Genomic DNA, 108,864 nt, shown 5'->3' with positions numbered 1-108,864 from the left:
TTTCTTTTTTTTTCTTCTTTCTTTCTTTCTTTCTTTCTTTCTTTCTTTCTTTCTTTCTTTCTTTTCTTTCTTTCTTTCTTTCTTTTGGAATTGTGAAACAGTTCAGGCTATCCTTGAACTAACTCTGTGATCAGACTGGCCTTGAACTCACCGAGATTCACCTGCCTTTGCCTCCCAAGTCTTGTGCCACAAGGCCCCTCTCCTATAGGTAATGAGTTAATGATTGCTAGGGAGAGACATTTACTTCATTGGAATAACCACTATTAAGTGGCCTGTTCTCCTGGAAGCAGCAGTAATAAAACTTACTGGTTCACCAAAAAACAAAACAAACAAACAAACAAACAAAACAAAAACAAAAACAAGAACCACCAAGAAATCAGGAGAACTACCTGGGAAGGGGAAAGGACCCACAGGAGTGGGGGACAAGAGACATAGTGGTGGTGAATGGGTCAAATGTATAAAAATGCCATGGTGAGATCATTTTATTTATATAAAATTATCAGTAATTAGTATGATGATTAGGAGAAAAATGAAATAACAAAGAGAAAAAGAAAACAAGTAGAAGAAGCCAGGCACATTCGCGTAAGTCCCAAGTACTAAAGGCAGGCGAGGTGGATTGCCACAAGTTTGAAACTAACTTGATCTGTTACACATAGGGAGTTCTCTGCCTGCCAAGGCTACATAGAGAAACCTTGTCTTAAAAAACACACACATCAGGCTGGGTGGTGGTGGCGCACGCCTTTAATCCCAGCACTCGGGAGGCAGAGACAGGTGAATCCCTGTGAGTTCAAGGCCAGCCTGGACCACAAGAGCTAGTTCCAGGACAGCTAGGACTATTACACAGGGAAACCCTGTCTCAAAAAACAAAAAAAAACAAGCCGGGCGGTGGTGGCGCACACTAGTTCCAGGACAGGCTCCAAAGCCACAGAGAAACCCTGTCTCGAAAAACCAAAAAAAAAAACCCAAAAAAACAAACAAACAAACAAACATTGGAGGGGAGGGGGTTGACATGATGGCAGGCACCTCAGATCCAAGCACTCTAGATCCAGGTAGAGGCAGGTGGATCTCTGAGTTTGAGGGAGCCAGGGCTACATAGTGAGACCCTATCAAAACAAAATAAAAACAAAACCAGCAACAGTGGACTGGCAAGATGACTCGCCAGTACAGGAGTTTGTGTGGAGCCCAAAGACCTGAGTTGGATTCCTAGGACTCACATTAGGAGAGAAGCACCCTCTACATGAGCTGAGCTAAATGCATATATGCACATGTACAATGTACATGTGTGTACATGTGTGCATACGTAATAAGTGCAAAAAATTAAAATCTAAGTGTTTTTATGGAAAGTCTTTCCTGAAAACTGTATTTTCCTTTTATCATGTTTTTGCTTTGTTTTATTTCTTTTTTGTGCTACTGAGGATTGAACCCAGGGTCTTACTCTTGATAGACAAATGCTCAACCACTGAGCTACATTCCTAGTCTGTAAACAGAAGTTTCTGTCCCTCCCAGTCCTGCAGCCATTCAATCCCAAATAAACACATACAGGCTTCTATTAATTATAAACTGTTTGGCCTATTGCTCAGGCTTATAACTACCTCTTACAACTTAAATTAGCCCATATTCTTATCTATGTTTAGCCATGTGGCTTGGTATCTTTTCTCAGTAAGGCATTCTCATCTTGCTTCCTCTGCATCTGGCTGGTGACTGCCTCTCTGCCTTTCCTCTTCCCAGGATTCTCCTAGTCTGGTTGCCCCACCAATCAGTGTTTTATTAAACCAGTACAAGTGACAAATCTTTACAATGTACAAGAGCATTGTCCCACAGTGTCCTTTTAAAATTTTTATTATGAGACTAGGGCTAAATTGCCTAGACTGACCTTGAATTTGTAGATCTGTTTCTGTCCTTGAGGTAGCTGGAATAACAACCACACCTGGCTATTGTCTTGCTTTTGTTGTTGTTGTTGTTTTTTGTTTTTCTGAGACAGTTTCTCTGTTAGCCCTGGCTGTCCTGCAACTCGCTCTATAGACCAGGCTGGCCTTGAACTCACAGAGATCCTCCTGTCTCTGCCTCCTGAGTGCTGCACCTAGAGGCGTGCGCCACCACCGCCTGACTTTGTCTTGCTTTTCTCATAGCACATGTCTTGATACTTTACATAATCATTTGTTGACTCTTTCTTCCAGAGAATTTCCTCTCAAAAACGGGGGCATTTATTTACTGATGTGTTTTCAGTACTTAAAACATAATTTGCCATTTGGCAAGGACTAAGGAATGAATTAGATGACCTTTGAGCAGAGGTCTGACTAGACTTAGGAAGGAATCAAATGTATTTATGAGAAAGAATTCCAGAAGGAGGGATAGCGAAATCCTAAGCCCAACTGTCCTGGAGGTGGGGATAGCTGGCAAGCACCGGCCTGAGTTGTCATCCTTAAGCAAAAACGTGGAGCATAGCAGTACATTCTTAGAATCCCACAGGAGGAACTCTGTTCAAAACAAGGGCAGGGGAGGGAGGGTGGAGCTGGAGGGATGACTCAGGGGTTGCTCTTCTAGAGGACACAAGTTCGGCTCCCGCATCCATGTTAGGCAGCTCTCAGCCATCTATAACTCCAGCTGCAGGGGACCCAACACCCTCTTCTGGCCTCTTTGGGCACACAAACACCCCTTTTTAAAAAAATTACAATATCCAAAGAAACGGGAGGTGGATGGTGATCTTGAAGATGACACCTAAGGTTGTCCTTTGGCTTTCTAAACATGTGTGCATACATATACAAACGGAGGAGAGAGAGAGAGAGTGATTGAGAAACAATGAGTCACCAGAGATAACAGTGAGTGGAGGAAGGAGGGAGGCTGGAAAGGTGAAACTGAGTTCTATTTGGAGAACCATCCTCAGAATGCTACAAATTAATTATTCATTTATTAATACTTTATCTTTATTTTATGTGCACTGGTGTTTTGCCTGCATGTTTATTGGTGTGAGGGCGTCAGAAGCCCAGGAACTGGAGTCACAGACAGTTGTGAGCCGCCATGTGGGTGCTGGGAATTGAACCCGGGTCCTCTGGACGAACAGCCAGTGCTCTTAGCCACTGAGCCATCTCTCCAGCCCTGTTTATTTTATGTGTGTGTGTTCGTGCATTTGTACAAATAGAGGACGGACAACTTGCAGAAGTGGGTTCTCTCCTTCCACTGTGTGAGTCCTGAAGACAGAGCTCAAGTCGTCAGGCTTGGCAGCATGCCATCTCTGTGGCCCAGTTCTCAATATTTGGAGCAGTGGAGTGTTAGTACCTAGCGGACATTCCTCTAACTTCTGTTTGCTTTTCCCAGACAGGGTTTTTATGTGTTGCCCTGGCTGTCTTGGAACCTACTCTGTAGACCAGGCTGGCCTCAAACTCAGAGTCTGCTTGCTTCTGCCCCAAGTGCTGGGATTAAAGGCATGAGCCACCATAGCCCAGCTCTTTTAACTTCTTAAATCATGATACTCAACCTTATATAACTCAGATTTGGCCTCCAATTACTATATAGCCCAGGCTGGCTTTGAACTCCTGATCACCTTACCTCCATCTCCCAAGTACTGTCATTACAGGTGGCACACACTCAGCTTCTAGTTAGGATTTGGGGCCGGGGTAGGGGGACAGCTGGTGTTTAAGATTTTTTTTTAAATGCATTTGGATGATTTGCCTGCATATACGCTGCTGCCTGCAGAGGCCAAAAGAGGCCATTGGATCTCCTGGAACTGGTTACAAAATGTTGTGAGCATATGGGTGCTGAGTTTTTGAGACAGGATTTCCTAGTAGCTATGAAGCTAGTCCTAGAACTCACTCTGTAGAGCAGGCTGGCCTCAAACTCAGAGATCCGCCTGCCTGTGCCTCCTGAGTGCTGCGATCAAAGGTGTGTGCCACCACTCCCTGGCCCCTACCCTGTGTTCCTAAAGCAGGCTGAAGATGTAGCTCAGTGGTAGAGTACTTGCCTAGCATGTGGAAGTTCGAGTTTACCTTCTACCCCAAGGAAAAAGTATTCTGAAATCCAAGATGCATACCCCCACGCAACCATAGAACTGATATGCGATCCCTTCCTGAGTTACGAAACATTTAATCGGTTGAGAGCACCACACTCAGGCTGCATCTGGCTGGGACCTCAGGCAGCTGGCCTAGGGAAGGAGGGACACTTCCTCTTGCTTAGGTTATTGAGGATCTGGTCCTGGTTGGGCTTGTAGGGAACCACAAAGCTGTCTGGGGGGAGGACGGGGCCTCTGCTTTCTTCCAGCTGGCCCATCAGCAGGTAACTGGCTCCTGGAGGGGAGAGAGGAGATTGAGAGCTCGGAGTTACTAAGAGCTGGTGACACCCTCTTGACCAGGTCTGGCACCTTCATGACTCCAGTGCACTCGCTCAGTACCCATTCTCATTTCCCATGCCCCTTACCTTTCTTCATGGGGGGCATCTGCCTGCAGGGCACGTAGAACTTCAGAGGGGTGTCCCTGGGCGGAGAGGGCAGATCTAGGCCTCCGCTTTTGTAGACACCGAGGAGATTGATGGTGACGGTGAGGCCCTCACCTGGGCCGCGGACCATGGTCTTCACCGTTCCGGTCACCACTGTGGAAGGGCGGGGGTGAGAGAGAAGAGTCAGGTGGCTGGAGCTGGGCTTGGATGAGGGCCTGGGGAGTTGGGAGGGCAGGATGGAGGGTCTTACCCAGACTACTGGCACAGAAGTTGCTCTGCAAGGTGCCCACCCGCTTGTACTGCTTTGGACAGGTGACACTGGATGCATCTAGGAGAGACGGGGTTGCTTGTGGAGGGCAGGAGGACCATCTGCCTCACATCGGCCTATTTGCTTCTTTATTTGCAGCGCTAGGAATGGAGCCAGAGTGTGGTGCATGCTAGGCAGGAACTCTAGAGCTGAACAACACCCTTCGGCCCTCCCCGGAGGGTTCTAGGCAACCACCTTGCTGCTGAATCACACCTGAGATCCTCACTAGAGGATCCTGAGACAGACATTCTACAGCCAAGACAAGCTTCCAGCCCCTCATTGTGAGGATCTTAGGAAAGAGCTACCTCTGAGCCGTGCCTTCAGCCCTCCCTGGGAGATTCTAGCAAACCCTGCCCTAGCGGTCACATGTGAAATTGCAGCAGCCTTATAGAAGGTAACTCAGAGCTCCACAGAACGTGGCTTCCCAGCACCAGTTCCAGACACTGACAGGAGACTGGCACCATGAGTGTTGAATGAATGAATGAATGCTGACCCAAGGGGGAGCTTAGTGCTTCCTTTAGTTCATGTCTCTTCTTCCACTTTTTATTTTGTTTTTTTAAAATATTTATTTATTTATTTATTATGTATACAATATTCTGTCTACTTGTATGCCTGAAGGCCAGAAGAGGGCACCAGACCTCATTACAGATGGTTGTGAGCCACCATGTGGTTGCTGGGAATTGAACTCAGGACCTATGGAAGAGCAGGCAATACTCTTAACCGCTGAGCCATCTCTCCAGCGCCCACTTTTTATTTTATGTATGAGTATTTTGCCTACATCAATGTCTGGAGTTACTGATGGTTGTGAGCTGCCATGTGCTTGCTGGGAATCAAACCTGGGTCCTCTGGAAGAGCAGCCAGTGCTCTCACCCACTGAGCCATCTCTCTAGTACTTTCTGCCACCTTTCACACTCACCCAGGACCGCTGGAGTTTCCTGTGTATTTGGGGAGCTCTCTGATTTCTCTGCAGGTTGGGACTTAGGTTTGGTGGGTGGTTTGACTTTGGGCCCAGTTCCTGTCTTTGGGTCAGAGCGGGATGGGGGTCCAGGCTGGACATCTTCCCCTGGGCTTGAGGCTAGCCCCTTTTCCACGTCATCCCGTGGCAAGGTCTTGTAGGAAGCGGAGAAGCCATCTGCGGTGACACTGAGATCCGATACAAACTGGACCAAGAGCTCATTCCCTTCAGAAGAGATGGGACTGCAGTGGGCAGAGGAGAATTGGCTGAGGCATCAAGGCAGACTGTGTACCCTATTCTGTCCCGCAGTGGTCAACCTTAAACTTGTCCTCTGGCGTCAGAGTCCCCTGAGGCTCTGTGGACTCCAGAAGATATGCTAAACTTTTGCCAGCTCCTATACTTGCCCAGACCAATGGTTTGGAATCCTAGAGCTTGGATCTTGCCTGGTCAGCCGAGCCTCCCTCCAACCCTGCATGGCCTTTGACAACTGCTCACAGGGATGAGGAGTTAGCCCCAACAGTGCCCCGCCAAGGACCCATCCCTCACCTAGGGGCCTTGTCACCGCAGAATTTCCCCAGCCTCTTCGAGTCATCGCTCACAGCTCCGTTGAACACGCTGACGGAGTCATAGCGGCAGTACGTGTCGGGCTCCACATCGAACTTCCCAAAGGTTAGCAGGATCACCTGGGAGAAGCATTGGCTGCGTAGCAGGACAGGTCAAGGCGGACCAAATAGTGTCCTGCACCTCTCCAACCCCGGGAGTACTTGGTAGTAGCATAGATAGTCAGTCCCCCTGTTCCCTCTTCAATGTTCTTACTCTGCTAGCCTAAGGATCTCACACACACACTCACACACACACACACACACACACACATACACACACACCCCTAGTCCATACAGAGAGCATCCCTTTGCCCTGGTGGGCAAGGTCAAGTGCATTTTAGCTCACTCCTAATGAACAGAACTCCACCCCATTGAGTTACATACATACACACACACACACACACACACACACACACACACACTTCCCTCCCCTAAAGCCAGTAGTTGCACTTCTTTTTTGCTTGCATGTAAGCTGGTCTGGGTCTGGTTTTGCCCTCTACCAGGGCAAGCTCAGGGATCAGGACACAGTCGTTGGATACAATGCTGCTGGCTGTCCGCTTTAAGGATGCTGCCTGGGTGCCTGGTGGGCAGCCTAGGCGAGAGGTTAGTACCTGGTCTGTGGGTGCAATGATGTGCCAGGAACAGCTGATGCCTGGGGGGTAATCCGACTCAGGCCAGTTGGGCGTGGTCAGGGTTCCCTGCGCCTTCTCCATCCGCCCCCCGCAAAACTGGTGCTCTGAGAAGGGGAGAGAGGGACCGGGTGGGGGGCGGTGGAGACCCTCGGTCAGCTAGGATAGAAAGCTCTAGACTGGGAGCTTTCAGGCAGCTAGGAAGTCTGGATCTCAAGATGAGGAGACAAGAAAGGGAACAGCGGAGGGGGGCGGGTCAACAAACAGCTGGGAAGACGGGGGCTGGGACGCCCAAAAGAGAGGAAACGATTGAATATCCGGATCCCTTCTGCCCCCTCCCCAACCCGCCGCCACACCACGCCTCTTCCCCTAGGAGATCCCATCTCTCCATCCCGACCTAGCAGAAGAATCCTCTAAAGCAGGCCAGAGAGCTCTCACATTGGGAGGGTTCCCTCCCCTCTGATGAGGTCTCTGCCTGAAACATTCCAGAGAGACTTGTGCTGCCGGGAGGGGGTGATGGGACCGCAATCGGGATCCCAGAACTGGGTATAGGGGGCTCCAGATGAGGGAATCCTAGTCCCCCAGCTTCAGGGTGCCCCCTTACTCCTGTCAGAGGAGCCCGATTGCGGAGGGGGGCGGGCAGTTACTCACCGTCCCAGTAACCCCAGGCCGCCCATTCCACCCGCGGGTCCATGACCCATTTCCGCCTCGCACCTGGGGGAGGCCCTGGAAGAGGGGTAGGTGGGAGCGGGAGGGGGAGAGAAGACCAGGAGGAGGGACTGAAGGGGCGGTTAGTGAGAAGAAAGGGAGTAATGGTGGCCCTAACTCTTGGGAATAATCTGGGGAGGGTCGAGGTTAGGGCAGGGGTGGGGACCTGAACGGGGGTGGGGCCAAGAGAGGGGAAAGTGGAGGTAAGGATGCTCACCAGAGCCTGAGGTGGCCCGACCGCTGTACCAGAGCAGGAAGCCTCGTCCCCCAGTGCCCTCATCCGTTGTCATCCTTAAAGTCACCTGATTGCCAGGTGCAACTACAGGTGCAGGCCGGAAGGTGCCACAGAAGCGTCCCAGGCGCTGGCCTGAGGTCCCAGATCCAGCAAAGACCTCCAGAGCATCGTAGCGGCAGGAAGGGTGGAGCTCCATATCGAAGACTCGGAAGGACAGGGACACAGTCTGGCCCTCAGGCACCTGACAAAAGGGGAATGGGGGACCGCCCAAAATCAGGTCCCAAACAACCCTAACAGTGGGCATCACCCCTCCCCCAGGTACTTCGAGAGTAATAGCGGAGGCAGGAAAGGCCAGTGCGACATGAAGGACCTGGTCTCTACTCCCAGTGCGACATGAAGGACCTGGTCTCTACTCCCAGTGCGACATGAAGGACCTGGTCTCTACTCCCAGTGCGACATAAAGGACCTGGTCTCTACTCCCAGCTTGTGCTCTCTGAAGGGAGAGGAGAGGAGCAAGCATTTGCTACCATTAAAAAACAACAAAAACCAAACCAAGCAACTAAAAAACAAAAACAAAGGCTTAAGCTAGTTTGGCAGCCCACACTTGTAATCCCAGGATTCACCGTGCTGAATCAGAGGACTGCCTCAAAGTTTAAAGGTCAGCCTAAACTATACAATGAGATCCAGACTCCAAAAACAAAGAATTAAGGTTCAGCACCATGAGTGCATGTCCATGATTCCAGCTATTTGGGAAGCCAAGGCAGGGGGATCATAAATGCAAGGCCCATAATTTATAAAGACCCTGTGTCAGAAATAAAAGGTGAAGGGGTTTAGGGATATGGCTCAGTGGGTAAAAGTGCTTGCTCAAGTTCGAATCCCCAGAACCCATATAAAAAGCCACATTTAAAAGGCTCCACACTAGGCCTGGGACCCTAGCCCTGTGGAGGGCGGAGACAGCAGAGCCACTGGGGCTTGCTGACCTTCAGACTAGCTCTAGATTTAGAGACTGTCTCAGGGAAACGGCAGAGAGCGTTGGAGCTCTGGAATACCCCATATACCGCTCTGACCTCTGTACACATGCATGAGTATGCACACGCATGCACAACACACACACAAAGAGAAAAACAAACAAAAAACCTAAATGAGGGCTGGAGAGATGGCTCAGAGGTTAAGAGCACTGACTGCTCTTCCAGAGGTCCTGAATTCAGTTCCCAGCAACCACATGGTGGCTCACAACCACTGTAATGATATCTGGCACTGTCTCTTGGCAAGTGTATATATAATAAATAAATTTTTAAAAATATGTGATTAAATTAGTGGAACAAGCTATTTTTTTAAAATATTTATTTATTTATTATGTATACAATATTCTGTCTGTGTATATGCCTGAAGGCCAGAAGAGGGCACCAGACCCCATTACGGATGGTTGTGAGCCACCATGTGGTTGCTGGGAATTGAACTCAGGACCTTTGGAAGAGCAGGCAATGCTCTTAACCTCTGAGCTATCTCTCCAGCCCCGGAACAAGCTATTTTGAAAAAAAAAAAAAAAAAACCTGAATGAATCAATGGCTGCGATGTACCTTATTGGTAAAGCCCTGACCTAACGTGCTGAAATCCGAGGGTTCCATTTCCGATAGTGGGGGAGGACAAAAGGATGGGAAGGTCAGGAGATGTCAGAGCATGTTACTGTGGAGCCTGACACCCATGTGACCAAAGGGTTTCCCAGACCTGATGCCTGTGGTGGGGCGGGTACCCTGAGCTGTCAGGGCTGTGCCTGGGAGAATGATGAAAGGCAGTGATGGCCGAGGGACCTTCTCACCGTTATCGTCCAGATGCACTTCTTGTTTGGGGGGTAGAGGTTGGGGAAACCCTCACTTGCCACGTAACCCGACTCTCCCGTCACGTCCCCTCCACACAGGAACACAGGTCTGGAGGACAGAAGAGGCGTCAGGGAGAGCCACTAGAGAACAATTCACGAGACTATGAAGCCCCAGGCAATACAGGAGGATGGTGCTGGAAAAGCCCCATCCTGTGGGACAGGGAATCCTGCCCAAGGACCAGGGGAAGTGGGGCTAGGCAACGGGGCCATCTCTCCAGCCCCTAGAGGCTCCACCCCCACGCCGACAGGAATTCCCGGAATCCTCCTCAGTCCCCCCCCCCCTCGCTTTCTCAACCCCCTCCTTGCCCTGCCTGGCAGTCAAGGACAGGAGCCGCGCCTAACTACTTCCAGATGTGACGAGCCATGAGGCCATGGGGGGGAGGGGGCCAGAGAGATGAGGGGAGCACCAGTGGACATACAGTTAGGGGCTCCCACATTTACCCTGCTCCGGTTCCAGCTAAGGACCAGTATCTGACTTTCTGCTTGCTGCCCTTCCCCCAGTCTCATTTCCTGAATGTCAGCTAAAAGAAGTTCAAGGTCTTGGCTTTCTGGGTTCAAACTCCATGGAGAGGCATGGCTCTGGGTGGAAAGGGAGATTTAGGGGAGGAGGACGGTATTGAAGGACTGGGAACAGTCTGCAGACCAGCATGGCTTTGCAGCAGACAGGGAGACCAGGAATCTTAGAGGAAGATGAGATGGGAAGGGGTTGCTGGCAGAAGAGCTCCCAAGACCCACAGGCGCAGCCCTCCCAGGAAGTCACAAGCATTCTGCAGCTCCCTCTGGAAGCCATCTGACAGATATGAAACCTACCTGGTGTAGTTGGGGGTCTGACCTCGGGCAAGGGGCAGTACCCAGGCCACAAGGAATGGCCCCAGGAAGGAGGTAAGGGCAGCAGGCAGCATTGTGTAGGGGGAAGTACTGGAAGCAGCAGCTGAGTTCAGCAGCAGCAGCAGCACCAGCAGCAGCAGCACCTACACCACCACCACCACCACCAGCAGCAGCAGCAGCAGCAGCAGCAGCAGCAGCAGCAGCAGGAGGATAATCAGTACCAGATGAGGCAGCCCTGGGCGTGTGGGCGTGGGGACTGGCCAACTGGGCGGGCAGCAGGGGAGGCGGGACAGGGAGACAGCTGGGACAGTGGTGAGTCCCTGCAGGGGCCTCTCTAGGTCTTGGACATGTATTGATGGACTAAGGGATGCTGGGAGCAACAAGGGGCAGATAGAACATCATCTCCATCAAATGATGTCATCTGCACCTCCACTCTGTCCTGTGCCTGAAAACCTGGTCTTTCCTGGAGACTTTCAGGCAGACTGGACCGCTTCACCTGTTGCTTTCTCAGCATCCAGAGAGGATGTCCTTCTTGAGTCTCTTGGCCATTCACCGTCCCACTGCACATTTCTGGATGGTTTTTGTTATTGTTTAAGACCATCTTGCCATGAAGTCCTGGCTAGCCAGAACTTTCAATCCTCCTGCCTCAGCTTCCCAAGTGCTGGGATTACAGGCCTGCACCCTTTATCTAGGCTCTTCTGCACCTGCTTATAACTTTCCCTTTGACACTGGGCGAATATTACAGGCCAAGGAAGGAAAGTTCTGACTCCTTATTTTCTCTTCCAACTATTTTAAGGTACTGGAGAAGGGTTATGGGAGGCATGGAGTATCCCTTTCCCTAAGCAAAGAGGGGAAGGAGCAGAAAGTAAGGGAACGAATACACAGGAAAGACTGGGCTTGGAATGTCAAGGTCCAACCCTAACATAAATTATCTCTCTGGACCGGTGTGGAGGTGCGGGAATAATTGAGACACAGTTCACACAGCAATATTGGAAGGGAGTCTCAGGGTCCATCCAAATCCTGAAGATACCCGCGTTTATTCTCAAAACAGCTTTTATTTCCACAGGTAAACTGAGGGGGAAGTTCATTAGCATTCATTAGCATCATTAGTAGCAGGACTAAAGTCACCAGCTTGGATTAACACCTCTTCCCAGAGATCCCCATAATTACAAAGAAGGGAGCAGAACCACATTAACTATTCTGACCCAGGAGCCAGCCAGTCTGTACGTGCTATTGTGACCTCAGGCGCGACTGTGGTTTGAGAGCCAGGCTGCCAATACAATGCAGAAATGTGTGCCCTGTATAATATTGCCCCACACGGGAAACCAACGGGAAGAAGAGAGAACGGGAGCTGACTTCACGGGACTCGGGGCTAGGGCATGGCCCTTCCAGAAGTAGAGGTAAAGACTGGACTGCTGGGCTAATCCAGGCATGCTGACAGACACCTGTAATCCTAGCACTCTGCAGATGGAGTCAGGATGATTAAAGAGGTCAGCCTGGGCCACACAGTGAGACTCTGTCACAACCAAAATGAGCAGACTCCAGTTAAGGTTCCAGACCCAGCGCAGGCTCCACACTGGGGAAGTAAGGTTTGTTGACTGGGTTATCCCATAGGACAGTGAACTTTCTGGAGTGAGCTGGGGTGCTGACACTTAGTAAACCAACAGGTTGGGCTCCTTCTGTCTTTCCCCCCTCACTGGCCAGGGCCCCCTCCATCCCTTGTCTCCCACAAGGCCCCAAGTTTCGAAAGAGGCCTTCCTTTAGCCTTTTATTCTATTGTCCATCAAATTTCTTGTCCATGATAGTCAGATTGGGGGCTCCTCCTGGGCAGCCCCCTAAATATTTAAAAAATATTTCCCTACCCTACCACCCTACGCTACCCTGGCATGTCCAGCACTGCTCTCCACAGCTCGCCCCCACCCCACCCCCACCCCAGTGTATACACAATGTTGTTTGCCACTCCATCTCTCCTCAGCCCCTAGCCCAGTGCCTGATTTCCTTCAGGAATACAGGCTAGGAGGAGGGGGTCAGCTCTCAGGGTTTGAGGTGCCTGGGCTACTCCCACTAGCAGCCCTCTGCAGCATGTCCAGTGCCTCCCAGAAGAAATCTTTCTGGGCGGCCATCAAAGGCATCCAGCCCACAATCTCCTTCATCTTCGCCATTCGGTCCTGCAACGTGAGGCAACTGTGGATCTGGCTGAGGTACTCCTTACAGGCCTGGGCCGTCCCCCTAGGGTCTTGGAAGACTCCGGTCCCCTGGCTAGGTTCAGGGCTTCCCCCTACCCTGCTGGCTGGCAGGTCTCGATAGACCGGGAATTGTTCGATGTCGTGGCTGGACAGCATATAGAGGCACTCTCTGGTGGAGCAGAGGGAGCAGGCACACAAGGGGACCTTAGAGGAGAGAAGGGGTGGGGCTGAGGCAGGCTTAACCCTGTCAGGGCCTGGAAGCTGGCTAAGCCTGATGCTATGTTGATCCCTCTCAGACAGGCCCTGAACCAGCAAGTGAGCTTGCTGTGTTCCAGGACTATGTGAACTTGGGTGAAACCAGCAGAGGCAGCAAAGGAGAGAGCAGGGAGCTCAAGAAAGGGAGATTTCATGATACAGGGGAAATGGAACCAATGGGTCCCTTGAGGGGTCCCAGGTGTAAGTTGGGCATGGTGACACAGGAGAGCCAGGAAAGTCTAGAGTTTAAGCCAGGCCTGGGCTTCACAGTGAGAATCTCCTTAAAAAGGAATCCAGTGAGATGGCTTCCTTTGCTGCCAAGCTTGGTGACCAACGTCGTGGAAGGAGACCTGCCTTTCACCAGCTGTCCTCTGCCCTCCACAGGTGCACTGTGGCACAGCCCCTCCCCGACCAATTTTAAAGACTTTTTGAGAGAAGGCAGGTAAGTCCTGGCTACGGTCCTGAGGGCCACCTGGCTCTATTGCTCGGCCCTCCCTGTCCATTCGCTCGCTGGACTCTGCTCTGACCTTGATATGCAACTTGACGAAGGAGGCGCTCCCCTTAGGCCAGCCAGGAAGGCGGCCTCCGGCCCCACAGCCGCACCCCAGCAGCTCCTTGCTGAAATCCGAGGTCTGACTCAGCACTAAGGAATGGTTGAGGCCACACCACAGGGCGATGGGACGGTGTAGATAATGAACCTGAGGACAGAGAGACAACATGGCCAGGGGCTTTAAGGTAGGAAGGTTGACTGGAGGTTTGGGGCAGACTGCTGTTTTGGGAGTTGGAAAAAAAGAGGGTCCTGTTCCAGGTCTACAAACTGGCAGCTTTCTGTCCCCCTTCCTGTGCCCACAGAGCCCCCAAAGATTGACTACATGTCTTCTGGTCCTTGGTAAAAACTTCGTGTCTTGCTCCTCATGAAATACTCTCTTCCTTAAGGACAAGACCTGATGCCCTCTTCTGGCTTCCCTGGGTACCTGCACACATGTGCATTCTTGCACGTGCAATACACACACAGTAAAAAAAAAAAAAAAAATCTTTAATTACAAAAAGCCAACAAGTAACACTTAAAAAGTCAGCCAGGTGCAGGAAAGCAGGAGGATTAAAGTGAGTTCCAGTTCAATCCAGGCTACATGGTGAGAGTTTGTCTCAAAAAACTATTTTTTTGTTTGTTCGGGTTTTTTTATTGCATTTGTTCATATGTGATGCAGTGTGCACAGCACTCATGTGAAAGTCACCTATCAGTTCTGAGATCCACATATTCGCATTTCTCTCGGTCCACCCTGTGGGTCCCCGGGACTGAACTCAGATCAACCGGCTTGGTAGCAAGTGCTGAGCCATTTCCGGGTCTCTTTATTTTGGGAAGGCTCATGCAGTGGTTTCAATGAGAATGGCCTCCACAAGTTTATAATCTGAAAGCTTGGTCTCCAGGGAGTGGGTAAAGGATTAAAAGGGGTGGCCTTGGAGGAAGTGTGTTGCTGAGGGTGGGCTTTGAGGTTTCAAAAGTCCATGCCAGGCCTATTCTCTCTCCTCACTCTGTCTCTGTCTCTGTCTCTGTCTGTCTCTCTCTCTCTGCCTGCTGCTTGTGGATCAGGATGTGAAGCTCTCAGCTGCTGCTCCAGCACCATGCCTGTTTGCTTCTCACCATGATGATCATGGACTAATCCTCCAAAACTGTAAGCAAGCTCCCAATTAAATACGTTCTTGTTTAAGAGTTGCCTTAGCTGGGCGGTTGTGGCTCATGCCTTTAATCCCAGCACTTGGGAGGCAGAGGCAGACGGATCTCTGAGTCTGAGGCTAGCCTGGTCTACAGAGCAAGTTTCAGGGTAGTCCCAGGCTACATAGAGAAACCTTGTCTTGAAAAACCAAAAACAACAACAACTACAAAAACGTTGTCTTAGTCATGGTGTCTCTTCACAGGAATAGAACAGTAACTGAGACAGGATACATGTGACTTAAGCTTGCCTAGAACTCACTGTGCAGATGAGAAGGATCTTCAACTTTTTTAAAAAAGATTTATATATTTGATGTGCATCGGTGTTTTAACTACATGTTTATCTGTGTGAGGGTATCAGATCCCTTAGAACTGGAGTTACAGACAAGTGTGAGCTGCCATATGGGTGCTGGGAATTGAACTTGGGTCCTCTGGAAGAACAGCCAGTGCTCTTACCTACTGAACCATCTCTCCAGCCCTGATCTTCAACTTCTGATCCTCCTTTCCAAACATCTGGGATGAAACTCAGACTCCCACGCATGCTAGGCAAGCATTCTACCAACTCAAGGACATCTCTTTTCATTCCTCTGTGACAGTGATGGATAGATATTGCCTACATCTTCCTCTCAGTCCCTGGTTGGTTTGTTTTTGTTTTGTGTGTCTGTGGTTTCTTTGTGTAGCCCTGGCTGGCCTGGAACTTGCTCTATTCTGCCTCCTCCTCTTTCTGTTCTACTTTTTTTTTTCCTACTACGGATTCAATTTAGGATCTTGTAAGTGCTAGGCAAATGTTCTACTGGGATACATCTAGTCCATCTGGCCAGTCTTTTTGAGACAGGGTTTCTCTGTAGCTTTGGAGCCTGTTCTGGAACTTGTTCTGTTGACTAGGTAGGCTGGCTCGAACTCATAGAGATCTGGCCATCTCTGCTTCCCAAGTGCTAGGATTAAAGGCATGTGCCACTGTGTGTGTGTGTGTGTATATATATATATATATAACTTTATTTTATGTGCATTGGTGTAAAGGTGTCAGATCCCTAGGAACTGGAGTCACAGACAGTTGTGAGTCGCCATGTGGGTGCTGGGAATTGAACCCAGGTCCTCTGGACGAGCCGTCAGTGCTCTAACCACTGGGCAATCTCTCCAGTCCTTCTGGGCAGTCTTTTTACTGTCTCGTGTGTAAGTCTCATCACTGCCCTGTCCTCGTTGCATGGAACGCCCTTCCCTATCCTCACCTGAATCCCCTCAAACCCATAGGCCCTGTTACCATACTACCTTTAAAAAATGTATGTATTTAGGGAATGTACATTCATGCATCTGGCTATTGAGGCCAGAGGTCAATGGTAATTATCTTCCTCACGTGCCCTTATTTGTTTATTTGAGGCAGGGCCTCCCACTGCACTGGAGCTCACCAAGTAACTAGAGCCTTCGGCCTCCTCCTCTAGTGCTGGCATCATAGGCACTCACAGATTTTACATGGGTGTTGAGGATCTGAACTTGGGTCTTCATGCTCACATGACAAGCATTTTGCTCTCTGAGCCCTCTTCTTGGGCTGCATCTCCTTTTCTAGGCCTTCAGCACACTCAGGTCCCCAGCCCACTCCATCACTGAATCCCTTCTGCACACACAGAACAAACCTTCTGTGACCAGCCCTGGGGAAGACCTGCAGCAGCAGCACAGTGTTATATATGAAGGGCTTAGCCTTGTCTAGGGGAGCAGAAAGTGTTCTCTAAGAAATATGGAAAAGTAGCTAGGTGCTGGGTTAGGAGATTGGATGAGTGTTGCCAGGAAACAATCTCACCTGTGTAGGTTCCCCTCGGTCCATTTTGTCTCCTGTTCCCAACTGCCCATATCTGTTATTTCCCTGCATAAAGATCCGGCCAAACTCATCCACCAGGCCAAGATGGTTGTAGCCAAGAGCACAGAATAGGACCTAGGGAGGTTAGGACAGCAAGAGCATGGGAGCACATTGTCCCCAGGAAACTCAGCTCCAGGATTGCCCCCAACTAATCCCATCTGCCCTCTCCCCGAATCCCTCTGTCCCACCCAGATCTGTTCCTCCAACCCGCAGAGCCCAGCCCTCTGCTCTGCACCACGCTAACTGCCCGCCATCCTCCGTACCCCATCCTACCTTGGCAGGCAGAGAGAGAGCAAGCGGCATCTGGTGGTCCAGAGGGTCAAAGGCTTGAAGGGTCCCAAAGAGATCACGATACACCCCTGGGGTATGCACCTCAAAATACACTCCCCCCTGGTCTGGGGGGTCGGGAGCCCTCAGCTCAGCAGCTTTGGGCACCCATTTCCGAGGGATAAGACCCCTCTAGAGACTGCGGGGAGTCTCATACAATCAACACACCAACCATATTCACCAGCATGCATAAGCAGTGTCAGTATGTGGAGAAATCTGCCCAAGATTGCAGTCTTGAGAGAGAGAAATATAGTTCTTTTTTTTTTTTTTTAATTTTTCAGTGTCTCTCCCTGTGTGTGTGATATGTGATGTATGTGTATAGATATTGGCATGTATGTACCACAGCATATGTATCTGAGCCAGAGGGCAACTTCAGGTGTTGGTCTGTGCCTTCTGTCTTGTTTGAGGTAGGGTCTCTTGCTGTTTTTTTTTTTTTTTTTTTTTTTTTTGGTTTTTTTGAGACAGGGTTTCTCTGTGGTTTTGGAGCCTGTCCTGGAACTAGCTCTTGTAGACCAGGCTGGTCTCGAACTCACAGATATCCGCCTGCCTCTGCCTCCCAAGTGCTGGGATTAAAGGCGTGCGCCACCACCGCCCGGCCTCTTGCTGTTTTGATGCGAGACTGGCTGGCCCAGTTTACAGGGAATCACCTTCTCTGCCTTTGGGACTACAGACGTGCTACTGGGCCCACCTCTGTGTGGGCTCTGGGGACTTGAACTTATTCTCAGCCTTAGATGACCAGCACTTGTACCCATGGAGCCATCTCCCTCACCATGGGAGTGTTTCTTACCCGTGATATAGAGAGTGCTGCTCTGGTTGGAAGCCATGTAGGCCACATGAAGGTGAGGCAGGCATTGAGACACCTTCCTGAGGGTCAACTGTACCGTGTAGGAGCGTGGCTGGTCCAGCTGGGTCTCATTCACTACCAAGGAGTAGATCTTCCCTTCCTCTGGGGATATGAAGGGAGGCATGTTAATTCCACAGAGGAAGCGATTCGTCAATACCCAGATTAACACCCATGGGACACTCAACAGAAACAGCCACTGCTCTAGAACCGCAGGAAGAAGGAGAGGGGCCTGATGAGATGGCTCCCTGGGTAAAAGCACAGTTCTGTGAGCCTGACAGCCTGACTCTAACTGCTGAAACCATGCTAGGAGAGAAAGTGACTCCTGAAAGTTGACCTCCACATGTGCGTGCCACACACACGCAAACACACGCACACAAGCACACACATATACAAGGGAGGGGGAAATCAAGTATGGTGACATGCTTGGGAGGCAGAGGCAGGCAGACGTCTACATAATAAGTTCCAGGCCAGCCAAGACTGACCTACGTAGTGAGGCTCTGTCTCAACAACAAAAATAAAGTAAGAAGAAAAGAGCCAGGAGGAGGAGGCTCATGCCCAGAGGCAGGCAGATCTCTGGGTTCGAGGCCAGCCTAGTCTACAGAGCAAGTTCCAGGATAGCCAGGACTACACAAAGAAACCCTGACTCAAAGATTTAAAAGGAAGAAAGAAAGAAAGAAAGAAAGAAAGAAAGAAAGAAAGAAAGAAAGAAAGAAAGAAAGAAAGAAAGAAAAGGGAGAGAGAGAAAGAGAGAGAGAAAGAAAATGGCTTCCAGCCCCCAACAGTCAACCCTTAAAACAAAACAGGGAGGTCTAGCGGAGAACAAACCTAGTGATTAGATGTTGCAGACTCTTAATTTGGTGTTGGGAAGAATGAAGCCTAGGCATTTAGGTTTCTGCCCGGCATTTGGAAATCCACAGGCTCTTAACCTTAAGGAGAGTGCAGTCAACTATGGAGGACACTGGGAGAGTGGGGAGGAGGCAACTCGGGGTATAAAGTGAAGTACCTGGCACGGAGGTTAGGAGGGGATCAGACTTTCACTGGAGCGGTGCTCTCCAGAGGCTCACAGGCCACACCACGTGCGCAGGCAGGAGGCAGAGGCCTGCCTTGGGCCTTGGTACTCACCAACTCCCTTGAGTTAGAGCCTCACCATTATCACTACCATGCCGGAGTCTCCTGTCAGTCTCCTGTCTTCTCCTTGAATCTCACCGTATGAATGCTAGGATTACCGACCCGCACGCCCACGTCTGGCCTTTATGTTGGCTCTGGGAATCCAAGCTCACATCCTCATGCTTGTTGCAAGTCTTTTACCCGCTGTACCATCTACTCCGCACTCTGGTTTTATTTTTCAAACAGGATCTTATGGAGACTGGCCTCAAACTCTCTGTGTATCTTAGGAATAACCCTGAATGCAGGATTCTCCTGCCTCCATCTTCCAGATACTGGGAGTATAGGCATAGGCCACTACACCTACTTTATATGGTGCTGGGAGTTGAACCTGGTGCTTCATATAGATTGACCCATACCCTCCTGCCTGAGAAGGAACTTTATCTGAAATTCTATGCAGAATTCTAGAACTTTGGGGGTTCAGAGCTGGAGCAGGAGGAAGGCAGAACTCTCTCTTAACAGACTCCTCTCTTCCTCTCCCCTGGCGCAGATCCTGAAGAATCTGCTAGATATTTGCAAACCGCTACTCTGTAGGCCGCACCTGTGAGGAGCAGCAGAGCCCGCTGGGTCTCCTGGCCAACCAGCACGATCTGCTTGAAGCTCATGGAATGGTGGAAGGTCATCTTGAAGATCCGCTGCCCACTGGACTGCAGATAGACCTCCACACAGTCACAGGCCCGGCTGCCAGTGGTGCCCACCACTGCTGGCTGCTCCCGAGTGGCCAAGACGTAGAGGTATTTACGGTAAACTGTGTCACATCTTGGGTCGGAGGCGAACTGTGGAACAAGATGAGGCTGTCTGGGATCTAGCGATCTGAATGGGCTAAGGTTAAAGCGAGTGGATCATGGGATGGGAAATGAGACGATTGGGTCCAGGGCTAAGAAATGAGAGACTGATTTTGGATTGGTGATCTAACTCAGTGATAGAATGTTTGCTGAGCATGTAGGAGGTCCTGGGTTCAATTCCTAGCACCAAAAAAACAAACAAAAACCAAGTAAATTATGGATAAATGAATTGTTTTTAGGCTCTCCTAAGGGAGAGGCCACTCAGGACCACTGAGGTGGGTTCTCAGCACCCAGAATTCCCCTACTCACATCCTTAGCGCCTCGACACAACACCACATAGCGGCAGGCCCGCTTCCACTGGATCTGGCCAAGGGTGGAAGACACCAGAGCATTTTTGAGGAAGAAGAGGGTCCCCACATAGTCAAGAATGAACACATGGTCCTTCGTGGGTAAGAAGCGGCGGTAGCCATGGGCTAGCACGGGGGCCACACTCTTGCTGAGACATCGGCGGCGTCCTCCGAATGCCTGGAAGTATAGGCCCTTTGTATCTGAGGGTCAGAAGGAAATGGTTTCAAGGCTGAGGCTACAGGAGTGGGAAGAGTCAGGGCGAGGGTGAGCTTGACTGGTCTTTCCCAGACACCCTGGTATTATCTTTTTTCATCCCCAGGACTAGGGATCAGACTCCTTCCTGGGGTGACACAGAAACCTTGGTTTATGCCCGACATCTGTCCCACTGTGTCCCAGGGCCACATGTGTGTGTCTCAGGAGCATTTCTGTGCCACCTTGTACCAGACACTGGGGAATCCAAGGACAGACACAGATGTGGTGCAGAAAGGAGAGGGAAGGGATGGCCAAGGCAGGTCGGGCATCTCCTGTCTTCTCTGCTGTGACCGTTTCCCTAAACTCTATGTGTGTGTGAAGGAAGTCACTAGGTAGCGCCTTTCTGAAGTGGAGCATTCGGGTGACTGTCCTCAAGCTCAGGTGACTGTGTCCCTCGGGGACACTGGCTGTCATCATGCAGGAGCTGACGCTGCTACCATCTCACAGTAAATAGGACAGCCACCACAACAAAGAATCATTTCATCTCTGGTGAGGGATACTCAGTGCTTAAGTTCTTGAAACGTGAGGACCAGGGTTGAGGCATAAACACTGGGTGGGCTTCTTGGCCTGTCTGTAATTCTGGCCTTGGAAGTGGGAGATGGGGTCCTTGGAGCAAGCGAGCTAGTGAGACTTCTGGGCTTGACTGAGAGACTCTGCTTCACAGAGTACAGTGTGTGTGTGGGGGGGGGGGGGGGAGACTGGCGATGATTCCTGATACTAACCTTGGTCTCGTCATGCAGATTCCTAATGTGTACGTGTCCATACACATGCAAACATGCATACATATAGACACACACACCATACACAACCATGAAAAAAAAAGAATTACTTCATCTATACTTTCACAAGGTGACAAAAAGCTGGGAGATGACTTCATGTGTAAAGTATCTGCTGTGTAAGCATGAGGACCTGAATTCAGAGCCCTGACACCCGTGGAAAAGCTGGTATGGATATTTTTAACGCTAGCACGTGCTGGTTTGGGGAAGGGAAGCGGGGGAAGGCAGAGACAGAAGGATCCCTGGGGCTTGCTGGCCACCTGGTCTAGCCATGGCAAGCTCCAGGTTTCAGTGAGAGACTGTTTAAAAACGTAAAGCGGGGCTAGAGACGGCTCAGTAGTTAAGAGCACTGACTGCTCTTTCAGAGAGAAGACCTGGGTTTGATTCCCAGTATCCACGTGGCAGTCCAGGTCCAGATGATCTGATGCCCCCTTCTGGCACACACAGGCACTGCATGCATGTTGTGCATAGATATACATGCAGGCAAAACACCTATACATATAAAATAAAAATAAATATTAAAAAAACTTAGGTGGAGAGGGACAGAGGAAGACAACCAATGTCAACCTCTGGCTTTCACATGAGGGTGCACTAACTGGTGCAACACACACACATAACACATTGCAAAAGCTGACAAAAGTTAACTCTGATTAAAAGAGGGAGAAACTCCAAGTCTGGGGAGTAGGGGCTTCTCTAGGGTAAGATCTGGAAGCCTTGGTGCATGCAAAGAGACCTGGCTGAATGGCATTACATCTGTGAACCGGATGTCTGTCAGCGGTGGCCAGAGAACCTGGGGGACGCACTCCGTGGAGTACGTTTGAGTGTAACAAGTTTCTTCTAGAGAAAAGGTGGCCTGGGGTGTGATCACCAGGCAACTTGACCGAGAAGGAAGTTCCCAGAATAAGGAAGGGCAGAGGCAAGGAGAAGTTACTGAGGGGAAGTGTACAGTTAAGAATGGCAGCTCTCTTCCAGGGCCGGGCACCACAGCCATGGTCACGGACGCGTGGACTGAGCCTGCGACAGATGCGTCTCCATACGCCCTCAGCATCACACACTTCATGGAAGTAGTGGCAGGTTTGGCCTAGGGCGACAACATCTTTGACTGGGAGGAAAGAGGCGATGTGCTCCACCTGCGGAGGAGCAGGAGGGAGGAGGTGGGGGAGTCACAGGCTGCCCTCAGCCCTGCATTCACAATCCCCACCACACCCCAAAGACTCACCAGCTCTGGGGGGAACAGCTGGACAGAAACAGGGTTTCCTCCCTCTTTTTCATTCCCAGCCTCCAAACCACCTGAGGGGCAGCTGCGTTTCACCTGCCGGAGGAGAAAGGGGAGAAAAGGGGTTCTGGGGAGGCCACACCTGTCTGTCTTCTCTGCTGTCAAACTGTTGTTGTGTTTCTGTAAACTCCACCTTGGGGCTCATCCGACTCTGTCTCTACGCTAGCAAACCCAGCCATCCCTTCTCTCTCCAGGACCTCGGCCATTACCCCTCCCTTGCCTGCCTTGGTCCTTGACCTGTCCCCAGATTTCTTGCAGCCAGGAGACTCCCTGCCCTTCCCTTGCCTTGCCACCCCCTCACCCTGAGCCCCTCCTCCTGTCTGCACAGCCTGGTCAATTTTTGCAGCTTCTGTCTCCGGCTTCTCCTCACCATCCTGACTGTCCCCTCCCTGCTCCTGCCCTCATCTCTCCAGGCCCCTTGGCTCCCCAGGTCCCAGGCCCCTGTCCTCACTGCCTTTCCCACACCATGTCCTCGGGCACATAAAACCTTTTTGTGACCTCACTGTCCAGCGACTGTGACCTACTTTCCTTAACCTGACCCCATAGCTATCTTCTGGGTTCTAGCTCAGAGCTAGTCACCAGGCGGCTCAAGGGATAATATGTTTTACTGGCGACACAAAGAGAATGAACTATTGGCAGATGGTAAGTCTTTTTCTCTTCAGAAGCAGTAGTGGGTTTTCCTCACTTTTAACTCTGAAGAGAAAAACGGGGCCTCCTGAGTAGTCCTCGGTCTGCAGGGATTTGTATCTCAAGAGTACAAAGTCAGAAAAGGAAAAAAAGTATAGGGCTAGATGGAAGCTCAGTTGGTAGAGCGCTTGCCTGTCATGCATGAGGCCCTGGGTTTGATCCCCGGCACCGGAGAAAAGCCAACATGGTGCTGCACAGGACGTGGAGACAGGAGGGTGAGAAAGGAATCCAAGGCCATTGTTGGCTACATAGTGCATTACATGACTGCATCACATGAGACATTGTCTCAGAAAAAAAAAAAGATTGGCACACAATGGCAGTGGAGCAAAGGGGATCCCGATCTAACATCACAAAAGCGAGACGCGAGTGAGAACTGAAGGCAGCTTCTTTCCAGTCTCATAGAAAACAAGCCCCGAATCTCCTGTTCCTTCCTGGGGACGGGTGGCATCGTCACATGTGCAAAGGGCAAGCTATTACGGTGGCGGCAAGGGTGACTTTTCCTGGAGTTTAGGGCATCTTCTAGAGCCTAGGCACTTAGCTTTCTCTGCAGAGTGACTTTGTGCCTGGGAAAGAGCAGAGGAGGTTGCACGTGATAGGCAGGGGAAGGGCTACAACAATAAATGTAAGACTGTGGCTTTGCCAGGAACACAAAGGGATTGAATCCTGTTAGAAAGCCCATTGCAGAGCCGGGTGGTGGTGGTGCACGCCTTTAATCCCAGCACTTGGGAGGCAGAGGCAGGCAGATCTCTGTGAGTTCGAGACCAGCCTGGTCTACAAGAGCTAGTTCCAGGACAGGCTCCAAAGCCACAGAGAAACCCTGTCTCGAAAAAAAAAAAAAAAAAAAAAAAGAAAGCCCAGTGCGTAAGTGCCCAGCAGGTCCATTCATTGGCCACTCTGGCCAGATATTCAAAACCATCATCTCCATTATCTGTGGTAACTAGGAAATAGAGTTCATGTGTAGGGAGGGCATCTGCTTAACTTGTGCATGGCCTTGGATTCCAATACCAGCTTTTTTTCTTCAGTGTGTGAGGGGTTAAAACAATTTCTCTTGTAGCCCTGGCCTGGAACTCGCTCTGTAGACCAGGCTGGCCTCAAACTCACAGAGATCCACCTGCCTCTGCCTCCCCAGTGCTGGGATTAAAGGCACGGGCCATCATGTCCAGCTTTTATTTAAACATGTACTTTGTAAAAAGAGTGTGTGTGTGTGTGTGTGTTTGCCTGTATATATGTGTGCCACGTACATTCCTGGATCCCATGGAACTGGGAGTTTCAGATGGTTATAAGGTACCACATGAGCGCTGGGAACAAAGCCTGGGTCCTCTGAACGATCGGCAAGTGCTCATAGCCTCTGAGCCAACTTTCTCTCCAGCCCTGGAAGATTTCATTCCTTCATTCCTTTGTAATTGTGTATGTGTGGAGGAATGTGAGCACCCCCTCCCCCCCCGGAGATGCAGGCTACTGTATTGGTGCTTCAAACAGAACTAGAATCCTCTGCAAGAGCAGCTTCCGTGCTTTTTTTTTTTTTTTTTTGTGGTGTTCTTGATCCCTCTGGCTCGTGCAATCCTTCCTCCTCCTCTTCTGCAGGGTTGCCTGAGCTCTGCCTAATTTTTTTTTTTTTTTTTTTATGATTTACTTGACTTTATTTTATGTGCATTGGTGTGAAGGTGCCAGATCCCCTGCAACTGGATCTTCAGACAGTTGTGAGCTGCCATGTGGATGCTGGGAATTGAACCTGGGTCCTCTGGAAGAACAGGCAGTGCTCTTAACCACTGAGCCACCTCTCCAGCCCGCAGTTTGCACTCTTAACCAGCTAAACTCTCTCCCAACTTTTGATAATTTAATAAATGCTCAGGCATGCTCGCATAGCAGGCATGACTTATGAGACAGCAACTTCAGTTGCTGGTGGTCTGGCGACACAGGAAGCTGACTTGGGGTCTTGGGTCACTACAAAGGGTTTTAAGCTGCACACCTAAACCCCAGCACTTGAGAGGCTGTGGCAGGAGTTGTTCAAGGCCATTCCTAGCTACTAACCAGTTGGAGGCAGTCAGAGCTATCTGAGATCTGGTCTCAAAAAGCCAGTCTTCCTCTTTCCTTGAGGCCACCATGCCACTCAGATTGAGATAAAGACTGAAATTCCGGAACCACGTGAGCCACAGCTAGAGCCACACTGGTAAGGACTGGAAGCACCCAGCAGGAGGGGAAAGGGGGATGTTGGTGGCATGCCTCATGACAGGGTCAGAATCATCCAGGTGACTCTGGCAAAGCTGGTATGAGTCATTACCACTTAGAGAGGAACCAGAGGAACGGGCAACCTGGATAAACCGTGGACACTGAGCAGTCAGCGGACACTGGTGATGCTGCCTCAAACCAGGACAGGAGCTGCTCCTGTCACTGGGGCGGTGGGACTGGGATACTGCAGAGTTCTGGGGATGGAGGCTGCCGTAGCAGCCTGTCAACAATGACCAGACTCTGCAACAGAAGAGCTGAGGGGGATCAAGGGTGTTGGGGGGTGTCTTTCCCGTGGCTGGAAGCCACACAGAGAGGTTCACTAAATGCTAACATTCATTAAAAAATAAATCTCAGCCGGGCAGTGGTGGCGCACGCCTTTAATCCCAGCACTCGGGAGGCAGAGGCAGGCGGATCTCTGTGAGTTCGAGACCAGCCTGGTCTACAAGAGCTAGTTCCAGGACAGGCTCCAAAAAGCCACAGAGAAACCCTGTCTCGAAAAACCAAAATAAATAAATAAATAAATAAATAAATAAATAAATAAATAAATCTCAAAAGAAAAAAAAGAGTATTCTTTTACTACCTCTCCATTTGGGAACCCCTTCTGTACTTCATTTCACCTTAAGAAGTGAAAGAAAGAAAGAAAGAAAGAAAGAAAGAAAGAAAGAAAGAAAGAAAGAAAGAAAGAAAGAAAGAAAGAAGAAAGAGAAAAGGAAAAGAAAACAAAACCAAAGACCCCAACAAACTTTAGTCTCCTCATGTCCCAGGCTGGCTGGTCTGGAACTGAGCTCAAAGTCTTGATCCTTCTAGCCTCTTCCCAAATGCTGGTACGGCAGGTTCATGCCACTACACCCGGCTTCAAATAAGAGGTTTCCAACAAGTCAGGCGGTGGTGGCGCACACCTTTAATCCCAGCACTCGGGAGGCAGAGGCAGGCGGATCTCTGTGAGTTCGAGGCCAGCCTGGTCTCCAGGACAGGCTCCAAAGCTACAGAGAAACCCTGTCTCTCAAAAAAAAAAAAAAAAAAAAAAAAAGGTTTCCAACAGAAAAAATTTATTGTGAAAGTGGGGGAAAGAGTCTCACGTGGAGGGCTCGACCTCAGTTTCTTCCTTGTGTGCTGGACAGTGGTAGTGTACACCTTTAGTCTCTTAGTGAGTTCGAGGCCAGCCTGGTCTACAGATCTTCAGGACAGCCAGGGCTACACAGAGAAACCGTCTCTAAAAAGCAAGAAAGCAAACAAAAACAACGATTTTGTTCTGGAAGATCATGAGATCTTTCGTTGTCTCTAAGTTTTGGTCTGGGCATCCACTCTGGTGGAGCTGCCAGGTCTGGCGACCTTCCCTGTCTGGGCTGGAAACCCCCTCACCGGTCAACCCAAGAGTCCCCGGCTGGGACTCAGCCTGCAGAGCCGGAAATGGTCCCTTGGGTTGAGACGGCCTGCCTGCGCGCTGGCCCGGGGCATCCCTCTCCCTTCTTCACTTCCCGGACGCCGGCTGGCTCCCCAGCATGCTCAGCTAGGACTCGGCTCTAACACTGCATTGTTAGCCCGCCGCGCTCACGGTCCGTACCTGGGTCGCAAAGATTCTAGCTCCCTCGCCTGCTGTCTAGTGAAAGGGCCATCTCCTCGCCTATGCTATTGGTAGACAGAGCCGTCTTTCAGAGAAGAGGCCGGGACAGGTGTCCTTTCCAGGTTCTAATTGGTCGTCTTGACAGTCACTCACGTGGATCTAGCTTGCAATTGGGCTTCTTTGAAAGAGGGCCTGACTCTCAGGCTTGTGGTCGCTGAGTCTTTAATCTCTTAAAAGTTGAGAGCTGTTGTCCCCGCCTCCTGGGTGGGCCTCATTGGCTCCATCTCTAGCCTCAAGGGCTGTGATTGGATGTCGCCGCGCGGGGCGGGCCAGCCAGAAGCCGCGGCCGTTGGCGAGTGCTCCGCTCTTACCCCTCCCATCCCTCAATGGCGTCTAGAGTTGAGAAGCTCCACCCCCTTGGCGCTTCCTGATTGGGCATTTCTAACGCGTCTCTGGCTCATGATTGGTCCGCGGGGTCCCGGACCGTCGTCTCCGCCCTCCAGAGGCGACTACGGCGGCTCCGAGGTGGGGGAGGGGCGAGGAGGGCCGGCCGGTGCCGTCAGTCAGGCAGCGGGAGCCGCCGGGAGCGGATGGCGGCGGCGGTAGCGGGCCCACTCGCCGCCGGGGGTGAGGAAGCTGCAGCTTCAGTCCCCGCGCCAGAGTCTCCTGGTCTACCCGGGAGCCGCAGCGCAGAACGAGCCCTAGAGGAGGCTGTGGCCACCGGGACCCTGAACTTGTCCAACCGGCGTTTGAAGCACTTCCCCCGGGGCGCGGCCCGCAGTTACGACCTGTCAGACATCACCCAGGCTGGTGAGTTGCGCTGGTGCCCAAAGAGAGAAAGTGAGAGAGGAGGGGACCCTCACGGGACCGCGACCCTCATTTGCATAGCCCCGCCTCGCGTTCGAATCAGGCCCACCCCCTTCACCTGGCAGTCTTGAGGGCTCGCCCCTCGGGATTGGCATCGAGCCTGCGACCTCCCCTCCCCGCTGTAAGAACCACTGGACAATGAGTTCGCTTCAAGCTTGCACACAACACTTTTGGCCGAGCTCTCTGTGACTTTCCCCTTTATTTGCATACTGCGCACCTGTAGTGGGGCCCCGCCCCTCACCTGGTTGGCTTCTGCAATCCTAAACCTGATCGACCCCTAAAGCAAGCCCCCCATTGATAATCTCAATAATCACTGCATTTTGCCTCCTTCTGGTCGTTTCCAACTCTTTCCACACTCCTCCACCTCGATTCCAGCAGCCCCAAATTATCTCTTTCCCAAAGGTCGCCCCTAACAACCCTATGTTTTTCCTGCTTTACCGTAGTCTCCACAAGTCCCAGACCCTCCCCGCCGTCCACCCGAGCCCGACTGTGTGAAAGAAGTGAATCTCCCGCACTTAACTTTCCATCCATTATCCTTGTCCCCTTTATCTTTTTCCTGCCTCTGTGAGGTCACTGTGGAGCCTGTGACCTCATAGGAACCCTAGAATTACCATTTCAGGTTCTGCTTTTCCCTTAGGGGAGGAACTTGAGGCAGTTTGCAGAAAGGAAGGAAATTGGATCTTTTAGTTAGGAGTGCTGACCTCCTGGAGACGCTCCTTCCAGTCCCCGCCCTTAGGATCCCTGTAATCATGCCCCCTCCGCCCTGCTGTGTGTATGTTTGGGATTCCTCTAATCATGTACCCTCTACCCTGTGTCTGTTGCTGGCCAGGCCCTGGGGGACTGTACTATGACAGGTGAGTCAGGCTTCAGCTGCTTTAGGAGGCAGCCTATGAACTTGGGCTGGCAGCTGAGGGCGGGGATCAGAACACAGGACTGCATTCCGGGAGCCCCACCCCAGTCTGGGCTGGAGTGCGAGGGCCCCTTCTCCTGCTCCTCTCATCTCCGGGGCGGCAGGGGATGTCGGACTGGATCAAAGAGCACATTGCTGCAGCAGGTGCCTGCCCACCTGCGGTCACCCCGCCTGACGGGGCACACTCTCCCCTTTCAGCCCTGGAGAGAAAAAGTTTAAATCTGACTGTGTTTTAATTCTTTCCCCCTATACAGCTGAATGAGTCCTGGGAATGGGTGAGCCCCACGAGCCGTTCTTACCCCTCCCAGGTCCCCCCAACCCCCAAGCTCCAGATTGACCTCAGCAGCTGTGTGACACTGGCCGTCTGTTCCCTTTCCCCTCCCCCCTTGCTTGTTTTTTGACAAAGACCAAATGTTTTTCTTTACTTCCTCAGGGCTCTGTCTCAGTGAGTGGACTCTTGGGGGAAAACTACCAAGCACTCGTAGCCCCTCCCAGCTCCTGCCCTTGCCCAGCCTCCTCCTCCAGCATTCCGACTGAGGGTGCAGCTAGGGCTCCCCTGGGTACAGGTTCAATTGTGTGGTAAAGTGGGGAATTCCCAGCCTCCTGAAAGCCCCCCTCTGCCTTCTTCAGTCTCTTCGGAGCCCAGGTTCTAGGCAGGTGGGTTCCATTATGTCCAGCTGTCCTCTGTCTCCTCTCTCCAAGCTGGGTACTCCTAACTGGGGCAGGCGTGTGTTGTGTGTGTGTGTGACAGAAGCCCAGAGTTGCCTGGTGCCCTGTCCTCCACATCCCTTGCTCTCCAGAGCAGACCAAGTGCTTCAGCATTGTGCTGCTGGATTATTCTGGACCTTCTCCTGCTTGTTGTGCCCCTGTGTGTTCCCTCTGTGGACGCCCCGAACACCCAAGGGCGGTGTTCCCTTGGCCTACTAGTAGAGAGCTGGGTCGGGTTGGGGGAGGGCAACTTCTAGCAAAGGAGAAGTGTAGATCATTCTCCCACAGACCACATCCTGTGCCCCTGAGCCCTGCCTCCTCCAGCCTGGGCTCCTTCCGCCCCTGACTTCTGCCCCTCTACAGGTCCTTACCCCATCTCAGCGTGGCCTCCACTCCCATGAATACAGGCACACCCCCTGCCCCCCTCACTTATACATTTGTGGGCACAAAGGAAACAGGCAGGTGTCAGACATGAGTGGAGGACCCGATACAAGCCTTCTACCCTCTCCCGAACCATTTTTCCCACACTAGCTCTGTCTGTGTTCACTAGGGTTGGGGTGAGGAAGAGAGCAGTTTGTAGGGCATCAGGCTAATATCCCCTGGGAAACAGATCCTACAAGCCACAACCCAATGGATTGTTTCTGCTCCATTTCCTGTCACAAGATGCGTTTCCTTGGGGAATATTCCCCAGCTTCCCCTTCTCTTAGCTTTTATCCCCTTCTGAAGGAGGGCCCTTAAAGAAGCTCACAACATCTCTTGCCTAGGATTTCCCCTAAAAGGCCCAGACACCTCCCAAGGCATGCTGAACAGAACAAACAGAAACACAGGCTTCTAGGGGTCTGGTCTGCAACTCTACACTAGAAGGAACCACAGTGCCTCTGGCACTGCCATGAGCCACTCTCTGAGAGAAGAGGGTAAAGGCCCCTCCTCTGTCCTCACCTTCACTCTCTGCTCAAGGTAAATGCAAAGATGCTGACCTGAGGTCTAGGTCAGAGAGGAAGCAGAGGAAGACTGCTGGGGTTGGAATAGGACAGCCAGCCTGGGGACAAAGGAACCCCAAATGGGAAAAACCTCGAGGACTCTGAGAACCTGGTTCCCAGCCCAGCTTAGCCCGCTTCCTTTCCCTCCTAGACTTCCTGAACTTAGACGTTCATAATCCTTTGGGGGTGGAGGCTGATGGAAAACTAGCCAAGTGTTAGGGCCTTACTTAATCCCTAGAGCCAGGATATATCTTGTCCTTGATTTCATCCCTGTGTGGAAAACAGGTTGAAGCTGGGAGGAAGGACTTCCCTGTGGTTCTCCCAGAGGATTCCTGCCCTGACCTTTCCTGCCTATCATCTTACTGCTGTTTTCAACTTCTCTTTTGTGTACCAAACCCATTGAGTCACAGCCAGCCCTGACCAGGCTCTTTTTTTGGTGGGGAGAGGGAGAGTAAGTTCATCGTGTGTATGGAGGCCTGCAGAGGATGTCGGGTGTGCTGTTCCCTCACTCTCCACCTGATTGTCTTGAGACAGCATCTCTCACTGAATCTTGAGCTAGGCTGGCAGCCCACAAGCCCAGTTCATTTCTTCTGACCCCATCCTATCCTCGGCACTGAGGTCACAGTACATACCCGTGCCCAGCTCTTTACACACGTGCTGGGATCTGAACTCAGGTCCTCACGCTTGTGTAGTGACTGTGCTCCCTCATGAAGCCTTCTCTTCATCCCTCAGACTGTTTTCTCATGAATATAATCCCCTCCTTTGACCTTTCACCTCTCCTGACATCTCGGAACATGAGCAGCACAGCGCTATAGAGCACTGCCACACTGCTGGGAGAGCTCAACATTTGTCTTAGTTTTGGAGTGTGTGGGGCGGCAGAGTCAAGTCTAGCTGTCTAGTCCTGAGCTCTGCATTCTCTTCTCTCAGCACTCTGTTGGAGTTACAGGCGTGAGCTGCCACATGGAACTTCATTTGTAAATTTAAAGGTGATGTTTATGGTCTGTCCATAGCCTCCCATGTCTGGCCTTCTCTTTGCCTTTCTGGTTGTGCTTGTATGTGCTTCAGTGTGTAGAAGACTTTTCTCCCCAGGGAGCCCACGTATATGATCGTATGTCTATGTGTGCACACACCTGTGGAGGCTAGGGGTCAGTCTCAGCTGTTCTGGTGCCACCCACTGCTTGTTTGAGGCAGAGCCTGTTCATTGATCTGGTCCCTTGAATCAGTTAGGCTCTCTGGTCAGCTGGTCAGCTGGCCAGTGAGCACCAGGGAGCCACTGAGCCATGACTCCCCGGTGGTGGGATTGCAAGTGAACACTACCACACTCGGCTTTTTAGCCATGGGTTCTGGGGGCTCGAACGCAGGTCCTCACTCATGTGCAGCGGGCACTTTATCCACTTAGCTATCTCTTCAGCCCTGTGGGCTTGATTCTTTCAGTCAGCGGAGGAATGGGAGCTGGGTAGCTGGTTCAGGGGACATTCAGTCTCTTTGTGCAAGGCTGACTCTTTCCGTAGCTCTTTCCTGACCCTTACTTTCCTTAGACTTGTCTCGGAACCGGTTTCCCGAGGTGCCCGAGGCAGCATGCCAGCTGGTGTCCCTGGAAGGTCTGAGCCTCTACCACAATTGCCTGAGATGCCTGAACCCAGCCTTGGGGAATCTCACAGCCCTCACCTACCTCAACCTCAGGTAGTGGGAACTTATTCTGTAGGCCTCAGAGACTAGTGCTATGGCCCTGAGCAGTGCGCCTGGTTCCCCAGAGCAGGCCCAGTGCTGGGGTGCCCTGTCTGAGGAGTGAGGCTGCTGCCTTTCTCCCTTTCACAGCCGGAACCAGCTGTCATCTTTGCCACCCTACATCTGCCAGCTGCCCCTTCGAGTACTTATTGTCAGCAACAACAAGCTAGGAGCCCTGCCTCCAGACATCAGCACCTTAGGAAGCCTGCGGCAGCTTGTGAGAATAAAGGGCACGGGCCAGAAGAGGGACTATTGAGCCAGGCTCCGGGGACTTCTGGGGGGTAACTAGAGAAAGGTAGGAAGCACCCTTGGGAAAAAAGACTTGGACTAAAGGCAAGTAGCCAGAGAGAAATAGCAGAGCACTTCTGCTGATTCTGGGCTTATAGTGCCTTCTCTGACCTAGGACGTGAGCAGCAATGAGCTGCAGTCCCTTCCCGTGGAGCTGTGCAGCCTCCGTTCCCTGCGGGATCTCAATGTTCGGAGGAACCAGCTCAGTACCCTGCCCGATGGTAAGGAAGATGAAGCCCAGAGGATGGATGAGCTTGTGTGTATGCCTTCACCAGCGAGGCTGCTGTACGGGAGATTCATAGATGGGGGCTTCTGACCGTAAGGAAGATGAAGCCCAGAGGATGGATGAGCTTGTGTGTGCCTTCACCAGCGAGGCTGCTGTACCAGAAATCTGTAGATGGGGGCTTCTGACCAGACGGCCATAGCGTTCTCACATTTAGATCAGGTTGCCATGTGGTCAGGTGGTATTAGGGCCCTCTGTGGATTACAACCCTTCTCCTCATCTCACAGAGAGCGGAGAGAGCTCCTGGGGTCTCTGGGCTCTATTTTATAAGGACACTAATCCTCTCGACCTGAATGGCCACCCAGAGGCCCCACTTCCTAGTATCGATTACTTTGAAGGTTATGATTTCAACATATGAAATGGAGGGGCACAAACACTGAATTTGAAATAATGCTGCTACCTTGGAGAAGTCACAGGCAAGAAGAAATTGTTTAAAATGACCTTGCCTTGTTGCTCAGTGATATTCAGTATCTAAAGCAAACAGTAAACAGTGGTATTTGCTCTTGACCATGGCAACGTTCTGAGACTGGGAAGGCGTGGATTCCTAGTTTTGTTTTTATGTGGGAGCAGGCTAGGAAAGAAGGGTGGGAGGGAAGTCAGTCAGCTGTAGAATCCTAAAGTTGGAATGGACCTTAAGGCCCACCCAACACCCACCTCACCCCAGTAAGAGCTCTCAAAACACTAGCCAGGTGATGCTCTGAATCTCCTCACAAGGACTCTGGATTGCGGGTCGGGGGGCGGGGGTACTGACGTGAGAGTCTAAGCAGCCCTGTTCAGTGGGGTAATTATGATGTACCGACACTTGATAGTCTCTGTTGGGAAGCAGGCATATCTTCTTGTGCTCAGCCAGCATTGTTTTGGGGTGTGTGCTTCCTGCGTTTCAGGTGAGGGGGCCTCCCCCCCAATAGATGTGACTGAGATCTGAGACCAGCCCTCAAAGGTTTAGTGGCTTCATGGACGAGAGACACACATTCATAGGGAACTGCAAAAGATGGAGGCTTGGGAGCCCAGAGGGTGAGAGGGGGCAGCAGGGTGGAGCCTGGGAAGTGACTGACATCCCCCAGAAGCTCAGACATAGCTCCTGGCAGAGGAGCACCAGAGTCAAAGCGTGGAGGCAGTGGGAACGTGATGTAGCATGGATGCAGTTAGAAGGACAAACAGGAAGGGTGCATATTTGGTTGTGAAGAACAAGAGTAATGGGCACTCATTTTCCCTGCCTCCTTCTCCCCATTTTTGCCTCTGCCCTCTGCTTTCCAAGTCCATTAAGTGTCTTCATTAATTTTCTGTTACTAGAAGAAAATAACTGAATCTAAGTGATTTTGTTTTGTTTTGTTGAGACAGGGTTTCACTATCTAGCCCTGGCTGTCCTGGAATTCACTCTGTAAACCAGGCTGGCCTGGAGCTCACAGAGATCCGCCTGCCTCTGCCTCCCAAGTGCTGGGATTAAAGGCATGCGCCACTCCACCCAGTAGGAATTTTGTTTTTATTTTGTTCTTTGAGAGATGGTCTCTCTTTTTTTTAAATATTTATTTATTTATTATGTATACAATATTCTGTCTGTATGTATGCCTGCAGACCAGAAGAGGGCACCAGACCCCATTATAGATGGTTGTCAGCCCCCATGTGGTTGCTGGGAATTGAACTCAGGACCTTTGGAAGAGCAGGCAATGCTCTTAGCCTCCGAGCCATCTCTCCAGCCCGAGAGATGGTCTCTTGTAGTTTAGGCTGGCCAAGAATGGACTTGAACCCTGCTTCTCCTGCCTTTACCTCCTGAGTGGTGGGATTCCAGGCATGCACCGCTGTGCCTAGTCTCTGCAGTACTGAGGACCAGACCGATAGAGCTTTATGCGTTGCAGATCAGCATTCTATAAGCTGAGCTGTATACCAGCATTCCTCTTTGTCTGTCTTTTGAGACAGGGTCTCTCCGAAGCCCAGGCTGGCCTTTGACTTGTGTGCTCCTTGTGTTTCAGTCCTGAGTGCTGGTGCTGTGTGAGCCAGCACTGGGGCTTGAGGACCAAGTCACAGGATTTGTTTAAACACCTACACACCTCTCTGTGCAGGTAGCACATGTCTGTGAGTGTCAAGGGCATCACAGGGCAGCACGGTTCAAAAGTGCCAGAGAGAAGGCCGCTTCCTGATGGTCTATTAATCTAGGAATCCATCCATGGACTAGCCTGTTCCATTCGTAGAGACAGACCCATGACCCAGCTACCTCCTGTAGATCCAACCTCTGAACACCATTTTCAGGGATTTGGTGATTATCTGCCACCTGAAATTTAGTCATAGTAATAGAGGCATAAATACAGGGAGTTCTTCCTGGAGCCTAAAAGATCCAGGCACATTGCTTCTTGCTTACCAAGGAACAGTGAATCCCAAGACCCTGAGGTGTGTGGAAGATTCATAGAAGACATGGGATTGGGAAACAGCTTCCTGATTGATTGATTGATTGATTGATTGATTGATTGATTGTGGGTTTTGGGGACAGGCTCTCATGTAGCTTAGGATGGCCTTAAGCTGTTATATAGCTGAGGCTGACTTTGAACTGTGTGCCCTCCTGCACACTGTACCCACCCAATGTCCGCAGTCGTGGCTATGTGGCATGGGAGGCTTTTGTGCAGTAATCACCAGTTGGTTTGTGTCTTGTGCTGCTTAGTGAAGAATGCGCTGTGGATTTCAATGGGGGCAGGCAGGGGAGGAGGATGCATAGGGCTGAGCTGAAGTAGCCAGGGCTCGGCTCAGATCGGAGTGTGGAGAGGAGCAAGTCATTTCTGGGAAATGAGCTGAGCCAGCCAGGGTGGGGGCTGTGATGGAGTGACTGGCTGGTCAGAGTCAAGGGCAAGGGAGAGAACTCAAGACCTTGGCCTGGGCTTCTCCTAACTCTCCCCTTGTCCAACCCTAGAGCTGGGGGACCTTCCTCTGGTCCGCCTGGATTTCTCCTGTAACCGTGTCTCCCGCATCCCGGTCTCCTTCTGCCGCCTCAGGCACCTGCAGGTCATTCTGCTGGATAGCAACCCCCTCCAGAGTCCACCTGCCCAGGTAAAGTGCAGCGTGGGTGAACTTGAGGACAGTGATGTTGTTAGCGTAGGAGGGCCCAGCAAGGCCTGGGGAGCCACCTCATTCTTATGCAGTGCCTCTCCACAGATCTGTCTGAAGGGGAAGCTTCACATCTTCAAGTACTTAACGATGGAGGCTGGACGGCGAGGAGCTGCCCTTGGGGACCTGGTCCCTTCCCGGCCCCCAAGTTTTAGTCCTTGGTAAGGCCCTTGATAAGGGGAAGGAATCCCCTTCTTGGGACCAGAGACTACTCCTGGATTCTAGTGGGAGGGTAGGGTGCTGCCAGCCTGGAGCTGATGAGGTCTCCCTGCTGCTCCAGCCCTGCAGAAGACTTATTTCCGGGACGTCGATATGATGGTGGCCTAGACTCAGGCTTCCATAGCGTTGATAGCGGCAGCAAGAGGTGGTCAGGAAATGACGTAAGGACCTCCTTTGTAAGGACATTTGGGAATGTCATCACTGGGAGGGTCTTGGTACTGGGGACCCTGTACCTAATACCTTTTAAGAGATACCTCCCAGTAAGAGGTCATGGCTGGGACTCCTCCTCCCTACTATCCCCAAAAGGCTGGCTCTCTACCTGACCCCAGACTGAGACTCTGCAGGCCTGAACCCATGTGGTCCTCAGCCCTGCAGAGCCCATGTCCCATCTCTGCCTCTCTGCCTTCAAGTCCACAGATGATTTCTCAGAGCTGTCATTCCGGATCTCAGAGCTGGCCCGGGAACCCCGGGGGCCTAGACAACAGAGGGAAGATGGCTCTGGTGGGCAAGGGAATCTGCCCAGGAGGGTGAGGGGTGAGTGTGGGCCTGGAAGCCCCCTCCTGCTTGCTCACTGACGTGCCCTTGCCTTGCAGGCGATGGAGACATGGAGCAGATTGACTTTATCGACAGCCATGTTCCCGGGGAGGATGAAGAGCGAAGTGCAGCTGAGGTGAGGACCCAGTTACGTCCCTTGGCCAGGGGAAGGGCACTGAATAAGGAAGTCACCGCAAACTGGGGGACCAGCCTCCTTCAGCCTCTGCTGGTCTCTCTTCAGGAGCAGCTGCCTGCTGAATTAAGCCCCATAGCAGATGTGGAGAGGACGTGGAGCAGCAGGTATTCCAACCCCCAAGCTCACATGTCTGCTCCGTGCTCAACAGCCCAGAGACCTCCCCTTCACCTGACAAAGGTCTCTCTTGCCCTGTCTTCTGCCAGGCGGGAGGAGCCTGCAGGGGAGGAGAGGCGGCGTCCAGACACTTTGCAGTTGTGGCAGGAGCGGGAGCGGCGGCAGCAGCAGCAACAGAGTGGGGGATGGGGATCCCCCAGGAGGGACAGGTGAGGGCCTCGGGCTGCTGCACAGCAGGCAGATGCAAACTTCTCTGGGCTCTGTTCTTCTGAATGTGTGGTGGCCTGACTGCAGAGCTCATGCCTGTCTGCTTCTTCCAGTGTCCTGAAGCGGGGGATCAGAGCTGCGGGTGCTTCGGCCTCATCCACGCAGGCCACCTCCAAGTACGTGTCCTCCTGAGATCCATTTCCCTACGCCTTCCTCATGGCCTTCTCTGAGCCCCTTCTTTTCCTTCAGTGGCCCACCGAAGTCCAGTGCTACCCAGCTGGGAGTTTCAGGGGGGCAGGGAGTTCCCACACCATCCCTCATCTCCCAGGACTCCATTCCATCATCTGGACCAGGTAGGACAGTGTTCTAGATGGTGGCTTGGGGGTGCTTGGGACATAGAGGCCTGAAGGAAGAGTGGGTCACTGAGGGGATGTCTCTCTTGCCTGTCCCTGGCTTTCCCCTCCAGTGACAGCTCCTGTTCCCAGGCCACTGGGCTCCATTCAGAGACCAAACAGCTTCCTCTTCCGTTCATCTTCTCAGAGTGGCTCAGGTGAGTCTTTGTCCTTCTGGCACTAACCTCAGGACCCCTGTCTCTTGGGACTTGTGTCTCTCAGGGTATTGTCCCTTTTCATGGAGAATCTACAGGCAGGAGGTGGTATTGATACAAGACTGTTGAAAGCTGGCTCCAAAGTTTATCCGTGAAGCAAAACTATCCGTGTCCTCCTTTCCCTCCTAGGCCCTTCCTCTCCGGAGTCTGGTTTGAGATCTCGGCCATTTCCTCAGATTGTAGACGAGAAGGAACTGATTTCCCAACTTCGCCAGGTGAGCGGAGTGAGATCTGTATAGGCAGAGGCCTGACCCAGCCTGCACCTCCTTCCCCTTTCTTTCCTCAGGACTCTTCTTTCTTGACCTAGAACTGTCAATAAGGAGGGGAAGGGATGGAGTGAGCTCCCTGCTGACCCTACCTGCTCCTCCTATCTCTGCCTCCAGGTCCTTGAGTCACGGCTGCAGCAGCCCCTGCCTGAGGACCTGGCAGAGGCTCTAGCCAATGGGGTCATCCTCTGCCAGCTGGCCAACCAGCTGCGGCCTCGCTCTGTACCGTTCATTCATGTGCCCTCACCTGCTGTGGTCAGTGGGAGCTGGGAGGAGGAAGAGGGGATGGGACAGGTGTGTGACTGCCTGAGCAAACTCTCTTCCTCCTCCTCCACCTCCAGCCAAAGCTCAGTGCCCTCAAGTCTCGGAAGAACGTGGAGAGTTTCTTAGAAGCCTGTCGAAAAATGGGTGTGCCTGAGGTATGGGGCCTGCTCTTTGCTCTGGGAGATGTTGGTGTCTAGGGCTCAGCTGAGGGGCAGAGCTCCATCCACAGGGGTATCTAATTCTACAGAGAGCATGCGTCCTGGGCCCACCCCTCACAGCTCCTGCCCTGCTCTCCTGCCTCCCTGTCCTGCATGTCTGCATGTTGGTACCGCTCTGGCTGTGGTCCTGGTTTGTGAGGGAAGGGTGGGAAGGTCTGTGGCTTGATGCTGCTAACATCTGTGATTTGTCCTTGTCCATCTGCCCTGCCCTCCCTTCCCAGGCTGACCTGTGCTCGCCCTCGGATCTCCTCCGGGGCACCACCCAGGGACTGCGGACCATACTGGAGGCTGTGATCCTGGTGGGGGGCAAGGCCCCTCTCCCAGCCCAGCCCTCCTCTGGTCTGGGTGGCTTCCTCCTCTTCTACGTGGCCTCCATGCTGCTGCTCTATGTCGTCTACACTCGGCTCCTGGGCTCCTAGGACCCACGTTGCCCCTTCCTTCCCCGCCTTCTATTTATAAGTCCTGTTCAACCATGTTCCCACCGGTGGTGCCTTCAGCCCTACCAAAGACACTAGTGACCCCACAAACACTGACCTCAGAAGCCCCACTCTATGCCCACAGCAGCCCTCTCCTCCACTGAGGGTGCCTTCCTGTCCTCCCTTAGCCCTCTGTCCCCAGAGGGATGACAGACCTTGGCTGTTTCCCTTCTCTCCTCCCTCCCCCTATTGGCTACTATGGGGGAGCTAAATTATCTCTATTTTGTAGAGAGAATTCTATATTTGTAGGGGATGTGGGCCCATTATGGGCCTTGGCTCTGTGTATAAACTGTATAGACCGTTTCTTCCGTGTGTGCTTATGTGAGCTCCTGCTGCAGCCAGGCCTTGTCCTGCCTGGGCTCCATGTTTGTCAGTCTGCCTGTACAGCATTTCCCTTTGGAAATGACAGATCCCTCCTGCCCCTGAGCCTTCTGTGTTGCTTCCATGTGTCATTTGCCTCCAGGCATGGGGCACTGTCTACCAGGAGCCGCCCCCACCCCCACCCCAACCCCGCCAACCTTGCTTGGGGAATGCCAGAGGAAAACTTAACCTGGGCCCTTCCCCCCAGGAGTCCCTGTGCCAGCCCCACCACATCCTGGAAGAAGAGGGGGCCCCTGGAAGGGGCCTCCCTCAGATTGCTGCTGTCCTTCACGCCCTTCTGGAGCAGTCGTAGGGGTAGAGGTTGGGGCTTTTGGCCCCAGCACCCACTGGACCTGACCTGGGAACAGATGACACCTGGGCCCTGCCTATTAACAAGGACTTGGTGACCACGGCCCTGTGTGTAGCACTGGGCTTGCATATCCCCCTGCCCTTCGACTGCTTCGAGTGCAGCCCCTGGTCAGGGTGAAGAGTGTTGTGTCAAACACAATAAAGAAAAGCCCAAAGGCCTGTAGGCTGGCCCTCAGGTGTGTGCCTGTCTGTGAGTGTGCGAGCTTCTTGGGGATCTGGGTCCTCTCGGTGGGTCCCAGGGTAGACCGTGATGTTGGTGATGTTTCCGTGCTGGGCAGTAAGGGCGCAAGTGCCCCGTGGCTCTACCGCCAGGGGGAGCCCTTGAGAAGCTGGCGGGAGCACACCACGTGGCTGTAGAAACTGGCGCGCAGGCGTCGTGGCGACACCTCTGAGGTAGCTAAGACTTGGGCGCCTATGTAGTCAGGACCACACGCGGGCACAGTGGTGGGTATTGCCCGGCGCTCCACCAGGCACAGAATGTTGCCCTGGCTTGGGCCATGGGGCTCAGGCCGGGAGGAGGCCACAGAGGAGTCAGGCCTCTCCACGGGCAGTGACCACGGCGGGGAATGGAGCTCTGGAGAGGAAACCACGGAAGAGCCAGGAGCGCCCGTGCAGGACAGGTGAGGGCCTGGTGCGGGCCGCTAGGAGGCGGTGCGGGCGCTTTCCAAAACAGAAAATCCCCGAGGTCGGTGCTGGAATTGGGTTGCTGGCTCTGTGGCTGACCCAGGTCAGCGCTGGGAAGTGGAAGAGCATGTCCTTCCCTTCACATAGCCCGCAGCCCCAGGCCCTCAGCCCATCTGGGACCGGAAGAAAGCTGCCGCTGGCCTCCAGTCATCTGGTTACGGAGCCGACCACGACCACGGAAGCCTCAGGTAGGGACCAGGCCTTGCTGGTTTTACCCACAAGGCCCCAGAGAGTCAGAACCTGTTCTAATCTTGTCTCTATCCTTCGTAGTACCTCTTTCTTCCCAGGTGACCTCCCAGGTCACCCCCTCAAGGATGACCCCACTGCCGCTTTTGGATCCCGGTCACGAGGCTAACGCGAGACCTCAGCTGGTGGTGAGTTGGGGATCTGTGACTCTATCTCCAGGTAGCAGAGATGCCATAAAAGACGAGCTCAGTCACTTCCTGTTCTCCGCAGGGGGTCAGCTGTGGGTCAGGCGTATCCTTGTCCGGCAGGACACTGTGTCATCCTTCCTGGCCTATGTATGATGTCTGGGGCAGGATCCCTACCCCAGGGCATCCAGAAGAAGAGCAAGTGTCCAAGGATACAGGTACTTTCCTTGGCCCCTCCGCTTAGCTGGGATATTTCTGGGGCAGCAGCTACAGTGAGGGCTAGGATGGGAGGCCGAGGCCACCAAGCTAGCAGGCTCTCCTCCTCAGGGCTCCCGGTGACAAACTATGAAGATGTCTTTCTCTTGGACCCTCTGCTCGCCTGTGGGCAGCGTATTCCCTTGTACCTGTCCAAGCCCCCTCAGCAGGTAAGAGGGAGCCTCCCTCCAGGCTTCCCTTTCCTCTCCATGCAAGGCATGAGAGGACAAACTTCCCTTCCTGTTTTCTCAGGCAATGGGCTCTCGGAAGCTGCTGCTCCCACCTGCCATCATGTCCCCCTCTGTGCACTCCTCCTCATCCCAGGCCTGCTCTTCCACCTGGCTGAGCGAGGCAGAGATGATTGCCCTCGCTGGCCTGCTGCAGATGAGCCAGGGCGAGCTGAGCTCTAACTCCTTGGCAAGCCCTCTGACCTCCAGCAGCTGCCCAGACCCTGTCTCTGCCTCTGAAGACCCAGGCCCCAACGGTGGCCAGAGCTGTTCTGGAAGCACTGACCCATGTCCCACACAGACCCCAGATACCCCCTATCCATAGTGCCCTCCTTCCATGAGTGCTGGCTTCTCCCCCAGGCTGTTTTGTTGATAATAAACCAGAGTTAGTGAACCAGGCTCTGCAACAGGTGCCGCAGTGGGGCGTGGGGGTGTGGAGGCAGGCTGGGCTCCTCCATGCCACCACACTTACTTGCCTGTCCTTCACATCACCCACTACCTGGGGCAGGGAAATCCATCGAGCCAAGACAGTCAGGGTGCAGAGCACCTTTAATGGGTGATTGGGTCCACAGGATGTGACGGGCTGTGCTGTAGGAAGCAAGGACTTGGTTGGCTTGGTCAGACCCAAGAATGGTCAGGGGAGCTTGACTGGCACCACAGGAGACTGGCTCAGGAGCCAGGTCGTTGGGGAGCACAAACATGATCCCCGAAGCTACCATCACTTTTGAGTTGGGGCCCTAGGAGTAGCTCTCTGACTTGAAAAAGTTGGGTGAGGATAACTTTGGGCTGGGGGGACACAGTGACATCTAGCTGTCAACATCTAGGGGACAGAGCTGTCCAAATTGGGGTAGGGAATCCTCATTTCTGGTTTGGCCACAACTAGCCTGAGACAGATAAGATCCGGGTTCATCTGGGAAGGCCCAAAACTTCTTAAGGCTTTAGGGTTGGGTTTTTGGGTTGGGGTAAGAGAGGTTCTAGAACTTTCTCTCTTAAAAGAGTCTAAATTCGCCGGGCAAAAGTGGCTCACGCCTTTAACCCCAGTACTTGGGAAGCAGAGATGGCCGGATCTCTGTGAGTTCAAGCCAGCCTAGTCAACAGAACAAGTTCCAGGACAGGCTCCAAAGCTACAGAGAAACCCTGTCTCAAAAAAAAAAAAAAAAAGTCTAATTTCTTGGGAGAACCTATTTCTGAGGGTTTGTAGGTAGTGTGTGGCTGGAAGTGGTGGCAGGCAAGGGGGCAGCATAGCACCCGACAGGGAACATGGTGGCCTTGGCCCCTTGCAGGAGCTGAGCTGTACACTAGCAACTTTTTCTCTTCTTTTTGTATCTTCCCTAACCATCTCCCAGAAGGTTCTAGAACTTGATGCTGGCATAGCTATGTGGACTCTCCCCAGGGGCTGCTCCAGGGGCTGCTCCAGGCACTTCCAGGGGAGGGACTAGGTCCAAGTCCACGTAGTTGAGGCAGTTGTCCAGGGACCCGGGCTTAGCACCGCTCATGCCTACACAGTCTGGGATGTACATGTAGTCCCCAGATACCTCTGAGAGCTGGGAAGAGCAGGTCGGAGCCTCTGTGGGTCTCCATCTGTCCCTAACGCTGCAGAGGGCACCTTGATGTCTCAGTGCAGGCTCCTTGGCCTTGAGCTCGTAGTAAAAAGGCCCTGGTGAGAGTCTATTCATGGGCATGTACTCTGTGCTCTCACAATCCTGGAGCGATCTGCCAGGACCTATCCTGGCAGGGATGGGGGGAAGGCCTGGGGGTGCCATCAACATGTAGTCACCAACCTCTCCTCCTGCCATGTGCACGTAGTCATCCCTGACTCCCATGGTGATGTAGTCCCCGCCCAGATCTAGCCCCTTGTAGGAGGGTGCGGGCCCCATCCTTTCCAAGGTTTTGAGGTAGTCCTGCTTTGCCCTCTCACCCGGGCTTCTTGGTTGCGCTGCAGAAGCAGGGGTTTCGTATGGTACCCAGGTAGGGGCTGGAGAAGCACTCTTCGGAGGGTCTGCGGACGGTGGCTCATCCTTGCCACTGGCTGCACTGCCCCCCAGCCTCTTCATGGCAGCCAGAACGGTCTCATGAATGTTTTGGGCTACCACTGCATCAGGCGCCTGCATCCACAGCTCCCCGGGACCCGTGGGCGCTGAGCGCCCAAGTTCCAGGAAGAAGAACGAGTCTGCATGGCCGCAGCGGCGCACACTGAGCAAGGATAGGCGCAGGGCCGGTGGTGGTGATGCCCGGCTGTCTCTGGAGCCTTTGCTTCCTGGCTTCCGCAGGAGGCTTAGAGCCCCAGAACCCAGGCACAGGCGATAGGTGCCGCTGCTCAGGCCTGGTGCTCGCCCCAGTCCCTTGGACCGCAGTGTCACAGGCCAGACGTCCTGGAACGGGGCAAAGATCCAAGACTCAGGGGCCTCTTGGGGACTGAGACCTGGAGAGAATAGATAGGCAAGTCAGTGAGAGGCAGGGGTTGGGGTCACCGTGTCCCAAGAAACCAAGACGTGTGAAAGAAAGCTCAAGATTTGAACCTTTGGTGATCTGGGGGAGACGAGTTTTAGATAAGCTAAGTCGGCAAACCCCTGCCCTCCGTGTCCCAGGGCTCACCCATAGCAGTGGCAGCAGCTGCAGCGGCAGAGGCGCGCACCTCCAGCAGGGCGCTGTACCATGCTTGCTGCTCCGCTTCGCTGGCAGCCGCTACACCCAGGCTGCTGTCGCTGGTATAGACGACGATCAGGTGGCGCTGGCGGGCATCCGCACGCTTGCTGATAGTGCAGGCGCCTTCCAGACTCACGCTGCGCCGGGGTCGAGGTGGGCGGCAGCCGCTGGCGAGGAACTTCTTCTCGCTCTCGTAGCACTCCAGGCGAGGAGGGTCGGCGCGCAGAACGAAAAAGCGGCGGCGCTGGGACTTTTGCTTCCGCAGGTGGCCACAGAGCCGCACATCGGGTGGGCAGGGCCAGGGAAATGGTGGGCCAAGGGACACGTCCGTGGACTCGGCCCCGGGGGAGACTGTAGGACCCGTACCTGCCGGATTCATCTCCAACCAAAGGCAATCAAGTGCCCTCGGAAGGACTGATTTGGATAGGTCTGGTCCCCTGAACCACCACCAGCTTGGGACGAGTAGCAGAGACCTGGGAGATGGCAACCGTTCTAGCTACCCTGCATCTCCCCACGCCCTCTCCCGACTTGAAATGAGCAAGGAGCCTGTACTCAAGCGTCCCAGTGGCCAGTGACACCAGGACTCCTAGATCTAAGGAAGGCTGACCCAGCTGGGTCAGCCTCAGTTGGGTCAGCCTCCCTGTTAGAATCTCCACCCCTTCAAGTTAACCCTCCCACTCCTGAGTGCAGGAACTTGAGTTAGGGACTCATAGGCTAGAGTAGGAGTCCTGCACCGCTGGGACCAAACTTTCACAGGGGCGGGGAGTTGGGGGGTGTCTCCACCAATCAGCTGACTGGATATGGGGGTGGAGGAGTACCGCCAGGGGCAGCCTGGGGCAATCCCGAAAGCCAGAAAGCCAGGGTGCCGCAGCAGCTGTGGTTAGCAGTGATGGGACTGGTAATTAGAAGAACGGCTTAGCCGGCCATCCTGACAGCAGCCACCGGGCTCAGCCTCCACCCTTAGGTCCTCAGTGTCCCTCTCCTTCCCACCCAGAGATGATTTTTGTGCCTTTGCTCCCGAGTTATTCAGGGAACTTGGCTGCTGAACACTGCAGAAGTTCTGACGACGGTTCCTCAATGAGTTTGGGGCGACGGATGTCCCTGGATAGGGAACCTAGTCCCCGGTCACGATCTGTACCCTCCAGATTCCCATGCATCCAGGTAGCCACTGAGAGACACGGCGAATGAAGAGGTCGTTTCTCAGAGACACCTCCAAAGTGCCCCTCACCGCCCTGGAGTCAAACAGCTGACCTGAACCTGATGGTAGCTGTGTTCACAGAAGCTGGGATTCTGTGGTAGATGCCTCATGATTTGCATCCTGAGACATTTGGGGTGGGGGGTGGGGTCAGAGGTCAGACTGAGTGCACATGCTTGTGGAGGCCAGAGGACGACCTCAAGAGCCATCCCCTTGTTTCTGAGACAGGCTCACTGGCTTGGAACTCGACTAGTACATAAGGCTAGCAGGCCAGGAGGCCCCAGGGATCTGTTGGACTCCACTTACCCTGCACCGGGATTACAAGGGCATACTACTACACCTAGCTTTTAAAATATTTATGTGTATAACCAGGTTGCCTGACTTTTGGAAGTTGGTTCTTGCCTTCCATCCCGTTGACGCAGGGTCCCTTTGTGCCCCTGTGCTGCTGTGTACTCCAGGCATGCTGGCCTGGGAGCTTCAAGGCTGGTTAGTGGTAGCCCTGGCTGTCCTGGAACTCTGTAGACTAGGCTAGTCTCGCACTCAGAGATGCACCTGCCTTTGCCTCCTGAGTGCTGGGATTAAAGGTGTGGACCACCACTGGCTGGCTAGTGGTCGTCTTCTATCTTGCTAAGAGTACTGGGATTACAAGGCATGCTGTGATCCCCACTCTTTATGTGGACTCTGAGGATCAAGCAGGCCATCAGGTTTGCACGACAAGCATTTACCATCTGAGCTATGTCCCCAGCCCCTTGGATATTTTGTTTTTCTGGGGTTGGGAGCGGCATGGCGCGTTTTGTCAAAGCTTAGTTGACAAGTAGTGGTGCCTAAGCAGACACAGCGACTCCCTAATGCTGTGGCAATCAAAATCTCCGTGAGGGAAGCTGCAGGTCTAGAGAAAAGGCTAAGCGGTGGAACCCTGTTAGGGTACTTCGGGGAGGAGCTCCCTCGGGTAAGGCACCCATGTAACAGGTAAACAGAATAGGGGAACGTGGGTCTTTTTCTCAGGCTAGTGCAAGGGTGGCCCAAACAGAGGTCCATGCCCATTTGTAACCTGGGATAGTGGGGAGCTCACTTGCCCTGATCATGAAGCTGGGCCTCGTTAGGCACCTTTCCAAACACCATATTGACAGCAATTAGCCAATACTATCATCATATGTATGAGCATCTAGTACCTGAGGCCTGCCCCAGCGGCTTCCCAGTCTGTCAGAGCCCCACCCAGGCAGGGCTGAAAGAAATGCCCAAAGTTCAGTTGGCAGGCCCTGGAAGATGGCCCCATGTGTGGGTAAAGCTTTTGTGCAAGTTTGAGACTTGAGCTGGGTCCTCAGGATGCCCCAAAAGCTGGACATGGTCAAGCACAACTGTAACCCCAGAGCCCCCGAGTGGGACGCGCAACGGGGACCGCAGCTCTCTAGCCAGTTAGCAAGCAGGACTCCATGGCAAAGGAAGGAGTCTCACTCCCTCAGGACTGAAGCTATCCAGGAAGGGTCTCTCCCTATCTTCTTCCTGATCCCTGTGCCTGGTCATCTCGCAAACATCTGTCCTTGTGAAATCACAGCTGCTGTCACAGAAGGCTCTAAACATTCTGTCACTCAGCCCTGGAGTGCTGGGTAAAAGATAAAGCAGGAAACAGCAGCCACCCAACACCCGGGGTATAGACTAGCAAGAATAAGAGGACGGAAGCGGTGCCAGGTGGCTTGGTCTGTTGGGTACCAGGGAAAGCCTGACTTATCTCAGTTGTCATAGCAACAACTCTGCTCTTGGTACTACTTAAGCACAATATTTTATAGTCAAACCCCAGCAACCCAGGAAGTGGCATATTTAGGCCTTTGCTAGGTTGGGGACACATGACGTCTACAGAAGACTTTTGTTAGCAGGGAATCCATTTAGTAGGGGCTGTGGATGGTCCCTGTGAAGGCTTATTCTCTGGGTGTGTGTGTGGAGAGGAGTGGGGGTGGACGGGTGGGGATGGGGGTATGGGACCAAGCTATACAGTGAGCTCGCTCAATCATCCTACCTTCTAGCTCTCACGTAGAGAAAACTCCCGAGGTTCAGCTTCTGCCTTGTTACCCACAAAGGCTGCCCATGGCTGACAGACAGACCTGAGCCAGAGGGCTGTCACTTGCATGGTATGGATAGAGATTGGTCAGGGCCCATACAGAGAGGACATGGCTAGAGTATATGAGCCAAATGCATTGTCCCAGTCTGTGTGATGTGTGCACGTGCATGTACGCACACACACACACGCCTGGATTCACAGCAGTCAGGTGAGGCTGTATGAGGAAGGCAACACACCCCATCAGGGGTGCCTCCGTTGTTTTTGCCCTTGGTCTGGAGGTTAGATGGACGAGGGTGCTGGGCCCTTCCTTGCCAAGGACAGTGGTTCAGCCCCAGCCCATGCCCAGGGAATGTTTGAGGCTAACCCCAGGCAGATTCTCAGCCCAGTCATCCAGCCCTGCCCAGAACGCTGGCCAGGGTCCATGTCGGACAGTACAGGATGGAGGGGTGGCCACTAGGAGGTCCTGGGATAAGGCACAGTGTGACTACACAGAGGGCAAACGGGGCCTCGCTTTAGGGCCTTTTAAAACTCAAGTGATCTGGAGCCAGAGCCGGGGAAGCCGGGTAAAATAAGCTTGGGACTCCTGGCTTAAGGCAGAATGAGGGGAAAGGGAAGCACCGGGAGACGTGGCTCTTTCGGTAGGGTGCTTGCCCAGCATGCGAGAAGCCTGGGCCTGATCCTGGGCACCTCGTAAACCTGTGTGGTTAAGTGCATCAGAAATCCAGTCATATTGGTTACCCAGTGAGTTTGAGGCCAGCCCAGGCTATGTAGTGAGTTCCAGGCAAGCCAGGGCTGCACAGCAAGATCCTGGCTCAAAACCAGCAGCAGCAGCAGCAAGAAGCAGGAGGGACAGTCTGGTATGGGTGGTGGTGTGGGGGGTACACACCAGGAACCTTAGCTCCCAAACACCAAGGATAGCCTAGGCTACACATGCTTGGTGCTGGTGGTGGGGTAGGGCGATAGTAAAGGTGATTCCCCCCCCCCCCGCCAAAAAAAAATCAGAAGGGAAACAGTAAATACGGAAAAATCTGGTACAAAGGCTAGGAGCCAGCTGGATGACCTCCCTTCTCCCCCCTCCCAAGAGGGGGAAGGAGGGAAGAGGCGAGGCTAGTAAGAAACTGTGAGGGACTGAATCTTGTTGCAAAGAGGGAAGGCCAAGCCTGGCTTAGCAAATAGCAGGAGCTAGAAATCTTTCCAGAAAAATCTATAGAACAAAGAAACTGATAACCTAATTCCACATCCCTTTGCCAGTCTCTGTGGAAGGCCCAGAGAAACCCTAAGAATGAACAGTTTAAAGGGCCAGGAACTCTTGGCTGAGGTTTGTAGGGAGGGGCGGGCGCAGGCCTCCCGGGGTAAACAGCAAGGCCAAGGCCTGGCTCTCTTCTCCGCTAGAGGCAGTATTTATCCCCTGCGAACACCTGGCTACCGACACCACAGCCCCAGGTAAGGAACTGCTGGAGGTGCCGAGGACACTCTGGGGTGGGGGTAGGGTCCTGTTTACTCACAAATCCACCTCCCTATGGCGCCCGCCTCCCTGCCTGCCCCGTGGACAAGGGGCTCCAGCCCCAGATGGGGACCCTCACTCATCCCCGACTCTCGCTAACAGAGGGTACACAGTTCAGCCTCTGGTAGAGGTCACATGTTTATCGGCCCAGGCGCTGCAGATCGGAAGAGCCAAGTCAAGGATCAGTCGTGTTGACTGACCTGTGTCCACTCCAGCTGGCACAAAGCAAGACACCGAGAGCCACTTTTTTTTTTTTCCTTTCAAATGCAGACTTTTCCAACATTGCCTCCAAACAAGCTTTGGTGCAGATCTTTGGGAGCAGCGGGAGGAATGTGGAGGAAGAAAAGAACAAATGCCCCAACCAATCGCAGACCTTCCACTGGAAAAGCCTAGGCCTCGGGTACTCTTCATGTGTGTTTGGTGTGTTGTGGAGAATGAGGGCACTTGGTTGTCCTTCCTCTGCCCCTTCGGCTCCAGGTTTATTATCCAGGCACAGACAGGGGTTACCCTATTCCTCAAGTTTGCAAGAGAATCCTACTCTACCACTATGCTATACCACTGAGCCACACCCCAGCCCCTCACTGGGGGATTCTAGACAGGGGCTCTACCACTGAGCCACACCCCAGCCCCTCACTGGGGGATTCTAGGCAGGGTCTCTACCACTGAGCCACACCCCAGCCCCTCACTGGGGGATTCTAGGCAGGGGCTCTACCACTGAGCCACACCCCAGCCCCTCACTGGGGATTCTAGGCAGGGGCTCTACCACTGAGCCACACCCAGCCCCTCACTGGGGGATTCTAGGCTTGACTATCACCCAACAATATCTTGAGCCCTCTTTTTTACTTCCTACATTTTAATTTTGAGACAGAGTCTTGCTAAATTGCCCAGACCAGCCTTCAACTTACTCTCTAGCCCAGGCTAGCTTTGAACTCGTGATCCTCCTATCTCAGTCCCTCAAGTTCTAGGATTACAGGCCTGCAGCAAGCCCAGCTCTATACCCGAGTTAAAGGGTTGTCTGGGAGAGGAAGAATGGCTGGGTGTCTATCTGTTTACATATGTGTGTGCATATATATATATATATATGTATATAATAGGCTATATTAGAAAATTCTCTATTTATAAATATAAAACACTGGTATCCAAACACGACAGGGCTAATAACTAAAGTGCTTGACAGGAGCCGGGCACGCGTGCTCTGTGGGTAAAAGCTCCCCATCCTGAGTGCCAGCATAGGGGCCGCCTGGGAGGGAGGATGAGGGTGGAAAAAGAGGGTGTGGCTGAGCCAGGAAAACAAAAGGACTGGACACCAGAAGCTTCCCAGTCCCAGGACTGTCTGGAGGCTGTCAACACCAAGCTTCATCTTTACCCTACATTCCCGGTGCTGCTTCTATCTGGGAGAAGTGAGGCAGCTTTGGAAGCTGGGCCTGGAGCAGCTGCTCCCGGGGGGGGGGGGGGGGGGGGGGAGGCTGCCGTGGGGGCTGCGCCTGACTTCTCTCACTCCAGTCCAGGAGGGACAAGATAGAGGCCCGTCTTCAGACTCAATAATTTGACAGAAATACCCACTGTGGGGCCTCCTGGCAAGGGTGTCTTCACTCCTTCCTGGGTAGGTGACAGCGAGCAGGGAGGAAGCCTCTGGGCAGCAGGCCAGGAGGCCGCGGTCTGATTCATCCACAAGGCCCGTGTCAGCACCTCCCGTTCCCAGATCCCTAACCCTGCAAAGCAGGCCCAACCCCAGCCTCAGACCCACAGAGATGCCCCACAGGCAGACGGTCACCACAGCTCTCAGGGGATGTCAGAGCCTCCTCCGCAAAGGAGGGGGAGCCCCTTCTTCCCCCAAGGACACAGTGCTACAAGAATGGGTTTGTAGTTGGAGGTTTGGAGGCAAACGCTGAGGATCCAGTCTGGAAAGAAAGCAGAAGGTTAATAGGTTGGGGGGGGGGGGTTGTTGGAGGCCACAGAACAACTGTGCTTGAGGCTCACAGAGCAAGGGAGATGGGGGGGGATGAGAAGGGAGGGGGCACAGAGGGAACCTGAGAGCTGGGTGTGGCGATGCGAGGCACACCTGAAAACCCAGCACTCAGAAGGCGGAGGCAGGAGGATCATGAGTTCTAGGCTAGCCTGAGCTACAAAGTGTGACTCGGTCTCAAAAGAGGGAGGAGGGGTGTTGGCTCTAGGAGTAAAAGCGTTTGCTGTCAAGCATGGCGGCCTGAGCAGGAGTTTCCAGCACCCAAGAAGAAAGCTGGTGTGCCTGCAGCCTCAGTGCTCTGGGGATGGCAACAGGAGGCTTGCTGGCCACCGGTCGGGCTGTCCGGGTCCAGAAAAGGAGGTGGTGGGCGATGGAGGACCCCTCAAGCCCTCCTCTGGCCTCTGTGAGTACAAGGGCAAACACACATGCTTCACGGATGGCATCCTAGCTACACCCCACGTTACAGCCTTCTGCAGAGCCGTGTCTCCGATACCACAGTGTGGTGCTCACCATGAAAGGATTGGTGGAGATCCCAGTCGCCTGGTTCAGAGGCCTCTGCCCCAGTTTGGAGGTTCCCAAGTCGCCAAAGGAAGAGCCTGGGAGGCAAGGATAATAATTTGGCTGAGTGTGTCTGTCACCTTCCTGGAGGGGAACCACTTGCTACACCTCTAGTGAACACCCAGGGGGGTCCTTCCCGAATTCTCAGAAGAAAAGTATGGAGCCATCAGGGCACACAGGCAGGTCTGTGGTTCATCTGATCCCCCTACTGGTCAGAAGAGTCTCTGTGTGTACAGTTCAGGCGACACCCCACCTGCCCCGCAAGAAGTTTGTCTTCCTAAGATTCAAGCAACTATGAACTGAAAAAATATCTTTAAAAATATTTATTTTGGCCAGGCAGTGATGGTTCATGTCTTTAATCCTGACACTCAGGAAGCAGAGGCAGGCGATCTTTTAGTTTAAGGGCAGCCTGGTCTACAGAGTGAGTTCCAGGATAGTCAGGGCTGTGTAGAGTAGAGACCCTGTCTCAAAACAAAACAAAAACAAAAACAAAAAAACAAAAAACCCACAAAAATAAAAAATACTATTTTAAAAAATTTTTAAATTTGTATTTATATGTGTGTGCATGCATGTGAGGGTGTTCGTGCATGTATGGGTGTGCATGCGAGTGCACCTGGTTAAAAGCACACATTGCTCTTTCAGAGGCCCCAAGTTGGGTTCCCAGCACCCACATTGGATAGTTCACAGATTATAACTTTAGCTCCCGGGCATCTGGTGCCTTTTTCTGGCCTTTGGGAATACCCATACATACTCACACAGACACACACATACATATAAATAAAAGTTCAATTTAAAAAATACACCTCTGAGCTGGGCGATGGTGGCGCACGCCTTTAATCCCAGCACTTGGGAGGCAGAGGCAGGCAGATCTCCGTGAGTTCGAGACCAGCCTGGTCTACAGATCTAGTTCCAGGACAGGCTCCAAAGCCACAGAGAAACCCTGTCTCGAAAAACAAAAAACAACAACAACAAAAAAATACGCCTCTGGGGGACTGGAGAGATGGCTCAGAGGTTAAGAGCATTGCCCGCTCTTCCAAAGGTCCTGAGTTCAATTCCCAGCAACCACATGGTGGCTCACAACCATGTGTAATGGGGTCTGGTGCCCTCCTTTGGCCTGCAGGCATACACACGGGCAGATGTTGTATACATAATAAATAAATAAAAAATATGCCTCTGGGGCTGGAGAGATGGCTTAGTGGTTAAGAGCATTGCCTGCTCTTCCAAAGGTCCTGAGTTCAATTCCCAGCAACCACATGGTGGCTCACAACCATCTGTAATGAGGTCTGGTGCCCTCTTCTGCCTGCAGGCATATACAGACACAATATATTGTATACGTAATAAATAAATAAATATTAAAAAAAAAATGCCTCTGGACAATGGTGGCGCCTGTGCCTTTAATCCCAGCACTTGGGAGGCAGAGGCAGGTGGATCTCTGTGAGTTCCAGGCCAGCCTGGTGTACAGAGCGCTTTCCAGGACAGCCAGGACAGCTACAGAGAGAGAAATCCTGTCTCAAACAAAAGCAAAACCAACCACACAAACATAAAATAAAGATAAAAATTACTTCTAACATACATTGGACCCCCCAATTTCTCGTCAGCTCTTTAATACAGTTTAACTGCTATTTGCATGGCATTCTGTTGCATTAAATGATAAACAGCCAAGCGTAGAGGCACACTCAGGCAACCCTAGCACCTGGCTGGCTGAGGTGGGACGATCATGAATTCAGTGCTAGCCTGGGCTACGTACTGCAAACCAAAGAGGGCTGGTGAGGTAGCTCAGCTCAGCTCAGCACCCAGTAGTAAAGGCTCTTGCTGCCACACCTGAGGTCCCTCCCCAGGATACACATGGCGGAACAGACCCGACTATCACAAAACTGTCTTGACCTTCATAGCAGTGACATGACATGTGCACCCCCACCCCCAAAGAAATGTTAATCAGAGTGAGTTCCAGGACAGCCAGAGCCACCTGTCTCGAAAACAAAACTACAACCAACCAACCAACCAACCAACAATAAAGCAAAGGCTGGAGAGATGGCTCTACAGTTAAGAACACAAAAAGACTGGGCAGTGGTGGTGCACGCCTTTAATCCCAGCACTCAGGGAGGCAGAGGCAGGCGGATGGATCTCTGTGAGTCTGAGGCCAGCCTGGTCTACAGCGTGAGTTCCAAGACAGTCAGAGAAATACAGAGAAACCTTGTTCCGAAAAGAAAAACAAACAAAAAATAAAACCCAAAAACAAAACAACAAAAAGTATAATAACACAGGTCCACCCTCCTAGAGGACCAGGACTCAAATCCCAGGAGGTTGGTGAAGGCTGAACCCATTCACAGTTCCAGTGCAGGCGATTGGATGCCCTCTGCTGGCCTCTTCAGGCACGGCATGCACATGCTACACAGACACGCAGGAAAAACAAAGTAAAATAATACAAAATAAAATTCCTCTTAAAAGAACATACATATGGAGAGGTGTGTGTATGTGTGCGCGCGCGCGGGGGCACACACGTGTAGATTCCTCCTTTCTTTTCTGTACTGGGAACGAAGCCTAGCTTCCTCGCTCACGCGAGCAAGATCTCTACCAGTGAGCTACACCCCTGCCCTCTTCAGTTCTCGAGATGGAGTCTAAGTGTCCAGTCAGGCCTTGAACTTGTCTTAGCCTCTTGGGCAGCTGGGTGTGCACACTGAGTGTGCAGGGCTTGTGTGGAAATGATACACCATTTACATCAGGAGCATCTGTGGGGTCCTGAGTGCCTGGACAGACCACACACATACTCAGGGGCTGTGCTGCCTGACGCCCGCTGGGAACCACAGGGGAGGGGGCTTCACACTCGGCCCCGGACCTCTTACCGTTCTGCTGCTCAGTCAGTGCAGCCTGTGTGGGGAACATCGGGGCAGGAAAGGGGCTGGCGAACGCCCCGGTGGGTGGCACCGGCTGAAGGAGACCAGGCCCGACACCGCTCATCCCGAAGCCAGGCCCTGTGGGGTGAGATGGGACACTCAGGCGACCTTCAGGCAGGTGAGATGACAAGAGTTGCTTTTACCCCTAAACCCTTTCTGTGGGGAATGGGGTCACTTTTCCCACAGTGAAGGACCCTGGATGAATACACAAAGCGATTTAGCTTTACCCCTGAAAGCTCCTGACCCTGTCATCTCCCTGCACTCGGGGCTCCTGACTTGGAGCCACACCAAACTGGGCCCCTTAGAAAGGACACAAAGTGATCTGTGTCCTGTCTCATTCAGACAAGGTGATCTGTGTCTCATTCATTCTCTCTGCCTCCCCCATTCCCCTCTCTCGCAGCCCAAGCTGTCCTTGAAGCGCTCGGTCACTGCCGCAGAGACAGATGACCTTGAACTCCGACCTTTATTTCTACCTGTGCTGGGAGGACAGGCCTCTGTCACCATGCCCAGTTCCATTCTTTCATCCCTAATGTGGGCGTGGTACCTACCTCACGGGGCCACTGTGACCTCTAACGGATGTGGCACCCAGTCACCCAGTATATATGTGACTCAGCTTTCCCTAGGTGGTTTCCTGTCTTCCTGGCCCCAAGACTCCATCAAGCTAAGGGGGTCAGAGGAGTCTGAGGGTCGCTCTGGAGGCTGTGGAGGGTAAGTGGGAAGGCACCACAAGGCCTTGCTCAGAAGGACAGGGGATAAGGATCTCTGATTTCACTGTGGCTCTAGGGGCACTGATGGGAGACAGGGTGGATCCCCCAGGGATGCGGGCAGGGGCTGCAGACAAGAGCATCACGACACGGTCAGCCATTGGGAACTGAATGGGGAAAAGGCGTTTTCTTCCTCTTTCCTCCTCTTCTCCACCCACCCTTTCCTTCTTTCTTGACTCTCCTTCCTTTTTTCTTTTTGGAGACAGGGTCTCACTATGTAGACCAGGGTGGCCTGGGCTTTACCGTGCACCCCAGCCTGTCCTTGAACTTGTGATCCTTTTCCTTAGGCAGTATTAGAACTATGGGACTGGGGGTGTGGGGGCACCACCATGTTGACCTGCGTGAGTTTTCTGGGGAATTCTGTGTGTTATGACAGGGATGCTTCTATTTTCAGATCACTAGGTGGCTTGGACCTGCAGATGGGTCTAGCCTGGGCTAGTGGACAGACGGGGTGCGTGGGGGGTGGGCGACTGACTACTCCTTGGGCAGCAAGAACCGCAGGGTTAGGAGACTCTGCTCTCTGAAATGCTGGAAGGCCGCTCTGGACTTACCCGAGGCCAGGCCATTGGGCTGGAATGGGTTGGTAGAAGGCAGCTGGGGTTGGGCAGGGGTGGCGAAGGGGTTGGTGAAGGCTGCAGATGGCAGAGAGGCTGGAGGAAAAAAGATGGTCTAATTTCTGTCAATCTTGGGGGTGCTTCTCCCACCCCTCTTCTGGGTAGGACTCACCTCCAAAGGTGAGCGCTGCATTGCCGCTAACGCCTGGCACAGACGACTGTAACGCAGGGACCTGGCTGGGTATCCCGAAAACACTGTGGCACAGGGAGAGAGGTGGGAATGGGCACTGTCCAGGAGAAACAGGGCAAGGGTGCCCGAGGAGGCAAGCCCACTGTGTTACCCCAGATCAGGCCGGGAAGCCAAGGAAAAGACAAGCAGGCCATAAGGCGCTATCAGCCCGGGACAATGCCACCAACCTTCACGACTGGACCCACCTGCCAGGGAGACCTCCAGCTGCCACCCTGGGTCCCAGGAGGCCACCCACATCTGCGAGGCTGCTGGGCTGGGTGCCAGCCGCAAGAGGAGCAGCACCAAATGCAGACATCTGGCTGCTCCCTGGATGACGAGATAAAACAAGGAAGCTGGGGTGAGACCAGGGGCAAGGGGCAGAAGAGGAGATGGAGGTGAGGGGTGACCGTGGAGGGTGGAGAGATGACGGGTAAGGCACCCCCTGGACTCGCTGAGTCAGCCCAGTTTTCCCATGATCACCCAGCGTGGGAGACTTCATCTCCTGAAGTGCTGGGTGAGACCCAGTGTGGTAAACCGCCACCCTCATCTTGGCTGTCTTCCTTCAGCAATACGGCATTCCTCTCGTCCTTTCTCTCTTTTGAGATGCTCTCAGTATGTAGCCCAGGCTGGCCTGGAACTCTCCTCTTTCCCCTTGTCTCAACCTCCCAAGTGTTGGGGTTACAAGTATGCCTGGAATACACGGAGCTAGGAATCGGATCTAGGACTTTTGTGTATACAGGATAAACACTCTAACAACCAAGCTACAGTCCTAGCTTCTAATTCTTTTTTATTTTTTAAAGATTTATTTATTTATCTATCTATCTATTTATTTATTATGTATACAGTGTTAGTTTCCAAGTCTGCCTACATACCAGAAGAGGGCATCAGCTCTCTATAGATGACTGAGCCACCATGTGGTTGCTGGAAATTGAACTCAGAACCTCTGGAAGAACAGTCAGTGTTCTTAACCTCTGAGCCATCTCTCCAGCCCTCCCCCTCCAGCTCCTAATTCATTTAAAAAATTAATTAGGAAAGTGGGCACTGCCTCAGAACTCAGGAGGCAAAGGCAGATGAATTTCTGAGTTTGAGGCCAGCCTGGTCCACAGAGAAGTTTCAGGACATCCAGGGCTACAAAAGGAGACCTTGTCTCCAAAAACCAAACCAACTAACCAACCAAACAACAACAAAAGAATTAGTTTATTAATTGTACCAAGGATCAAATCTAGAATCCTGTGTATGCTAAGTGCCCTACCACGGGGTTATGCCCCAAATCTTTGATGTTTTTCAGACAGGGTCTCACTATGTGGCCCAGGTAGACCTTGAACTGGCAGCAATCCCACCTCAGCTTCCTGAGTATAGGGAGGCAATCATGCTCAGTGTCTTCCCTGCTGCCCCCACCCAGGGGTGCTGGGTAGAGAACCAAAGGCTGTATTTATCTTTTTTTTTAAACATTTACTTATTTGTGTGTGGGTGCAAGTGCTTTTTACGGAGGTTCTGGAGCTCGAACTCGGCTCATCAGGCTTGCACTGCAGGCGCCTTTCCCCTGCCTGCCTGACTCAGAGCACTGGGGTTTCTGAGCTAATGAAGCTGCCTCCAGGAATGAGTCAACTCTTGGGTACTGCCTGGGTCTCTGTGTCCCAGCTGCGTCCCGAGTGAGCTTTACGCCTTAGCTGGCTCACAGTCTGGGAAGTGTTTCTCTGTGGACACTAGAGGGCAGAGCTGGGCTCACCCACGGAGCCATCTCCAGCTCCAAATCAACAGCTTAGTATTGATTTGTTAATTTTCTGGCATAGAGGGGCGCACACGGAGGCCAGGGGACTTGCAGTAGCTGGGTTCTCTCATTCCGTCATGTGGGTTCTAGGGATCAGACGCAGGTCATTGGGCTTGGCTACAAATGAGTTCTCTCACTGGCCTCAAGGAGCTTTGCATGTTTAGCAACCTCCCCTTTCCACATTCCTCTGACCTACACAAACAAAACCCAGCCTATCAGCCTACAGGTCCACCTGTCAAAAGCTCTCACCAAGTCCAACAGATCCCTTTTCTCTTGTGTTGCTGGGGATGGGGCCCAGGACCTTGCATGTGCTAGGCAGGTGCTCTACCCCTGAGCTACACCTTCCATCGAGCGCGCCCACTTCATTTTCGCCAAGTGTATGCAGTGAGCATCTTCCTGCCCATAGTAGCAGGATGGGGGTGAGGGTGCGCACTGTCTGCAGTTAGAGCTTGGGAAGGCTGGGAGTCTCAGGACTTACAGCTCTATCTGGAACGCAATCAGCTGTGCGACAGGCAGGCATCTCCCCAACCCTTGCCCTTCTGTGTCTCTTTTAGGCAGGGTCTCATATATTCCAGGATGGCCTCAAACCCACTATGTAGATGAGGACCTCAAACTTCTGAGTGCTAGGATGACAGGCCTGGCCTGCCATACCTGATTTATGTGGTGATGAGGACCAAACCCAGAGTCTTGGACAAGCTAGGCAAGCACCATACCAACCTAACTATAAGTAAATATAAGATAAAATCGAAAGCTTTCAAAGACTGTTTTTTTAAAGAAATTTTACTTGTATGAGGTTTTCCTTGCACACACACACACACACAAAAATATGCCTGGTGCAAAGAGGCCAGCAGGGGGCACCAAATCCCCTGGAAGTCAAGTTAGAGATGTCTGGGAGCCACCAATGTGGGTGCTGGGAATCAAACCTGGGTCCTTTGGAAGAGCAACCAGTGCTATTAACTGCTGAGTCGTCTTTCAAGCCCAATATATGTAACTCTTATTTGTAGGAACTTAAGGAAACTTTGCTTCCTAGTCCAGCCATGAAAGGATCGTGTTTGAAAAATCTCTATTCTGGGGCTGGAGACATGGCTCAGTGGTTCAGAGCACTTCCTGCTATTGGAGAGGAACCAGGTTTGGTTCCCAGCACCCATATGGCAGCTCGCAGCAACTTAACTCCAGGTCCAGATGCTTCAATGCCCTCTTCTGGCCTCCATACGTGGGGCATACTCATATATGTAAGCCTAAAACACTCATACATGCAAATAAAAATAAAATAAATCCTTAAAAGTGGGGGAGAGGGCCGGGTGGTGGTGGCGCACGCCTTTAATCCCAGCACTCGGGAGGCAGAGGCAGGCGGATCTCTGTGAGTTCGAGACCAGCCTGGTCTACAAGAGCTAGTTCCAGGACAGGCTCCAAAACCACAGAGAAACCCTGTCTCAAAAAAACCAAAAAAAAAGAAAGTGGGGGAGAGGGGCTGGAGAGATAGCTCAGCGGTTAAGAGCACTGGCTGCTCTTCCAGAGGACTTGGGTTCAATTCCTAGCACCCACAGGACAGCTCACAACTGTCTTGAAACTTCAGTTCTAGGGAATCTGGCACCCTCACATAAGACATATATGCAGGCAAAACATAATGTGCATAAAATAATAATAAGTTATTAAAAGGAGGAAAAATATATTCTGGGAGGTGATTCTGTCAGATGGTAACAAAACCTTGCTTCTATTAGTGAGAAAACTTGCTAAATAGTTCCTCAGGTTACCTCAGCTGGCTCCCTTCTGCACGGAACCTAATTTCCCATGGGGGGAGACTGCAGAGACCTGCTCTCTTGGCTTATTAAATTCTCATTGTGTTGGGCCAGGTGGTGGTGGCGCACGCCTTTACTCCTAGCATTCAGGAAGTAGAGGCAGGCAGATGTCTGGGTTTAAGGCCAGCCTGGTCTACAGAGTGAGTTCCGGAACAGCCAGGGCTACAAAGAAAACCCTGACTTGGCAAACAAACAAACAAAAAAAGAAAAAGAAAATTAAAAATTCTCATTATGTCTAGTAGTCTGTGCTTGGTCAGTCTCAAGGCTGAACCGCCAGTTACTTTCTGTACACACTTATGGGAACCTTTGTACAGATTTTAAGGTAACTTTCTACGTTATGTGTTTATTAGTGTGTGTCTGGGAGAGCATGATGCCAGGTGAAGCTCTGAGGACAACTTTCCTCAGCTGATCCTTTTCTTCCACCTGTGAGTTTCTGGGACTGGACTGTGAGGTCAGGATTGGCAGTGTGCACCTTTAACAGACAATCTCGTCTGGATTTTCACGTTTATCAGTATAAAACGGTGAAGGCACGAGGACTGAAAGTTCAAGACCAGTGAGGGGCTGGGATGTGAGTCAGTGGTAGAGCACCTGCCTAGAATCCCCCAGTGAGGGGCTGGGGTGTGGCTCAGTGGACCTTGAGTAGGCTGGGGGCTGCAAAGGACTCACCAAAGCTGTAACTTCCGGTTAGCATCCGACTGGCTGCTAATGAGGGTGGAGAAGGGAGAAGGGCAGAGGAGGGAAAAGAGCGTGAGTCATTGGCTTGTCCCTAGACAGCTGGTCTCTACGGCCCTCAGCTGCCAACTCCTGGTGTCCAGAACAGCCGAAGGAAGAGAGGCAGCTTAAGGCTGTGAAGACGGATGTCTGGGGGCTTTGGAAAGAACTGGAGGCTTGAAAGGGACCCAAAGTCTCCTGTGATTCCTAAAAATACAAGACTTGGTTTTAAAGACCTTTGATGTTGGAAGGGGTCTGTGTGGATGCCTGGGGATCACCTCCAACTTGACCTAGCCACTTGACCCTTTGGGGCAGGATATCACAGACAATAAGAACAGGGTGCACACACTGTAGTAGGACTCAGGCTTCCAGGCTTCCCAGAAACTTTCTGACTGGGTCAGAGGAGCAGTGAGATGGCTTAGCAGGTAAGACACTTGTTATGCGACCTCATGAAAGTTTTCACGCGACCTCTACACGAGTGCCACGGCACACACGGACCTGCCTGAGTGTGTGCACATACAAACAAATATGCAAAATCAATTTGGTTTTTCAAGACAGGGTTTCTCTGTGTAGCTTTGGAGCCTGCTCTGGTACTCGGTCTATAGACCAGGCTGGTCTCGAACTCACAGACATCTGCCTACCTCTGCTGGGATTAAAGGAGTGTGCCACCACCACCCGGCAAAATAAAATATTTTTAAAAACAAAAGAAGAAAACTGTCTTGGGGTAGAATCTGTGTTGATACTGTTTTATGTGAAAAACAGGACCACAGCGCCCTCTGTCTGTGGCAGGGCAGCCCCAGGCTCTACCCTTCAAGGAGAAGCAGTTTTTTAAGCCTATTTTATAATCACTGGGGATGTGAGGAGGGGAGGAGGCAGGGGTGATGCATGAACACGGATGCTGATGCTACTGGAAGAGAGGCAGGAAATGGGCAAGGAGTTTACCTGCAGGGGCTGGCTGAGCCTGGAACGGAGTCTGGACCGATGCGGGGAGGCTCCCGAAGGCCGAAGTGCCATGGCTGCTGCTGAAGGCATCGAAGTTGGCGAAGCCCCCATGGGAAGGAGTCTGGCCTATGGGCGGAGGGAACACAAAGGCTGCACGCAGGAAATGTATTCATAGCCAGATGTGTTGATGTCTTAGTTAGACACTGTGACCCACAACTCTCAGAGAAAAACATTTCACTGAGGTGGCGGCTTACAGTTCAGAGGTCTGGTCCATTATCAGCATGGTGCAGAGCATGGTGGCACGCTGGAAGCCCTGGCGCTGACTACACTGGCTGGCTACACTGGCGCTGGCTACACTGGAAGCCCTGGCGCTGGCTACAGAAAATGGACTGTCTCGCTTGGGAGTAGCTTTAGCATAGGAGACCTCAAAGCCCGCTCCTAGAGTGACACACTTCCTCTGACGAGGCCACACCCACCTCAACAAAGCCACGCCTCCTAATAGTGTCAGTCCCTTTGGGGGCCATTTTCTTTCAAACCACCACAGCTGACTAGTTTGCCAACTTGAAACAGGTTAAAGTCATTTAGCAAGAAGACCCTCAAATGGAGAAGACGCCTCCACCATACATGGTGGTGCACGCTCTTAATTCCAGCATTTGGGAGGCAGAGGCAGGGGGTCTTTTGTGAGTTCTAGGCTCTCCTGGTCTATATAGTGAGTTCTAGGACAGCCAAGGCTCTAGAGACTCCCCACCCCACCATCAAAAACAAATGAGAAAGTGCCTCCATCAGAATGACCGAGGGGCAAGTCTGTGGGGACATTTTCTTGATTAATATGGGAGGACCTAGCCCAATGAAGGCAAGTGCCAGCCTGGGCAGGCAGTCCCGGGTTATATAAGAAAGCAGGCTGACCCGTCTACACAGCATGTTCCAGGCCAGCCAGAGCTATACATGCGGCCCTGCCTCAAAATTTTAAAACAAACAAAACAAGAACAAAAAGCAGGCTAAACAAGCCACAAGGAACAAGCCTGCAAGCTGATTTCTCCCGAGTTCCTGCTAGGACTTCTTTCAAGGGACTGTGAACCAGGGTACCGCAGCCCAAGCAATCCTTTCCTCCCCCAGCTGGTTTGGCCAGTGTTTCATCACAGCAATAGAAACCTAACTAAGACACCGAGCATGGTGGTTTACACCTGTGACCCCAGCACTCAGGAGGCTGGAGTGGGAAAATCGTGAGTTCAAGACCAGCCTGAGCTATAGAGCATGACCCTGTCTCCAAAACAGACGCAGAATGTGTCTGTCTGTCTGTCTGTCTCTCTGTGTGTGTGTATGTGTGTATGTGTGTCTGTCTCTCTCCTTCTGCTAGAGGGTAGCTCAGTCCCCAGAACCCATGTGATATGCTTATAATCCCAGTACTGGAGACACAGAGGCAGGTGGATCCCTGAGACTCACTGGCTAGCCAGGTTTGCATATATGGCAAGTTCCAGGCCAGTGAGAAACTGATTTTTGTTTGCTTTATTTTAATTAAAAAGGCCGGTGCTAAAGAGATGGCTCAATGGTGAAGAGTACTTGCTCTTGCAGAGGACTGGGGATGGTTGGCCAGCACTCACACGGTGACTGACAGCCGTCTGTAGCTCCAGTCCCAGAGACTATAAAGTCCTCTTCTGATCTCTGTGGGCACCAGGCACGCATGAGGTACACAGACACACAGACACGTGAAACAGTCACACCGAGTTTAAAAAAAAAATACAAAAAAATACAAAAGGTGGCTAGTAGCAGAGGAACAACGGGCAAGGTAGTTCTCTGGCTTCCAAGTGCACACACGTGAAAATGCACAAACACGGAGAAAGTTATTCAGCTTTTTATTCTCTGGTTTCAGCCTCCCGGGTATCACGATTACAGGCTGGCACCACTATACTTGGTTCCCTTCTTCCCACCGTAGCAGGGATAAAGTCATCAAATGGGTCCTCTGACTGTTTAAAGAGGTACTTAGGACCCCCACTCATATGCTTGATGGCTAAACTTCCAAATAGAGCCCATGCTGTCTCTTGACCCCTGTTCTTCCAGCCCCACAGAAGGGTCAGGCCCCAGTGGACTGAATGTCTTTGTAGTAATATATGTGGTGGAGACAGGTTCTCAGCGCACGTGGCACTTACCTCCAAAGGCTGGGAAGGCAGCAAAGGCTGGAGCCACCTGGGGAGCGGCGAAGGGGTCCCCGCCGATATCAGCCAGCAGGTCAGTGCTGGCTTTCTTGGTGGACGACTGGGAAGGAGGCTGGGAGCTTCTGGCCTGGGCTGTACGAGCCTGGGACTGGTTGGCAGATTTGGGGGAAGAATTGTGTGTGGCAGTCAGAATCCCACCCGTGACCTGAGTCCCTCCAGAGCTCCCCAGGCTGCCCCCAGTCAAGGAGAGAGAAGGCTGGGTAAGGTGGTGGCTTGGGCTGAGAGGGTTCCCATGCAGAAATCACCTAAGTGCCTCTTTTTCCCCCCTTTCCTTTCCTTCCTTTTAATTTTGTTTTTGTTTTTTGAGACAGGGTTTCTCTGTTTCAGCTCTGGCTGTCCTGGAACTTCCTCTGTACACCAGGCTGTCCTTGAACCCAGAGATTCACTGGCCTCTGCCTCCCAAGTGCTGGGATTAAAGGCGTGTGCCGCCACTGCCTGGCTCTCTTCCTTTTAATTTTATATGTATGGGTGCTTTGTCTGCATTTATATAAGTATACCATGTGTGTATCTGGTGCCTGTGGGAGCCGAAAGAGTGTCAGGTTCCTCAGACCTCTAAGTACCTCTTGTAACTCTCAGCTGATCCTCTCAGAATATTGGCCCCCAAAACCAGGTTTTTGAGAGCCCATAGAGGTAGCCCTAAGACGCGCGGCAATGGGCTGTCCAGTGTCCAGGGGCTCTCAATTCCATGTCTTTGCCAGATAAGAAAGCACTGTCCTGGCTCCTCAGAAGGGAGGGTTAGGACTGAGGTCATTTGATACCACTTCCTGCTGGGGTCCCCAGATACCAGGCACAAATTGGAGGTGGTAGCAGGGCTGAGAGCCAGCTTCCAGTTCCTGGACTGCTGGTTTGTTAAACCCAGAGGATCTGACTTTGGAAAGCAATGCCCAGTTCCACACAATCTAAACCAAACCTCAGTGGGAATGGGAGGATCAGGTCAGAGGCTTACCTGGCTCGAAGAGGAAGCAGCATCAGAGAGAGATGGCACAGGTTCTCCTAGAAGTGTCCGCACGGGCTTCCCGTCCGAGACAGAGCCCTGGACAGGCGTAGAGGCACTGCCTTTGCTGTAAGAGGGTCCTTTGACTTGCTCCGGGGGGACGTACCTATGAGAAAGAACAGTTATCCTAATGAAAGAGCAAAAATCTTGGACCGTGCTCAGCTGAGGTGGTTGAGAAAACACAAATTACAGGGTCAAAGTTTTTATTATTGCTTTACCTAAAGTATATGAATAAAAAGTATTTAGTGACCTAACAATGTTCTCCAGTGTGTCTCTTCTGTGAGCTGGGCTTTGTGCATGCAAAGTAAGTGCTCTACCACTGAGCCACACCCCAGCCCCTCACTGGGGGATTCTAGGCAGGTGCTCTACCACTGAGCCACACCCCAGTTCCTCACTGGGGGATTCTAAGATAAATGTTCTACCACTGAGCCACACCCCCAGATTGCTTGGGCATGAGCTACCACACCCAGCTGTCCCCGGGTATCTTAATGCATCTTTCTTTATGTTAAAGGTTTTTTATTATTATGTGCGTGTGTATGCATGTGTCACATGTGCAAGTACAAGTGTACAGGCATGTGTGCCACTGGAGGTCAGAGGACATCTTGCAGGAATCTGTTCTCTCCTTCCACCATGTAGGTCCCAAGGACTCAACTCAGGTAGGTTGCTGGGTGCCTTGCCCTGCTAAGCTATCTTGCCATCAGTGTTTTGGCTTTTTGAAACATGGTGTCACAATGTACCCATAAATGACTCAACCAATCCTCCTGTCTCAATTCCAGAGAGCTGGGATTCCAGGCATATACTACCATGCCTAGAATTTGATAAATATTTCCTTCAGGAATGTCCAGTTTTCTCTGGGTTGTGGCTATTTTCTACTTTTTAAAACATTTTTTGGTTTTGTTTTTTTTCAAGACAAGTCTTTGATATGTAACCTTGACTGTCCCAGAACTCACTCTGTAGACTAGGCTGGCCTTGAATTAAAGGTGTGTGCCACATCCGGACTCTTTAAAGAACTCTTTTTTTTTTTTTTTTTTTTTTTGGTTTTTCGAGACAGTGTTTCTCTGTAGCTTTAGAGCCTGTCCTGGAACTAGCTCTTGTAGACCAGGCTGGCCTCAAACTCACAGAGATCTGCCTGCCTCTGCCTCCTGGGTGCTGGGATTAAAGGTGTGCACTACCACTGCCCGGTTGTTCTTTAAAGAATTTTTAAATTATCATAAATTATTTATAAAAAAATAATGAATTTCACAAGGTGGTGGTACGTGCCATTAATCCCAGTACCATGAAGGCAGAGGAGGGGGAATTCTGCGTTCAGGTCCAGCTTGGTTTACAACTGTTCCAGGATGGCCAGGGCTACACAAAAGAGCCCTGCCTTGACAAACCAAAAAAAAAAAACAAAAAAAAAAAAACTGGAGAGATCCTGAGTTCAAATCCCAGCAACTGCATAGTGGCTCTCAACCATCTATGAGATCTGGTGCCCTCTTCTGGCCTGCAGGCAGAACATTGTACATGTTTAAAAAACCAAAAACAAAACAGGATTTCTCTCTCCCTCGTCTTGGTTTTAAGTAATCATACACACAACAGTACGGATGGAGCAGTTTTCTTATTTTCCAGCTTTTTTTTTAAGATTTATTTATTTTATGTATATATGAGTGTTCTATCTGCATGTATACCTTTACACCAGAAGAGGGCATCAGATCCCACTATAGATGATTGGGAGACACCATGTGGCTGCTGGGAATTGAACTCAGGACCTCTGGAAGAGCAGTCAGTGCTCTTAACCACTGGGTCTATATGTCTCTCCAGCCCCCCCCCCCTTCCTTCTTGAGCCCCTTTCTTTACTTTCTGGGGCTCTCCCTGTCTCTGTCTCTCTCTTAGCACTAGAGAGTGAAGCCAGGGCCTCCCACAGGTTACAAGGAAGCCTTTTCTGCACTTTTTCTTTTGAGACAGGGTCTCACTATGTTGCCCAGGCTAGCCCTGAATTCCCTCTGGAGCAGCTAGGATTAACATTCACACATCAGATTTCCTGACTTCTCCCTCTCGATCCCACAGAGAATGTCTGTACCTTGTTCAGCAAGGAGCTCAGCCTGTCCTGACCTCTAGCTCCTTCCTACTCCTTGCATACACCCCTTATTCTGGAAGCATCTTAATGTAAGGACACCCCAAGGAAGTGGTCTCAGGCTCAGTGGGTAAAATGCCTGCTGTATAACCAGGAGGACTTGCGTTCAGACCCCCTGACATCTGCCTAAGGTTGGGAATGGTGGCAAGCATATCTATAACCCCAGCTCTAGGGAGGAGACGAGCGGTCCCAGGGGCTCACGGGGCAGCCGGTGACCGGATCACTTAAAGACGCTGCCGTAAAAACAGACGGAGGGCTGGACTTGGCTCAGTGGCTAAGGTGCTTGCTGCCAAGCCTGACTGATGACCTGAGTTCGACCCCTGAGATCTACCTGGTAGGAGAACCTGCTCCGCAAAGTTGTTACCTGACCTCTACACAGGCGCCCTGGCACACGCATGCACACGTGTGTAGACAAGATCTACTGAGCTGTAGAAACTAGTGCATGTGGACAGATCTACCTGCTCGATCCGATCATTTTCAACAAGAAGGACGTCAAAACCGCAGGGTTAGGGCTACGGATTTGGCTCAGCGGGTAACATACCCACCGAACAGGCATGAGGTCCCGGGTTCGATTCTCAACACCACATAAGCCAACTGTGGTGGTGCACACTTGCAATCCCAGCACTCAGAAGGCAGCAGCAGGAGGATCTAAAATTCAGGGTCATCCTTGGGATATAGGGAGTTCAGGGTTAGCCTGGGCTACATGTCTCAAACAGAACTGCAGGGTTAGTGACACACATAACAAGTTTTTTTTGTTTTTTTTTTTTCACGTCAATTTGTCATTTTATTATTTTGACACAGGGTCTCATGTAGCCCAGGCTTGCTCAGAGCTCACAAAGTAGCCAATCACCTTGAATTTCATTTTCATTTGTTTGTTTGGTTTTTTAAGACAGGGCTCATTTGTGTCCTTCTGGCTGTCCTAGAATTAGCTCTGTAAACTAGGCTGGCCTTGAACTCAGAGAGAGCCACCTGTCTCTGCCTATTGAGTGCTGAGACTAAAAGCATATGCCACCACTGCCCAGCTATGACTTGAAATTTCTGGGGGCTGGAGATATGGCTCAGTGGTTAAGTACACTGGCTGCTCTTTCCAGAGGTCCCGAGTTCAATTCCCAGTGACCACATGGTGGCTGACAACCATCTGTAATGAGATCTGGTGCCCTCTTCTGGCATGCGAGCATACATGGAGGCAGAATGTCGTTTATGTAATAAATAAATAAATCTGATCCCCCTGCCTCACTCTCCCAAGAACTGGGGTTACAGGCATGAACCAATATGCTCAGTTTCAATTTGTTATTTGAAGTCGGAATTTAACACCAACTGAATCTGGGAGTCAGGGTGAGGAGCAGACCCGGCAGAAACCTGATCTTAAAAAACGCCAGCAATACTTTGGAAATGGGGCTGCCGAACAAGGTGTCTCGGACCTGGGTCTCCCCCTTCCTCCTTACCATCTTTTCTTCTCATATTTTTCCTGGAGGAACTCCTTCACCTTCTGAGGATCCCTGGAATCGGGTATCAGCGATGTCCGAGCATCAAAGAGACCCAGCCAGATCTTGCGGCAAACCTGGAAGGACAGAACCGGTGGAGTGTACGAACGCATTAGTGTGTGAACAGCACCAGTGTGAACGGCACCGTTGGTGGACCTCTGGCTAGTGACCTCAGGCCAAGTCTTCCAGGATCAACTATGGGGGGCTCTGCAGGCACCTACAAATCAGACCGCGCTCCTGCCACACAGTTTATTCATGAATAGTAAGTAGGTCAGGCTGTACATAAAATGCAACATATGTAAAGCAAGTGATAGCATATACTAAAACTATGAAGAAAATCCATCCCAGAAGAAACTGTCGGGGGCTGGTCAGGTAAGTTGATGGCCTGAGTTGGATCCCTGGGACCCAGATGGTGAAGGAAGAGAACCTTGTCCTCCCCCTACACAGATGGACAGACAGACAGATACACAGACAGCCACACGTTCTAAATAGATAAAGGTAAAAGAAATTCAAAGGAAACTACTGGGTTTTCCAACCATCCTGAGGCAAAGTTTTGCTAGCAAGTGGCCGAGCCACAGTCTACTACCTCCTCCCTCGATGGCAGCTGCTCACCTCATTCCCACGAGATTGGAGGAACAAGACTTCAGGCTCAGTGAAGGTTGTCATGGAGATGGACTTGACTCGATGTGGGGGGTTTAGGCCTCTCCTGTAGGGCAGAGATAGAGAGGTGAGCCAGGGCAATGTACATATTGAGTAAAGGAGAAACAAAACAACAGCACATAAGACAGTCTCAGCCCATGCCACGGCCGGGGTGGGCTCAGGGGTAGAGCCCCTGCCTAGAATCCCCCAGTGAGGGGCTGGGGTGTGGCTCAGTGGTAGAGCCCCTGCCTAGAATCCCCAGTGAGGGGCTGGGGTGTGGCTCGGTGGTAGAGCCCCTGCCTAGAATCCCCCAGTGAGGGGCTGGGAGTGTACTTCAGTGGTAGAGCACCTGCCTAGAATCCCCCAGTGAGGGGCTTGGGTGTGGCTCAGCGGTAGAGTACCTGCCTAGAATCCCCCAGTGAGGGGCTGGGGTGTGGCTCAGTGGTAGAGCCCCTGCCTAGAATCCCCCAGTGAGGGGCTGGGGTGTGGCTCAGTGGTAGAGCACCTGCCTAGAATCCCCCAGTGAGGGGCTGGGGTGTGGCTCAGTGGTAGAGCTCCTGCCTAGAATCCCCAGTGAGGGGCTGGGGTGTGGTTTATATCACTTGAAAATTGGTTGGCCTAGCATACATAAGGCCCTAGGGTCTATTCCTAATATGGGGGTGGGGGAAATATTACACAACAGTAAAGTTCTGCCAAAGACCAGCAATATGGTTTAGTGGGTATAGGAGCTTGCTGCAGGGCTTGATGACCCAAGAACCAGAGACTCACACAATAGAAGGGGAGAAATGATTCCTGCAAATTCGGGTCTGACCTCCATGCGCATTGGGGGCACTTGTGTCCCATACACTAAATAAATAAATATAATGAAAAGTTTAAAAATCTCGACCAAAAGCTAATTCCTTTTTTTTTTTTTATAAATAAATCTTTATTTATGAATAAATCTTTATTTATTCAGAAGAGGGCACCAGATCTTACTACAGATGGTCGTGAGCCACCATGTGGTTGCTGGGAATTGAACTCAGGACCTCTGGAACAGCAGGCAGTGCTCTTAACCGCTGAGCCATCTCTCCAGCCCCCCAAAAGCTAATTCCTAATATCAGGGAAAAAACATAAATGAGAATATTCTGTACACTTCGAATGAGAGACCAAGAAGAGAGACAGACACATTGTGACCCTGTCAGTGACTCTGGAGAAGGGGGCAGAAGAGCCTGTCATCTGGACATCTCTTCTAGCCTGGTCAGATCCTGTCCGGTGCTCAGCCCGTAGGCCGAGGGGGTGATTTCTGGGAGCTGAGATACTTAGCCACATCCCACTTCCTGCTGGTGTTCTTCATCTAAGGTGGCATATCCTGAGGTCCTGTGAACGCCGCTAAGCACAAGATAAGGCAGAAATGGGGTCCTTGACTAGAGCTGACGACGACAACCAGAGACAGGCGTACGTCGAGCAGCTGGAATCTGGAAGCCAGCTGCCTTGCTCCCTCAGCAGAAGGATGGGGTCGTGGGTGGGAGAGGACAGCCCCCCTACCCTGCCCCCTTTCGGGAAGCCATATCTGGATAAAGAAACAGCCCAGGCTTTCTTCCTCTAAGATCTTTTAATCAAGCAGGAAGGAGTAAAGTAAATAGAATGACATGGGCTCACAGCCATGCTTCTGGGCTTGCTGTTAACTCCCTGGAGAGCCAGGTCTACCCACAGACACCCTGTGGGATTACAATAGAAAAGAAAGATTTCTTCCTCCTGTGCACTTGGTCTTCTGGTGCGGAGAGGTCCTAATGGGAAACCAGGGGGCTCAACCTGGCGGGGGCTTCATGCTTCCCTTTCTCAAATTAAATTTATTTATTTACTTATTACATGCACAGTACACGGTGCACGTGTGGAGGTCAGAGGACAGCTTCCGGGGCTCAGTTCCCTCCTCCCACCATAGGGATCCAACTCCGGTTGTTAGGCTTGGTGGCAAGTGCCTTTACCCACTGAACCATCTCCTCAGCCCTCTCAGGTCCTCCTTGTTTTCTACTTTAAATTTTACTCTGGGGTAGACTTATTGCCCTCATCTTAAAACAAAGCCAGTCAAGCCAAAACAAATAAATTAGACCAGGAAATAAGAGACCGCAGACACACATTAAGAGCATCTCTGATACTGAGGCCTCTTTGGCTTTGACACACTGAGTAGGTTCTGGGACCATAACTCAGGTGGTAGAATGCTTCATGAAGCCCTGCAGAACCTGGGTGTGGTGGCCCAGAACCGCAATAGCAGCTCTGGGGAGGTGGAGGAGGCCAGCACTATACAGTAAGTTCAAGGCCAGCCAGGACTATAGACCCTGTCTCAAAAAAAAGTAAATGAATAAAGATTAGGGGCTAGAGAGGTGGCTCAGTAGTTCAGACCACCGGCCACTCTTGTGGAGGACCTGCGCTGGATTCTCAGCAACCACACGGTGGGTCACAGCCATCTGTAACTCCAGTTCTAGGGGGTCTAATGACTTCACTGTACCCACAAGGTACACAGACATACACATAGAGGTAGGACACCCACACATGTCAAATAATAAATAAAAAGGATTTAAGTGAGGATTGTACTTCTGTACTAGCAGGTGTGTGCCCAGCACAAAGGTATCCCTGTCAAGTTTGGAGGAACGGCCGTGAACGCGCCATCACAGGTGACGGTGGAGTGTAGAGAGGGGCAGACGCCAAGTCACGGAGCCAGCGGTGAGGGGCGGCTGCTTCTGGGTGATGAATTGCTCGTTACAAGGCCGGACACTGCAGACGAGGTCATTTCCAGTCATCCTGCTGCTGGACCTTTGAGTCAGGGCTCTCCAGATGCCTTATGAAACAATGAGCAGTGTCTGAGAGGGTGACGTCTAAGGAAAGATGAGAGGGACCGGACAGCAGAGCTGGGTCCTGGAGCCAACAATAGCTTAGACAGGGTCAGGTTTCCCAGGCAGTCAGCGTCCACTGGGCATCTGCTCATTCATGGCTTGACTTGGTTTTTGAGTTGGTCTGCTTTCCCTCTTCGTTATTTTTGAGACAGGGTCTCAAATAGTCCAGGTTGGCCTCTAATTCGCTACGTGGTTAAGGATGAGCTTGAGCTCCTAATCCCACGGCTCCAGTGCTGGGATTACAAGTGGTAGAGACCATGTCCCTTTCTATGCTGGGGGTCGAACCTGGGCTTGCTTCATGCATGGTCCATGAACACTCTACCGACTGAGCTCTATCCCAGTCACTCCAGCCTGCTTTAATAAACCCTTCCTACTGTTCGCTCTCCTTAACCTCAGGATTCTCCCTGTCCAGACCACAGGGCCTTCTGCATGCTAGCCCGAGTCCACCTTGCTGTCCCTCCACAACTAAGTCCCTTTTGTTTGTCTTTTTAGGTGGGTTCTCTTGTAGCCCAGGTTGGTCTCCAACTCGAGAGGTAGTCGAGGATGACCTTGAACTTTTGACCATTCTTCCTCTATCTCCCAAGTGCTAGGCTTAAAGCGGTTAAGAGCACCGGCTGCTCTTTCAGAGGACCAAGGTTCAGTTTCCAGCACCCACGTGGCGGCTCATAACTGTCTGTAACCCCAGTTACAGGGAATCGACACCCTCACAATGTACATAAAAATAAAAAATTAAAGAAAAGAGGTGTGCGTGTGCCACCAGGGTGTATTTTATGTGGTGCTGGGGACAGAAGCCAAGCCTTCCCGAATCTCTACAAACCGAGCCACATGGAGTCTAGGTTGGCCCAGAACCTTTGATCCAACCACTCAGGCCTGCATCACCACACCAGGTCACCAAGTCTTCACTTGGTCAAAGTACAAGGCATTATAATGGAGGCTGTGGAGGGGAGATACAAAAATTAAAGGACATAAGTCTGTGACCACCAAGTGTATCCAACGACCAAGGATTCACTGGTATGGCACGGGCCTATAAGCTCGGCTACCTGGGAGGCCAAATTCTAGGACAGCCTTGGCTACACAATTAGTTCAAGGCCAGCCTAGGTAACTTGGTGAGACCCCGCCTTGAAGTAAAAGACTGGGAGAAGACATTGGGGAGACAGCTTAGCCCATACAGTGCTCGCTGCGTGAGCCTGAGATTCTGAGTTTGATTCCCAGAACCATATGTAATACATGCTTGTATTGTATTACAAATACATGTAATATTGTGATACATGCTTGCGACTCTGGGGCTGGGGAGGCAGGGACAGGAGGATCCCCACGGCTTGCTAGACAGCCAGCCTGGGCGAATGGCAAGCCTTAGGTCCCACTGAGGCCCTATTTCAAAAAAAAGGTGGACAGCACCGGAGGACAACACTGGAAGCTGATGGGGGGCCTCCACACAAGAATGTACACGTGCAGATGCACTTACACGTACACAAATAAACTGTGCATGTGTTCACGTGCGCACACTCACACAACACACACGCATGCACACACACAAGACACACATGTACGCACACGCACACAGGTACACGTGCGCGCGCACAGACACGCACACAACACACGCACACAGACACGCACACACAGATGCACACAGACACACACACATGCACACACACACGGGTGGGGTGATGCAGCCCAGTGGCCTAGTGCATAAAGCCCTGGTACCAAAAACCAAACCAACAGAAAACCCCACCGAGGGTGGGGACTCAAGAAGCCTGTACAAGTGTACTTTTCATTGCCATAGATATCATCCAGACACTGATGGATTAGAGAGAATGCGATTCAGGATGTTAGCAGTGGGGAAGGAAGAGAACCAGAGAACCGGCCAGGTCATGGGAACGGTGAAATTTATTATGTTTACATTAGAAAAACAGATTTGAAGCCTATCATAAGAAGGTCACTGACATTTCCTGAAAGGACAACCAGGAACTGTTAGGAGTTGTAAACACAGAGGCACTTCCTTGTTAGGGGAAGGGGAGGAGGAGGAGGAGGCAGACCTGAGGCAGGCACCAATCAAAAGTGGCTGACAAAGAACAGACCTTCTGCCCGAGCTTGGACAGGAGGGCTGTCTCCGGAGGGAGGGGAGGCGCAGGACAGGATGTTTCTGTCGGACAGTCTGCTGTGTGGAGAGAGCGCAGCTCTGACCTTGATGCCTGGGGACTAGATTATGAATAACCACAGGCAGCCTGGGGGGCAGGGAGAACTCTCCACAAGGAGGCTGCAGCTCGGGAAGAGGCCTTCTCCTTGCAGGGCCTGAGTCAGACTCTGCCTCTCTGAATCATACGGAGGTCACTGCTGGCTGAGAACACAGATGTAGAAACAGGGCCCTCTCCTGCCAGCAGCTGAGAGAGAGGCTTAGGTGTTTCGCATTTGGTTGGGTCTGGTCCAGGGTCATGTGAGTGCCAGGGTCATGTGATGGGCCAGATGTGACTCACTGGCCTGCAATGAAACAGACCCAACCCTCTGGCTCACACCCAGTTTCTCCAACAAAATTCAGGTTCTCCCTCCACCCACCCATACCCCCAAATTAGAAGGGGGTACTGCCCTTCCGTGATGGCAAACTCATGCCAGACAAACTCAGAGATTAAATTTACTTGCCCAGCTTGAATAGGGCAATAATTTTCAATTAATTAATTAATGTGTCTGTGGTGTGTGCATGCATGTGTGCACGTGGTAGGTCAGAGAAAGCGGCCTTCCCCCTGCCTCCACCTCCCACGTCCCTGCTATTACATGTCCATGCCTAGCTTTAAGCACGGGTGCTGGGGGTCTGAACTCGGAGCTCTTACCCATGGGGCATCTCTGCAGCCCCAGAGGAAAGCAATAGAGAGCAAAGGGACCAGGATGGCTTCCACCTTAAGCCAGTGTCACCCTCTACTTTCTTCTCCCTCCCTCCTTCTGGAACACGCAGCCCAGGCTAGACCTGGAACTTCCTCTATTAGCCGAGGATGACACTGGACTCTTGATTCTCCTGCTTCCACCTCCCAATGATGGGATGAGACCTGTGCACCACCATGCCCAACGGATGAGCTACTGGTGACCAACCAGTACCTTCTGCTACGCTGGGCAAGCATCCCACCAACAGAGCCACGTCCCCAGCCTCTACTTTCTTTTTAGAGCCAGGCTCCTAATAGCATTCGGAATACCCGAAAGTCCTCTGCCAAGGCAACTTCTTGCATGCCCAGACACCGGAGTCTTCGCGGGCCTCTCCCCGCCTCTCTCTCCTCCCCTTTGATTTTATTAAAGACCCAAGTCTCCCCACCTTCCCACACCTCATCACCCCCATGCCGGCCTATATTTCTGCTTCGATCTCAATTCACGAGGGCCCCAAACCTGCTGAGGCTGAGATCAGAAGGTTCTGCCAGGTCAACAGTGGAAAAACCCAGTCCCACCCAGCATCTAGTGTCGCCTCTCCTCGGTGCCAGATTCAAACTTGGGAATTCCTTTCCTCTGAATGTTTGTGTTCAGACTCAACACCCTGGGTCTGGGTTTCTTTACTGCTAGAAGCGCCAGTCTGCTACTTGAGATCGAGGAGTGGCTAAACCTATTTATCTCTTTTCTAATTAAAAAAACAAACAAAAAAAAAAACAAATAAATAAGCCCTTTTCAGTGATTTCTGTAACTTGTGCATGCGTCACAGCATGCATGGGGAAGTCAGGCTCTGGGGACTGAACTCAGGTCATCAGGCTTCCAAGCTGGAGCCTTTGCCCAGGGAGCCATCTTCTTTGACACATGCCAAGAAGTCTCCGCTAAGGGATTCAACAGTCCTGAGGAAGGTCCCTGTCACCCTGCTTCAAGGTCAATTTCACTAATGTAAAAAATCTCCTTCTTCTAAATTCAACCCACTTCACTCCTCCCTGCCCAGCTTCTATAAACAACACTGTATTGTGCAGAGCCAGGAACGCGCCTGCCGCCCTGGCTTCCTCTCCACTCTCAAGCCTTGATGCATTTCCCTCCTGTTTCTACCTTCACCTCTGCTTCCTTTTCCCTCCTCCCAGGGGCTGGGATTGCAGGTGTGCGCCACCATTCCCAGCTGCTTTTTTGCCTCTTGTTCTGCTTTGAAAAAAAATTACGTTTGTTTGTTTACTTATTTATTTTAGATGGCAAGCACCTTTACGCACTGGCCCGTCTCACGGGCTCCCTTATTTCTGTGTGTATCTATGTGTGTGGGGGCATGTGTGCCACAGAGCACCTGTGGAGGCCAGAGGACGACTTTAGGGAGTCAGTGCTCCCCTTCCATGTGGAGTCTAGGGACTGAACTCAGGTCACCAAGGTAGGTGGCAGGCTCCTGTACCTCAGGAGCGATTTCACTGGCTCTTCTTTTGCTTTTTGAGACAGGGGTCTATGTACCTCAGACTAGATCAGGTCTATGTAGCCCAGGCTAGCCTTGAGTTTTCAACTCATCCTTTTTCAGGGCTTGGATTGCAGACTTATGCCACCATGCCTGGCTTATTTGCACCTTTTTTTTTTTTTTTAAAAATTACTTCTTTAGAGGTTTTTCAAGCTATTCATTGATCTCTAACATTAAGATGAATAAATCAGGGACTTTGGGATGGAAAGAGATTATCTCACAAGCTCAAAGACCTGAGTTTGATGTCCAGAACCAAAAGCTAGGCTAGCAGGCATGTTGGCACATGCCTTTAATCCCAGTACTCAAGAGGAAGGGGCAGGGGCAGGGGGATGTCTGAGTTCAAGACCAGCCTGGTCTACAGAGCGAGTTCCAGGCTAGCCGGGGCTACATAGGGAAACTCTGTCTCAGGGGGAAAAAAAGGCTACGCAAGGCTGGTGAGCTCCAGACCAGAGGGAGAATGAGTGTTAGGGCACAACAGGGCTGGAGCCTTTACTCTCAGTACCAGGGAGGCAGAGGCAGGCGATCTCTGTGAGCTCCTGGATAGTCAGAGCCACACAGAGACAGTGTCTCAAAACAAACAAACAAACAAACAAACAAACAAACAAAACCCAAACAGGAGGAGAATCCCTGAGGAACACCACCAGCATGGAGCCACACCCCCATAGCACGGAGCCACACCCCCACGCACCCCTACAGCATGGAGCCACACCCCATGCACCCCTACAGCATCGAGTCAGACCCCCATGCGCCCCTACAGTATGGAGCCACACCCCCATATATCCCCTTAGCGTGGAGCCACACCCCCACACACCCCCTTAGCACGGAGCCACACCCCCCATGTACCCACACACACAAAGCCTGAATCAATAAGTAAATGAAACTGTCATTTACCTCTGCCCGGTAAAGGTGACTACGAGAGCTGAGGGAGGTGAGGGAGCAAAAGGAAATAAGCAGGGCAAGGTACATGTGTACTTTCCAATTCAAACAAATGGAAAAGTACTGAATGACAGGACAGCCAGCTACACCTGCCTTCCACAGAGGCAGGGTGCTTCAGCCAGCAACCACTCTAGCAAGCCAGAGAGGGAAACTGAGGCACCGCCTGGAGTGCTCCCATGTCCTCTGATTCTCACGGAGGGAGTAAAAGTGGACAGGAGTAAAAAGTGTCTGTTAGAGGGGTGGAGAGATGGCTCAGTGGTTAAGAGCACTGACTGTTCTTCCAGAGGACCAGGGTTCAATTCCCAGCAACCACATGACAGCTAACAACTGACTATAATTCCGTCAACCTCACACAAGCACATATGTAGGAAAAACACAAATGTAAATAAATAAATAAATTCTTTAAACAGTGTCTATTAGTCACTTAAGGATTAAATAAGGACCTGACAGCCAAGGGCACAGAAGCAGGGCTTGCTTTGCAAAGAAAAAAAAGTAGCGTCTAACTTCCTTCCTCCCTCCTTTTTTCTTTCCTTCCTTCCTCCATCCCTCCCGCCCTCCCTTTCTTTCAGGGGGAGAGGATATTTTGAGGCAGGAGTCTCATGCAGGTCAAGCTGATCTCAACTTGCTACACAGCTAAAGATGACTTTGAACTCCTGTTCTGCAGCCTCCAGCTCCCAAGTGCTGAGACTGCAGGCATGGGTCACCTTGATCGGCTCCCGTTTTCTTTCCAAACAGTGGTTTATCCCACAGTGGCTTTTAAGAAAGCCTGAGAAGGATCAAGGATCAGGGAAATGGCTATACATGTTTGCGGAACAAGCACGAGGACCCTAGTTCGAATCCCAGAATCCACATAAAGAAAGCCAGATGTGGTGGCCTGTGACCAGGGAGGGGGCAACAGACAGCTCCCCGTTACTTGCTGGTCAGGCAGCCTAACTTCACCAGTGGGATCCGGGCCAGTGAGAGACTCTGTCTTAAAAAAAGAACAAAAACAAAAGCCAAGGTGGGTGACACCTGACCCACAAGGTTCACCCCAGCCCCATATATGTGTGCACGACCATGTACACAGACATAAAACATTAAGGTTTTGCTTGGTAGATGCTTTTTCTTTGACACGGGTCTCAGCAGGTTCCCCAGGCTGACCTTAAACTCTGCCCCACTGCCTAAATCTCATGAGTGCTGGGTTACGTGTGACATGTAGCAAGCCGGCTTTGATTATATAGGGGGTGTGAGGCTGGCCTGGGCTACATGAGAACCTATCTCAAAAGCAATATAAGGGAGCCAGGCAGTGGTGGGGCACACCTTTAATCCCAGCACTCAGGAGGCAGAGGCAGGCAGATCTTTGTGAATTAGAGGCCAGCCTGGTCTAGAGAGCTAGTTCCAGGACAGGCTCCAAAGATACAGAGAAACACTGTCTCAGAAAAACAAACAGACAAACAAACAAACAAACAAACAAACAAACAAGAGAGCAATACAAGGGCTTGTGAGATGCCCTGGCAGGTAAAGGTACTTGCTGCCAAACCTGATGACCTGAATTGGATCCTCAGGGCCCACATAGTATAAGCAGAGAACCAATGCCTATAGCTGCCCCCTGGCTTCCACACAAATAAATAAATACCTGCAGTTACAAAGAAAGATCTTAAGCATATATGTATGTTGGGGAACATCCAAAATATCTACATTCTGGTTAAAGAAATTAGGTACTAGGGGGCTGGAACTGTAGCGCACTGGCAGAGTGCTTGCCTCATACGCATGAGGTCCAAAGTTCAATACCCACTACTGCCAAAGGCAGAAGTTAGGTATCGGAAGAAAGCAAAATGATCAAAACTAGCTTATATTTGGCAACCACAATTGTGGCAGCCTGTACGCAGGCGCATGTAGATTTAGAAACTACACAGACTAGCAGCTCTCCCAGGAACACCAATGTGGCAGGCTACCGCTACAGCTGAGGAAAGACCTCGTTAAAAAAAAAAGTGCGTTAATCCCAGCACTTGGGAGGCAGAGGCAGGCGGATCTCTGTGAGTTCGAGACCAGCCTGGTCTACAGAGCTAGTTCCAGGACAGGCTCCAAAGCCACAGAGAAACCCTGTCTCGAAAAACCAAAAAAAAAAAAAAAAAAAAGTGCGCCGGTGGTGGTGGTGGTGCACACCTTTAATCCCAGCACTAGGGATCTTTGAGTCCAAGGCCAGCCTGGTCTACAGAGAGAACTCCCAGAAAGCCAGGGCTACACAGAGAAACCCTGTCTTGAAAAACAAGCAAACAAAAAACAAAGAAAGCAAGTGTGAACATAAAAGCTTGTACGGGGCCGGGGGAGGAGGGTAGGATACCTGTCTGCTAAGGCTGAAATGTGTGATTCTGGCCAGTGAGAAGGCTCAGTGGGTAAAGAAAGGGACCTGCCACTAAGCATGAACCCAGGGCCCACAGGGTGGGAGGAGAGAAGTGACTCCCCCAGCTGGCCTCTGACCTCCACATGAATACCATAGCATTGGCACGCACACACACACACACACGCACACACACACACACACACACACACACACTCACGATAAACACACACAAACATAAATAAATGTGATTTTTTTCTTTCCTCAAACCTTAGGGAATTAAGCTTTGGCTAGAACAGACAGTTCCACCGCGTCAGCCAACCTGGTCAACTGGGAACCCTGGCAGTTCCGCAACACTGAACCCAGAAGGCTCCGTCTCTAAAAGGCAGCCATGTTTCTAAGAGAGTCAAACAGAAAGATGGCCTTTAAGATAAAAACCTATCCAGTACTTCTCTTCTCTAACTAGGGTGGTGAGGGTAGCATTTGCTCTTCGATCTGCTCTTCAGGGAGTTGGAGGTGCGGCTCAGTTGGTAGAGTTGCTAACAGGACTGAAGCCTTAGGTTCAAGTGTCCTGAACCGGGTAGAGAAGGGCATGCATATCCTTAATCCCAACACTTGAGAGGTGGAGGCAGGAGGACCAGAACTTCAAGGCCACCTTTGGCTCAGTAGCTAGTCTGAGGCTAGCTACAGGAAACCCTGACTCAAACAAAGGGGTGGGGGAAGGAAGGAAGAAAGAAAAGAACAAAGAAACACGGGGCTGGAGATGGCTCAGCAGTTACAAGCACTGGCTGCTCTTTCAAAGGACCCTGGTTTGATTCCAGCACCCACATGGAGGCTCAAAATCACCTGTAGCTGCAGTGCCAGCGGATCGAATGCAGGTAACACAGAGACACACATGGAGACAGACGACATTTTTATTTTGTGCGGTGTGGGGGACGTGTGGGCACACACACACCCACGCATGGCATTCCGGAAGCCAGAGGAGGGTGTTAGGTGTGTTGCTCCACCTTGTTCTCTGAGACAGGGTCTCTCACCTAACCTGGAGCCATCAAACCCTAGCATCTTCCTATCTCTGCTCCCTACAGCCCTGGAGCTACAGATGCACAAGGAGCCATCTCTAGTCCCGCCTGGCCTGGTGCTCCCTATGTAGACCAGGCTGGCCTCATATTTGTAGCGATCCGGCTGCCTTTGCCTCCTGAGTGCACTGGGCATTTGAATTCAGTTCCTCATGCTCTGAGGTACGTGTCCTGGTTGGCTGGTCAACCTGACAGAATTCTTCTGGCAAGAGGGAATGGGGCATTTTCTTGATTAATGATTGATGTGGGAGGGCCCAGTGCACTGTGGATGGTGCCTCCCTGGGCAGGTGGGCCTGGACTGTATAAGAAGGGCTGACCCTTTGGGACCAGTTCTTTCCGTCCACCACGTGGGTCCTGGGTATTGAACTCAGGCTGTCAACCTTGGCAGCAGGCATCTTTACGCACTGAACCACCTAGACGGCCCATTGAGAACTGAGTGCTGTGGGCACAGATCCTCAGCAGCCCGCACAGTCTGAGGCACAAGGCCTGCCACAGCAACTTATGTCCACTGCTTACCTTACAAGGGGCAACAACTTTTTTTTTGGGGGGGGGGTATTTGAGACAGTGTTTTTCTGTAGCTTTGGAGACTGTTCCGAAACTCACTCTGTAGACCAGGTTGGCCTTGAACTCACAGAGATCCACCTGCCTCCGCCTGACTGCTGGGATTAAAGGCATGCGCCACCACTGTCTGGAAGGGTCAACTTCTTTAAGTACATTTAAAAAACTTTTAAAATATTTTTTAATTTATTTTTTATGTGTGCTCTGCTTGAGTGTGTGTATATATTCCACATTCATGCCTGGTATCCTCAGTCAGATGAGGGCACTGGCTCTCCTGGAACTCAAGCTATAGGTCACTGAGAGCCACCATGTGGGTGCTGAGAACTGAACCCTGGTCCTCTGCAAAACACCAAGTGTTTTTTTTTCTCCCAAGACGGGTTTTTCTGTAGCTTTGGAGTTTGTCCTGGAACTAGCTCTTGTAGACCAGGGTGGTCTCGAACTCACCTGCCTCTGCCTCCCGAGTGCTGGGAAAAAGGCGTGTGCCACCACCACTGCCCAGCACATCAAGTGCTCTTAACTGAGTCATCAGTCCAGTCCTTAACACACATATGTGTGTGTGTGTGTGTATGTGTAATACTGGTGCATGAGCGCGCGTGTGTGTAACATTGGTGTGTATGTGCATGTGTGTGTGTGCGTGCAGTACGCATGTGCCCCGGTCCTCCAATGGGGGACACAGGACAATGCGGAGGAGTCAATTCTCTCCTTCTACCACGGGGGTCCAGGGAATCGAACTCTGGTCATCAGAGGTGGCAGCAAGCGCCTTTACCCACAGACTCCTCTCACCAGCCCAGGTGTCAGCCTCTTCAGTAGCGAGACCAAGAGCTGGGACAGCGACCTCGAGGGAGAGGTGTAAGTTTCTACAGATTCTGCACTGATATGGAAGCAGTTAACTTTGCCAGCAAAGGAAATCAGGTTTTTATTGTGGCCTAGATCCCTTGGCCTCCCTCCTGTCCTGGTTGAGGGATATTCATTATAGAAAACGAAGATTATCAGGAGACCAAAATCTGTAAAATACTGGTAACAAAGTCAGCACTTACTGCTTATGCAGGGTTTTACCTTTTTAACCTGGACGTTGTAGTGCATGTCTTCTGTCTCAGCACTTGGGAGGCAGAGGTAACCGGATCCCTAAGCTTGAGGACAGCCTGGGCTACATAGTGAGACCTCGCCCAGCCCCCCAACTTAATTACACCTATTTATTCTGTGTGTGTGTGTGTGTGTGTACACCTGTGCCATGGCCTGTGAGCAGACGTCAGAGGACGACTTGGGACTGAGGGGACTCAGTTCTCATCTTCCCACCTTTTGGGTCCTGGGGACTGAACTCAGGTCATCAGGCTTGGCAGCAGGCACTTTTACAGCTGAGCCATCTCCCTCACTTATCTCTCTTTTTAAAGACAAGGTTCCCTGGATCACAGGCTGACCCCAAACTCACTAAGTAGCTAAAGATGACCTTGAACTTTTTATCCTCCTGTGTCAACCCAAGTGATGGGATTGCAGCTGGACTGATTTTACACAGTGCGAAGCTGGACAAACTCTCTACCAAGTGAGATACATGCCCCGCCTGCCAAAGGTTTGTGTTTAGTTTATTATTATTATTATTAATCATTGGGCTCTGGTTTTGTTGCTACTGTTGTTTCTTTTTAAAGATTTATTTTATGTTCATTAGTGTTCTGCCTGCATGTATGACTGTGTAAGGGTGTTGGATCCCCTGGAACTGGAATTACAGACAGTTGTGAGCTGCCATGTGGGTGCTGGGAATTGAACCCGGGAACTCTGGAAGAGCAGCCTGTGCTCTTAACTGCTGAGCCATCTCTCCCATGCCCTGGTTTTATTTTTTTTGTTTTGTTTTGTTTTGGTTTTTCAAGACAGGGTTTCTCTGTAGCTTTGGTGCCCATCCCGGAACTAGCTCTTGTAGACCAGGCTGGCCTCAACTTCCAGAGATCCGCCTGCCTCTGCCTCCCGAGTGCTGGGGTTAAAGGCGTGCGCCACCACCGCCCGGCTAATGCCCTGGTTTTTTGTTTGTTCGTTTTAATTTATTTATTTTTAGAATATGTGCATGAGCTGGGAGGTGGTGGCCCATGCCTTTAATCCCAGCACTCAGGAGGCAGATTGAGTTCAAGGACTGTCAGAGTAACTGTCGAGAAAAAGTAAAACAAATAAAGAATATGTATATGACCATTTCATCTGTATGTACGTCTGAACGCATGAATGACTAGTGCTTTGGGAGGCCAGAAGAGGATGCTGGATCCCCTCGAACTGAAGTTACAGACAGTTGTGAACTGCTTTATGGGTGCAGGGGGCTGCCCCTGGATCTTATGAAAAACAAATACTTTTAACTGCTGAGCCGTCTCTCCAGCCCCAGCCCATCACAAGATCTTTCATGCCATCACTACTAACCATTAGAACTAATTGATAGTTCTCTGGCAGTTTCTTTCTAGCACCTAGCTCTGAGGAATCATTAAGGCTTCTCTTCACTTCTACTCAATGCTATAATTTGAATTTCCAGGACTGGGGGGCATGGCTCAGCCACAGAGTACTTGCCAATCGTGTATAAGGTCCTGAGTTCAGGCTCAAGTATCAGGAAAACAAAGCAGATCTCCCTTCTCAAAACGTTCCAAGATTTCCGCTTTCTTTTTTACCACATGCTATAATAGACTTACTCCCCTTTGAGGGTCAGGGAGGGTATCCCGTGTATATGCATGTTCGCATGTGTGTGAGTGCCAGTGCATGCAACAGCCAGTGGTTGACACTGGGTGCCTTCCTCGGTTGCTCAATGCCTCTCTCCTGGACCATAAGCTCACTGATTCAGCCAGTCTTGCTAGCTGGCTTGCCCACAGACCCCTTACACCCACCTCCTAAGTGATAGGATTGCAAGCAAGCTACCACGACCTCCTGGCATTTAACTGGGTACTATGGATCTAAACTCAGGTCCTCATGCTGGCATAGCAAGTATTTTATCCACTGAGCCATCCCCTCGAACCCATGCATTTTCCTGTGTATGTGTGTGTGTGGTTTAACCAAATAGTCCTGGCTGACCTCAAATTCACCATTATCCTGCTTCAATTGCCCCATGGAGATCATGGACACAACGCTTTTTACTTAGACCAAAATCATTTTCTTTTTTGTGGGGGGCGGAGGTGAGAGGGTTTCTCTATGTAGACTCTGCTGTCCTGGAACTAGCTCTTGTAGACCAGGCTAGCCTCGAACTCAGAGATTAAAGGGATTAAAGGCCTGCGCCACCACTGCCCGGCCCCAATCACTTTCAGCCTCACAATGCAGAAGTGCAGTTGAGAGAGGACGATGTGTGTGTGTGTGTAAGGAGGGGGTCTCCAGCTCAGCCACATGCCCTCCTAGCATTCCTAAAGGCTTGGGCTGGACCCCAGCACCTCACAAACCAGGCTGGTGATGCACACCTGTGATCCCAGCACCCAGGAGGTGGACACAAAAGGAACAGAAGTTTAAAGACATCCTCAGCTACATATTCAAGGTTAGCCCAGACTACAGGAGACTCTGCCTCAAAAAAGAAAAAAAAGCCATAGAAATTTGAAAAAGAGGGTGACAATGGAGTAGAGACATAATTCGAAACTGTCTCCTAGGACACCTGAATCCTCATTTCTGGTCTCCCCACGATCATAACTCATACTAAATAACAAGCGCTGGAAACAGAATCCTCCATATGGCACTGGGTAAATTACTAAACCCCTTTCTGCTTTTGATCTCCCATCTGTCACATGAGAACAATACTCCTTGTTTTTTTTTTAGGCTGGTATGCATTTAAGAGCAGGATAACTTTCCTTATTGAAAAAAAAAAAAAGCCAAAATAGTGGCGTACTAAAATAATACTAGAAAACTGGGCAAAATAATTCCCTAAAAACCCAAAGATTGATGGGTGGTGATGGCACACGTCTTTAATCCCAACACTTGGGAGGCAGAGGCAGGCGGATCTCTGTGAGTTCGGGGCCAGCATGGTCTACAAGAGCTAGTTCCAGGACAGGCTTCAAAACTACAGAGAAACCCTATCTCGAAAAACAAAACAAAACAAAAAAAACAAACAAACAAAGAAAAACCACCCAAAGATCTGGTACCTGATGTTGGTCAAATAATTCCCTAAAGAAGGGGAGCTTATTATATATGACATCTGGGCAAGCACTGTTATAAGAAGTATACTGTCAGTGTTGGATACAACCATTATTATTAATTATAAATCATTATAAATATTAAACTGTCCCCCAAGTTTACAGTTTACTAGATGAGACTTAGTGCACTTAAGAATGACCCCACGCTGAGGAAGGCAGTACATGCCTATAATCCCAGCCCCTGGAAGGTGGAGGCAGGAGGATCTGGGCTTCCACAGCTAGCCTCAGTTACACAGTGAATTAAAGGTCAGCCTGGGCTGGGCAGAGGTGGTGCACGCCTTGAATCCCACCCACTATTCGGGAGGCAGAGGCAGGAGGATCTCTGCCAGGAGTCTGAGGCCAGTCTGGCCAGGGCAGCACACAAGAGAAACTCTTGTCTCAAAAGATCAAACAAACCAAAAAGGTCAGACTGGCCTGTATGAGGCTCCATCTCATTAAAAAAAAAAAAATAGTGAGCCACTTCAGCAAGTGTGGGAGTTTGCAGCCATGCCCGTGGACCTGAGTCCGATCCCAAGACCCACATCCTGGAAGGAAATTGTTGGTCCCTACACAAGTCATGGAATCTACACGCCCCCACAGTACAAAACAGAGAAACAAAATGGAACTTTAAAGGGGGGGTAGGAAAAGGAAAAAATAAAAGAATGTCCCACTCTGATCCTCATCTCTTCAGGAAAGTTGAGCCGTCCGCCAGGATAACCCTTTGGCTTTCTGCCCTTATTAGATTTCCTAAGTCGTCTACCCTCTAGCTAGCATTCCAGAGCTCTGAAGATTAGGATCTGCACCTGATCCCTGGCATCGCACCTGCCACTCTAGGTTGTCAACCTGGGCTAAACCGCATCGTGTTTTCCATTCCCGGCTACATCGCATTGCTGGAGGCACACAAGTCAGAAGGAACAAGACACTTTTATCCTAAACTTGACTTCCCTACTTCCTTCCCCTTTCCCCTCATCCTCCCCCTTTTTTTGTGGAGGGGAGAGGGTCCCAGGTATCACAGGTTGGCCTTGAACTGCTGATCCACCGGCCCCTCAGTGCTGGGATTACAGGCGAGTGCCACGGTACTCAGTATGATGCAGTGCTGTGGATGGAAACTCGGGACTCGGAGCATGCTAGGCAAGCTCTCTACCAACTGAGACACAATGCATCCCCAGCTAAAGTTCCCTTTAAAGGTCTATGTCAATTTCTGGCCCTTTAAATCCCTCCCCCACCCCACCGCAGTTCCTTTCAATTCTCCACACTTTCTCTCTCCCCACCTGCAATTCGCCTTCGCCTCCCTCAGGGAGTTTCTCCAATCTTCTCCTCGTGTCCTTCTACAGCCCCCACCCTTCCTCCGCAGCGCGACTCCAGCTTCGCCTTTCCGTGCCCCCGCGCTGTTTCCCTTTCCCCCCCACGACACATCTCGGCAGCAGGCGACCTTCCACCACCACGTCCAATGCCTGGGTTCTCCCCCCTGACCTCCCGGATCGCTCCGAGCTCCTTGCCGATCCCCTTCACCCCAAACCCACTTTTCCCGGGATCCACTTACAGGAGGCCGGAGCAGGTGGTGCAGACGAAGCTTCCCACGGTGATGTCCACATAGGTGACCCCGCGCTGGGCACACTCGAAACAGTGGCGGTTCCCGGCCTGGCTGCAGCCGCCCAGCTCCCGCACTCGGCGGCACCACACCTCCGAAGCCGCTTCAGCCTCCGCTTTGCTCCCTCCGACCCCGCCACCCGGGCCCGGGCCCTTCTTAGCCGCCATCACCATCTCTCCTCCGAGCTCCTCCGCAAGTCTGCGGTTGCTCCCCTTCAACCGCTCGCTGCCTTCCCGCCTCCGCCGCCTTCGCACGCCCGGCAACCCTGACACAAGCTCCTGCAGCCCCGACCGCGACCGCGACAGACTCCGCCGCCCCCTTCCTCGTCTCGTTCTGCACGCTGATTAGCTAGTCCCCTCCCACCTCCTCGCTCGGATTGGCCCGATTCGGGACGGCCTCGGGTTGCTGGAGCCTCCACAGCCACGCCCCACTGCCAACGGGCCTCCCGCCTTTTCCATTGGTTCACAGAGACCCCCCCACCGTGCAAGCACGGCGCGTGCCCTCCTCCCTGTCCCCGCCCCCTCTCGCCACGGGTTCCTAGGCTGACTCTTATTGGTTGTTAAGGTTGCAAAATTAGCGTGCGAGAGAAAAGAGGTGGTCCGCGCGCGCGCAGTGCTCACCCTCAGGCCTGGCACTAATTCCCGCCAAATTTCAAAGGCTCGTTCCAGGCCGAGCCAAGAGACGTGCAAGGCAGAAAAGAAGTGGCCCTAGGAGGGACTGAAGGGGAAAGGGAAAGACAGAGAAGGGGAGGGTGAAGCTTTATAAAAGATGCCTTATTTACCCATGCCATAGGTGGAGCCCCCACTTAAAAACTTGAGGTGGGATGCCAAAGATAACTTAAGGGATGAAGGCATTTGCCACCAACCCTTACCACCTAAGCTTGGTCCCTGGATCTCACTCCTGTAAGAAAACTGACCCCTGTAAGCTGTCTTCTGAGCTCCAAGAGTGTACACACACACACACACACACACACACACACACACACAAATAAAAATGTATGTAAAAATTATTCAAGAAAACATGTTGAATGAAGTGTATCACAGAACTGGTTTGAGGTTCAGTCAGAATTTAAACCCGAGTCTTTCGATTTTAAAAACTCCGTTCTGGAGCCAGGGATGTATCTCGGTTGGTAGAAAGCTTTTAGCAAGTACTGAGCTCTGGGTTCAACCCCCAGAACTACATACAACCCGGAATGGCAGCATAGGCCTGTAATTCGAGCATTTGGGAAGTGGAGGTAGGAGCTTTAGAGGTTCAAAGTCGTCCTTGGTCACTGCCTGAAAAGGGAAAGACTGGAAGTGAGGAGGTTTCAGGGTTTTGACAACTGAAAACCGACAGTTTTGTTTCAGACGTGGGCTGATGAAGGAGGTGGGTGCCAGGCCTGATTCCAGGAGAGACCAGAACCAGAGAGACAGGTTCCGGAGTCATCAGCACACGGAGTTATGTAGGGACATGGACGCGATGAGGTTGCTTAGGTGTTACATACAGATGAAGACTAGAAAGTCCAGGGCTGGGAGCAGTGAAGTGCTTGCCAGACAAGCTTGAGAACCTGAGTTCGATCCCCAGAACCCAGGTGAAAGCCAGTGTGCACTTGTAATCCTAGAGATGGGGATGCAGAGACAGGGGGATCCCTGGGGATGACAGCCAAGCAGTCTAATCAAATCAGTGAGCTTCAGACCACTGAGAGACACTGTCTCAAAAAAAACAAACAAACAAACCTGGTATTGACTTCTGGCTTTCAAATACTTGTGCACATGAGCACACACACGCACACACACGCACACACACACATACACAAACACACTGCTGAGTCAGCAGGTGGGAACAGTATTTGATCTCTAGGACAGGAGACTATATACATATATACACACACAATACATATACACATACATGCATGCACACACATGCATACACACATGCATACGTACACACATATACATACACACATGCATACATACACACATACACACACACACATATATATATATATATACATACACAGTCATACACACATACAGGAAGAAAAACTACAGAAGTCCAGATGTAAGAGAGAGTAGGCGGCTTACTCCACTCCACCTCTCCAACTGTCATAGCCACAAATGCGCTTCATCCCCAGAAGGAGGTTACACCAAGTCCCATCTGGATATGCAAGGGTAGCATCTTTGTCCATTTAAAACATTGCTGCATGGCATGATTGCTCATGGCTTGAATTTCAAGCAGGTGGATCTCTGTGAGCTTGAAGCCAGCCTGGTCTATGTAGCAAGTTTCAGGCCATCCAGGGCTACATAGTGAGACCCTGTCTCAAAAATAAATAAATAAATAAATAAATAAATAAATAAATAAATAAATATAAAAATAAATAAAAAAAATAAGAAGAAAGTAGAAAAAAAGGAAAGAAAAAAGCCTTCTGTACTTTTTTCAGAGTTTAGCATTTCCCCTGTGCTGTCCACAGCTTTTGCAGCTTCTCTTTAGCTGACAGTTATCTCTTCGCCTCTTGGAATGGTAAACAAACCAGTCCACTTGCCCACCGCCATAGCAGGTGAAGAATAAATTAGGATGACCATGGGCTCTGGCAGCTTTCAGTCAGTTCTTTTGCTACAGGGTGTGGTCTGCTTCCTCCTCCTGTCTCTGCTCCACCCAGGTCATATCAGGGAGTAACAAGTCTATGTCCCCTCATAATCAGCAAGAGCACAGGCAGCCTGGGGTCCCCTCCTCTGCTACTGCCCTGGTGGCTGGGTGACGTCCCTGGTAGGAGCTCTTTGCGCTTGGGGAGTTAAGTTGCTGGAACCTGGGTCATTTGGTGGGTGGAAAGCAAGCTTTTTCAAAAAATATCATAGTGGGAGCTGGAGAGGTGGCTCAGCAATTAGGAACCCTTGCTGCTCCTTCACAGGATTCGAGTTCAGTTCCCGGTACCCACACTAGCTGATAGATAATCATTGTTACTATAGCTCCAAGGGATCCATCCAATGACTTCTGTCCTCAGGGACTGGCCGACATGTGGGCATGCTTGCGCATGCACACACACATACACACACGCACACACACACAGAATAGTAATGGTAAGTGCTCACCCGGCCTTTGTTACTTGATTTCTGTCTTGGCTGGGGATGAACTGACACTTCCTGTCAGTCACTGGATCACATATCCCCATCAGCAGGAGAAAAGTCCAGCCTCGCAGGTGTGGTCTCCCAGATACCACTAGATCAGTTTTCAGGGACCATTTTACTGTCATTATTTGTCCAGCTGCTTCTGGTGCATAGGAAATATGATAAGGGCCTTGCCTGGCCAACGGCCTTTTTTTCTTCTGTGCTTGTGTGTGTGTGTGTGTGTGTGTGTATTCATACCAGAGGTCACCCTCGGGTGTTGTCCCCCAGGTCCCATGCGCCTTGTTTTTGAGACAGTCTTTCGCTGACCTGGAGGTTACTGCTTATGCTAGGCTGACAGTTAGCCCCAGGAATCCTCATCTTTGGGACCCGGGGCTGGAACTACAAACTCCTGTCACCATACCTGACTAGGGGGATGGAAATTAGGTTCCCATGCTTGTACAAGTGCTTTGCCAATGGAGCCGTCTCTCCTGTCCTTGATTCCTTTCCGTTAGGAGCAAGGTTTGTGGTTGGAGACACAGACCCGTCTGGATCCCTGCCTGCGGGTCCAGCCATGAACATAACAGCCACTGCTGTCTCTGTCAGAGCTACCTGCGTGAGACCCCCAACAAGGTCAGGCTGTTGATGTTCCCTCTTAGAAGGAGTAGGTAGAGAGAGGAATTCATTCCTCATCTGAGATTCCACCTACTCTTGTGACCACTCCCTGCCCCAAGCTATATGTAATCCTCCTGCCCCAGCTCTGTGTTGTCTTGGAAGGGGTTGGAGAGTAGAAGATTAACAGAAGACACGGGTCTCCATCTAGGCAACTATGGGAAGTGGAGAGAGCCCTGTGGAAGAGAAGTCCTAGGTGGAAGTTGCTGTTGACAGGGCACAGCCCTGTCAAGGACTCATAGTCCCAGGCTCAGAGAGATGTCAGATTCTTCCTCTGGTCCAAGTGTGAACATGGACAGCGGGTGCAGAAAATGTCCATCATCTCTTTCTTTTCCTGCGTGTCTACAGCCTGAAGACTGTTCCCCAAGAGACTGCTCCTACCAAGGTGAGCTAATCCTGTCTCCTTGATCCAGCTGTATACTGTAAACCCTACTCCTTGTCTAGCTAAACGCACTGACTCCGCCTCTCCGCTCAACTCTGTCATGAACACACTGATCTTCTAGGATGCTACTATGTCCCCAGCAGAGACCCCAGACAATCCAGGGTGCTACTGTGTCCCCAACAGAGACCCCAGACCATTCAGGGTGCTACAGTGCCCCAGCAGAGACCCCAGACCATCCACGGTGCTACGCTGTCCCCAGCAGAGACCCCAGACCACTTGGTCCCAGCTTTCTGTCTGCACCTGCCTTGTACTCCATCACTGCCCTAGTAAGGTCCATGGACTTGAACCAGGCTGGACGTGGATTCATTCCCCCAGTTATTTAATTAAATTATTTTAACTTATTAATTTTTATACTTATTTATTTATTTTAAGATAAAGTTTCTCTGTGTAATAATATCCTTGGCTGTCCCAGAACTCACTCTGTAGACCAGGCTGGCCTAGAGCTCACAGAGATCTGCCTGCCTCTGTTTCCCGAGTGTTGGAATTAAAAGTGTGCATCACTACCCCTAGTCCTTACTGGTTTATTTTTGAGACAAAGTATTTTGCTATGGCACAGGCTGGCCTGAAACTTACTATATAGGCTTAGCTGGCCTTGAACTCAGGCTTGTTGTGACTCAGCTTCCTGGATGCTTCAACCACAGGCCTGAGCCACCACACACAACTAGAAACCATGGTTTTAAAAAAAGCGTTGACAAATGAGGCCGGCTCTAACACTGCGGTAATTTACTGCCTGTTTCCAGTCTGTTCTATGGACAGGGAAACTCAGAAGCTGTATGGGCCCCACCAGAGTCTTGGAAGCTGAGACAGTTCAAGTTTACAGAGCAAGGTAAGAAAAGAAGAGGAGAAGGGAAAGGGGAAACGTGAGGAGGAGGGAGGGGAGATAAATGGGTGAGGGAAAAAAGAGGAGGAGGAGGAGGAACTGAAGGAGGAGAAAGAGAGGAAGTAGAGGAGGAAGGTGAAGACGAGGAAGGAGAAGAACAAGGAGGAGAGGAGAAAGAAGAGAGACAAGGAGAGGAGGAGAGGGGATGGGAGGGGAGGAGAGGAGAGGAGAGGAGAGGAGAGGAGAGGAGAGGAGAGGAGAGGAGAGGAGAGGAGAGGAGAGAAGAGAAGAGAAGAGAAGAGAAGAGAAGAGAAGAGAAGAGAAGAGAAGAGAAGAGAAGAGATCCCTAATCACTCCCGAGCCTCCTCTCGGGTGTCAGCTGTGTTCTTTTTTTTTTTTTGGTTTTTCGAGACAGGGTTTCTCTGTGGTTTTGGAGCCTGTCCTGGAACTAGCTCTTGTAGACCAGGCTGGTCTCGAACTCACAGAGATCCACCTGCCTCTGCCTCCCAAGTGCTGGGATTAAAGGCGTGCGCCACCACCGCCCAGCTCAGCTGTGTTCTTATCAGCACATGTGTTGCACAGAAACCGAATTCCAGATAACGCGCTGTGGGAAAGCGTGGCTGGGGATAGCTCACCTTCCTAGCAGCCAGAGTGCTGAGGCTCTCAGAGACACAGGGTGCGGTGCAGCCAGTTAACTCCAGACCAAAGGTGGCTTGCCCAGCCAGAGCTATAGCTCGCTTGGTTGGTCAAGTCCTTGTCTGACATGCAGAAAGCCGGGGTCTGGTTCTCATGACGACATAAAACAGATGCAGCCTGTAATTCCACCTTCAAGAGGTGGAGCTGGACGTTCAAGGTACGGCTCAGGTATATAAGACCCTGACTCAAAAAAAAAAGCACAAAACAAAATAGAAAGGAAGAAAGCAAATGAAACATATTGTCTAAAATGAAATGTAGAAAGGATAGGAATGAAAACATATTCAACAATAAAACATTACAAATTCATAATAGAAGCTATCTACAAAAACAAAATATACTGGGAGTACAGTGTGTGCCTGAAATCCCTAATCCCAGCAGGGAGGAAGTGGAGGCAGGAGGATGTAAAGTTCAAGGTCTTCAAAGTCATCCTCAGCCACACGGGGAGTTTGAGGCCAGCCTGCGTTATGTGAGATCCCATTTGAAAATAAAAAAGAAAAGGAGAAGGAGAAAAATAACAATTGTCATTGAGGATAGTGAGAAACGGAAGTCCTTGTATATTCTCAGATATAGAATTCTCTGAAATTATATGTCCAGAAGAACTGACAGCAGCCATTCTAATAAATGCATTCTTGCAATTGCTCGTACACCAGTGCTAGTCTCAATAGACAACAGACAGGAACAACCCTGTCTGCTGGTATCAGCCAGAGACAGGTGTGACCTGGAGTTACAGCTGGCTGTCATTCCACCGTAAAGAAGTCTACACACCTGTGAGTTCCGCTCCTAGAAACTTGACCACCTGTGAGGTGGGAATAGCAGGTGCAGGGCAGGAGAGACGACTCAGCGGGTAAGAGCACAGGCTGCTCTTCCAGAGGACCGAGGTTCAGTTCCCCGCACCCACATGGTGGCATAGCGACTCAAAACCATCTGTGATTCCAGCTCCAAGGGATCCACCACCCTCTTATGACTTCCAAGGGTTCCTGCAAGCACATGGTGCACACACATGCACTCAGGCACACACACATACACCACTTATACATAAAATTAGGTTTTTTTTTAAGTTAAAGAGTAGGGTTGAAACTTAAATCTATACCGAACATGCACAGCACAGCATCTATCTATCTCTATCTATCTATCTATCTATCTATCTATCTATCTATCTATCTACGAGACAAGATCTTACTATATAGACTAATCTGGCCTTGAACTCAGATTAAACATGTACATCACAATGTCTGGTCTATTCTTTAAAAATAAAGTAAACATCCAGGTAAAGGCAGTGTGTGCCTTTAATCCCAGCACTCAGGAGGCAGAGGCAGGTAGATCTCTATGAGTCAAGGCCAGCCGGGTCTACAGAGCTAGTTCCAGGACAGGTTCCAAAGCTACAGAGAAACCCTGTCTCAAAAAAACAAAAAAAAACAAAAAAAAAAAAAAAGAAGAAAGAAAGAGAAAATAAACAAACAACAACAAAAGCATTAATTTTATTGGCTGTGATCTGAATTAAAACGTAGCATATGATAAGTACTAACATGAACTCTAACAAATGCTAAATCAAAAAACAGCTGTGTGTGAGTGCTTCACCTGCACGTGTGTCTTTGCCTGCGGAGCTCAGAAGAGGGCATGGGGTCCCTGGAACTGGAATTGTAGATGCTTGTTTTGTTTCTTTCTTTCTTTTTTTTGAGACAGTTTCTCTTTGGAGCCTGTCCTGGAACTAGCTCTTGTAGACCAGGTTGGTCTCGAACTCACGGAGATTTGCCTGCCTCTGCCTCCTGAGTGCTGGGATTAAAGGCGTGCCACCACAACAAACTCCTCTGTTGCTTTGCAAAGTCTGCCAATCTTTGTTACCGACCGCTCCTGAGACGTGAATGACATTTGAGCAGCTTCCTTCAGAGTTCTCACTCTCCCTGTCCCTGGGGTAGGGTGGGGGTGGAACGGACTGCGGGCTGACTCCAGGATGGAAGCGGCCAGAGAGCTCACACCTGTATACAATGTGCTGGCCTGACTTAGACCTTTGTTCTTTAAACTAAGCCATTGTTTTGCTGCACAAATCAAGCAGAACACTGGCCCGCCTATGTGTATAACTCCTGCGAACGCTCCAAGGAGAAGTCAAAACCTCGGCTCGATGTTAGATCATTTTCTACAAACCATTTATCACACTTGCTTGGATTTTGCTTTTTTGTGACCCCGACTAGGGGTGATATTCAAAATATTTAGTGACAGGCTTCTACATGGCTACAGTCCTAACGAACACACACTTGCTTTAGCAGAAAGTCAAATTCTTGGAGAACTACCACTGTGTTGGTACTAAGGGCGAGGTCTGGTGGCCAGGAGGCAGTTAAGGGCAGGTGGGGCATTTAAAAAACCTTGTGAGGGCCGGACAGTGGTGGCACAAGCCTTTAGTCCCAGCAGACACAGGAAGCTCTCTGTGAGGTCAAGGTCATCCTGATCTATAGAATGAGTTCCAGGAAAGGCTCCAAAGCTCCAAAGCCATAGAGAAACCCAGTCTTGAAAAAAACAACCTTGCCAGGAATGTATATATTATAATATATAAACTGCACACACACACACACACACATATATATATGTGTGTGTGTGTGTATATATATATATATATATATATATATATATATATATATATATATATATAGAGAGAGAGAGAGAGAGAGAGAGAGAGAGAGAGTGTTAGACTCATGTAGACCAGGCTGACTTCAAATTCACCGCATAGTGAAAGATGATGTTGAGTCTTTGATCTTCCTGCCTCTACCTTCCAGGACCACGATAGTAACCACGTGCCACCATATTGGTTATTGATGGAACCCAGGGCTTCAGAGGTGCTCAGCAAGCAAGCACTCTACCACCAAAGCCACATCCGCAGCCAGCCCTTACCGACTGACATGAGCTTTACAGTGTCACAGCCCCCAGGACGGACCCTGGAGGTGTATCAGTCTGTCCTCAAGAAAGTCCCAGCATGGAATGCTCTGTCCCTTCTTCCTCTTGGGTCTAACCACTCATTTCCCTGCTTTTCCTGTGTCCCATCAGCCATTCCATATGAGAGTGTGCAGATTGCTCAGTGAGTGAAGGAACTTTCCAGCAAGACCGAGGTCAAACCCCAGGATCCACAATAGTGGAAGGAGAGAACTGACTCCCACAAAATGTCTTCTGACCTTCACAAGAGTGTTTTACACGCGCGCGTGTGCGCGCGCGCACACACACACATAATTTAAAGGTATTTAATACGGCTAGGTGCTGGTGGCAGCAGCTGCAGCCCGTACCTTTAATCCCATCACTCTGGAGGCAGTGGCAGGCAGACCTCTGAGTTCAAGGCCAACCTGGTCTATAGAGTGAGTTCCACAACAGCCAAGTCTACACAGAGAAAGCCTGTCTCAAAAAGAAACCGAATATGATATGGGTTAACTGCCCTCCTTCCTGTCCAGGCTTAGGTAACTTCCTCCAATAATGAGCCTAACAAATTAGTCTTTCATCACTGCTGAACTTTTCTGTATCCTAAATAAGAACATGGCATTAGAGGGGATGGGAGGGGAGCGGCAGCTGCAAGCAGGGTCATTGTTGGCAAATTAATTCCTTTTGTCCTCAGTCTTAATATTTATTTACCGGTGAGGTGCTGGGAGCTATCAAGTTCTTCAGCAGCAGCTGGGCAAAGCAACACAGGATCTTAGCCAAAAAGACCACAAGCAATGGCTCAAAGAACCAGAGTCAGCTGACATCAGGGCAGAGAGAGAATAGAAAGAGATGGAGTGGGATGGGGGGAGGCTCTGCTAGTAAAGCGCGTTCGTATAGGGAGGAGGTGAGTTCAAATCCTCATAACCCACAGTAAGTTTGGCCTAGAACGTCTATGGGGAGACAGAAGGTGGAGACATGAAAATACCCAGAAAGCTGTGGGCCAGCCAGCCTAGCATATGTAGTAGAAAAAATGTCAAAGAGGTCATGTCTCAAAGAAGGTGGGAGGCAAGAAACTTATGACATTGTCATTCATATGTATACGTACTATTTTTTTTAAGTAGGGGCTGAAGAGATGACTTAGTGGTTAAGAGCACTTGCTGCTCTCTCAGAGGATGTGAGTTCAGTCCCTGGCACCCCTGTCTTTACAACTGCCTGTAACTCCAGCTCTAGGGGATCTGATGTCTTCTTCTGGCCTCCAAGGGTAAACACACACACATGCGCACACAAACACACATACACACACACACATGTTAAAAAAAAACCTTTCTAGAAACTTTTGCCATGATTCCACTTTTCTCTGCTTGCCTTTGGCATACCATCCTTGCTTTCCTGGTATGTCCAAATCCTGTGACTTCTTTGGCAGTGATTCACCGTGTTTGCTTGGTAACCATGAATGCGGTAGAGATTACTCTGAGGAGGCCATGGAATGCCTTCCCCTCAAGATGCTGCTATTGAGCCGGACGGTGGCGGCGCACGCCTTTAATCCCAGCACTTGGGAACTTGGGAGGCAGAGGCAGGCGGATCTCTGTGAGTTCGAGACCAGCCTGGTCTACAAGAGCTAGTTCCAGGACAGGCTCCAAAACCACAGAGAAACCCTGTCTCGAAAAACCAAAAAAAAAAAAAAAAAAAAAAAAAAAAAAAAAAAATGCTGCTATTGCAGCCCCCAGAACTCCAGTCTTTGCTACCCAAGACCTCTCATTTGAACTTCAGAAGTGTGTGAATTTGGCAACTATCAGCCATGATTTTATCCATTTAGCAGAGATATTTGTAGCAGGTTTGAAAGGATATAAAGAAATACACTTTGAGCCGGGTGGTGGTGGCACACACCCTAAATTCTAGCACTTGGGAGGGAGAGGCAGGCAGATTTCTGTGAGTTCGAGGACAGCCTGGTCTACAGAGTGAGTTCCAGGACAGCCAAGGTGACACAATAGGCTCTGTCTTGAAAAAAACAAAAGCAAAGCAAAACAAAACAAGAAGTATACTCTGTACACTACCTATGACACACAGAAACAAAGCCAGGTGTGGAGACGTCTGCTTGTCACCCCGGCACTCAGGAGATGGGGTCATCATTGGTTTCACAGGACGTTCAAGATGTGTCCCACAATGCCTGGTTTGTGCAGTGCTGGGGAGGGCCTCCTGACTGTCAGGCAAACCCTCAGTGCAAAGTTGTTTATTCTGTAGAATTCATATACGCATACATACATACACACATATATACATATAACTCATATGCACACATGTACACATGTATGTGGGTGGGGAGTGCTGTGGAACATGTGTGGAGGTCTGGACGACTTGCAGGAATCAGTTCTCTCCCTCTCCTGCGTGGGTCCTGGTGACTGCCCTCAGGTCATCAGGCTTGGCAGGAAGCAGCTGCCCCCCTCCCCACCCCGGGCCATCTCATCAGCCTGAATCACTCCTAATGCAAATCATTCAACCCAGGCTTTAGACTCCTGCCCTTCTCTTAGATTTCTGCTTTGAGGATTTATTTTATTTTACTTTTGGTTTTTCGAGACAGGCTTTCTCTGTAGCTTTGGAGCCTGTCCTGGAACTAGCTCTTGTAGACCAGGCTGGCCTCGAACTCACAGAAATCTGCCTGCCTCTGTCTCCTGAGTGCTGGGATTAAAGGTGTGCGCCATCACTGCCCGGCTTGTTTTGTTTTGATGTGTGTGTGTGTGTCTACCTGCCTGCCTGCCTGTCTGATGTCTGATGTCTGTCTCTGTCTGTCTGGAAGCCTAATGTTGACATCGGGAGTTTTCCTCCACTGTGCTCCACCTTCCTCCTTGAGACACGGTCTCTGAGCTGAACCCAGAGTTGACCTATATAGACAATCTAGCTAGCCGGCTTCCTGTCTCCACCTTCCTAATGCTGGGACTCCTGGCAGCTGCTACTTACACCTGGCGTTTTCAACATTTTTGTGGGCTCTGGGTTCCACACCCCAGTTCTCAGGCTTGCCCCTTGGGCAGCAGAGCTTCACCCACTGAGCCATCTCCCTGAATCTTGGATTTGGAATATGTGAGTATATGTGTCTGTGCACATGCGTGTGTACAGCTGGGTGTGCAAGAGTATATATGCGTATGGATGCCAAAAGTCTATCTCATGCAAGTTTGAGAGGCATTTTACCCACTGAGCCAGCTTTCCAACTTCCTTATTATTCTCCTAGAATATCTCTCGAATAGCGGCTAGCAAAATGGCTCACTGGGTGAAAGTGCTTGCTGTCACCAAGCCCGATGGCCTGAGTCTGATTTCTGGATCCACATGGTAGGAAGGAACTGACTCCTGAAAATTGTCCTCTAATGTCCACATGTGTACCATGGCACATGTATTCACATGTAAAACACATGCATACAGACACACACAAAGAAATGTTATAAAATTATCTTTTAAAGCTGGGCAGTGGTGGCGCACACCTTTAATCCCAGCACTTGGGAGGCAGAGGCAGGTGGATCTCTGTGAGTTTGAGGCCAGCCTGGTCTACAGAGCGAGTTTTGGGATAGTCAGGGCTACAGAGAGAAATTCTGTCTCAAAAAAAGGGGAAAGATTTATTGTGATTTGTGGTTTTAGAGGGTTCAGTATGGGTCAGTTGTTCCCACATACTTGGACAGAACCCCAAGACATCTAGAACATATGGCTAAGATTGCTTTTCACTTAAATATTATGGGGGCTGAAGAGATGGCTGTTATTCCACAGACCAGAGTTCGGTTCCCATGGAAGGTGGCCCACACCCATCTGTAACTCCAGCTTCAGAGGATCCTCTGCCTCTGTGTATACTCATGGGCACACACTACATTCTGACACACACACACCTAACATAACCAATCAGAATAGGATCATCAAAGGATATTGAATGCGCATGTGTGTGTGGGGAGTCTGTGCTCCTACATGCTGCTGTCAGGTCCTGTGGAGTGGGATTTGCAGGCAGTTGGGAACTGCAGGATGTGTGTGATGAGAACCCTAGAATAGTGCGGGCTCTGAACAACTGAGCAATCTCTCCAGCCCCCGTGTTTCACTTTTTGGTGGATGGCAAGTAGAACAGAAGGAGGGTATGCAAGGCAGAGTCTCCAGGACCCACCACTCCACTGGTGACTAACTTCTCTCAGTAAGCTCCCAGTGAGGGGTTGGGGTGTGGCTCAGTGGCAGAGCCCCTGCCTAGAATCCCCCAGTGAGGGGCTGGGGTGTGGCTCAGTGGTAGAGCCCCTGCCTAGAATCCCCCAGTGAAGGACTGGGGTGTGGATCAGTGGTAGAGCCCCTGCCTGGAATCCCCCAGTGAGGGGCTGGGGTGTGGATCAGTGGCAGAGCACCTGCCTAGAATCCCCCAGTGAGGGACTGGAGTGTGGCTCAGAGGTAGAGCCCCTGCCTAGAATCCCCCAGTGAGGGGCTGGGGTGTGACTCAGTGGTAGAGCCCCTGCCTAGAATCCCCCAGTGAGGGACTGGAGTGTGGCTCAGTGGTAGAGCCCCTCCCTAGAATCCCCCAGTGAGGGGCTGGGTGTGACTCAGTGGTAGAGCACCTGCCTAGAATCCCCCAGTGAGGGACTGGAGTGTGGCTCAGTGGTAGAGCCCCTGCCTAGAATCCCCCAGTGAGGGGCTGGGGTGTGGATCATGGTAGAGCACTTGGTTACTTAAAAGCCCTGGGTTTAATCCCCAGCCACGTGCACACACACATACAAACACACACAAAATAAAATAAAATAATAAAGAAAAAGATTATATGGCAATTTCAAGACTACCCTAGGATGCATGAGATAACTGAACAACAACAAAACCTTGTGGAAAACTAAACCTGTTCGTCTCACACAGCCCTTCCCCCCCACCCCGTGCATGTACACACAGGTCCTTCACTGCAACTGCCGCAGACTGCAGGTCTTCTTTGGTCTTATCCCAGCCTCCTTGACTCCATTTGCCTCACAGTGGGATGTCCATGAGCCTCCTCACATCCACAGCAACAGTTAAAATGATCTCCATTCTTCAAGCCCTGATTCTAATCCCATCTTCATGTAACGTTTTGAATGCAAAGCCCACTCCCTGGTCTTGGCAGACATCGCCTGACTGCAGAGATAAAACAGACAATTGGGTTCTGTCTTGGCATCATGATAACCCTGGCTCGCGTACGTACAGTGTACCAGGAGGGCAGCGGAGCTGGGTAGACACAGTCTAGTTGGTTGAGAGAAAATGTCACACTACTGCCGGGCGGTGGTGGCGCACGCCTTTAATCCCAGCACTTGGGAGGCAGAGGCAGGCGGATCTCTGTGAGTTCGAGACCAGCCTGGTCTACAAGAGCTAGTTCCAGGACAGGCTCCAAAACCACAGAGAAACCCTGTCTCGAAAAACCAAAAAAAAAAAAAAAAAAGGAAAATGTCACACTACAGTTGACTTCCATCTGAGCCTTAGGCTCTGTGAAGATGCCTTAGAAAGACAGGATATCGTTGATTTCTTCCTCCAGTCTAGATTTGCATCTGTTTTGCCCCCTAAGACAGGGTCTCTTTGTGTAGGCTTGGCTGTCCTGAAAGTCTCTTTGTAGATCAGGCTGGCCTAGAACTCAGCGACCTGCCTGCCTCTACCTCCTGAGTGCTTAGATTAAAAGTTTGTGCCACCAGCACCCGACTTGGTATCCATTTTATATTTTCTCTTTTATGTCATTTTTTTGGGGGTGGGGGCGGGAGCACAGAACAGGGTTTTTCTCTGTGTAGGATTATAATCAAACTGATTCTTCTACATCACATTCCTGAGTTCTGGAATTACACGTGTGAGTCACCACACCAGATGTTTTAAAATTTTTGTATTTACAATATATTAATGTGTGATTAATGTGTGTGTGTGATGGGGGTGTGCACATGGCACGGGGCAAGTGTGGAGAGCAAAAGACAACTTTGTGGGGTTGTCTCTCTCCTTCCATCTCTACACGGGTTCTGGAGAACTGAACTTAGCTCACTAGGATGGCAAGGCAGGCTTCTCTACATGCTGATATCTCACTGGACTTATTATTATTTTTTGTTTCTTTGTTTGTTTGTTTTCTTTTTCGAGACAGGGTTTCTCTGTGGTTTTGGAGCCTGTCCTGGACCTAGCACTTGTACACCAGGCTGGTCTCGAACTCACAGAGATCCGCCTGCCTCTGCCTCCCGAGTGCTGGGATTAAAGGCGTGCGCCACCACCGCCCGGCTATTATTATTATTATTTTTATTTCTTTTTTTTAAAATATATTTATTTATTTATTATGTACACAATATTCTGTCTGTGTGTATGCCAGACAGGGCCAGAAGGGGGCACCAGACCCCATTACAGATGGTTGTGAGCCACCATGTGGTTGCTGGGAATTGAACTCAGGACCTTTGAAAGAGCAGGCAATGCTCTTAACCTCTGAGCCATCTCGCCAGCCCCTTATTATTATTTTTAAAAGACAAATCCATCAGCTAGGCAGTGGTAGTGAATGCCTTTAATCCCACCTCTCAGGAGGTAGAGGCAATCGGATCTCTGAGTTCGAGGCCTGCCTGGTCTACAACATGAGTTCCAAGGACTGTAACACAGAGAAACCCTGTCTTGAAAGAAACAAACAACAAGAAGAAAAAAAAGGCATGGTTGCACATAGTTCACTCTGCCTTAAAACTTGAGCTCACTGTAGCCCAGGATAGCCCTGAACTCCCGATTCTCCTCCCTCCACCTTTTTTCTTTTTCCCAGACAGGGTTTCTCTGTGTAACTGCCCTGGCTGTCCTAGAACTTGCTCTGTAGACCAGGCTGGCTTCAAACTCACAGGGATCCTCCTGCCTCTGCCTTCTGAGGGCTGGATTAAAGGTATGCACCACCACACCTGACTTCCTTTTTTTTTTTTTGATCAGTGTCTATGGGGTGACACGTATCCTTGGCAAGCTCACAATCCTTCTGAGTCTCCCAGTGCTGAGATATAGGCAGATGCCGTCATGCCTGACAAACAGTACATACAGGACTGTCCTTAATCTCTGTGTCTGTAACATCTACAAGGGCTCTTTGACAGCACTGATGGTGCTACAATTTTTTTTTCTTTTTTTGGTTTTTTTTAGAAACAGGGTTTCTCTTTGTAGCTTTGGAGCCTCTCCTTGAACTCACTTTGTAGACCAGGCTAGCCTCTAACTCATAGAGATTCACCTGTCTTTGCCTCCCGAGTGCTGGGATTAGAGCGTGCGCCACCACTGCCCAGCTAAGAATATTTGTTTAACTATGCAAAGATGTGTTGCACTTGTTTAAGTACATACAGATGTGTTGCCAGTTTACCTTGCCTGCCTGAGGCACCTGATTGGTCTAATAAAAAACTGAATGGCCAATAGCTAGGGAGGAGGTACAGGCGGGACTTCTGGGCAGGGACAGTAAGTGGGAGGAAGAATTTAGACTTGGAGGAAGAAAGAAAAGAGACACACAGGGGCAGCCAGCCAGACTCAGAGGAACCAGGAAAGTAGGGCATACAGAGTGAAAGAAAGGTAAAAAGACCTGAGGCAAAACATAGATGAATAGAAACAGGTTAAATTAAGTTTAAAACGCTAGTGGGACAAGCCTAAGCTGAGGCTGAGCATTCATAATTAATAAATCTCTGTGTCTATATTTGGGATCTGCCTGGCGGGCCAAAGAAAATGCCACCTGCATGATGGCCATGTTTTTTACATTGATGTGTGTCTTGCATGCGTACCATAGCATCTCTGGGAGGGTTGGCAGTCCTCTCCCCTCACCCCATGGCTCCCAGGATGGAACTCAGGTAGTCTGGTTCGGCAGCAAGTGCCTTCACCCTCTGAACACTCTTGCTTGCCCCGGTGGCAAGGAATCTTTTCAGGAAAGTGCATGAGTGAGTGGCTTGGGTGGTGGAAGGTGATGCGGGCAGGGCTGTTAGGAGCAATGTCATGGATGTGTGAGGGACTGGACCCACTGTGCAGTGGGTGAGGGTGGCAGCCCCGGCAGGAGCTGGCAGAGCTCAGCTGGAAGAGATCAGAGCAGAAGAGCCGTATTGGACTGAGCTGGTGAATTTGAAATGGTTCCAAAAAACAGTGGAGAATGACCAAACTGTGTTACGTACGTATATGAAAGGGTCAAAAAAAGACCGTCAGGATGATTTAGTGGGAAAGGTGCTTGCCACCAAGCCTGACAAGCTGAGTTTGGGTTCTAGGACCAAGGTGGTGTAGGGAGAAAAGCCCACAAGTTGTCCTTGGACCTTCACACAGATGCCATGGCATGCTCTCACCCATACACATATGGACACACTAAATAAAAAATAGACATTATTAAAGAATAATACTTTTATTTTATTACTTTAAAAAAATACCAATCCAAATTCCCACTCCGTCCCCTCCCACGCCCTCCACACACCCTCCTACCCACCCCCCTTCTATAAAAATAAGGGCTAAAGAGTTGGCTTATTGGTTAAGAGTACTTGCTGCCAGAGTCACTCTTGTGGATTCTCTCTCTGTTTTTTTTCTTTTCTTTTCTTTCTTTCCTTTTTTTTTTTTTAAAGGGAAATGGGAGGAGCTGATCTAGGTGAAAATGGGGGGCATGAAAAGGGACTGGAAGGGATGGAGGGAGGGGAAGTTGCATTTGGGATATAATGCATGAGAGATGGCTCAGCAGTTAAGAGCACTGACTGCTTTTCCAGAGGACCAGGGTTCAATTCCCAGCATCCACAGAGCAGCTCGCAGCTGTCTGAAACTCTAATATCTGACACTTTCACAAGACATACATTGTAGTTAAAACACATAAAATAAAAATAATTTTAAAAAAATTTTTAAACAAAAGTACTTGTTCCTTTTGCAGAAGACCAGGGTTCATTCTCAGCACCCAAATGATGGCTTACAATTACCTGAAACTCCATTTCTACAGGATCTGACACCCTCTTCTGGCATTCACAAGCACCTGGAACACATGTGGTAAACAGAAATATATGTGGATAAAAGACTAATACATATAAAATAATTTTATAAAAAACAAATATTTATTTACTGAATTTATTTTTATTGGTGATGCTGTGAATCAAACCCAGGACTGTGTACATGCTAAGGAAGCTTTCTATCATTGAGCCACACCCCAGTCCCTCACTGGGGGATTCTAGGCAGGTGCTCTACCACTGAGCCACACCCCAGCCCCTCACTGGGGGATTCTAGGCAGGTGCTATATAGACAAGCCACATTCTTTGTTTTTAGTGTTTAGTTTCATGCTCTTACTTTCTAGGCCTGCAAAACACACACACACACACACGCACAGAATTTACTTTCATTTTTAAACATGAGCAAAATAGTCTTATGATTCAAAATCCAGAACTTGTGAAGGCTGCATTGCGGAAGATCTCTCCTTACCCCAGTTTGCAGATGGTTGGTTTCTTGTGTTTTACCTCCCACTCTTTACTCCAGGGAAAGATAAGTCATGAGATTTTTCATGAATGAACATAAGCAAATGCACAACTTTTAGCCCAACAGATCTCTCAATTCACTTCTTAACTGTTAGTTTATGGTGGAAATTATTCTGTGTCAGTCCTTGGAGTCTCTCCATTCTTCTTCAGGCGCTTAGCACTGGATCGACATTCTAGCGTTGATCACAGTTTCAATATATACTAGAACACCTAGTATGCTAATTTTAGAGATCGCCGTCTTTCTCTTGTTCTCTTTGTTGGCTTGAGACCCAAGCTGATCTCAAACTCGATATGTAGCTAAGGATGACACTGAATTTCTGATCCTCTGCCTCTACCTCTCCAAGTGTTGAGCCATCGTGCCTGGGGTGGCGATCTCCTGTTGTTTGTCTGTTTTGCTTTTACATCCTATCATCTAATTATCTGTCATCTATCTATCATCTATCTATCTATCTATCTATCTATCTATCACCTATCTATCTATCTATCTATCTATCTATCTATCTATCATCTATCTATCTATCTATCTACCTACCTATCTATCATCACCTATCTCTCTCTCTCTCCCTCTCTCTCTCTTTCTCTCTCTCTCTCTCTGTCCTTACCTACCTATCTGCCTATCTATCTATCTATCTATCTATCTATCTATCTATCTATCTATCATCTATCTATCTGCCTATCTATCTATCTATCTATCTATCATCTATCTATCTATCTATCTATCTATCTATCTATCTATCTACCGACCTATCTATCTATATGAGTACTTTGTCTGCATGTTTATCAGTGTACCACATGAGTGCCTGGTGCCCTTGGGTTCACTGAGACTGTAGTTACAGATGCCTGTGAACTGCCGTGTGTATGACAGGAACTGAACTCAGACCCTCTGTCAGAGCAGCAAGCACTCCTACGTGGTGAGTCATCTCTCCAGCCCCTGGATCTCTTTTAACAATTCAAAGGTTTTTATGATCCCCATAAAGATAGCTGTGCTGACAAAAAAAGGAACGCAACCGCAATTACTTTTCAGTGAATTTGCATTTCCCTTAATCTGTTATTTACATTTATTTAAACACACACACACTCTTTTTCTCTCTATACAAGAAACATATAATTTATTCCATAATTAATGCCTGTGTGCTCATAGGCCCACATATCTGCTGGCACTAACTGGCTTTCCCCCTGTGTCCCTAACCTCATCAAAAGGAAGAGTTACCTGAGCTGTTGCTGGGGAAACTGGAGGTGGGAAAGGTTCCTTATCTCACCAGCCTTTGGTGTGATGGTAAGCATGCCTCAGTCAGTGTATTCATTATGTCTCTGCAAAGCAACTTAAAGGAGGAAGGGTTTATCCTGGCTCACAGTTGGAGGGTTCACAGTCCATCATGGTGGGAAAGAGGACCTGAGTTGGATCCAAAACAGTCTTGTAAAAAGCCTGGCCTCGCCGGGTGGTAGCGGCTCACGTCTTTAATTAGCACTTGGGAGACAGAGGCAGGAGGATCTCTGTGAGTTCGAGGCTATCCTGGTCTACAGAGTGAGTTCCAAGACAGGCTCCAAAGATACGGAGAAACCCTGCCTCAAAAAACAAAGAGAAAGAAAGAAAGAAAGAAAGAAAGAAAGAAAGAAAGAAAGGAAAGAAAGAGAAAAGAAAGAAAAAGTCAACAACAATAAAAATAATGTGGAGAATAGACAGAAGATACCCGCTGACAATGACCTCTGATCTACACACACAGCACAATTGGGTTCTTACATTAAGTTGTTGTCTACTAGGCACTCCGTTTGGTGCTGGGCCAGGTGTCAGAGCCTGGCCTTATGGGGGTGCTACAAAATAGGCAGAGGCAAAGGAAAGCATGTAACTCAAAATAATGTCATGCTAATGGCATGGTGACCTTCAAATGCGCCCACAAAGCCCGCAAGAGGCCTCCATCCAAAATTTATAGGTTTGTTTTTTTTTTTTTAAGACATGGTTTCTCTGTAGCTTTGGAGCCTGTCCTGGAACTAGCTCTTGTAGATCAGGCTGGCCTCGAACTCACAGTGATCCATCTGCCTCTGCCTCCCGAGTGCTGGGGATTAAAGGTGTGCACCACCACTGCCCGGCTAGTTTCTTTTTTAAGTTTAGTTTAGATTTTCTTTTTGAGATAGGGTCTCTGTTAAATCCAGCCTGGCCTCAAATTCCCTATATAATCAGGGACCATCTGCAATTCCTGGTGCTCCCACGTCCACCGACAAAGCGCTGGGGACACAGGCATACACCGCTGTGCCCAGTTTATACAGCACCATGAAAGGAACCTAAGCTTTCGTGCATGCAAAGCAGGCACCCCACTAACTGCATCCCCGGCCTGCAAAGCAGAGTTTCATTCACCAGTTCTCAGTTTGGGGTGAAAACTCAAGACTCAGTTCCAACAAGCAGTATGTCAGAAATGAGAGTGTGAGTCGTCAGATGTTAGGTGATCAAGGAAGCAGCTCCTGGAACTGGCGGGTCCCTCTTGTGTCTGCTGAGCATCTTGGTTTCTTTTCCCGTCATGTGATAAAACGCTGTGAGGGAAGCAACTTAGGGGAGAGAGGGTTTGTTTGGGCCCCGAGTGTGAAGCACAGCCCACTGCTGTTGGGAGCCAAGGTGGCTGGAGGTTGGAGTAGCCGGTCCCCATATGTCGCCAGCAGGAAGAAGGAAGCAAGAACACTGTGTTCAGCTCACTTTCTCTCATAAAAATACTGTTTAATTACATTTGTTTATTTATTTTTACCTTGTGTGCGGAGCGTGCACAAGCGGAGGTCAGAGGATACCTTGTAGGAGTTGGTTCTCTCCTTTCACCTTGTGGGTCTAAGGGATCTAACCCAGGTCCCTTTAGCTGTTAAGCCATCAGTTCTCAACCTGTGGGTCGTGACCCCCAAAAGGGTCAGCTCGTGGGCATCCTACATAGCAGACATTGACATCACAATTCATAACAGTAGCAAAATTACAGTTATGAAGTCGCAATGAAAATAATTTACGACTGGGGGTCACCACAGCATGAGGAACTGTATTAAAGGCTTGCTGTGTTAGGAAGGTTGAGCTTGCATTAAGCTGACTCACCAAGCCACCCTTTCTCCTTTTTTTTTTTTTTTTTTCCAAGACAGGGTTTCTCTGTAGCTTTGGAACCTATCCTGAAACTCACTCTGTAGACCAGGCTGGCTTCAGACTTGCAGAGATCCACCTGTCTCTGCCACACGAGTTCTGCGATTAAAGGCGTGTGCCACCACTGCCCAACTCACTTTCTCCTGTTTATATAGTCCTAGACTCCTGGCCAGGGAATGGTGCTACCCACAGTGGGAGGCCTTCCCCACGTCTACAAACTGAACAGAGATAATCCCCACAGACATGCCCAGAGGGAAACCTAACCTAGACTATTCCTCCTCACTAGTGTGAAGAGGATCGTCTAAGTCCTGACTCTAGAATCCATCAATCACCACACTTGGCAAGCAAGAGCGCCTGACATAATTTGTCTCAAAAAACCAAGGTGAAGGGGAAGGGCTCACAAGAGCCCACCCTTAACAGAGAACTCGGTGGGTTACTAACTACTGCAGCAGCAGACAGGAAGTCTGAAGGAGAATGGGGCGTCTAGAAGGAGCTGGAGGGGAGAAAGGAGGGGTGGATAAGATCCAAATACATCCTATTGGTATATGAAATGTACTGAAGAATGTGTGATCGAATAAACAGGATGGGAGGCTGAAGAAATGGCTCAGCAGTTCTGAGCACTTGCTGTTCGAGTGGAAGGCTTGGATTTGGCTTCCAGCATCCACATGGCTACGCACAACCGTGTGTTACTCCTGGTTCCGGGGTCTGACGCTTTCCTCTGGCCTCCTTGAGCACTACATACGGTGCGCTTACATAAACTTGCAGGCAAACTCATAAAATAAGAATAAATAAATAATAAGGTAGAAAACTGTTAGGAAAGACCTGTCGTTGAACTCTGGCTTACGCACACACGCACACATGTACACCCACATAGAGGGGGGTAGGTGATACTTGCACCACACTGTCTTGAATCATCTATACTGGGGAAAGCCAGCAGCCGTATCATGGAGACTTTTCAGACAGCCTGGGGAGAGGGCCACCCAGGGGGAAGAGAGGCAGGCTGCCAACCGCCAGTCCCAACCTGCTTGCCAGGTGAGTCATCTGTTGTACAGCCAGCCTCAGTCAAGCTTGCAGGTGACTTCAGCCCTCAAGCCTCAGGACTTCCAGCTGAGGCCCCAGACACCGCGGAGCAAAGCCAAGTCAATCCCATCGTGCCCCGCGCTCCCAGCCCACAGAGCCACGAGACAGTAAATGAGAGCTGTCATTTTAAAATGCTAAGCTTCGAAGTAATTTGTAGTGCAGCCAAGATAACTGACACAATGGGAACAGATGTACACTCAGCGCTGAGGGGACACAGAGAACAGGTACTTAGCTTAATTTGGAGGGTCTGGCAGGTTCTCTGTATTCTGTGTGTGTGCGCGCGCGTGTGCGTGTGCGCGTGTGTTGCTAAGGATTTTTGTATGATAGGCAATGAATCTACTGCTTAGTCACATCCACGCCTCCAGCCCCCCACTGGGGGATTCTAGAGCCTAGGCAGGGCGTGGGGTGCACAGCTCAGCAGTATAAAACCTGCCCAGACGCCGGGCGGTGGTGGCGCACGCCTTTAATCCCAGCACTCGGGAGGCAGAGGCAGGCGGATCTCTGTGAGTTCGAGACCAGCCTGGTCTACAAGAGCTAGTTCCAGGACAGGCTCCAAAACCACAGAGAAACCCTGTCTCAAAAAAAACAAAACACACACACACACACACAAAAAAAAAAAAAAACCTGCCCAGACCCCACCAGCAAGGGGTTGAGTGTGTGGCTCAGTGGTTGAACCTTCTAGAATCCCCCAGCAAGGGGCTGTGAGCATGGCTCCTGTAGG

General features: G+C 50.7%; 6 protein-coding genes across 10 annotated transcripts; 2 read left to right on the top strand and 4 right to left on the bottom strand.

Annotated features, from left to right (window-relative positions):
* Positions 1-2,929: 2,929 nt before the first annotated feature.
* Positions 2,930-10,738, bottom strand: Pcolce (procollagen C-endopeptidase enhancer). Its single transcript, XM_057764918.1, has 9 exons — positions 10,554-10,738; positions 9,684-9,792; positions 7,847-8,105; positions 6,904-7,028; positions 6,237-6,373; positions 5,652-5,932; positions 4,679-4,756; positions 4,411-4,581; positions 2,930-4,280 (listed from the first exon to the last, which is right to left on the bottom strand). The coding sequence occupies exons 1-9, from the start codon at positions 10,643-10,645 to the stop codon at positions 4,126-4,128; spliced, it is 1,407 nt and encodes a 468-aa protein (XP_057620901.1). The 5' UTR covers positions 10,646-10,738; the 3' UTR covers positions 2,930-4,125.
* Positions 10,739-12,598: 1,860 nt separating this feature from the next.
* On the bottom strand, positions 12,599-22,744 carry Fbxo24 (F-box protein 24). Its single transcript, XM_057765832.1, has 10 exons — positions 22,649-22,744; positions 22,291-22,383; positions 22,018-22,201; positions 20,005-20,243; positions 19,452-19,686; positions 17,690-17,848; positions 16,849-16,970; positions 16,519-16,650; positions 13,540-13,710; positions 12,599-12,961 (listed from the first exon to the last, which is right to left on the bottom strand). Exons 1-10 carry the CDS (start codon positions 22,718-22,720, stop codon positions 12,599-12,601), a joined length of 1,770 nt encoding a protein of 589 aa, XP_057621815.1. The 5' UTR covers positions 22,721-22,744.
* Positions 22,745-27,382: 4,638 nt separating this feature from the next.
* Positions 27,383-39,942, top strand: Lrch4 (leucine rich repeats and calponin homology domain containing 4). Of its 2 annotated transcripts, none has more exons than XM_057764796.1 (18): positions 27,383-27,637; positions 31,831-31,975; positions 32,111-32,237; positions 32,424-32,529; positions 35,491-35,627; positions 35,733-35,845; positions 35,965-36,064; positions 36,314-36,404; positions 36,497-36,573; positions 36,679-36,737; positions 36,837-36,956; positions 37,068-37,130; positions 37,204-37,307; positions 37,421-37,504; positions 37,691-37,776; positions 37,945-38,082; positions 38,169-38,246; positions 39,354-39,942. In XM_057764796.1, the coding sequence occupies exons 1-18, from the start codon at positions 27,418-27,420 to the stop codon at positions 39,456-39,458; spliced, it is 1,953 nt and encodes a 650-aa protein (XP_057620779.1). In that variant the 5' UTR covers positions 27,383-27,417; the 3' UTR covers positions 39,459-39,942. The 2 variants fall into 2 exon arrangements, with proteins under 2 accessions (XP_057620779.1, XP_057620778.1); XM_057764795.1 differs by having other exon boundaries at positions 38,531-39,491.
* Sap25 (Sin3A associated protein 25) lies at positions 39,913-41,417 on the top strand. 2 transcript variants are annotated; one of them, XM_057764797.1, is made up of 6 exons: positions 39,992-40,134; positions 40,286-40,386; positions 40,469-40,572; positions 40,655-40,787; positions 40,897-40,994; positions 41,077-41,417. In XM_057764797.1, the coding sequence occupies exons 1-6, from the start codon at positions 39,992-39,994 to the stop codon at positions 41,374-41,376; spliced, it is 879 nt and encodes a 292-aa protein (XP_057620780.1). In that variant the 3' UTR covers positions 41,377-41,417. The 2 variants fall into 2 exon arrangements, with proteins under 2 accessions (XP_057620782.1, XP_057620780.1); XM_057764799.1 differs by having other exon boundaries at positions 39,913-40,386.
* Positions 41,418-41,611: 194 nt separating this feature from the next.
* LOC130871688 (insulin receptor substrate 1-like) lies at positions 41,612-44,263 on the bottom strand. Its single transcript, XM_057765244.1, has 2 exons — positions 43,647-44,263; positions 41,612-43,473 (listed from the first exon to the last, which is right to left on the bottom strand). The coding sequence occupies exons 1-2, from the start codon at positions 44,074-44,076 to the stop codon at positions 42,404-42,406; spliced, it is 1,500 nt and encodes a 499-aa protein (XP_057621227.1). The 5' UTR covers positions 44,077-44,263; the 3' UTR covers positions 41,612-42,403.
* Positions 44,264-48,694: 4,431 nt separating this feature from the next.
* Positions 48,695-86,245, bottom strand: Agfg2 (ArfGAP with FG repeats 2). 3 transcript variants are annotated; one of them, XM_057765416.1, is made up of 13 exons: positions 85,886-86,245; positions 68,057-68,150; positions 67,406-67,521; positions 63,800-63,953; positions 62,788-62,941; positions 60,641-60,766; positions 59,654-59,689; positions 55,624-55,744; positions 55,361-55,443; positions 55,186-55,284; positions 53,820-53,948; positions 50,929-51,014; positions 48,695-50,353 (listed from the first exon to the last, which is right to left on the bottom strand). In XM_057765416.1, the coding sequence occupies exons 1-13, from the start codon at positions 86,104-86,106 to the stop codon at positions 50,300-50,302; spliced, it is 1,473 nt and encodes a 490-aa protein (XP_057621399.1). In that variant the 5' UTR covers positions 86,107-86,245; the 3' UTR covers positions 48,695-50,299. The 3 variants fall into 3 exon arrangements, with proteins under 3 accessions (XP_057621399.1, XP_057621401.1, XP_057621402.1); XM_057765418.1 differs by having other exon boundaries at positions 59,654-59,686; XM_057765419.1 differs by lacking the exon at positions 59,654-59,689 and having other exon boundaries at positions 48,696-50,353.
* Between the last annotated feature and the right edge of the window lie 22,619 nt (positions 86,246-108,864).

This window comes from Chionomys nivalis, chromosome 3, assembly GCF_950005125.1.
Source record: "Chionomys nivalis chromosome 3, mChiNiv1.1, whole genome shotgun sequence".
Taxonomy (NCBI): Eukaryota; Metazoa; Chordata; class Mammalia; order Rodentia; family Cricetidae; genus Chionomys; species Chionomys nivalis.
This window is presented reverse-complemented; position numbering and strand designations above follow the sequence as displayed.

Excerpts from the sequence above, each read along its gene's own strand:
- Pcolce (XM_057764918.1), bottom strand. The coding sequence starts at position 10,645 with ATGCTGCCTGCTGCCCTTACCTCCTTCCTGGGGCCATTCCTTGTGGCC. Across the intron at positions 8,106-9,683 it reads AGTGCATCTGGACGATAACG|GTGCCTGAGGGCCAGACTGT; the intron begins GTGAGAAGGTCC and ends CCCTTTTGTCAG. Across the intron at positions 5,933-6,236 it reads TGCGGTGACAAGGCCCCTAG|TCCCATCTCTTCTGAAGGGA; the intron begins GTGAGGGATGGG and ends TGCCCACTGCAG.
- Fbxo24 (XM_057765832.1), bottom strand. The coding sequence starts at position 22,720 with ATGGTGAGGAGAAGCCGGAGACAGAAGCTGCAAAAATTGACCAGGCTG. Across the intron at positions 20,244-22,017 it reads GAGAGCTGCCATTCTTAACT|ATACAAAGGGCCTATACTTC; the intron begins GTACACTTCCCC and ends TCTGACCCTCAG. Across the intron at positions 19,687-20,004 it reads TGTGTCGAGGCGCTAAGGAT|TTCGCCTCCGACCCAAGATG; the intron begins GTGAGTAGGGGA and ends CTTGTTCCACAG.
- Lrch4 (XM_057764795.1), top strand. The coding sequence starts at position 27,418 with ATGGCGGCGGCGGTAGCGGGCCCACTCGCCGCCGGGGGTGAGGAAGCT. Across the intron at positions 35,846-35,964 it reads CCCCCAAGTTTTAGTCCTTG|CCCTGCAGAAGACTTATTTC; the intron begins GTAAGGCCCTTG and ends CTGCTGCTCCAG. Across the intron at positions 37,308-37,420 it reads CATTCCATCATCTGGACCAG|TGACAGCTCCTGTTCCCAGG; the intron begins GTAGGACAGTGT and ends TTTCCCCTCCAG.
- Sap25 (XM_057764797.1), top strand. The coding sequence starts at position 39,992 with ATGTTGCCCTGGCTTGGGCCATGGGGCTCAGGCCGGGAGGAGGCCACA. Across the intron at positions 40,135-40,285 it reads GGAGCGCCCGTGCAGGACAG|CCCGCAGCCCCAGGCCCTCA; the intron begins GTGAGGGCCTGG and ends CCCTTCACATAG. Across the intron at positions 40,387-40,468 it reads CACGACCACGGAAGCCTCAG|TACCTCTTTCTTCCCAGGTG; the intron begins GTAGGGACCAGG and ends TATCCTTCGTAG.
- LOC130871688 (XM_057765244.1), bottom strand. The coding sequence starts at position 44,076 with ATGAATCCGGCAGGTACGGGTCCTACAGTCTCCCCCGGGGCCGAGTCC. Across the intron at positions 43,474-43,646 it reads AGCTGCTGCCACTGCTATGG|GTCTCAGTCCCCAAGAGGCC; the intron begins GTGAGCCCTGGG and ends TATTCTCTCCAG.
- Agfg2 (XM_057765416.1), bottom strand. The coding sequence starts at position 86,106 with ATGGTGATGGCGGCTAAGAAGGGCCCGGGCCCGGGTGGCGGGGTCGGA. Across the intron at positions 55,444-55,623 it reads GCTGGAGGTCTCCCTGGCAG|TGTTTTCGGGATACCCAGCC; the intron begins GTGGGTCCAGTC and ends CCTGTGCCACAG. Across the intron at positions 51,015-53,819 it reads ACTGACTGAGCAGCAGAACG|GCTCTTCCTTTGGCGACTTG; the intron begins GTAAGAGGTCCG and ends CTTGCCTCCCAG.